The sequence below is a fragment of the Euprymna scolopes genome, chromosome 7 (genome assembly GCF_053919585.1).
Source record: "Euprymna scolopes isolate OS-2025 chromosome 7, ASM5391958v1, whole genome shotgun sequence".
Lineage (NCBI taxonomy): Eukaryota > Metazoa > Mollusca > Cephalopoda > Sepiida > Sepiolidae > Euprymna > Euprymna scolopes.
The window spans coordinates 131,827,140-131,971,318 of record NC_136488.1 but is presented as its reverse complement, the minus strand read 5'-3'; the positions used below and the strand labels follow the sequence as shown (position 1 = coordinate 131,971,318).

Below are 144,179 nucleotides of genomic sequence, written 5' to 3'. Positions count from 1 at the left end.
AGTATTTTTTCATTTAAGCAAATGTTAAAAATGACGGAAACTTTTTGCTTGATTATGCTCTTTTTAGTTTTCGATTTTTTTCTTATCTTTTTTTCTTTTTTGTGTTAAAATCAAAACAAAAAAATTAAAATCAGCTTGATATGTATCACATAGGTTTTTGATTTTTTTTTTGTCAACTAATCATCAGGTGGAAGGCAAATGAATAACTAATTTGAAGAAAAGAGAATGTCAAAATGTAGCTGTGAAACAGATGTTTCAAGTCGGTCAGATGCCAGGAAAGACACTAACAATTTAAATTCCATAATGCCAGAATTTGCGTCACAGGATAAAACTGTATTATGTTAAGCATTTTAAAATGTTGTCACTGGTTTCATATGTAACGTTATTAATTGTAGGTGGTTGAGGTTTGATATAGACAGCTTTGAGTATTTTTAATTTATATAATATATATTAGTAGACCGCCCAGCATTGCTTGGTTGTAAAATACGCTTAAATACGATATGTTGATTAATGCAGATTTCGTATTTATTATATTGGACCCAATATATAGTAATTATTTAAAAATTTAAAAAAAAAAAAAAAAAAAAAAAATGACTTGTGCGCTACCACTGAGAATCGAAACCAAAACCTTTAGCTTATGATTTACTTTTTCCTTTGATGTTAATGCCTGAGCTATGAAGAAATGTTTGCTGCAAGGCTAAAAATCAAAACATGAGCAAATAGCTATTACGTTACGCATGCATATTTGTAATGCTGTCGTTCGACCATCACCTAGCCAATTCCATTTTTTTCTTTATTTCTACACTTTTGCACTGATTTTCCCCGGCTAAAACTCAAATATTAAGTTTTGCATTGATTCGAATATCCTATATTTGAAGTTTCATGACAGAGGAGTTTGGTAGGCAAATTTTTTAAACAAATATATATATATACGCATACATCAATATATACAGAAACAGATTTGTGTTTACTATAACATTTTTATGCAAATATTACGCAAGTATAAATCATGTAGAATATCAGCATGAATATAATTGCACGTAATAGTTAACTAAAGATGATCATCCCATAAGAAAACTGAAAAAAACTAATAGAGAATTAATTAAAATAAATGTTTAAAAGAATATGCAAATTAGCTTGATCTTTTGCAGATGAATGCAATTCCATGACCCATATATAACAAAGTTGTATTTTCTTTATTTAAAATATTTATTTTAAAATAGAAAAAAGGGTTTTTAATATGAATATCAATACACAAAAAAAAAAAACCCTCCCAAATTTATAGGAGTATAGATATATGCATATATATATAGTTTTGGAAACGCTTTTAACCTTGAAAACTATAAAAAAAAATTTATTATTTAATTTTTAGTCCTTCGTTGAAAAATTATTTTGTTAGTAAGTCATTTAATCTTCTGCAATCGCTGAATCAACTTGCTTTCTTGAATTTGCAATAAGGAATCAACAGTTATTTACCATGAAACAATATTTCGGGGATTGAAAAACGAAACAGTATATTTAGATTATGGCTCCTCAGCAGTGTTGATAAAGCCCTGTTTCTTTAGTAAACTGAGCTTTTTAGTTTACAGATTTGAACTTCATATCTTTTAAATTCATTTTAAGAATAATTTTTACATATCAATGAACTTTAGATTTATAAGTTTAGATTTATTTTATATAAATAAAATTTAGTGTGCAAAGAAATGGATGGAAAAAAAAAAAAAAAACTCTGAAAGGATATGGTGACTGCTGGTTTGGTTTTATTAGACTGGGCTACTGTTCAGAAGAGATGGGGAAATATAGCTTTTACCAAAAGAATTGGGTTTGTTATTAAATAACTCCAAAAAAGTTTGATATGCCATAAAGCCATTAAACACATTTTTAGAGATATTTTTTTTTTTTTTTTTTAATTTCAGTAAAAATATTATTCACTTAGTGTTCCCTATTTACTTGCCTTTCCAAGAGGGCAGAGTTAAACACAAACTTTGATTTTAGTGTTGCCCCCCCCCCATTAATTTAATACTATTAAGACTAAACTTTTTTCCTTTAACAATTATAAGGAACGTTCTCAACCATTGATAGCCATGCTTAATAACACCCTATCGGAGAGCTTATCGTTCAAACTCCTTGTCTTAACATTCACAGGTAACATAAATAAAAAAAAATACATTAAGGATATTGCCCAGGCTGTTCCAAAGAAGTGGGCTGCTAAAAAAATTACCGAGAATATCCTGTATCTCTATAAAGCCATCATTCACCTATGCATATTAATAACTAGGAGAAACTTTTACAACCACAGATCGCTTTGGCTAATGATACATTATCTGAATGTACTTAATGGTGAATGCTTTGACGAACTGCAAGCACTTGTGCCCCCACGACGTAAACACTCCCGACAAACCCGACAGGCAGCCTTTTGGCCAAGATCAAAGTGTAGTATCTGTTCTTCAGATGCGGCACTTCCATTTCTCGTTCTCTTTCAGTGGAGGAGAAATCCTTCACGACTAAGACAATTTTTATTTTTTGTACCTTTTCTCCACGTTAAAAAAATGACCCTGGTGTCTAACTCTGCCCCGTGGGGAGGCATTGTAAATAGGTACATAGTAGAGATCCCTAGATGTAAAAGATCTTTCTACTTCAGTAGTTTCTTCCCCAGAACCGCTAGACTTTGGAATTCCATTCCAGGTCTCTGCTTCCCCGACTGTACTGACGTGCAGAAGTTCAAGTGTAACGTGAACCGACATCTTGCTGCCCAAATCCCTACATAGTACCCTAGTAGTTGTTGCCCCTGATAGTAGCCCCCCCCCTACACCAAAGTGGCAATGTGCCTTGTTTGGGGTGAAAATGTAATAAAAGAAATTTAAAAAAACCTCATTCTAACTCCTTAGGCAACATGAATTGGAACAAACACATTGAGGTAATTGCCAAGGCTGCTGCGAGGAAGGTGGGCTCTCTCTACCGTACTAGAAGATTACTCACACCTGAGAGAGTATCCTGTACCTTTACAAAAACCTTATTCGCCCATGCATAAAGTATTGTTACCACACCTGGGCTGTTGCATCTATCACTAGTTCTCACTCTTAGACAGGGCCTACTAGAGTCTCACATCTAATAGATTCTGCACTGTTGGCCAAGCTCCAACCGCTGTCCCATCACCACAATGTCACATCCTTGTGCCTATTTTATAAATACTTTAATGGAATGTGATCTGATGAACTCATTGTGCCTCCTTGACGTCCATACTCTCAATTAAATCCTCAAACAGTAGAATCCCAGCTTTTCATTGTAGAGGTTCCTAGATGCTGGATAGCTTTCTACGCTGTTAGTTTCTTCCCTAGACTTTGGAATTCCCTTCCTGCTTCCTTGGCTGTACTAACATGCAGAAGTTTAAATGGAATGTGAACAGACTCACATAGTCCTGTGTAGACATGATTTGAAATAGTATACATCCAAACGACAAAATTAAGATGATAAAATTTTTTTTTAAAAGATGGGGAGGAGGAGGTGGGGGGGCTGGATGTAGACAAAAATAAAAAGTATCCACTTGATTTGTTTAAATATGACGAATCAGACAACACAAAAAAAAAATTTTCTTGTTTTTGATCATTTTTTTTTTTTTTTCTCTATTCCAGATGGTTCCATTACGGTACGAATCCAACCACAGGCAAGGAAGACTGGATCTTCAACAAGGATTATTGGCAGAGAGATTGGTCAAGATGCCCTGACATTTTTTAAATTTTGTTCGCGATACACACACACTCCTGGAGTGGTGAGGGATGAAAGAGGAAGGAAAAAAAAAAAAAAAAAAACTGAACTAAAATAAATGAAATATGCAAATTAACCTCATTTACAAAAAAAGAAAAAAAAAAAAGTACAAATCCAAACCGGTTTTGGATTGTTAAAACAGACGACGACCTCTTCCTCACGCTCCCTCTCACAACTCTATCCCTGCCCCACACCCCCAACCCTAGTACTAGTCAGACTAAAATGTTGTTGTTGTACAAAGTGACAATTCGAAGGAGGGGGGGGAGGAGTGCAGAGGGAAAACATATTTCCCAAATGACAATTACTAATAAATCAATTTGCAATCGGGACAAATAAAATAAAAAAAAGTGCAGCTGTTTATATATAGAATGTGCACTTTATGCAAGGTGCTTAATGCACTGAAAGTGGCCTTGTCACTGTACTCATTGTGTATGGAGAGCATTTTTTTTTTTTTAAGATGGTGTGTGTATGTATGTATATATATATATATATATAACAAAAAAGTAATATATACGTACATATTACAATGTCAAGAAAAAATAATTTATAGAATACATTGCCATAAATCACAAAGAAAGTAAAATTTTTGTGTACATATTAAAATAAATCAAGAAAATTATATATATATATATATATATATATATATATATATACACACACACACACATATTGAATCATATATATATATATGATTCATTGTATTGAATCATGAAAAATGTAGATTTTATATTACAATAAATCAAGTAAAAAAATATATAATTAAAAATCAATTCATATATAATTAATAAATTAAAAATGTTTTCTATATATATATATATATATATATATATAACATTTTTTTCTTTGATTTATTTCTTATATATATTATGATCTATTAATTATATATAATATATATGTACGCATACACACAATGTGAATGTTGTAAGGAAAATGTGATTCGAAAATTCCTTATACCAGTTTTTTTTTTTTTTTTCCCCCTTCAATGGTTGTCGATATTCAGAACAATAATAAAAAAAATGTTTTACAGCAAGAAGCTCACCCCCCCCCCCTCCACTTACTTGCCAAAGAAAAAATAATGCTATTCAAAATGTTTTTTGTACACTGTATTTTTTTTTCTTCCAGTTGCAGACTTTTAGAGATTTTCTGTGTATGTACACACACATACAGACCTAGTGTGTGTGTGTGTGTGTATATATATATATATACATACATATACACACACAAAGTACTTGTATCGTTGTTTCCTAAATGTTAATCCAATGAAACTCCAATGTTTATAAAATAGTGCTCAATAACAAGTAGAGTTGTATTATAGAATATATTATTTTTATTTGTAGAAACATTAGCTATACATGTGTGTACATGTTTCAGGTGTGACTTTATTCAAAATCTAGTATCATTAGGCCATTATACATTTACCGAAAGCAATGTGGATAACATTGTGTTCAATAAATGTATAATGGCCAGGTGATACTTGTCATATTTGAACCGTGTATGCACATGTGTAGTCAATAATATTTCCATAAATAAATTTATGTCTGCAAAAAAAGTTGATATGACGTCTCGGATAGATTGATATGTAAATGCGTGTAACATAAGCCACAAAAACCGAGTAAACCGTGTGTAGTTTGATTCTGTGAATAGCGGAATACAGTTTTCCTTACTTCCCGCCTCATCTAAATAGGGCAGGGAGAGGTTTTGAAAAAATTAGGTTCATTGTTTTTGTCTACTGTATAGATTAACTAGATAAAAACAAAAACATTGCTTTTTTTTTTTTTAAATTTTTTTTTTGTATTAACAGTCTAAGATCTGTAAATACGATTCTAACTTTGTTATGCAGACTTGTTAGCGTGTAGAAAAATATTTCAAGTTTTATTGAAAGCAAGCAAGTCTTTATTTTTATTTTTTTTAGTTTGCATTTAAGATTACCAATTTTTATTGCTATGCAACTATAATGAATTCTGGTGCCATCTTTTTTTTTCCTTTTTTTTTCTCCATTCCAAATTTGCATTTACACAGAAACTGTCAAATAAAAAAGAAATTTGATCTAAATCTACAGCTATAGTACAAATAAGTTATTATGCTTGCATAACAGTTTCTGGGTAAATATCCGAATGGTGCTTGGAATTGTTTCATACTTATGTTAAGAAAAATAGAAAATCTTTGAGGGTGGGGAAAAGAAATTTTACTTTTTTTTTTTTTCAATAAAACTTGAGTGTTGAGAAAGGAATTAAAAAAAAAAATAATAACAATGAAAAAGATTAAGAAATGATATTGTAATTGTTTAGCATAATTAGACTGGGTAAATGTTCAGGAGAGCTGGATAACTAAAATAGTTTATGTACTTTCAGTAGTTTTACGATTTTAATATTAGAAGTTTATTTCTGGCCACGTACAATGTGTTATACATTAATTTACTACCTTTTTGTTGTTGATGCTTTTGTTTGCACAAATATTACTAAACAAGTGATTATTCAGTCCACGGGGCTGGAAATGAGCAAAGAATAACACAAACTAGTCTCATTTTTCACTTTGTGGTATTATATCCAGCCCCGCTGATTAAATAATTGTTTGTTTAATGATATTAACATATTAGGTACAACTGTTCCATTGGACATCAAATAATTTCTTTTTAAAATCTATGAGATAATATAAAATAATACTGCTTACTGCATAATTATTAGGGCTAGGACAACAGCATATTCTTATTGTTTTGACTCTTGAGTGTGTATCCATTGATATCTTGTATGCTTTTGTATAGAGTGTTGCAGTTCTCGGTTGATTAATTAACTTTTTGTTAGAACTGCTTTGCACCTTACCATATGTGAATTTTAGCCTTGTGGTACTTGTGCAGTTTAATCAAAAAATTAAAACCTGAAAATATTGAAAAAAAAACGTTATATTGTACGTATCCGTTATGAAATTAAGTTCTAAAAAAAAAAAAAATTTTCCACTTAATTTGAACAAGTATTTTTTTTTTTTTTACAGCAAAAAGACAATTTATTATGATACCGATCAAAAGGTAGCCATGTTTTGATTTTTAGGAAGAAAATCTATTATTTAAGATGAGAAAGGGAAGTGTCGGCGCTTTAGACTGAGTTATCTCCCCATGGTGCGTTCTAAAAATCCTAACATGTCTGCCTGCAGCACGCTGTCATAAAAACGTTTTTTTTTTTTTGCTGTAAAAAAAAAAAAAAAAAAAAAACTATTTGATCAAATTAATTGATTTTTTTTTCTCTCTGGGAGAACTTCAGTTCAAAACGGATACATACATTATAATTTTTTTTTCGATATTTTCACTTCTTAATGTCTTGATTAAACTGTACAACCTTGTTATAAGGTGCAGCGAACTAAGTATTATGGTATCTGTTCGATGCTAAATCAACAGGTTATAATTTTTCCCGTTTTTAAAAAGTCTAGTTTATTTATATTCAAGTTTTTTCTGAGAATTGTGAAACTCTCTTAGAAATTTGCTAAAATTCAATTTGTTCCATGATGTTTAAGCCACTAACCTGACTTTAAAATAAAATGACTTTTCCCTTTCAATTTGTGTATTCTAATCAATTTTTTGTCACTACAAAGTTTCAACTCAACAGTAAAAAATTTAGATACCCAGGGATTTAATGCAAACAATAGCATGAACAAAAAAAAAAAAAAAAAAAAAAAAAAATGTATATGCACTATATTAGTATAAAAAAAAGTTTCATTTTTGTATGGAAATTCATGTCGAGTTGACCATGTTATGTTAATGTTTTTTGTTAAAATGCATAAAATTAGAATCGTTTTTCCAGTTCTTAAACAGAATTGTTTGGTAATTAATTGAAGAAACACCAAAAAACAGAACTGATTACTGCTACAAAAATTTATTTTTTTGTCCCTCTTTTTGTGTAAGCGTAGTAAAAGATGACGAAAAAGAAAAAAAAAAAAATTTTTTTGCGTAGGTTACCGTGATTTGATTGTTAGATGAGAAGGCACGATTTAGATCTCTTAAACTTTGCATGCTGTGCCGGACAGTGTTTTTCCGATGCCGATATGGGTCAGACGTTGCACGGTAACAATTTTGCAATGGACAGATGTAGATATCAAAAAGAAAATCTTTTAACTGTTTAGTAAAGTAACAAAAAATTTTTTTTTTTATGTAAATATGCTATCGTCACCTATTTGTATTGTGTAGAAATAGTTGTGGAAACGCAAAGGTTGGCTATCCAGCCATAAATGTTTAACAGGTTGCATTCAATCTTTAGTCAAGCAACACTCTCTGAAAAGTTGCTTATATGATAAGAAGTTTAGTGAAGCAAGGATTGTGCAATTACTAAGCGCACTTCTCCTGACCTAGTCGTGACAACTGTTATTTTAGGCACTGTGTCTATCTCCTGAGATAATGGATCCATTCTAAAAGAGTGTCCGGGCAGGATTGATGATTTTATAGAGAAGCAAGGGTTGCACAATCTATAACTGCTCTCTTGACCTGACATTGTTTAAATCTAGTAATAAATGTTTCGTTATAGCCTTGTGTTGTCTTAAGAGACAGTAGATACTAAAAAAGAATGCTCACATGGTGAGGAGTTTTTGAGAGAAGCAAGTGTTACACAAGCATCAACTGCACTTTTTCTTTACCAGGCAACATCACGTGTCATGTGTCCGACCTACCAGGTCGCAGTTGTTATTATAGAGTTTTCCTTCTCTTAGATTAGTTGCCCTACCAAATGCAGAGTCTAGTTTTCCCCCATCTACCATTTCACTTGTAGCTAGAAAGTTGGGTTGAATAGATAGATTCATACCTTTTCCAAAGGGTATTTAGTGCAAGTGACACAACAATCCCCCGATGGAAATTTAACCTGGCATGCCAAGCCCAAAGTCTGTACCGGTATCCATTGCACCACTATCACTCTCACAAATTTTATTTAATAATAAAACAGAATGCAAATAAGAAGGGCCACTTTGCTAAATATGTGTATACATATTACAGAAAAAAAAAAAAGACGTATATTTTAATGAGAGAAATCATAGAAATTCTGAAAAATAAAGACTAAGAATTGGAAATTATATATTTTTTCTTTTACTTAATTTTTTTCTGGAGATTGTCTGCACAAACCAGTGAAATTGTTACCTCTGTATGCAAAATAAAAAAAAAATAACTCCAAAAAATTTTTATTTTCTTTTTTCAAATTCTTTTTTCTTTTTTCAAATTTTATTTTTTTTTTTTTTTTTTTTTTTGTAATTTAACTCAAGACATGTAAATACTGTTAAAAGCTATCATTTTTTTTTAATCCCTCTTAGATGAGATTAAACTTTAACAGATAATCTATTGTTAATGTGTGTTTAAAATATCAATTTGGTAATTTTGCAGGCAGTTAACAACCAATGAATCAAAAAAAAAAAAAAAAAAAAATTAACTTTCACCAAATACATAAAAATTTCCTACCAACCTGTATAATTTGAAATTGTGGAAACTTTTTACTTTTTTTTTTTTTTTTTTTACTCGTACTCATCTAAAACAATGCAAATTTCTATCAAGACATATTGTGACTTAGGGAATATGCCTACAGGAGCACACTAAGTAGGAAGTTGAGCAGTGAGATGGCTGTTTAGTTAGTACAGCCGGGATATAGGGAAAGAATTCCAAAGTTTAACAGTTTGAAGGGGGGAGAGCTTTTAGAGCAGAAGGCTTTCCAGCATCAATGGACATCTACTGCGAAGGAGTGGGATTTTGCTGCTTGTTGGGTTAGTCAGGAGTATTAGTCCCTTTTCAAGAGAAGACAGCGCTGTCTTCTCTTGAAAAGGGACTAATAGGTCTGAAATATATTGAGATTTATAACACCATTGAATACAACAGGAAAAAAAAATTTACTGTTGTTTAGAGTTAAAATTTGTGTGAAAAAGAAAAAAATTTCTTTTGTTTTCATTTAATTTTACTCTATATAATAAAAAAAAAAATCTTGCATTGTTCTTGGCTTTTAATTTACCTTATAATATATATATATATTTTCAATTTCTTGGCTGTTAACTATATGTCAAGATTACCCTTTTTCTTATCCCACGACATTCACCATTTCCTTTTTTTTTTCTTTTATGCTTTTATTCCATAGACCCTTTATACCGAACAACATAAAAATCAATTAATAAAATTCAAGTGATTCATTTTTGGTAAAGTTTTCCTGTAAGATCTTTTAAACAATGTCTTCATAATAGAATTTTATCAGATATCCTCAAGCAAAATTTTATTTCTGTTATTTCTGAAACCTTTTAATATTGCTGCATGGATCTTTGCACACCATAAATAATGATAAATTTATTTTGGTAGTGCAATGAGCCACCAAATTATGATCGTTTAAAGTTTGTTGGAAAACAGGAAATTTGCCATCTTGTGAGCCTTGGGTCAGAAATCGATTTTCACATGTATAACTAAACATGCACCCTTCAGACTGAATGATTTAGCATGCTAAAAATCAAGCCTGATTTCTTTTTTCTATTAAAAAGAAAAATCAAGCTTGATTTTTAGCATGCTAAATCATTAAGGTTCAATATGTTAGCTGTTGAAATGAATGTTATATGAAGTCAAAAGTTATGAATGCAAAAACCCTGTAAAAACAGAAACAACCACAAATTACTTAAGAACTGTCGCCCTATTTTTTTTATTTTTTTTTTAGTATTTTATTTACTATAGTAGTAAGTGAAGTATATCGACAGGTGTCGATTTTTCTTTCCGATGAAACTATATTTACATGCATAAAAGTACATATTACGCACACCAAATCTGTGCAAACATCTTTAGCATCACCCCCTCCCCCATGTCTATTTTTTTCGTGTTTGTGAGAATCTATGTACATGGGATTTTTATGATAATAAAAAGTCAAAAACAAAACGAGGTGCTTCTATACTATTGGGACGAAACTTTGTAGTCGATAAATGGAATTTTCAGATCAAAAACAATGGTTTCTACTGATTTTTTTTTTTTTGTCAATAAATTACAATGGTAGCTCCCAAATTATGCAGTCGAAATTACTTGAATATTACTGAATTATAAAAAAAAAAAAACCAACCTAACTTTAATCGTGTTAGCAGGTGAAAAATTGTGGCCATCTTGTTTAAATCGAAATGGAAAATTACCTCCCTTTTGAACTCTCCTGTGTCTTACGATCGTTTTCATCAAATTCAATTTTTTATTTTCTTTAATAATTTTCTACCTTATCGATTTTCGTAATTTTTCGATATAATCATCTTAAAAATACGAGGAATATGTAGATACCATTGTTTTCATGTGAAATTCAGTTTTACGATTTCCGAAATCTTGTCCCAATAGTGTAGAATCACCAAAAACGACTATATATTATATCATGATATTTGGAGGTTTTAAAACAATTGTATCGGAATCAGGAAAAAAGCATTAGAATTCTCTTCACTAATTTGAATGCAAAATAAACGTTTAAATTCAATCTTCCAGATAAATTGCAGAGCAAGAGATAGTCTCTACTAGTTATTTTTATGCATATAAATTTAAACACGTTTGTCTCACCTCTAAACAAATTCTTACTTGCTTCCCCTCCCCATCAACATGCTGATATTTCTGTTTTGATTCTTCGGTTCTAATGCCTATCATATTTGAATTCTTGATAAATTACATCCCGTCTTCATCCTCCACGTTAATGTCTAACGTTTTATGAAATCCGTAGAATTTTATCATCCAAAAGAAATCTCATTCATCTCGTAATCATCGGTTGAACGAGCATTTTAAACAATAAATTTACGAAAGATAAATCTTAGTATTGACAAAATATCATAAGAGTTTATATTTTACGATAAAAAAGATATATTGTATTATTTAGACCACTGTTCTCGGCTTCGATTTTATTCTGACAGGGTCCTGAATATGACCTTAAACTATATCCGATGGTGAGGCGCCAGCTTGCGGGCTTTGGGGAGTGTGGAGCTACCGTTTAATTGCCATTGCTCCCAGGTCCACTCTGACCCGGAATGGTAGTACCTGTTAGGGTTCCAACTATGGGTTAAATAGAAACCGACCTAAAAAAACAAATTATTAAGAAATTGTTCTTCAAAATAACTAGATTTGCCATTAAATAACCCAAAAGGGGTTGATATGCCGTAAAACAAAAACAACCAACTTATTCTCACAGTAATTCAGTCTGTGTAACCTCTGACCTCCTTCAGGTGTATCTTGTCAAATTCGAGGAATCTGTATGGAATTTCGAACAGAACCTTTTTATTTGATTCACTAGGATAGCTTGCCAGGACCAGCTTGAAGTTTTCTCACAAGATGTTTTATCTCACATCATCGCAAAGTCCCATGGCGTCAAGGATATAAGTGCTTTTATTTTTATTTTTCTTTATTAAGCCATGCTCATAAAACCAAGACTGAGACTACTAAGCTAATTAGGGAAAGCATAACACTTCGGAATATCACGATAGTTAGGCAATACATAACTCCGAGATACATGTTCATTCACACAATTCTGAGGCAGCACGTTCAGGATTGCAGAACACAATGCAAAAGGAGATTGCCGCTACATCTCTGAGAAAACCACAGTGTGATTATATGGGGGTGGGGGTCTAATGGGAATGTATATGATCGCAGGTTTGGTCTGTTCAGCCGTAGCACAGGGCTGCAATTAAGTATTGTAGTGGAGCAAGATCCTTGAAATAATCTGTAGGCAACAGAAGCAACTGTTACATTCTGGCGAGTAGACAAACAGATCATATTTTCCAGAGGGAACAGGGTTGCAGTAGAGAATATGGAGTAGATATCTGATGGCACAATGCTGTAGATGTTCAAGAGAATCAAAGAACACCTTGCCAAATCTAGCAAACACTAGGGGCTCGTATTTAATGTGAGGCTGAATCCTAGTTAGCAAATGCCATTCACGAGGAATTTTGTAGTTTAGGCTACACAACATGTAAAGCTTCGTATTAACCTTATAGAAGTGCTAAGTAATAATTAGTTCCAAGTGACACTCTTCTGGGGGTTGAAGGTTCAATATCGTCACTATGTGTGATTCTGCGAATGCAATTAAGAATTACTCAAGGTCATGTCTGATAGAACAAGAAGAAGCTACCCCTGTAGATTAAATAAAGGTTTCCATTTCAAATTATCTACGGATTTCAGAGTTCAACAGGATGCGCCCGAAGAAGGTCAGAGGTTACATCGACAGCAAAGTTGTGCGAATAACATCTGAGATAAAAAACAGTTGTGTGAAGAATTCAAATAATACAATTTTAAATCGTTTTCAAGTTTTGAATCCATCAACATATTACACTCCGGTTCTCATCAGATTAGCGAAGTTAAGCAACGTTGATCCTGGCTAGTATCAAATAATAAAGGAGTGATATACTGTAACCGCTGGTTTAATATTTGATTGGGATAGTGTTCAGGAGAGCTGGAGAAACATACACAATTATAGGTTACTAGACATACCCATGATCCAACAGATCACAACTATTTATTCGATTTGATTTCATTAAAAAATTCATAAACTATAACATGTCTGTTAAGATATTTTTCTTGCATAACAAAAAAAGTTTCTTTACTTTTATATTATTACTAGCAGGTTGCCCAGTCATAAAATACGCTTAAATATGTTTTAATTTATGCAGATTTCGTATTTATTATTACAGAACAAATTCTCTATTGATTATTATATTGTACCTAATATATATAATAATGATTTCAATTGAAAAGAAAAAAACTGAAACTAAAATATTCAGCCATAGTCGTTATCTAGTGCTTCAGCTTTTGTTGTTACTGTCTGAGCTATAGACAAAACAGTGCCAAAAAAATAAGGGACTTTAAGCTAAAAATATATATATATATATATATATATATATATATATATATATATATATATATACATGCTCAGAAGTTAGTCGATTTAATCCTGGCAAGGATTTTTTTTTTTTTTTTACCACTGTGCAGCTATTTTTACGGGACAAAAACAAAATCGAATGTGTTCCCAAGGTTCAAATACCCTATATATTAAGAAAGAAGTTTGGTAGATACGTTTGGCAGACACAGACAAGGTCATTATATATATATATATATATGTGTGTGTGCGTGTGTTATTGCGATACGTTTTGAATGAATTCAATTATTTACGAAAGTGCATTTTTTACCTAAATACGAATTGAGAATAATCTTCCCTTTAACCAATTTGGTACCCCAACATGGGGAGCGGTATATATATTATTTTTTTATTTTGAATCTCGCTAGATTCAGCCACTCTGATGAGTCGTAGACGACGAAACATGTGTCAAGTGTCAATGGATAATTATATTTTTTTAAATCATTATATATATATATATATACACACACACACATACTTCAGAATAAATTAGCAATCAACTGGTATGGAAACCTGTGCATATAAGTTTTACTGAAGAGATGGTAGACATTTATTGAATGACTACAATTTTATATATATACACACACACATATAAACATGTCTACATGTCTGTGCTAGAACATATCTTAAATTCTATGCAATTATGCATAATGTAGAAACTATGCATAAAAATAATTCAGCATAATAGTGAAATGAAAGAAATCATAAGAAAATGAATGCTTGTTTTATAAAGGAATATGCAAATTAGTTAACCTTCATGTAGTCGCTTGCATGACTGAGTATATTAAATTTGTTTTAATTCTAAATAGAAATGTAGGCTTTTAATATCAATGTCAGAGATGGAGAAAAAAAACTTAATTTTATATGTATATCGATTATTATTATGGTGATGTAGGAGTATTACTACTCTTTATTATTATTCGCTATCTAATTTACATATGTGTTTATGGTGTGTACAGACACCTGAATGTAAATTAGATAGTCAAATTAATAAAAGAGTCCCTTTTTTTTCTTGTTCAAAGATATTAAACCGATATTTGGAGCATATTTAGATGCTTTTTGTTTTGGGTAAAATTCTTACAAGTTGTTTAGAAAAAAAAAAGAGAAAAATTAGAAAGTGATTGAATCAACGTAATGAGAGGGGATGGGCTGAAGTAATACATAGATTTAAAAAAAAAAAAAAAAAGAAAAATACTGACTTTTTCAGTTAATTATAAATGACAACTATTTAGAACACTGAAAACAGATTTAAAAAAAACTTAACTCAATCCCAAAACTAAAGTATATTTTAACAAGTATTTTATGTTGTTAAAATACATAGAAAAAAATAGTCTTGAGGGAGCAAATATTGATTCATATTTAGTATAATAATAGATTACTAATATAATCCATAGAAATTCCAAGATCTATGCCATATTTTTTTGGGTTTTTTTTTTTCTCCCACTGCAAAAACTTCGACACCAGGGCCGGAAAGTGGGATTGAGAAGTCAGCGCCCAGAGAAAGGGCACTCTGACCTGCAAAAAGCGCTTGGGCAGCCCTGTCAGCATTCCCAGTAAGGGTACCTCAGGCGATTAGCAATACATCAATCCCCTTCTAAAGGAGAGAAGGCAAAGTCTGGGAGGATGAATCTCCTAGAACTGCACAGAACTAAACTAAACTTCCACCGCAAAATCAACAGTGACCAGATAATTACAGGAATGGTCTAATCTCTATTAGTCTTGGGGGCCAAGATTTATTATTTCAAAAAGGAATATAAACATTATACAAATTGATGTAATTTGTATAATGTTTATAATATTTCTTTTTGAAATAATAAATCTCTGTCAGGGTCAATAATATAAAGAAAAAAAATTATTATTTCTTCTTATATAAAAAAAATAGAATGATTATTTTTTTTATGTATTTAATTTAGTTGACGGGACAATTTGATTTTGGAACAATTCATTTTGAAATGAATAAAATTAGAAATTTTTTTTCAACTTAATGTCATCAGATTACATACCATCTTTGCTGATTGAATGATCTCATTATTTTATCTATTTTTTTTAAATGTGTGTGAAAGGTGATAACGTACATGCAGACATGAAATGCCTTGTAGAGACGGACTATAAATGTTGAATTAATAAGGCGATGTAAAAATTGTATGTTGAAATCTAATTCTACCCAATCCTGGCCATACTCAGCCGCTTGTAGACAGTAGGAAGCACCCGATATTTGGAGCATATTTAGATGCTTTTTGTTTTGGGTAAAATTCTTACAAGTTGTTTAGAAAAAAAAAAGAGAAAAATTAGGGCATTAATTTTAAGCAAACTGGACTCCAAATCTCCAGAAGTAATTTTACAAAGGAGATGGGGCAGGAATAAAGACGCTTAGACATTTTCGTTTATTTTAACATCTATTTTTGTTGTTTTTTTTTAAATTTTTATTATTAATATTATTATATACATAATTTTTTTATTTTTATTATTAATATTATCATATACATAATTTTTTTATTTTTATTATTAATATTATTATATACATAATTTTTTAATTTTTATTATTAATATTATTATATACATAATTTTTTAATTTTTCCATAAACAAAATGACTTTGTAATTTCCCACATCTACTCAGGAGGATTGTCATAATTATTCCAAATATGCACACCAGACAATTTCGAATATGAATTTTCACCGGCAAAAGTGACAAATCAATTTCAAATAAAAAATTAAAAAAAAGAGAAAAAAAATATTGTGTCAAATGTTTTCTTGTTTTTTTGTTGGTTGTTTTTAGTCTTCATTTGTATAAAAAATATTTTTAAAAAAGTGAAGGAAATAGTGTTTTAAGATTTTTAAAAAATCCTTATAAAAACACCTGAAACAGTCTAACAGCCGAAATAATTAAATTAAAAAAAAATATATATTTCGACTGTTAGACTGTTTACTTTTTCCCTGATTCCAATACAATTATTAGTGCTTCTACACTTTATCGTCAAAACTGGAGATGCCATTTTATTTTGCGCAGCACTTGTCGTTAAAATCCAAGGAAGAAATCAGTATTTTAAACTATGATCAAAGTTAGAAATAAATAACAAAAAAATTAAACGAGATAAACTTCTGGAAAAAAAACTAAGAACAAAAAGTAAATAAAGAAAGTGAAAGAGAACATATATCCATAATTGTTTAATTGCAAATGTTTCGATTTAATTAATGAAAATGAGAAAGTTTTTCATTTAATATTAGGTTAATTTATTCTTTCACGAAGCAATCGTTATCCAGTTTAATTTTTTTGTTATTTATTTCATGCTTCGGACATAGTTTAAAATACTGATTTCTTTCTTGGATTTTGACGGCAGGTGCGCAAAATAAAATGGCGTCTCCAGTTTCGGCGATAAAGTGTAAAAGTATCTACTTCTTTTAAAACCTCCAAATATAATAATATAAAATATAGAGTCGTTTTGGGCGCTTCTACGCTATTAGGACGAAATTTCTGAAATCGTGAAACTGCATTTCACATGAAAACAATGGGATCTACGTAGTCTTCGTATTTTGAAGATGATTATATCCCAAAATTATGAAAATGGATAAGGCAGAAAATCTTTTATTAAAGAAAATAAAAAATTGAATTTGATGAAAACAATTGTAAAACTCGGGAGAGTTCAACAGGGAGGTAATTTTTCCGTTCAAATTAAGCAAAAATGGCGGCCCTTTTTTACCTGCTAACACGATTAAAGTTGTTTTGTTTAGCAATTCAATAATATTCAGGTAATTTCGACTGCATAATTTGGAAGCTACCATTGTAACTTATTAGAATAAAAAAAAAATCAGTTGAAACCATTGTTTTTTTTTTTGTTTTTTTTATCTGAAAACTCCATTTATCGACTATACAATCTCGTCGCAATAATGTAGAAGTACCAAAAATCCTTATAAAATCAACAAAAAGTATTCTCGACGTTTAGACTGTGTATAGAGTCTAACAGTCAAGAATAGATAAGAGTGTACTCTAAAGTAATGATCCCTAACAAGGATCCAATGTCTTGTTCATAGATAAGAGTGTACTCTATTTGCTCAGCAGCTGTTTATTGTTTACTTACAATGAACAAGATCTGAAAGAGTTAAAGACAACGCAGTTAGAATTACACAATAGTAATCCTCTAAAAATAATTTTTTTTTGGGGGGGGGGATAAATAAATAACAAATGAAGCATCCATGGTCCCCCGTGAGTGCACAGTGAACGAGGCATGCCCCCCACTTCTATTTAGCCCCAAAAGTCCCCAGGGGACGTCAAATCCTGGTGGAAATACACAAACGGTGCAGTTTTAGGCCTTAACATATGTAAATTTGAGTTCTGCACCATGCAAAACTGCTAAATAGACATACACAGAAAAGTTTGGACAAATAGGGTAAAACAGTCCCGAAAATGGCGTGTTTTTATTAGTGCTAAAAGAACCCCTGGGGCACACCCAAGAGTTATCATGAAGTATAGACAAACAAAATTATATAGAAATCAGTTAGTTACAACTATTCAGAAAGTTTTATAAAAATCCAAGGCATCAGTTGTTTTTAATAAGCACAAAAGTGTCAATTTTAGCCATTTTAACCGAAAAGGCATAGCATGCATCGCACAAGGTATGTTTCACCTTCACAGCATTCATCTTCTGTGACATGGCGGACCTTTCTATATCTTGGTCACTCTCAAAATTCTCTTTCCAGACTTATTCACTCATGGAGGGGGACAACGCATGTTCATTTTTTTTTTTTTTTTTAAATAAAAAAGTTGAAGTGCTATGAAGACTGAGCAGTACCACTAAAACGAGCAACCTTTTGTACACGAGAATTTATTTTTCTACATAGTCACCACCATTCTTAATGCACTTTTGCCAGGAATTCAATGATGCATCTCTGTTTCTGATGCACATCCATAACAGAGGTTACTTTCTTAGTGTCTCACACCATCAATATCTACAACAAAGAGATGGAGCTTTCAGGACATGAATACATAAGTTCAGTTATCATAACAATGCAATTTGCAATCTCCTCTGGTCCATTCGGGCAGAATAAAAATAGACATTACTTTTCGAATGCCCTTCATAATGGAACAGCAATTATAAAAATCCAAGGCATCAATTTTTTTTTTAATAAGCACAAAAGTGTCAATTTTAGCCATTTTAACCCAAAAGGCACCCCTAGGGGAGCAACTGGAGTTTTCCCAGAAAATCTGTTCTGTTACTTGTTTTTACTCATATCATGTTTAATGTTTGTGCAAAATTTCAAAAAATTCCAAGATTTCAAAATATTATTTTTATTTATTTATTAATTTTTTTCCCCCATGGGAGTCACCACTTATCAAGGCCCAGAGGTCACTCAGGGATTGCATGTACAGTAATCAATGGGATAGTATTGTAGTAGTCATTAGTATTGGAGATTTGATAGGGTGTCTTACTTAAGGGGGCGGTTTGTCAGAAATTTGTTTATGCTGGATTTGAAGACATCCAAGTTGTAGTCAGGTGGGAAACAGGCGAACGGAAGGGAGTTCCACAGTCGTGCACTTCTGAGAATGAAGCTCTGCTCATGGAATCAGTTTGGATTTAGGCACAGATAATGAATGGGGAAAATTATTGACAGTAGTTTCAGCCAGACAGGTGTTTCTCGTGAAAGATTGGCGAGGGGGGACCAGAGATTGGAGCTCAGACGAGCACTTGCCATGAAAATAACAATAAAACAAAGACAGGCTCGCAATGTCTCTTCTGTGGGAGAGAGGCTGCAGGGAAGAGAAAAGGGCATCCCTCACTAAACCACAAAGTCTATTTTGTACTCTGTCAAGGCAGGATAGGCTGTTTTTAGCAGCTCCTGCCCAGATGTGGCAGCAGTACTCCATCCTTGGACGTACTTGGCTTTTATACAGATAGAAAATTGCATCAGTAGTGAGATATCTTCTGGAGCGGTAGAAGGATCCTACCATTTTCCCAGCGTCCTTAGCAACAGACCTGATGTACGTGTTCCATTTCAGATCAGGAGTAAAGGTCAAACCCAGAAGTTTGTCAAAACATGGAGCCTCCCCAATACGAGAGCCATCCATTTCAATTGATGCCAGATGGGGATCAGAGCGTTGATGATGTAAAGATAGAAGCTTGGTTTTGGATGCATTAAAAGTGACCAGCTACCTCTTCTCCCATTGTACCACGCGCTCAAGATCAGAGGAGAGAGAATTAGAGAGAACTTGGTCTCTTTTTTTGTTTTATTTTACTTCAGTTGAAGTTCTCAGAAATCAAGGGGCCCACGACCTGGGGCTAACACTTGAAGTCTATATGAGATACATAGATATTCGAATGTTCCATTAAAGTTCTTTATCTCTCAAGCACTGAGTTAGTAAAGAAATTGAGAACATAATTTTCCTCTCTCCAATTAACCATTTTTATACGTTGTAGTATATCTTTCATGTTGGTCTCTTGGTCTTACTGGATTCCAGGACAAGAATTTATCTAGTCTGGTGGAGTATCCAGCTTCGTGCTATTACTTGAGGTAATATCACTTGGAGAAGGTACACCATTCCTCGGAAAAGCTGCGGGGTAGCCGTAGTGAGGAGATCTTATTTGGGCAGCGAATACTATGTGATTTTGAATATTTGGTCAGGGTTTACTTCTAGGGAAAAGTATCCACATGCCAGATTGTTCTTGCAAACCCATGTACAGAGAGACCTTAGACACTCGAGGATAGAGTCTAGTAGGCATTCAAGTTCTCTCCAGTAGGCATTCAAGTTCTCTCCAGTAGGCATTCAAGTTCTCTCCAGTAGGCATTTATGGCCTTTGATGTGTTGCCATAGATGGTCGTGTCATCAGCATAGATGTCAACGAATGATTTAAGTATGTGTTTTGGGAGATCATTGATGTAGATCAGGAAGAGAGTTGGGCTCAGGATGGACTCTTGAGGGACTCCAGCAATGATACTGTGGGCCTCTGATTTCTTCCCATCAACCACTACTCTTATGAACCTATCGGAGAGAAATGATTTAATGATTGAGAAAACATTTCCAGTAATACCGTAGCTGGAAATCTTATGAAGTAGGCCCTTATGCCATACCTTATCAAAGGCCTTCGATATGTGAAGAGCAATTGCCCTGGAAAAGAAGCCTTTGTCAAGAGATTCACTAATCCTATGAGATATAACAGTTAGCACATCTACTGTAGATCTTGCAGAGCAGAAACCATATTGCATGTTACTAAGAAGGTTGTTTCTGTTGGGGTGGTTGACTACTTCTCTATTTAATATGGATTCCAACAACTTACTCATGACACACAGGAGACTTATAGGTCTGTACTGAGAGGGAGATGACTTTTCACCTTAAATACAGTGCATACTGATGAGGTTTTCTAGGGTGTTTGGCCTTGTCTGATGCTGACGAGATGACCTCAGGTCGATTGATGATAGTTGGGATAGAATGCACGCTTCTGTTCAAGATCCTGTTTGCTATTTGCCAGAACTGGTGGGAACCAAGCCGTTGCTCAGCTACTTTGGATTTAACGGACTGAGCATATAGCTCTCTTGCATTTTTTATTACTCTTTTACAGTGGTTGCTAGCAGTCCTGAAAGCAGCTTTAGTCTCAGTACATCTATTACGTTGGTAGCTATGGAAAAAGTGATTTCTGTGCACGATGGCAGCAGCACATTCAGGGGAGAACCATGGCTGGCTGTTAGGTTTTTGTTGGAATTTTTTGGATGGCATGAATCGGTCTATGCCTACAATTAACCATTCAGTCAGGTTTGATACTATAGAGGACACATCCTTTTTAAACATGGAATGCAGTGGTAGGTCAGATATGAATGTACAGAATATATCCCAGTCAGCCATAGAGTATCGATATACAGTACGGTGGAGAGGTACGTCTGAAGACTTATTACATTTCATTTTTATCTTAACTGATACAACAGAGTGATCGGAGGATCCCATCTAGAACAGAACATGAACATAGCTCAGGGGAAATTGTGAGGAAAAGTTCTAGAAGGCTTGCATACTGACTGGTAGTATCGTGCACACGGGTGGGTTCGTGAACAATCTGAGTGAGGTCATAGGCAGTGGCAAAATCATTACAAAACCTCCCCTCATCATCGGTTTTATTTGAGTGGGTCAGCCATTCCACATTATGGACATTGAAGTCACCGCAAATGTGAATGTTAGCTGAAGGATGAGCAGACAGGATGTGGTCAATTTTCTCAGATATGCTCTTAAAGATAGTAACCCCACTGTTGTGTGGGCGATAGAGGGCGAATATAAATGCAGTGGTGCAAGCTAGTGCAACCCGGAAGCACATATAAGGTAAATTAGGGTCTTCTCTGGAGATATCCCTACCAGATGGAAAGCCATCTTTGATGTAGGCACATATTCCATGCCCATGGCGATCTTGGGGGTCAGATTTAGGTGTTAAGTTAGAGTATCCTTTAATTATGAATTCATCTAGGGAAGTGGTTGGCCCTATGCCAGTTTCACCTCGAAAGAATATGTCCAGGAAGTCCTGGAAGGTTGGAACATAGACCCCTGATGTTGGTGAAGAAATTTTTTTATTTTTTTATTTTGTAGCACTTGATGAGGTAAAGCCGTAACAATTACCCACTAGTATGGCATCGAGAGGCCCTACCAGAAACTACTGTATGGTCCAGAATCCATTCACCAAATGGCAATACAGCAGCCCCGGTACTTTGCACCTGCTGATGGGACAGCCTCCTTAGTGGTTAATCCAAGGTTCGGGTCCCTGACTATCAGGCGGGTAACGTCAGCCCAGATGAAACGTTTACCTCCAGCACCCTTACTAGTGACATAACCACAAGGATAGACATAGAAACAGAAAATTTTCGACATCTCAGGCTACTGTTCACAAAGTATTACCGACCTGGAAAGCAGCTTTTTCTTCACCCTTTGTCAGAAAAATCACTCATTGGAAATGAGGACTGAAAGACATAAAAGGAGAGTGAGTCTGGTTATTTTTAACTCGTTTAAAAATCTGGTTAAGTAATACCTTTAGGGTTACGGATTAACTTTAGACTAGCTAGAAGTAATGCATACTTAAAAAAATAAATAAAAACAAAAAAAAAGCCGCATGTTTTTGAGTTCAGATAATATGCAAATATAATTTGGGGAATGTTCAATTTCATGGGAGACTTTTTTTTTTAAATATTATTGAGAAAAGTGCGGACAGATGAACGGACGAACTATAAGGGTGATTATACAGGTCGACCCTCCTTTTGTCGGGAGACCAAAAAATAAAATAAAGGTTCTGTGTATTAGCATGATCGTGAATTTTTGCGTTCACAGCACTGGCTGTGATCATTCTCCATTTTGTGCCGAACCAAAATTGTTGTCCAGAGAAATTAACCCTCCAAAACAAAAACAAAAGTTCAGTTCATAAAAAAAATTTTTTTCTTCCGATATTACAAGTGATACTTGCAGAAGTTCAGATCTTTGCCGGACCAAACCGAAACACAGTGTCCTCAATTATGCCGGGTTAAACAGAACTGAGAAGGAAATGATAACAAAATACTAAGATCTTCTGTACGACATAAAAAGAAACTGCAATCATAGGAAGATCTCTATCTTTCCAGTAATTACAGGAGCAACTGGATTCATGAAAAAGAATTCCAAAACCTATCTGGAAAATATACCCGGTAAACTAAGTGCAATTCAAAGAATGACACTTAAAGAGACAGAATCTTAAATTCAATACATCAGTTGAAATATATAAGTGAATGTTTGGTATCCGGTAGGATGTCACATCCCAACGTAAATAAACTGATAAGAAAAATAAAAACAAGCCAAGCAAACAAACAATAACGGAAAACTTTTTAAAACACAGAATATCTTTTATAGGAGAACACACACAAAAAAATGAAAAAAAAAAATAAATAAATAAAAACACTGCCTGACTTAAGCAGATAATTTGTGCTTGGCTTTTTTTTTTCTCTACATCTTTTTCAGCTGAAAAAGCAGTGACGAGTTGATCTGTTTTCAACGAGTCAAATTCTCTCCCAGATCTGATGACCTCAGAGGGAGATTAAATCTTGATAGTACAGGGAGAAGTGCGCAGGACATGAAACTCCATTAATTTGGTGACATTGAAAGAATGGAGTAGATTGCTTCGATTAGTATATCCGAAACAGCTTAGATAACACGTTCAATTCACATAGGGGACTGTCAAGGAAAAACATCTAAGAAAGTGATAAGAATGGGACTTGTGAGAAAGAGGGAAAAATAAAGACCTGACCAGAGATAGGTTTGTAGCAGAAACAAATGGAACTTTTCTCTTGCGAATCAATGCCTCTCGCCTGTGTGATTCAGCCACGTACTGACCAATCAGGGGTGTGGCGCATTGATCCTTTCTCAACTCTAAGAAACTCTGACAGCTTCCGGTTTGAAAGAAAAAAAACTCCTTACCGAGAGAGACGCCAACCAGATCGGACCTTTCCTCTCTCTCTCTCTCCTCTGCCTTTAATCCAGTATCAACGATTCCCACAGGAAATAACTACTGTGAGCACGAGGTGGCCAGAGGCTAGGTTTTATCTGGAATAATATTTCCTTGCGAACATTCACCAGTGACTCGCCAGAATAAACCTTTTTTCTTTGTTACGTTAATCGAAGTTGTTGTGTGTATTATTTCAGTAGCTTGTGTTGAATTATTTATTTTCTTAGGGTGTGCCCCAAAAGCACAAACCCTAAAGGTTAGTTTTGAATCTGGACAATACAAGGAAATATGACAATACTGAAAGAATGATTCTTGGATTAGTAGACGTAGATGTAGCAGGTTTAGTTTATAAGGAAAGGCTAGGGAAAACATGGAGGAAATCATAAAAAAATGGACTTAATAGATAAATAAAGACCTGGCCAGAGATAAGTTAATTTCAAAAAGCCATCCAACATATACCAGTATATGAGATGGATATTCAACCAAATATGATGATTGGAATTGTCGGTGGGGTTTATATCATAATTTTATTCTATTTAAAATATCAACAAAGAAGAATTGGACCTAGTCATTCACTTCTGTTTGTTTATTTGTTTGTTTGCGCTTTGCTCAATAACCACGCCTTGAATTTTGTTGAAAATTTGCACAAACATTAGTCATGGTGAAAGTAAATTTTTGTCAGAACGGATTTTCTGGAATAAATCTGGTTGGTCACCTGGGGAGGGGGGCATTATAGGGGTAAAATTGCCCCAAAATCATTTGTCCGTCTGTTTGCACTTTTCTCAATAACCACTCTTTGGATCTTTAAAAAATTTTGTACAAACATTAGTCATGGTGGAAGTAAATTTTGGCAGAACAAATTTTTCAAGATAACTCTGGTTGCTCCCCCACCCCACTAGTTTTTTTCAAAACCTCTCAAATCCAATTTTTCACATCAATCACAGACATACCATGGCTCACTGCAGTCAACACTCCCAACATACAGTTAGGAGTTGTCTCTTTAAATATTTCTCTATTTCATAAAATTATTTCACACAAAATCTTTAAATAGCACCTATATTATGTTCACCTGGCTGTGGCTGTTTTGTCCCTCCATTTTAGTTTACCTCTCTGCCCCCTTCAGTCGCCATCCTTTCTCATTCAGTTTTGGCAAGCTTTTAAAAAGCTATACTGTCATTTAAAAAGGGGTCCCCGTTTCTGGTCTTTCTTCCTGAACAAATCGCTATTCTATCGTTTGGTCATTGTTCTGCTTAGATTTAGTGCACTAACATGGCTCCAGTAGATTTCTTGTTGAAAAAAATAAAGTATACCCGGTTGGTTGGTTGTTTTTGTTTTACGGCATATCAACCCTTTTCGGGTTATTTAATGTCGAATTCAAAGATTTTGAAGAAAAAATTTTTAATAGAATATATTCATTGTTTTCAAGTCGGTTTCTATTTAACCCATAGTTGGAACCCTAACAGGTACTACCACTCTGGGTCAGAGTGGACCTGGGAGCAATGGTAATTAAAGGGTGGCTCCACACTTCCCAAAGCTCACAAGCTGGGGCCTCACCACTGGATATAGTTTAAGGTCATATCCAGGACCCCCATTGAGGGACTTTTACCCTCTGCAGGGAAGTAGTCGGTGTATTCTAATGCCCCACCGACAGGGCCAAGTATACCGGGGAGAGAATATTATTGAAATTTGAGTCTCAAGGAGACTCAAAGGAAATAGATGAATCCAAGTACTCACTGCATGAGACCATAGTTAATGAACAATTGGCGTGTCTGGACCTTCTTGAAGAGAAGTTGGTCGATGCCTACTTGGGAGAAAATATCGAGAATGAAGCTTTCAACAAGGAGAGCACAGTATTTAAAATACAGACTTTACAAAAATTAGCGGGACTTTCTCCTATTAAGTTGAATAGTGACACCAGTCTGAAGTCTTTGAAAAAGGACAAAGGGATTAATTTAACCCCCAAAATAGAATGTCCTAAATTTAATAAGGACCTAGAATCAAATAAGTTAGCCTTCTTTGACTTCGATTGGGAGTTCTTGAATTGTGTATCTAATTTAGACAATGATGCCTTGAAGTTGGTAGTTTTAAAGAACCATTTATCCGGGTACACGTTCCAACTGATAAAACATTTATCTGTTTCTGAGGAAAATTATTCTGTGGCTATAGATCTACTGTGCAAAGAATTTCTAGATGAAAACTGTATAGTGGAGTCTATATTCTCTTCCTGGTTAGACGTGGACTGTCTGCATGGCAGTTCTGCAGTGAAGAAATACTTGAATGATGTGAAAACCCAAGTGTATGAATTGAAAAATTCTTTCCGAATGAATTTTCTAGAGGGTGGTTCACTAGGAAATCGTTTGTTGAGTTTTATATTTAACAAGCTCCTTGCTTCATTTAAATCTGAGTTGATTCATAAATTGGATACTAACAATCCCACCTTCATACAAATTTTGGATAATAGTACGGATATCCTTAGAACCCTGGAGTTTTGTAGGAACGACTCCCGAAATCGGAAGGTAGTGGATTGTTCTAGAAGAAAATCCTATCCTAAGTTTAATCCTCCATTACAAAATAAGAGGCCCTCTAATTTGGAAAATTTTCACGTTGGTGCGTCTAAAATTAAATGGGGATGCTTTTTCTGTCAATTTAATAATCACAGGGCTCGTACGTGCAAATCTTATCCTACTTATACCGACAAGTTAAGGAGATTTAGAGAATTGAAGAATTTTTCTAAGTGTACTAGTACTCTACATATGGATGATGTCTGTCCTTTTAAGGAAAAGGAATCCGAGTTGTGCTGGTCATGTAATGGGCCTGGGCAGCTTAGTGTTATGTGTCCTGGATCAATTAAACCTATCATCTCTTCTAATGCACCTGTGGTTGACTAGCGGTTCATCTCTATTATCTGTGGTTAACATTTCAGTAAATCTGTGTGGCGAAGAAGTTACATTTAACTGCCTGTTAGATACAGGCAGTGAAAAATCTTACTTGTGTAAGGAATTGTTGCATGAGTTTTTTGATAAGAAACTCCTCTTGAAAAATCGTAAATTTAATGTGAAAACATTCCTAGGTAATGAGACAAAAAAATTTAAGGAAATAAATCTCGATGTCAATTTTCCAGATAAGTCAAGATCAGTGCCTCTTTTGATAGGCGAGTATCTGGATCTGTCCTTTCAGATTGAAGAATTTGGTAAAATGACCGCTGACTTGGAAAATCACAATGTAAAGGTGGCCACAGATTTTTCTGGTATCAAAGATAACGTTCTTCCAGTGCATGGTCTAGTGGGTATTGATATCATAAAATATATGGGACCCATGCAGATAATTAGATTTAGGGACGGATTTGCATTTGAGTTATCTCAAGGAATAATCTTGTTTGGGGACTGTTATAAGGGACATAACTATGTATCGAACTGGATACGAAACAGGATATAAAAAAGCTACCATTTTAAGGTAGGAGCGTCTTGTCTTGTTTGCAGTCTAGTCTTACGTTTTAGTCTTGCAGTCTTGCCCTGCAGCCTTGCGTCCTACCAGTCTCACGTCTTACACTCTACAAGTGTACTCCGGTTAACCAAGTTTCCCAGGGACGAGCGTTTAGATCTCACATGCTAAGTTCCTTTTTCTTTACCTTCATTTACATTTATCTAACTTCAAAAGCAAGTAGCCATTTTTTATTTGTATTATTACGAAGTACCAATAAACCTTTTTGTTATGCATCCCACTCAGCGTATTTTGTCATATTATTATATACAGTTGAAACAGGATATAACAGTTGGCGAACGAAGATGATTCTTTATCTCTTAACAGAGATAAATTACTGTGTTAAAAGGACTGTGTACTATTCAACGATTTTTTTGACAAAAATTTACAAGGATTTTGTTACTGAACTACCATTAGGATCACGTGCGACAAAGAACTATTCGAATTTTCCTAGATAAAGTAGTGGAAAGTATGTATTTCTCCGATAAGAACTCACAGAAAGGTAATAAAATTGTACTTGAAAGATATTGTCATAACAAACTCAAGGTAAAGTGAACTTTATTTATATTTTTGACAAAAAAATATTTGAGAAACGCAAACTGAATTCGAACCCAGCACCATAGGATTAAGAGCTTTTCGAAAGAAAAGAAAGAACTCTTATAATTCTTTTTCTCTAAACAAAACAGAGACTATTGTTATAATTTTTTTTTTTTTCACGTGCCACCGTATTGTTGTTGAAAAAAAGTTTCTCCATCATTGTTTCGGTTAATTAATTAGAACTATTTGTCGTGTGAATTTGAAAAAGTATTATTGTGTAAAATTACGTTGTTGAAGCAGTTTATTTTGCAAAATCTGTAGAATTACTGTTGCTAAATTGTATGAACTTTGTTGAAACATTTATTCTTTTTGTTACGCATCCCAGCCGTATTTTGTCATATTCTTATATACCATTGAAACAGGATATAACAGGGACATTGATAACTTTAGACCCTGTCGGTCAGTGCAAGAACAAGTGGAGCTGAATTATAGTCGTATTGTGGGTGAGTTATAGTCATATTGTAGGGGAATTATAGTCGTATTGTAGGAGAATTATAGTCGTATTGTGGGAGACTGGGAGTCCAATTCTCCAGTATTCTATTTTATTCAAAACCTGTCAGAGAAAATAAAAAAATATCTATGTAGGGCACCCCCCTCCACCATTAAACGTTTAATGGTGGAGGGGGGTGCCCTACATAGAGATTTTTTTTATTTTCTCTGACAGGTTTTGAATAAACCTATTGTGGGGGAATTATAGTCGTATTGTGGGTGAGTTATAGTCGTATTGTGGGGGAATTATAGTCGTATTGTAGGAGAATTATAGTCGTATTGTGGGGGAATTATAGTCGTATTGTGGGGGAATTATAGTCGTATTGTGGGGGAATTATAGTCGTATTGTGGGGGAATTATAGTCGTATTGTGGGGGAATTATAGTCGTATTGTGGGGGAATTATAGTCGTATTGTGGGGGAATTATAGTCGTATTGTGGGGGAATTATTGTCGTATTGTGGGAGAATTATAGTCATATTGTGGGAGAATTATAGTTGTATTGTGGGAGAATTATAGTTGTATTGTGGGAGAATTATAGTTGTATTGTGGGAGAATTATAGTTGTATTGTGGGAGAATTATAGTTGTATTGTGGGGGAATTATAGTTGTATTGTGGGAGAATTATAGTCGTATTGTGGGAGAATTATAGTTGTATTGTGGGAGAATTATAGTTGTATTGTGGGAGAATTATAGTTGTATTGTGGGAGAATTATAGTTGTATTGTGGGAAAATTATAGTTGTATTGTGGGAGACTTTTTTGCCTGCAATATCACGCACATCTACTTTGTCATGAATGCGAACTCCGAATATGTCGATCCTCGGAACTATTTTGACGAATCTGCGGTAGAAAGAAACGTCGATAAGATGTTTAGCTTGGAAACCATAGGTATAATTGACAAAGTAATCAGCGATTACGATAAGGCAAAAATCAAGACATTTCTTTCTTCCATCGAATACCTGAATAACTGTTATTACATTAGTTTTTCTTGAAATTTGGACAAACTTAGCTTAGTTCCTTCTAATTATTAGGTGTCCTTGGCTGTTTTGGATAGAGTTGTGCACAAGTTATCAGATTGTATACGGATTACTGCCAAGGGTTCTTAGAACAAGAAAAGGAAGGTATTATAGAGAGAATCAATGTATCCCCTGTAGACTTTGGTAAATATACATGGATACCTCAACTTGACGGAAATAACCACAGCTGCGACGTCCAAATGTACTTACTACACGACTGGCGAGACCAACCGCACTACCAAATCCGACAGGGAGACAGCTTCGGACACAAATGGGAAAACCCAAGTCTACTAAAACGACCCCTTACTAACATCATGAGTGAGGGTAACTACACCATACAAGGATCACTAATGTCAGGGGCGAGCTTACTGGAGAATACACTAAACAACGGCATAAAAACTGCATGGGACGGAGGAGTAGCGGTTGCGACAGCTCCTTGCTACGGCACGCTAGCACAACACGCAGAGGACAACCTGGCACACGGAGCAGCAAGAAAAAGAGGCCGATCTGAATTACAGGAGGACTTAGTACAGACAGAAGTAGCAGACGTAAACTTCGACCACATGAAAGGAAGGAAGGCAAACACAACGCCAAAAGAAAAACCAAAACAACGTAGCAAACACAAGGACATATACCACGGTGCGAGAACAGGCTACATTCAGACAGGTGGAAGTTTCACTGTAGCGAACAGAACGGTTATAAATAAGGCGCTATATACTTCCGAGGATCCACCCCAGATGCTTCTGATAAATGTACCGGAAATCATGAGACCGTCCGCAGCTTCGGGGATTCTATACTTCACCTTCGAACTGACATAGATGCTCGAATTGGAAATATGGTACGAATCGTACAACCACCCTACAAAACTACCAGTAAACGACCACAACTGTGCACAAATCGGAGTGGACGACGACTGGCACTACAACCTACACAACATAGTCGCGCCGAACAGGCACTTACACGGACAGATCTCCAAAGGGATGCTACACGGACACGGGACATACATAGCAAAAGACACTCACACGGGCGTTACGATTGGTTACAACCACGGAAAATTTGTGAACAAATGATAGGACACGCCTACAAATAGGCGTGTCCCAAAAATGCTGAAACAGCACAAAATTAAATAAAGTCAGCAAAATTTTATTTAAAACCACCACACATACACCGAAAGCACAGTCAGCGAAATCTGAGACGGGCACGGAATGTGCAGACCTAAGCACAAAATCATTATAAATAAGGCAGCGTGGGACCGGCTCCGCAGACAGCGACAATGGAGGCGACAACTCAACACGACGAGAAGACCCGCTTCAACGAGTACGTATTATCGGACACCAACGCAGGACGAAAGATCACTCCATACACATGGGTGTACAGATGGAGACGAAACAACTCATTCAATCTCGCCGGAGAACAACAGTACATTCCAGTTTTCAAATGAGCCTGCACATTCGACGAAACAGACCGCGAAAACAACCTCCTATCAAACATCTTAGACCAGCGACCAAACATCGTAGTGTATCACAAGGCCGGTCCAAGCAGACTAAAGAACTGTGCCGACGTGGACCACTTCCACGTCATATCCTGGCACTACGAACACCCGACGAGCGAGTACGGATTCAGCCGTCTGAAAAAAGTGCTACAGGAACGAGGAGAACAACCATACACGATGACTTGCCCTAAGGTATACAGTCCTTATGGACTGTGCAGCTATCTGACGAGTGACCCGACCATATGGACAGTCCTATCGGCAGCAAACTTGGGTACAGAACGACAACTGGCTATGCTCCGTAGATTAACAGAGAAAACAATACGAGAACCAAGCCTGGAAATCGAGGAAACTCGTTTAGCAAACAAATCCGACAGCCTCAGGGGTCAAAAATATGACTTCCTAACAAAAATTATGAAAAAAGCCAATTCCACTGACGTCGGGGACCTAATGCTATATTGCGCAAGAACGGCTAAGCCATCGACTAAACAGACCTGGGACAGCATACACAAGAACACTGCCAACCTCAGTAATATCATTGTGGCGGCGGTGGCGGACGTACAGATACAGAGCAGAGTGACACCAATACATGAGCAAATACGTGAAAAGCACGAGCTCTTCTCAGCAATAACACACCAGTACTGGCCTGTCCAGAAATCGCTTGACATATACGACGAATGCCTTACTTACCACCACATCGATGCCGACGAGTTCGCCACGAGTACGTTCGAGGTATGCCACAAAATACGACCAAAAAAAAAAAAAACGCCTTACACATCACAGGGCCGTCAAACTCAGGGAAGTCCTACATACTCCGTAGCATAAGAAACGGCCCAATGAATGCAGGTTGTATGCGCTGTCAGGTAAGCGATAATTTCACATTCGGCAGCTGCGTGGATAAAAGCCTGATATTTATGGAGGAGATGTGGTTTACTCCACAGAACGTAGAGGAGGCTAAATGTATCCTCGAGGGCACGGACACCTACGTAAATGTCAAGCATCAAAGCGAGAGGATACTGAAACGCACACCATGTCTGTCCACGAGCAACGACGAGCCCTGGCGTCACGTAGCAAACGAGAAACAGGCAATGACAAACCGAATGTTCCTGTTCATAACCAGAACAGCAATGGACGACCTAAAGGCATGGGGAACTCTGGAATTAAATCCCTTAATGTGGTTGACAATTTGGAGAAAGCACATCCTGGACTACCAACGCGACGGATACGTACCAAAGGCGGCACAAACAACAACACAGCCTAAACCGTCATCAAGATACACATGGGAGGAGACAGACGAACACAGTCCCTCCAAAAAATTATGAGTACGCCATACACGAAGAAACTTACTGCCAGAACTGGACGAGCAATGTATGTTCGATCCAAACCAACCCGCACAGGTGTGCCTATAACACGGGCATCCAATGAACTGTCCTATGCCGCCCAACGAATCTGAGGAAACACTGCCATTCACCGACTCAGACTTGGAGGAAATGATGACGCCCAGCAATTCGCCCTCAGCACCACCACAAACACAGACACACGACACTATAGTCATTTCCGACACCGACGACTCGGACAAGGAAAACGACGAGGAAAAAAAAAAAAAAACATCCACGAGTTCACATTAATACGGGACAGAGAAATACACACTCGCATACACATAACACACAAACAAACAACATCCTTGCAGACATTGGTAATGTACTGCGAGGAATTGCTGACAGACTCTGAGTAAATAATATAACATCTAAGCTCTAAGTCTAAGGTGTCATGGCCGCCAAAAAACTATTTCTTTTCCAATGTCTGATGCTTCTGTAAATATTATTAGTATTATTGTTACTATTACTATTATTGTATAATAAATATATATATATATATATATATATACACACTATACATGTGTTCATCTTTTAATATTTTCCTAAAGCATGACCCATGAGACAGAGATGCATGAATATTATTTTCCAGAAAATGACCACCAAACATTAAACAAAATAAAGTTTTTCAGCGCGCGTCAACAATCTACAAACTCTATAAGGTAAGGCATGGCACTAAGTGGCAACTTAGATAAGTCCAATTCTCCAGTATTCTATTTTATTCAAAACCTGTCAGAGAAAATAAAAAAATATCTATGTAGGGCACCCCACTCCACCATTAAACGTTTAATGGTGGAGGGGGGTGCCCTACATAGATATTTTTTTATTTTCTCCGACAGGTTTTGAATAAACCTATTGTGGGGGAATTATAGTCGTATTGTGGTAGAATTATAGTCGTATTGTGGGAGAATTATAGTTGTATTGTGGGAGAATTATAGTTGTATTGTGGGAGAATTATAGTCGTATTGTGGGAGAATTATAGTCGTATTGTGGGAGAATTATAGTCGTATTGTGGGAGAATTATAGTCGTATTGTGGGAGAATTATAGTTGTATTGTGGGAGACTTTTTTGCCTGCAATATCACGCACGTCTACTTTGTCATGAATGCGAACTCCGAATATGTCGATCCTCAGAACTATTTTGACGAATCTGCGGTAGAAAGAAACGTCGATAAGATGTTTAGCTTGGAAACCATAGGTATAATTGACAAAGTAATCAGCGATTACTATAAGGCAAAAATCAAGACATTTCTTTCTTCCATCGAATACCTGAATAACTGTTATTACATTAGTTTTTCTTGAAATTTGGACAAACTTAGCTTAGTTCCTTCTAATTATTAGGTGTCCTTGGCTGTTTTGGATAGAGTTGTGCACAAGTTATCAGATTGTATACGGATTACTGCCAAGGGTTCTTAGAACAAGAAAAGGAAGGTATTATAGAGAGAATCAATGTATCCCCTGTAGACTTTGGTAGATATACATGGATACCTCATCATCCTGTATTTAAAAATGAGTTACAAAACACGACTAAAATAAGGCCTGTCTTCAATTGTTCGCTGAGAAGTATAGCCATCCCTGAATGATAGTGCATATTTGGGCATGAATCTCTATACTGATATGTTAGAGATCTTGTTCAAATTTAGAACAAACCGTTTTGTCTTCTTAGCTGACATTAGGAAGATGTTTGATAAAAATGAATTTTGCTTTTTCCTGAAATTGAAACATAAGCTTGTGTGTTTTAGATATAATTTGCTCATTTTTGGATTCATGTCGAGTCCATTTATTTTGAGTTATATCATTAAGTACCACGTAGAAAAACATACCTCTGGTCCCTGTAAGGAAATGTTGTTGAACAATTTTTATGTTGACAACCTAGTCAAGACTCACCAATCAGCCTCTGAATTACTACGACTATATGTTGAAGCTACAACTGCTATGTTAAAGGGTGGATTCGAGCTGAGAACTTGCTGTAGTAATAGTGAATTAGTATCACGTCGTATCAAGCTGGATAATAATAATTCTTTTCATGGTATGCCTTATGAAAAGGTTTTAGGCTATTTATATGATCCTGTGTTAGATGCGATTAAGGTGATTAGCAGTGATGTTAAAAAGGTCGTCTCTACCAAAAGAGACATGTTGTCAGTAAATTCCTCCTTCTTTGATCCCTTGGTTCTTATGTCACCCATTACTATCAAAGGAAAAATTATTTGGAGTCAGTTGTGGAAATTAGGTGTCACCTGGGACCAGCAGGTACCGTGTGATATTATGGCCTCCTGGAATAAGTTTTATGTAGATCTTGTGGTTATTGAAGATATCAGTTTTGAAAGATGTAAAGTCTATACTGATTCTTCTGCTACTTCAGTAATATTCTGTGATGCGTCTAATCAAGCTTACGGTATCCTAGAGTATTTATACCAACTTGGTGAAGCTAAGTTGTTCCATGCTACAGCCAGAGTTGTTCCATCTGTGAAGATGACTCTTCCTACCCTAGAACTGTTGTCGGTTTATTTGGGTATTAGACATGTCTCATTATTGATTAAAATGTTTTCTGTGAAGTTTAGAGAAATTATAGTCGCCGTCGATGCATAGGTGGTATTATCATGGCTATTGTCTCAGTCTGTTAATACAAAATGTCAATTTACCAAGAATGGCCTTAAAGACATAAAAGCAATGGTGAATGATCTACATGATGGATGTTATGTCATTAAGTTTAGATATGTAAGAACGGTCGAAAATCCTGCAGATTTTGTCACAAGGAGTATCTCTGTGGCTAAATTTATTAAGGAGAGGGATTTCTGGTTGAAAGACCCATCTTGGTTACATGCAAGTGTTTTGGATTGACCTAATTATAATTTAAAGTGTCTCAGTGAAAAGTGCCAAGAATTACTCACTGCCCACACGAGTAGTGGAGAAGAATTAACAAATACTCTTATAATAAATTTGGACAAGTTCTCTTCTCTAAATAAATTAGTAAGAATATTGACGGTAGTGTTTCAGTTTATTGCCAAGTTGAGGAGAGACTATAATGATGATGCTGTTGTCAAGTCTAAGTTATACTTGATTAGTTTAGCCCAGAGTCAATTCTTCGGTAAGGAAAAGAATTTCTTACAACAAACTAATGTAGAAGAGATACCTCAGTTGGTGTCAAAATTCAATTTGTTTTTAGATGAAAAAAGTTTAACACGTTGTCGTGGCTGAATTGATACTTCTGATACTTTTCTATTGATGTGAAACACCCTATTTTGTTACCTAAATCCTATTGATGTGAAACACCCTATTTTGTTACCTAAATCCTATTGATGTGAAACACCCTATTTTGTTACCTAAATCCTATTGATGTGAAACACCCTATTTTGTTACCTAAATCCTATTGATGTGAAACACCCTATTTTGTTACCTAAATCCTGTCATATCACGAGTTTAATAATGATGGATTGTCATATTAACTGTAAACACTTGGGTATTGCTGCAACTCTTAGCAAATTGCATACAACTGGGTTTTGGATACCTACAGCTAGACAGGCAATTAAAACTGTACTGGCTACTTGTGCCTTGTGTAAAAGATATAATTCATTGTCTTTTAAATACATAAAGGTAACAAACCTACCTAAACATAGGGTCAACCTTGTTAGACCTTTTCTATACACGGGTATAGATTTTACTGGTCATTTGTGGGTTGTAGACAATAGTGAAGTTAAGAAAATGTATATCTTAATCTTCACTTGTCTTAATATCAGAGCAATTCATCTGAAATTATTACCTGATATGTCTACCCATTCTATAGTATTGGCCTTTTTGAGACTTTTTAATCAGTTTGGTGTACCCTCACACATTTACTCAGATAACACCTTGTCCTTCATTGCTGGTTGCGACTTGGTGAAGGAAGTGTTTATGTCTAACGAGTTTAAGGGAGGTCTCGATACCTGTAGTATTAAACACCTTACTATTCCCATGTATTCAACTTGGTTTGGGGTGGTATGGGAAAGGTTAATTAAGACAGTTTATAGGACGTAATAAGTTGGATTATTTCCAATTATTGACGGTACTATCTGACATACAGAAATCCATTAATGAGAAACCCCTTGCTTATTGTTGCGCTGATTCCAGTTTGGAAGTGATAACCCCTAGTGCGTTCATTCATCCATTCCCTGGAAACACAGTGTTTTTGAGTCTCGATGAAGAACCCTTTGCTGCAAGTTCTCCTAATCAAACTGATCTAATTGAAAGTTTAAAGGGTAGAGATTCCTTGTTGAAAAGGTTTAAATTGTTATGGTACGAAGAGTACTTATTACGTTTAAGGGAATTGTCTCCAATTTTGAAAATAAGATAAGGATAGGTGATGTGATATTAATAAACAAATGTTACTAAACCTTATTGGTTCTAAGGAAAACTAGTAAAGCTCAACCATGGAAGCGATGGAATAGTTCGTTCTGTACAGGTAAAGAAAGGTGACGGATTCCAAGAACATTCGATCAAACATCTGTACCCCTTGGAACTCACTATTTCCCATTCGTTCCAAGTACCCTCTAATAATTCTCATCATGTAGTTGAAGATGAGATTAATAGTGACTCCCAGTTGAGACCTGTTAGAACGCAAAAATCTGTTAAAGATAGATATCCTGATTTCATTAATTTTAATTAGGAGTGTGTAGAAATTCTATTTTTCACCTGTCTTTCCTTCTCTCTTCCTCCCCTTCTTTACCTCCCCCCCCTTTCTTGGTGTATCTTGTGCTGCTACTGCTTGTTATATCACGTGTCGAATGCGTGCCTTTCAATTTGATAAAAGATGTGTGCGCCATTTTGTGGGAAGTTTTGAACATGAGAAAGAAGTCGGCTTGCTATCCCGTGTCAAGAGAAAAGATGTTAAAAATCGCAAGTTTAAACAAGAGAAACCAGTGGTTTGGTTTCCTTTTCTTCAATCGGGATTCGTCAAGGAAGATGACACAGAATTAGTCAGAAAAGACTGTTTAAAAAATCAGTTGTAAACGAAATTACGACCTCTTCACTGAGGAAGAAAGAACTATTTTAAGGCCTAGAATTGGTCTTGTAAAAAAGAATACTAACTTCAGTGAGGCGTTAGAATTCACGTCAAAAGGAACCAAGAAATCTTCTACAGAAATACATTACACCACAGAAGATTTGGATTATTTTCTTGGATTACAGAACCAAGAGGATTGAAATTTTCTCGAATGAGAACATTGAAGTTAATGGCACAAGGGAGGTAATTTACATACACCCTCTTTTAAAAAGATTAAGTGTTCACATGTTTTATTTAAGTTCTTTGACACACAGTAAGCCCCACTACACCTAAATTCTTACCCCTACTATCCCTTACAATATTGTTAATGGAATTCTTTGAGAACCGCCAGAGGGACTAATTTGGCAGACACTTATTGGTGAACGTAAAACTGACTATACCTTTCTTTCCTTATTTACCTTTCCATTTATTAAAAAAATTGTTTATCGTAGTATTGTTTTTTTTTTTTTTTCCTTCTTGTTGTGCAATGGATAACCTTCATTGGACGTCATGATAAAATTCCCGTTACAGCTTCATCATGATCGACATGCCCAATATCAAAGCCATCATTTTCTTCAATGACAAACTTACAGCATTCGGTCCAAGGAGTCCACCTGCATGTGGCAAGTTTTTTCTCTTTTGTTGATTCATCACAATCATAACATAAATGCTTCTTGCAGCGTTCAGCTTATCCTGGCAATGCGCACTAAAGAAAACAAACAGTCTCTTTGTGTAACATGCATCACACAAGGTAGGTTTCACCTTCACAACATTCACCTTCCGTGACGTGGCAGACCATTTTTATATCTTGGTCACTCTCAAAATTCTCTTTCCAGACTTATTCACTCATGGAGGGGGACAATGCATGTTCGTTTTTTTTTTTTTTAAATAAAAAAGTTGAAGTGCTATGAAGACTGAGCAGTACCACTAAAACGAGCAACCTTTTGTACACGAGAATTTATTTTTCTACATAGTCACCACCATTCTTAATACACTTTTGCCAGGAATTCAATGATGCATCTCTATTTCTGATGCACATCCATAACAGAGGTTACTTTCTTAGTGTCTCACACCATCAATATCTACAACAAAGAGATGGAGCCTTCAGGTCATGAATATGTAAGTTCAGTTATCATAACAATGCAATTTGCAATCTCCTCTGATGATCCATTCGGACAGAATAAAAATAGACATCACTTTTCGAATACCCTTCATAATGGAACAGCAATTCAACTGCCATTATGGTGCAGTAAATAGCACATTCACAGCAGAAAAAAATAAGTTTTAACAAAAGACAATCGGGCTGGCAAGAAAAGTGGACACGTTTGTATCTTGCACCAAATTGCATCGTTATGACGTTAATGTGTAGTTTTTCTGTTCGCATTTGACACTATTAGACACATTAGAGTTATTTCGTAGCCTAGTGGGGGATGCCCTTTTCTCTTCCCTGCAACCTCTTTCCCACAGAAGAGATGTTGCGAGCCTGTCTCTGTTTTATCTTTATTTTCATGGCAAGTGCTCAGCTATGATCCTCCCTCGTCAAACTTTCACGAAAAACACTAGTCTAGCCCAAACCACTATCAATAATTTCCTAAACCTAAATGAAGATTCCATAAACAAAGCTTCTTTCTTAAACCTGCACACCTGTGGAACTCTCTTCTGATTGCCTGCTTTACAGCTGACTACAATCTGATTGTCTTCAAGTCCAATGTAAACAAGTTCTTGATGAACCGTCCCTCTAAGTAACCCAGTTTACAAAATTCCCACTACTTATGTTTACTACGCTATAATCACATTGGCTAATGTATACCCATTGACCCTTAACCTCGAGTGGCCTCTGGGCCTTGATAAGTGGTGATTCCTGCATTAATAGCACAAAGCTCAAGAGGAGGTGTTCATCTAGAGAAAAATAGTTTCAAAGGTAGATAACTATGCTTCTCAAAATGATCTTTTGATCCAAAGAGATAACAAAAGGGCAGAGTTATCTCCCTTTACATTCACCAACCGACAATGGGAATTGTATTTTCAATGGACGTTTGCTCAGCGACTACAATTAAATATCCTCACTTCATAGTAATTTCTTTTCACCTGTATTTATCTTTATAAATAAAACAGTAGATGTATGTATGTATGTGAAAATATTTAACCGATTAACTATTAAACTACTGGTTACAGAACACAGAAATTAAGAGGAAATAGTGATCATACACCAAGGATGGTTTATAACAAGTAAAATCTTTGTTTGGATGGATGAATAACATGTACAGATATATGTCGGCAAGTTGAAATGCAAAATGTTCATTTCAAATTGCCAACATATTTTCATACACATTATTCATCCATTCAAACAAAGATTTTGCACATGCACAAATTCATTTATAGCTTAGTTTAACTTTAAATCTTTTTTTATCTATCTGTCGATAGCTCAAATAGTAGGGAATGTAGCTGGTGCGCTGTTTTCGTTTCAATTCTAACTGAATTTTTAAAAATCTTTTGAAATCACTACTTTATATTAGGTACAATATAATATTAAATAGAAAATTAAGGTGTTTGCCTAATTGTTGGTTGCCGCCTATTTGGTCATTCAGCTAAACTATGGAGTAAACAGAAGCGGTCATTATTTTGTATTTTGAGCTTGGCATTATACGTATGGAATAAAAGAATTTGACAAGTGGAATAATTAGCAGTCGTTTTGTAGATAACTATGACTCAATAAAAGAACCGGTGATTTCTCTATAATAATAAATATGTACTCTGCATGAATTAAAATATATTTATATGTATTTTACAACCGGGCATCCCCCCACTAGTAATAAAGAAATATTATTGGTGATAGTTTTCATCCAAATTATTTCTTCATATTTGTTTTACGAATCATAAAAGACAACTTTAGTTCAATCATAATCTGATTCGACAAGTACGATATAATAATACACCAAGGCAATGTTGTGGTCGTACATCTTTTTAAGACAGGTTTGTTGAAATTGCAATGCAAAACAAAGTAATTTTTTAAAATTTGTGTTAAACATACGACTAAAAACACGTTCTTAGCATTCGGGTTGGATAAAAGTGTAGTATCTGTTCTGATGTTATAATATGAGGTTTACATCACGTCCAATATCCATAGAAGGCTATGTTCTAAACGTCTATAAATTTTAGAGATAAAACTTGATTATGGGAGAGGCTCTATTCTAGAATTACACTAACCAGAGAACAACAGCCATGGTAAGGTGCAAAAAAAAAAAAAAAAAAAAAAAAAAAGTGCCGCCCAATTTAACTTTAACTATTTGTAACCTAAATACGCAGTATCTTAGCTGTGATACTAGAGCTATTCTTCCTGAGTGGATGCTATGCTCTGTGCGTGACCTTATGTCTGCCTATAAATACAAAATACGAATTTCCGATCTGCCATGAACTAGTTCTTGTAACTGGAACAAACACCTAACTGCTAGCTACGAAATCCCAATATACATTTTACCTCCAAGACGATTACCTCTGTCTAACCTGCATGCGCAAAAAAACCTTACCTGTCACTCTAAATCCTAATGTAGATCTGTTTCTTGTAAATTAATAACCCCTGTCCCTTGAAGGCTAACAATCTGCTCCTTCCCACCAAACCGCCACTTAACTCCTACATTTCACACCGTTTTGTACTGGAATCTTTAACTTCCAGCCCCTAACCCTCACATGCTAACTGCTTAGTCATCACTAACCATCTATACAATTCTACCCTTTAGACATGCATTGGAGTTCATTCCTATTCCAGTTGGTATTTAACAGCCAAAGTATATACTCGGAAGCAAAGCACACTGCACTGCATTACACAACTATGTCTCCTCTTAGATATCTTTGCAACGCTAATACGAAACTGAACCAATGCTCCTTGTTATGCTAAATGTCCATAACTCTTACTTGAAAGCTGAAAACAACTTCTCTCAATAATAGAAACTCACTTTGTACCTTCAACTTTATTCGCACCTACTAAAACCAGCCCATATATCTATTTACCAAATTACACATGACTCAAAACTTACTGTTTTATCAGTACTATATTGCACTCGCATCTCATGCCCGGCTGTCATCTAAAATATAGTTTGGGCACAACTCGTAGTTCAATTCTCAACACCTACTCACACTTTAATGTTATACTAGACCCAAGCTCACATGAATAAAAATAAAAATAATAAATGTATATATATAAAAGAGAAAGCCTCAAACCACATTATCTCCTCCTAACAAGCCTCCTTACAATCATAGTTGCTTACACTGCATGAGCTCTACTCAACCCCTTTATCCAGTACCAATGAAATAACAATGTCCCTAATTCACTTTGAGGAGTGTAACTATTTAGCAGATATATAACCTCTACAAACTAACCCAATAACATTAACTAACCACGCGGGGTCGCAGAAATACCTGAATTAGAACCCAGGCGCGGAGCAAACCCTCTCAGTGGTGACGGACCCAGTAGATCTTTCCAGATCATCCGTCTAGGAGAAGGAAAACTCTGAAACTAAACCAAAGAGGAGGGAGGTCTCTTCAGTCTTGGATGACAACCTTCCTAGAGCTGGTGACTCAAACAAATTACCGGTTTGCAAACCTAAATTGCTTAAGGAGTAGATAGGTCCTGCCTATCGCCCGGCTTCCATACTCCTTCTTTGCTTATTAGTCAGGCGCAGAGATACTATCAGAGTGATTCGACAGAAACACCCATTGGTAGATCTTGTTTCTTGTCTAGGGCAATGAACGCTGTTTCCCCACTCCCGACACACCCCACCCCTAAAGCTGGGCACTTGAGAATGCTTGAGTACCATATATGCCTGAGCAATTAGATTGGGTTGACCTTCCTCTGATGGGTTGAGGGTACCAGATTGACAGTTACTGGCTGCTGTTTCCGACTGGTAGTACAGTGGCTCTAACTCTTTGGTAGCGCTTTGAGCGGCTGCTCCATCAACAGTTGTATAATATCGGGATGTTTGCAGTGCCATGGCGCACATGGAAAGGGACCCTGCACTCACCCCTGGTGGGCTTTCCTGAGGCCACAGTCCTAGTTGATGGAGGGTCAGCTGATGGTCTACTTGTGATGCATGTGTGATATTCTGCATAACCTCCTGTTCGGCTTCCCCTAACCTAACTGAAACTCGTTAAAAAATATGATGACAGTACAATCTAAATATAAGCTTAAACCAGGCTTAGGGTCAAACAAATCAAACTTGCCTCCTCCCTTGAGGCTTGCATTCACAAATATCCGTGGGCTTAGAACTAATTTAGCTGATGTCGAAGCATTTCTCCTAACAAATACCCCGGATATCTTAGCACTAAGTGAGACTAACCTACACTCCTCCATCCCCTCTAACTACTTTAACATGCCTGGATATCTCCCACTCTGCCGTAAGGACTCTGACAGACATATGCACGGACTTGGAGTTTACATTCGTAATACCCTTCCCTTGACTAGAGAAACAAACCTAGAAACGGATGATCAAGCCTTTATGTGCTTTAGACTAATCATGCAACACAACATTAGCTACTTTTACTTTCTCTAACGCTCCCCCTCGACCCAAGACTGCACCATAATAAACAAAGTATTTGACAGCATAGACACAGCACTCTCCTTCGACACTAGCGCCCAAGTACATGTATTTGGTGACTTTAATGTCCATCACAAAAAACTGGCTTGGATTCTCTACTTGCACAGATGCAGCAGGCAGCGCAACTCATAGCTTCTCTGTATCTCACTCCCTATCGCAAATTGTTACTTTACCAACCCGTTTCCCTGATCAGGAAGAATAACACGCATCACTATTAGATCTGTTTTTGACCACAGTTCCTGATGATTGTGTAACAAAAGCCGACAGCCAACTTGGGAACGCTGATCATGCGGTGATAATGGTTGAAATCGCCTTAAACTCTAGACCCAAAACTGAAGAGCCAGTGCTCAAAACAACGAGATATTATAAAAAGGCTGACTGGGAAGCCATCAGAGATCTTATCAGAGACGCCCCATGGGGAAATATTTTTTCTCTTCCTGCTGAACAGTGTGCAACCGAGACCACTGAATGGTTCAAAACTGCAATCGAAGCGCATGTTCCCATGCGGAAATTCTATAGCAAGCCCCACTCTCCCCAATGGTTTACTTCGACTTGCGCAACTGCCATTGCCCAAAGGCAGCATGCATTCCGCAGGTTTAACCGACATAAGTCCAGTTCAAACAGACAGAAGTACATAGAAGCTAGAAGTAACGTTAAGAAAGAAATAGCGACAGCTAAGAGGGAATTTACGGAAACCACTAAAAAATGCATTGAAGCACAAAAACTAGGAACTCGTGACTTCTGGAAAATCTACAACAGTGTAGTAAATAATGGGCAATCAACAATTCCCCCACTAACCAACAATCACGAGGTTCTTTGCTCAGCAAACGACAAGGCTAACATGCTTGCCAGTCGGTTTGCCTTAAACTCCACACTGGACCCTCTAAACCACTCCCTACCTCAATTTCCTATACGGACAGGCGCCACGCTAGACGATCTAATAATCACCCCTGCTCAGGTGCATGCTATCATAAAAAACCTTGACACTTCAAAAGCATGTGGACCCGACCTCATCGCAGCTGTGCTATTAAAAAAGTGCTCAGCCGAAGTAACTCCAGTTCTCTCCAAACTCTACAACAAATGCCTTAATGAAGCTTGCTTTCCGGGCTGTTGGAAAACTGCTTCTGTTGTACCAGTATTCAAGAATTCTGGCGAAAGAACTGACCCATTAAATTATCGCCCTATTAGCCTCCCCCCACTTTTTGCCAAAATATTTGAGACCTTAATTAACCATGCTCTAGTCCAGCACCTTACAGATGCTAAACTTCTGACCGACCAACAATATGGATTTAGACAAGCCCGTTCCACGGCAGACATCCTCACTAATCTCTGAACGCATATACCATTCACTGGACAAAGCGGGAGAGGGCAGAGCGGTAGCTCTAGATATATCTAAGGCTTTTGACAGGGTATGGCATGAGGGTCTCCTCAGGAAGATTAGATCATACGGTATCACTGGTAGAATACTTAACATAATTAAATCCTTCTTAGATAAGAGAAAAATCCAGGTTGTCCTCGACGGTCGTACATCTAAACAATATGATATAAATGCGGGAGTGCCCCAGGGATCTATCCTTGAACTTCTGCTGTTCCTGATATTCATAAATGACCTCCCCGACAAAATTGCCTCTGAGATGGGTATATATGCTGATGACACCACACTCTATAGCAGGCACGACAGGAAAACAAATGAACATATATCTAAAGTAATGGCAGAAACACTAGAGGATGACCTCCAATCAGTAGTGGAATGGGGACAAAAATGGATGGTCACGTTCAATGCCGCCAAGACAAAACTGGTTTCATTCAATAATTACAAGAAACCTTCTCTACCACCTATAGCAATGCCCAACGACTCTTTATCTGAGAGTACGTCTCTCAAGCTCCTTGGCCTAACGTTCACAGGAAACATGAGTTGGAACAATTACATCGAGAGCATTGCCAGGGCCGCTGCGAGGAAGGTGGGCTCTCTCTACCGTGCTAGAAAACTTCTAACACCCGAAAGTATCCTGTACCTCTATAAGGCCACTATTCGCCCATATATGGAGTATTCCTGTCATATTTGGGATGGTGCATCTACCACTAGTTTCTCGCTCCTTGACAGGATTCAAAAGAGAGTCGCAAATCTGATAGGCCCTAAACTGGCATCTAAGCTTCAGCCTCTGTCCCATTGTCGAAACGTTGCATCTCTCTGCCTGTTCTACAAGTATTATAATGGTGAATGCTCTGATGAACTGCAAGCACTTGTGCCCCCACGACGTAAACACCCTCAACAGACCCGACAAGCTGCAAAATCCCACCTCCACACTGTAGAGATCCCTAGATGTAAAAGATCTTTCTACTCCAGTAGTTTCTTCCCCAGAACTGCTAGACTTTGGAATTCCATTCCAGGTCACCGCTTCCCCAACTGTACTGACATGCATAAGTTCAAGTGCAACGTGAACCAACATCTCGCTGCCCTAATCCCTACATAGTACCCCAGTAGATGTTTCCCCTGATAGTAGCCCCCTACACCAAAGTGGCAATGTGCCTTGTTTGGGGTGAAAATGTAAATAAAAAAAAAAAAAAAAAAAAAAAAAAAAGATGATACAATAGCATGGGGTCCGCGTTCATGCTGGATGTCCATCAAATGCATGGCGGTAATATACAACTAATGAAGGATAAAACTGCTTTTATTTTAGTTTGGTATGTTTTAGTGAGGAGACAATTCCAATATTTTCACTGATTCTGCACTAAATTCCCAATTCCGATATTTTTTAAATCTCTAAATATCTATTTTTCCCTCTCTGACCTAACGCGACGTACATGAAATTTGTTCAGTTTTTCAACTATTTAAAGTAAATCAGGTCATAATGTCATCTGGCGCATGCGTAGAACCGGCCGTCGTTACGAGAAGACCGTTTTTGTTGACCCCCCCCCCGTCGAAAATTGTCGATTTCTGAGTGAAAAAAAATGAACGTTATTGGCCAATTTCGATATTTTTCAAGCGAAGGATGGGGCTTCGATATGATACAGAGTTTGTGAATTTTCGTCGTGTCTGTCGAAAGTTTTTAGCAGACACACAAAAATACATACATTTTCGCTTTTATATATATAGATTAGATTTGTGCTAAAATTTGACTAAAATTTAAAATTTTTATTTTTATTTTCTATTTTTTTTAATAAACAGCCTCCATTAAAAAAAAAAAATAAAGTCCATTTCTTTAAAAAAAAACTTTTTTTGTAAATACTTTGATCTTTGCTAGGTTTATTAAAAAAAAAAAAAAAAAAAAAAAAATTAAGACTAAATACATTTTTCACGTAGTTATAAATTTCGAAAGATACACACTAGCTGAAAAATTGGAGACTCTTAGTATTCCCCTCCCTAATATATTATATCTCTGTCTCCCTGATTAAGTGTAAGTGGGGTTTATAGACGATACTTTTAACTTAAAAAAGAATGAAAGAAAAAAGAGCAACATCAAAGCAATACATTTTTAATATTTTATTTATATGGTTTTATTGTCAAACTTATTTTATGAAATAGTACATTTCCCTATTACAGTTTAGAAATATAGAAAAAAGTTTTCTTCTTCAAACATTGAACTACAGTTTCAAATCTACACTGGCACATTGCAATTCTGATTTTTTTTTTTTTCATCAAAACGGCTGAAACCAGTTTTAAAATTTCATCTGCGCCTCCAAAAAGAAAAAGAATGACCCCAGTACCTAAAATTTGTGCAAAAGCTAGAGTTGAACAATTTCCTGACGACTTATTAAGACAATATGCTATTCTGCAAATTTTGTCTGCACAGTGTCGATATTTTTAGGATTGATACAATCAAAGACCACATTAAATCAAAAGTTCATATGAGAAAAAAATCTTCAACTGAGTCATCTTAAATGGAACAGAAGACAATTACAACAATGTTCAAAAGTGAAGACAAACGAGATGAATTTATTCTTGATTTTTTAAAAATGTGCACTTTATCGGACATCCCCTTCATAAAATTGATGAAATAAAACCATTTTTACTAAAATACTGTAAGGAAGGTGGCTCTATTCGAAGTGTTAATTCTATTAGGGAGCTCCATCTTCCAAAATTATTTGCTTGTCATTTTGCTGCTTTAAAAGCCAAGCTTGTGAATGAATGGATTACTATCATAACAGATGAAACAACAGACTGTCGTGATGACAGCATTTTAAATATTGTTGCAAACATTTGTGGAGAGTCATTTCTTATTGATGGTGTTACCCTGTCAGAATACAATCATGAAACAGAAGGTCAAGCACGTGTCCGAACTATAATTCATTTTGACAGAATTTGAAAAGATCATTGCTTTTGTAACAGATTCGGCAGCTTATTGCAAAAAAGCTCATAGAGAAGTCTTAACAAATATCTTTAACAACAGCTATCATCTGTTGTGTTTGGCAGACATTTTAAATCTAGTTGGTGAAGTATTCTCAAATTGGTCAGCATCTGATAATGTTACCCAGCTCTCTACTTTCATCAAATCAGACTTTTTTTAGAAAGCCGAGTTGAAAAAAAAACAAAACAAAAACGATATTTGAAATGGTTTGAAAAGTATTTGCCTAAAGAACAAGTGAAACTACCCCGTGTTCCCGTGGCAACCAGATGGAATTCCTGGTTTAATGCTGCAAGATATCACTCATCTTTCATGCAATTTTATGAAGGATTCTTTAAGCAAGAAAAGAGTCATGGCCTTGCAGTAGAGAGAATTCTTGAATTAGTAGATGATGATCGACTACATCATGCCTCTTTCCTTAATCTCTGCCTCAATCTGTATTTTACTACAGAGAACTGCACACGTTTAATAAAAGCTTTGACAAGCTTAGAAGAAACTAAATCTCCACTTGCTTGTGTTGTTTATAATATGACTAGCGGGGGTACCCGGCATTGCCCGGGTGTTTGTAGGTGTCTGTGGTGTTAAATAAAAAAGAACTCGGGGATGGGGGGGGGGGGGTCGAACCCGAAGCCCTGAGGCAAATATTGAAAATAAAATCGGCCAGCTAGAATGAGTTAGTGAAAGATGTTTGAATTTATTTAAGTAAGAATCAAATTGACAGGTGCGCGGCCGGAAGTCGTCGAGCGTTACGACGACGACGACGACGTAGGTTTGTTTGTTATAAGCAAAGTAAAAAAAGAAAACAACATTAACACTTAAGCGGGGAAAAAAAAAACACAAAAAAACTAACGTAAGGCAAACGAACAATGAAAACAGAAAACGAACACATGAAAAATGGCTTAAATAAGCCTGTTTCGATATTAAATTTAAAAAAAAAAAATCTGTGGGTACCCAGGTGTTTTTGGGTGTTGCTAAGAATAAGCGAAGTAAAAAAAAACAACAAAAAACAGAAAAACGAACGTTACGTGAAAAATGGCTTAAATAACACTAATTCAATATTTAAATTAAAAAAAAAATCGAAAAACCAAAAAAAAAACAAAAACAAAAAAAAAACCATCTCACACACGATTCGAACTCAAAACGTTTAGATAATGAACCAAGGCCTTAACCAACTGAGCTATAGCGACGTACATGAAATTTCTCTGGTTTTTCAACTATTTAAAGTAGATCAGGTCACGACATCATCTGACGCATGCGTAGAATCGGTCATTGTCATGAGAGGACCGTTTTTGTTATGATTGAAATACTGTTTTGCAAAAAGTTGTAGTTTTAATATGCTTGAAGTTATTTGTTGTAAATACTTTTTGTGATGATAAAAATTTCCAACATGTAAAAACATGTATTTCTTCAAATAGAATAAAAGTTTGAATTGTTTTATACGTTTTAATTTATCTCAATTTTCTCTTAAAAGTATTAAAAATTCAATAAACATAAAAACTAAGGAAAATTAAATTTTGCAAATGTGAAAACGGAAAAAAACGGAAGTAGAAACGGAATCAAGGAAAATTTGAAACGGAAAATCGGGGTTCCTATTAACATGACCATATTTCAAAAATTGTTAACATGACCATATTTCAAAAATTGTTAACATGACCATATTTCAAAAATTGTTAACATGACCATATTTCAAAAATTGTTAACATGACCATATTTCAAAAATTGTTAACATGACCATATTTCAAAAATTGTTAACATGACCATATTTCAAACTAACTGGTTTTGATTGCATGGTTCAATTTCTGTTCACTACTTTCATCCATTAAGTAACAATGTCTTGGGAGGCTCCATGTTTTGACAAGCTTCTAGGTCTGACCTTTACTCCTCTGAAATCTGAAATGGAACATGTCAACTTTGTTGCCAAGGCTGCTGGAAAAATGATGGAATCATTCTAGGGCTCCAGTAGATATCTCACTGCTGATGCAATACTCTACCTGTATAAGAGACAAGTACGTTCGAGGAGCATGTCGTACTGTTGGCGCATCTGGACAAGAGCTGCTAGACGCACTTTATCCTGCCTTCAAAATAGACTTTGTAGCTCAATGGGGGATTCCCTAGTCCATTCCCTGCAACCTCTTTCCCAAAGAAGATACATTGGCACTAATGCGTAAGCCAACAGTTGATTTTGCCCCCCCCCTCACCTGTTGATACCGTCTTATTTCCATGCTGACAACTCTAGTCTTGACACTGCTCGTTCCAAGCACGGTCACATCATCGGTATTGGCGGCATACTTTACCAGGGTAAAGCTACCAGGTAAAGTAATACCACGAAGGACCGGATTCACCGTAAGCTTGCACGCAGAAAGGACTCTAAGCACATAGAGCATTAGTGAAATCAGACAACCCTGACAAATAGCCCTGGACAAATTGAAGGGCTTCGATCTCACACCATTCACCTCCACCATAGCACCAGAGTTTGCATACAACAGGCAAATCCAGGAGCGAAACTGAGGAACAAATTCAGCCGAGGAAAGAACAGCTTTCTAGCTAATGATGGTCAACCCTATCAAATGCTTTGGACTGATCTAAATTGATCAGCGCGGCTCGTGTTGATTTTTTTCTATCAAGTGTATCATGTTCAGGTTATCTTGAATGATCCGGTCCTTAACTCTAAAATTTCTGTTCAGGACTTTTTAGTCAATGCAAAACAGTTGCAGATGATTTCCCAAGATCTTGGCCAAATTCTTTAACTCTGTCTTTAACATAGCTAAGGGCCAGAAATTACCTATCCCATCCCCACCATTTTTATCTTTGTGTAGCAATTTAATAATACCTCTGGTAAATTACTGAGATATAAACCCGTTCCTAAACCAAAAGTTAAAAATGAACAGGTAAAATTATAGAAGAATAAAAGGGCAATCAAATGAGGTATAGTTTGTTTAAACAGTTACATTAAATTTAGCTTCAATTTGCAGTTTTGAAAAAATTGCAAGTGCAGATTTTCTTTTTGTCGCCTGTGTAATTCATAGGGAAGACCATTGATTCCAGTTCTGTCCAGCCTGACCTGGTTCAGGGCCTCAAAGACTTCTTCCTCTTTTATACATCCTTTACACCTAGCCGCTCCAGTCGCCTCAAGACGAGAAAAGTCAGTTAAATAAGTGTCAAACTGCTCAATAGTCAGACTGGGATCCTTGGTGAAGAGATCCTGAAAATGCGAGCAAAAACCCTCCAAGATCATGTCGTTTGTAGTCACGGTTTGTCCGTCCGGCAATGTGACACTGGCGATGTCAATCAGTAGACCGTTGACACTCCTCCACATGCAATGAAGTCACCATGTTTGTTGCCTCGCTCAGCACTTTTTTTTTTAACCTAGCTCTGACTATGTATCCCTGGTCCTTCCTGTTATCTAGAAGTCCAGTTCAGCGTTAACTATAGTATAACCATTATTATCCCCCTCCTCCACCGCTCGTTCTAATCTAGATTCTAGTGTTGCTTTTGCTGCCTAAAACTATAATAGAGTCGGCAACTCTAATTGACAGCAAAGGACCAAATAACTTAAAGGTGACCGCACCACTTATTCCCAATTATAGCCCCCCTATAGTTCACTCTGTATTATTAGGAAAAGCTGTCCCCGGAAGTCCTTCAAGTCGAACAATGACGTGTTTAACTTCCAGTACCCAGCCATCTTACGTTTAACACTATCTAAGTTTACCTGAACCTGAATGAGCCTGTGATCCGAATAAACTATATTGTGGAAACTTGGACAATCTAAAAACCTTAGGTTGACTCTAATTTCTAACAATAGCTGTAACTTGAGAGTTGCACCTGATCAGAGCCATGCCTACCTGTCCAAGTCCATACTACATCCCTGGGGTTTTTTTTATTTTTTTATTTTGAAATTTATTGACATGATCAAACTTGTCGATAAAGTCTTGAAATGCTTTAACATCTCAGTTTAAGGAGTTACCCCCGCAATCTATCCAGGAGTGTGTTTCAGTCTCCTGCCAAAACTACCCGATGGGACGAATTCATAAAAGGCTCGATCTACTGGAAAAAAAAAGAAACCAGCTCAGTACGATTATTGGGCACATAAGCCCCAATAAATCGAAAAGCCACATCCTTTATGGTAACATCCACAACGCAGTCTTCCTTCCGGATCTGCAAATACTGGGACACACAACGCATTAAGAGTGTGCTTAACTTTTGCATTTTTTGCATTAAACTCTGCAATGGCAATTTTGGTCCATCCTATCAATTCAGTGCTAGGATTATCAATTCTATTCTTTGTCAAAAGATTATGCATCAGTGTACCGGTGAAAGATGCCATCGCCAGTGGAAAGTAAAAAAGATTCCGGCACCAATGAACAATGACGTCAGGGGAAGTAGAAAGAAAGCAAGAACAACAAGTGAAGCATACACGGTCTCCCATGAGCGCACAGTGAACGAAGCATAAAAAAAAAAAAAAAAATGACTAAATTCTGCATTTGCTACCAACCCCATTTAGCCCAAAAAGTCCCCAGGAGACGTCAAATCCTGGTGAAAATGAACAAATAGTACAGTTTTAGGCCTTAACATATGTAAATTTGAGTTCTGCACCATGCAAAAGAAATGAGTGTCCATCACCCCCACCTCCATTTAACCCAAAAAGTCCCCAAGGCCTTAACATATTTAGAGTTGAGTTCAGCACAATGCAAAACTGCTAAATAGATATATATACAGAAAATTCTGGACAAATATGGTAAAATAGTCCCAAAAATGGAGTGTTTTTATTATCCCGAAAAGAACCCCTGGGGCACATCCAAGAGTTATTGCAAAGTATAGACAAACAAAATTATATAAAAATCAGTTACAACTTTTCAGAAAGTTTTATAAAAATCTAAGGCATCAATTTTTTTTTTTAATAAGCACAAAAGTATCAATTTTAGTCATTTTAACCCGAAAAGAACCCCGGAAAATCCTTTGTTACTTTTTTTTTTTTTTTTTTTTTTTTTAACTTATATCATGTTTAATGTTTGTGCAAAATTTCAAAAAATTCCAAGGCGTAGTTATTGAGAAAAGAACGGAAAGGTGAATTTACAGGTCCACCCTCCTTTTGTTGGGGAACCAAGAACAAATATAACAATAATAACAAATATATAAGAAAATTTAATAATAATGAATATATAATAATAACACGCAGAAATAATCAAACCAAACGAAACTGATGTTTAGTTTGGCGATTCTATTTATAAACGCTGCTGATAAGAATTGATGAATCAAATTCACATTCTGCTATCAACCAATCAGAAACCAGAATTGCTCCATAAAAATTTAATCTCTTAGCATTCTAGAATATAATTTTTTTGTGTCAACATGAGAAGAATCTTTTGCTCTTTGGCTGCAACATTCTAAAGTCCAGTACAGAACAGCTACCCACTGAGAATTCTTCATCTCCAGCACTTGTAGAATAACTAACCATCGGAAACTCTTTGAAATTAAACATGGCTTTCAATTCAAGAGGTTATGGACCCGATGGGAGACTTTACTTAAATGAATCAGAATCAAAAATTCGAATTGTGGAAAGTAAAATTTTTAGGATATTTATAAATTCAAAAGTTACGCCAGATAATTCAGGCACAACCTGAAAACAGAAATGCCCCTGAATTTATTGAAAAGAATGCAATTATCTTTGTGTAATTAGTACAGTGCTTAGATAACAGAACTCTTTCTCTAGTAATGCAAGAAGCCTTGGATAATGGCTGCAGAGAGCATTATTTGTTGAAAGGAAAACCCAAAATTATCTCTATATACTGAGCTGACATTTCTAAAACATACAGAAGCTGAGACAATTACAAATTATATTACAACGGCCGAAACAACAGCAAACTCATTAAAATTGTCTAGTGAAGTTATTAGAGAAAGTCTGTTAATCTCCATGGTCCTTAAAGGGTTGCCGAGTGATTTTAAGCCGTTTACCACCGTGATAACTCAGAAAGAAAAATCCATGACTTTTAGTCAATTCAAGGTGGCAATCAGAAGTTACGAGAAAATGATCACAGAAAAAAAACATACATAGCATAAAATTCTTAGGCACTGCAATATTCCAGATATCAAAAAGTTGCTGAATATGGTTGAAAGAATGAAAATAAAAACTTCAAAAAACTTGCAAACTGATATTTGTACACAAGGAAAAATGGCAAAGTACCAAAACAAGATGCCAGACAAGAAGGTCACGAAAATCCTATCATTGACATTGTGACTTGAACGGTCCTGTGGAACCGATGGGCAGAGAAAACTTCAGGCATGCATTAAATTTTGTTGACGATTATTCCAGTTTAATGGTCAATTTCTTAAAGAACAAATCTGATACCTTGCTAGCAACTAAAAAATATTTAGCTGACATTACCCTATATAGTACAGAAAAGTATTCGCTCTGACAATGGTACAGAATTCACTAATAAAGACTTATTAATCAACCATTGTACCAAAACGAAACTGCTGAAAGATCATGGTGGACACTGTTTGAAATGGCAAGATGTCTACTCATTGAATCAAAACTCCCAAAAACCTCTGGACGTATGCACTTATAAATGCTGCATATATACGCAACTGGTCCTTTAACAAAAGATTATCTAGAACCCTCTATGAAGCTTGCTGCGGTAGAAAGCCAAATTTAAGCAGAATTTATGCATTTGGTTCAACTTGCTTTACATTTATAGATAAGAAAAGCAAATTAAATATCAAAACCGGTTGTGGTATATTCCTTGAGTACGATAAAAACAGCCCGGTCTACTTAGTATTTTTTCCAGAGAAAAAGAAAATAAAAACATGTGTAAAATTTAGACACATTTAATTTCAAAGAGGAAAAGCCATCATATGAAGAGAATGAACTAATATTTCTCCAAATTCATAAAACAAATAACGACAATGAAGTTGTCGTTAATGAAGACAGGAGTATTAATAATGCTGACAGTGATGATGCTGATGTTAAAGTCGAAAATTCATCAGAACGTTACTCCAAAAGAAGTAGAAGACGACTTGATTTTGTATGGTCGACAATTTAGAAGATTATCAAATTGACTATTGCTATTCCATGGATAATACGCCAAAAAGCTTTAACAAAGCAATTAAGAACATTGTCAGCAATGAAAAACGAAAAAGATACTTTAACAGAAAACAATACCTATTCAGTAATGCCTCTCCCAAAGGATAAACGTTGTTTCTTCAAAATGGGTCTTTACAAAAAAGACTACAGCATCAGGTATTGAACAGTATAAGGCTAGATTTGTTGCTAAAAGATATTCTCAGATTTACAATATAGAATCTTACTATGTTTTCACCAACTACAAACCTTACGATAATCAGAATTTTATTACAAATTGCAACACAATATAACCTTAACATCCATCAAATGGACATAAATGTTTATTTAAATATCCCACTAGACTGAAATGTACATTACCACTACAGAGGAATTTATAATGAAAAATAAAAGTTGCATATGGCGGCGTAACAAATCACTGTATGGTCTGAGGCAGAGTGGTCGGTGCTGATACACAGTATTTCATGATTATATGATTGAACAATTAAAAAAATGCCCCGTTGACCCCTGTTTGTATACCCAAACCAAAGACAATAATCTACAGATTTACGTCAATAAACTACCGATTGGGCCGATGACATTTTAATCTCATCAAATTGTGGAATAATGTTAACCGATGTTAAGAAAAGATTAAATAAAAACTTTAAAATGACCGATCTTGGCAAGATATCATGGTTTCTGGGCATACAATTTACTCATGACAAAGGAATTTTCAAAAATCCTTATATACTTAATGACTGCTACGAAATCTGACATAGGTTACACAGTAACAAAACTATCACAAAAACTATCAAGACCGACAATGAAGGATTTAAACAGAGCTAAACAAGTCCTTTGTTATTTAGGAGCTAAGGAACAGCGTTTAATATTTAGAAACTCAACAAGTCCCCTAAAATCAGAATGGTTTTCAGATTCAGATTGGGGAAACGATGAAACTCGAAAAAGTATATCTGAATATTGTTTCAGACTATCAAAAATGGGCCTATTATTTCATGGAAATTTAAAAAGCAACAGATTGTATCTCTTTCTGTTTTCTGTGTGAGGTGGAATTCATTGCGCAAGAAGCACTATACCTAAAGTTATTCTAAAGACCGTTTTTGAATCAGAATTAACTAAAACCCTTGTAGTAATTGTGATAATCAAGTCAGCATAGTCTTAGCACAGAACATAGTAATTCACCAAAGATCTAAACATATAGATATTAAATATCATTTCATAAGAAATGAAGTAAAAAAAAAAAAAAAAAAAAAAAAAAAAGGAATCCATTCTTGTAAATTACATAGCATCAGAAGAAAATATTGCCGATATTCTTACAAAACCAGCAATAAAAATAAAATTGAAACGTTTTGCTTCTAAACTTGTCATAATTTGACTTCAAATAACTTTTCACCAACCCAGATATATATATTAAAAATTGTCCTGGGCTAGACGTTAAACTGCATCCATTTTGTTTGTATTAACACTTTAACATACTAATGCATAACAAATACTTTTATTTAAATAAAAATAAATAAAAAATATGTGTGGATATATATATATATATATATATATATATATATATAAAACTAACAGGGGGGAGGGTAAAATATGCTTAAATATGATACAGTGTGGCCTTAGGATATGTTTTTTTTCAGGTGATGATATAGAATACAATTTTTTTCCTTCCCCTGGTAACAGTATTTGCCCCACCTTACGGTGTTATTTATAATATGTGTATTATATACTGTACTAATTTTTAATGTCGTATCCTGCAGTTCTACTATATTTTTATTTGTCCAGATTTCATATATATTATTATAGAGTCATGATTTCATGATTTCAAAAGTAAAAACAGTATTTAGGTGCCATCAGCTAGGATTGAAACCAAAACTATCATTCAAAGTTGCTGACGTTACCACTGTATCAACGTGAAATACATGTAATAGCAATACACATGAAAAAACTGAAATGGCTTAAAATATTTCAATATTGGTATCTATAGAAAGAGCTTGATGAGCTAAGAAAGAATCTTTAAATTTTTAAAATCCAATTAAAATTAAGGAAGTTATGACTATTTTTGTGCCTTGCACGTTTGGATATTTTTCCCTCTTTAAGATCATATGCGTTTTGTCACATTTTTTACACTAGTTTTTCAGTAAAAATTCTATATCTTTGTTAAAACAGAAGATTAAACAATGAAATTTACCAACATATAAGTGTATTTTTGTGCTAGGAAATAGAATATGCTACTGAAAAATCTCCAAAAATTAATGGTTTCCAAATAATCTGCAGTAAATGCACATAAATATGCTGCAATTCCTTAAAAATGCCATGTATCCATTAAAAAAAAAAAGTTAAAGAACTCAAAGCTGAATTATATGTACAAATAACTGAAATCGAAATCTAGGACTGTTTAAAAATGAATATATTGCAATATTTCTTTGGTATTATTGTAGATTAATACCATTCCGTTAACCCCCCCACCCCATCTGACCACCTCTCCAAAATATGCTATTTTACCTTTGTAGGCAATTACATGTGAATACCTTAACTTTAATGAAAGATAAACAAGTATAATTTTAGAATTTAATGTAAAATTGATTCCCCATTTTGAGTCATTCTAGTGTTTTAGGGCAGTTAACGATTTTTCTATCTGAGATAAATTCTGTGCACCTTTTTTTTTTCCTAAAGATGATTATGTGTGGTTTTAAGAGGGTCTTTGTACAATTATAAGAGGGTGGGGAAGTTGCCACTCTGACTTTGGGTTAATGCTAGAGCTAAGGAAAATTATGTGTGAACACCCTGAAGACTTGATAGAAACAAAACAAAAACAATTTTAGAATTTAGAGTGGGGGTTAGTTTCACATAAATTTAATGTAAAATAATTCACCATTTGGAGACCATTCTAGCATTTTAGGACAGTTGACTAATTTATTTTTTATGGGTGATAAATGGTGCACTTTTCTTTAAGGAAATATTTTTTTTTTTAGACACTGATATGTAGCTTAGTAAGGAACTTTGTTTGGTGAAAAGCTTGCCACTTAGACTTAGCGTTGTTATTAGGGCTAAAGGTTTTAAGAGGAGGAGGCTTGCCACTTGTACCTAGGGTTAAAAAGGTAGGATTAAGGGAGATTTTTTTTTAAATTTTTAAATGCGTTTGAAAAAAATTTTTTTTTAAATTCTTAAACCTCTATGTTTTATATTTTTAAAATTATATTTTGCTACATTTTTATACAACCTTACTGGAAAAAAAAAAAAATCTAAAAATCTGTTTCATGTTTTTTTCATATTTATTATTTATTTTCTGTTATGAATCACTCATTCAAAAGAAATTATATTAATACATTAAAATTATATTTTGATATTTTTTTTATACAATAAATGTTTCGATTTTCATATATTTTTGTGTTATTTATTGCGTAATTATATATTTTTGCGTTATTGTAAACACTTGTTTATATTTGAAGTTCACATAATGGCCGCTAGGCATCATTTCTCTTTCGAAGAACAAGGGTCGATAACTTGTCTGTTGCTAATATGTCACTCATGCATAAATGCCACAACTTGTTTTTATTTCACATATTTGAACATATAAATATATATTTATCTCTGAACAAGAATTAAACATGAATCGAAAGGGCTTTCCTATTATATAAAAAACGGGGGGGGCAATATTTGTGATGTTTAATGGAAGCATGCTCCCTCACAGTTGGGAGATTGTATTTATAAACGCTGCTGATAGAAACTGACAAACCAAATTAATCCACGTTCTGCTATCAACCAATCAGAAACCAGAATTGCTCCATAAAAATTAAATCTTTTTAGCACATAATTTTTTCTTGCCAACATGAGGATCTTTTGCTCTTTGGCTGCAACATTATAAAGTTACCCACTGAGAATTCTTCATCTCCAGGACTTGTATAGAATAACTACCCATCGGATACTCTTCTAAAATTAAACATGACTTCCGATTCAAGATACCCCCTTACTTGACTTTCACAAAAAAACAAAAAACAAAAAAGAAAACACTCGTCTAGCTGAAATCACTATCAATAATCTCCCCTACATTTTATCTGTACCTAAACCTAAACAGATTCCATGAACAAGGCTTCTTTCTTAGAATTGCACGCCTGTGGAACTCTTCAGTTTTCCCGCTTTCCAACTGACCAGAATATGGTCATCTTCAAGTCTAATGTAAACAAGTTCTTGATGAGCTGTTCCCCTTAAGCAATCCAATTTACCAAATTTCCACAACTAATGATTACTACAATATTGCCCCATTGACTACTATACACTCATTAACCCTTATCCTTGAGTGGCCTCCGGGTCTTGATAAGTGGTGACTTCTTTTAAAGGAAAAAAAAATAACAAAAAAAAAACAACAAAAAAAACAAAACAATAAAACCTGCATTTGTAGCAGAAGCTTAAAAACTGAATTTAAAATTACCGACTAGTATAAAAGTTTTGAAAGCAGCAGTCGCTGCTACTACCTACTACCTTATTCGTTCCTCTCCTCCTACCTCCTATTTTGCATAATAGGAATTGAGCCAGACAAATATACGTTCATTTTTTAAATACTTTTTAGTTTTTTCTCAAAATATCTTCCGATCAGCAATATGAGTAAAACCGGGTAAATACCACAAGTAGAATTATAAAAAGTGAAAACAGGAGAAATTGTGAAACAATTTATTCAATAGAAATACATATCTGATTTGGTTGGGCTTTTTATTTTCTTTTTTTATTGCAACAACCTTCATTTTTTTTTTTCTTTTACAATAAACCCTATCATGCAAAAAAAAAAAAAAAATTTTTTAAATCGTCCAATTTTTAATTAACTTTGATAGACATTTAAAAATCTACATTTATTTTGACTGACATGCATTTTTTTTTTTTAAATTTATTCTATCTACAAGATAATAGCATTAAAAAAGGTGTCAGCCATGTTGAGTAAGCTACATTTGCACAAAATATTGACAAAAATAAAGTGGTAATAAATATGAATAAGAGTCGAAAATGAGAATTTAAAAACTTAAAAAAAGAAAATTTGTATATTTAAATTATTTTAAAATTTCCCATGCAACACCTAATTTTGCAAATTATTTCCTGTGTTTTTTGTTTTGTATTTTTTGCAACTGGTTGTAACTGACACCATATGGTTGTGTAGTAAAACGTATACCAAGAAAAAGTGCACTAAAAACAACCATAAAAAAAAAAAAAAAAGAGTAGGATGGGAGTGTATTTGTATTTCTTTTTTTGATGGTAGGGCAAATGTAAATGAAAGATCACAAGTGGTTTTATATTTTTATCTGTCGAATGATTGAATAAAAATTTTAAAATATTTTTAAAAAAAATTTTTAAAGTTGGTTTCATTTTATCTGGTAAGATTTAATCCTGAAATTAAAAAAAAAAAAAAAAAAAAAAAAAAAAAAGAAATATATATTTAATTTAGGAAGTTAACTGGCCTTTTCATGTTAAGTATTAAGCAGATTTTTTTTTTTTATTGTTTGCACAGATAATATTACTAAAGAAGCCCATGTTAGGCTATCCGACTTATGAAGAACAGGTTCGAATGATGCACAACTTTCATTTTTCAATTTATGGCATTTTTTTTGCTGATTTACAGCTATGCAAACTAAATCATTTATTGAGTAATATTATCCGTTCAAACAACAACAAAAATAAATTGAATACATAGCATACCACATACACACATACATATATACATACATTTCCCCAAAACCTCTGGCCTTTATGGAGGGGCTATTAAACTTGCTGCTATGGTGACAGCAAGGTGAGACTCGATTCAAAATATTTCCCATATGTTATATCTCCCATCTTTTGGAAATAAGATACGATTATGAATATCTCCAGTATCAAATAATCTTTATACACTGTTAAATTTACTTTATGTATAAAAACCAAAGAGGAGAGATATAACATGAGAAATATTTGGAATCCAGTCTCCCCTTGCTGTTATTTCAGATCATTTGAAACCATAGCAGCAAATTTTAGTCTCCCTTCCATCAAGGTTAGAGGTTTTGGGGAAATATCAGATATTATGTAAATTATATGCAAAATTAGGAAAACAAATGACTATGATTGAAACATTTTATGGCTGTAAAAAAAGTGCCAAAAATAGGCTCTGGATGATCCCTTTAATGTACGACTTTAAAGGCAAATGTCCAATGAGGCTCCATTTGTTAAATTCTGATCAATAGTCACTGGTATTTAGAACTTATAAAATTGACAAAAAAGGTGGAGTGTGTGTGTGTGTGTATATATAATATATATATATATACATATATATATATACACACACACACACACACACACTCGTAGCCAAATTGAATATTGAAATGCTCATATCTTTGGTTCTATGCAATGAAACTACATGAAAATTTGCAGGCTTTTTGAAGATTATAATACTGTTCTATGGTTAAAATTTTATGACAATTGGTTAAAAAGAACTTATATTTTCACATCAATAAAATATGCTCAAATTTTCCTATATTTGCATATATAGTGTCCTGGCAGACCAGCTTTAGTTTTGCTGCTTTGGGCTGAATTTTGCTTAGGGATTTTTTTTTTCTTTCTTGTCTCCCCTCTGGCCTTGCCAGGCCATTAATATATATATAATAAATGACAAAAATAAAAATTGATTTTAAGTGTTTAAAATATGCAAATTAGCAATAAAAATTCCAACAAATAAGCAAAAGTTTACTGTCTTCATTTAAAACAAACTCATGAGGTAAACTATTAAGGCAAAGTTTGGTGCTTATTCTGCTTATTAGAATATTGATACTTCTCTATTTACTGACCAGAGTTTCTGTGAATGATGCCTCAGCATAGCTTAGCAGATGATGTAAACTGCTGGAATCTGCCCAACACCGATCAAACGAAAAATGCTCAGCCAACGAAAAATTGATAAATGCGCTGTGGTTTTAGCCAATGAAAATCTCAGACAACAGTTAATAAAATCGGAAGAAAAAATGTTTTGATTGTGTACAAAATTTAAACCAGCAAAGATCTCAAGAGAGAATGTGGTATAGGGTCGGAAGACGATCAGTGACTGGTAAAAATTGAGACATTTGCCAGGATTATTTCCTTAGGACTCTCAGAAACTACAGTGGAAATTGGGGAGCCTAGCCTATTTCACAGGAAAAAACATAACAGGAAAAGACTCCCCAAATTTCTTTAGATCTTCGGAGGACATGATCTCCGAGGAGGGTTTCTTGATAACTGTACCAAGCCCTAATGCTGAAACCCTCCTTCCTATAATAAAGTATACTCTGCAAGAGACCAGTCATATCTGACTATTGGTAAATCTTCAGCAAAATAGGAAAAGAAAGGTTTCTTAATCAGCCTTAATTTCATATACCCTACAACAAGCTACTACAAATCATGTGGAGAGAAGGTGAAGGAGGCAAAACAATGCAACACAAAAGAATGCAGAACCGGCTGTCGTTAAACCTAATGTTCCGTACTTGCCACACATTTCCGCAAACGGCTCACAAATGTTTGCATCACATTTTACAAATGTCCAGTTATTTTCAACTTTCTGAAATTATTTTGTGATTGATCGATTATTTTATGGTTTCTTCTGAATCCTTTATTTTTTTTAGAAACCTCACCAGCAAAAAAAAAAAAAAAAAAAAAAAAAGAAAAAAAAAAAAAGAAAAAAAAAAGAAAAAAAAAAGATGCCAAGTCTGCTGAGTACACAGACTATTTGAACATGACATTTCATTCTAATCAGTGTTCAGAAAAGGTTAAAAGAAGCATAAAACGAGAACAAAATAAAAATGTTGCAAAAACAAATCTTTTATACTTCGTCTTTTTTTTCGTTGTGCATTATTCAAACAAGTATTTGGTATGAGAAATAGAATGTTGATATTATTAAAAAATTTTAAAAAGGAGATAACTTTTTAAAGACTGCATTAAAAGAAAATTTCATAACAGAATTCAAACAAAATAATTAAAAAAAACAGAAAATTTGTAATGAATTACATGTGGATAAAATATTTAACAAATTTAAGTAATTTTGCAATGCTTTTTGCTTTCTTTAAATTTTATGCAATTTAGAATTCACCAACATCTAAGAAAAATTGATAAAATACATTTGGCGCGTCTATACAAATGAAAAAAAAAAATTGAATTTCAAGTGAAACAAATGGCACCTATGTAATTGTCAGGTTTCAAATAGTAACCTATCCCAAAATTACGAAAAATGATAAGGCAGAAAAATAATTATTCATGAAAAAGAAATTTGTGAAAGGAAGCAGAATCACTATATTACGCTTACTAAAAAAAGAGGTAAATTGTCATATAAACTTTATTGAAAACAGTTTTTCATTAATAATTATTTTTCTACCTCATTGTTTTCTGTAATTTTTTGATATGTTACTATTTGCGACATGACAATTATTTAGGTACTGTTTGTTTTACTTGAAATTAAATATTTTTTCGTTTGGATAATACAGAATCAGGATACAGTTTTTTTTTTGTTTTTTTTTCTAGATAATGGGGAAGGCAAGAAAGATGAACTGTTCAGGAGTAAAAAAAAAAAAAATTAAATGAAAAATTCTTTAAAATACCTGCACGATTAGAAAAAAAAACAAAAAAAAACTCCAGATGATCATATGGATGCATGATGTGCGCAACCACTTCATTCATCTAATGTAGGCAACACCCGGAAGTTGTACATAAAATAGCAAGGTCTATAACTTGGTGGAAAGAAAACAGCCAAGGACGGAACATACCTAGCTTGATTTAACGATAAAAGTAAAAAAAACAAACAAACACTTACTTTGACGTGACATTTTTAAGTTCTTCTTCAATAGTTTCTTTTTTTGCTAACTTTATTTCCTAGAGAAAAAAGAAAATTATTCAGAGTTAAAACAATATTTTTTAACAAAATCAATTTTGGGTTTTTGTCCAGAATTCTCTATATTAGAAAAAAAAAAAAATGAAATGAAAATTCTGTACGATATATGTATGCACAACAAAACAATAATATATTCCGAAAAGCACTTAAACTGATCAAGTAGTTTTATTCCAGAAAATCTTTTTTGAGTAACTGGGGAGTGATTATCTCATGTCACTATTTTAAAAACAATTTCAACAAATAAACAGGGATAACTCAATTCAAACTTGCAGGATTTGTTATAATATCTATGAATTCCTAACAAATTGCTTAAAATTTGTTTCTTTACAAAAATAAAAACTAATTTATGGAATTTTTGGAACAGTTTAGTTTCATCATGGGTACAGATTTAATTTTATTTTTAATATAGAGGCAATTCTGGACAAAAGCCAAATTTTTTGTAATTATGTTTGCAGCTTTGAAATTAAAGTATATTTGGAGTATCCAATATCATGATATTGGTCAGCAATCAGTTATAAAATTTTCAGCATATGAACAGATACTAACCAATTAAATATCAAATATTCAATTTACATTAAAAAACCAATTAAATATCAAATGTTCACCTTTACATTCATTATAAAACAAATTAAATATTAAATGTTCACCTTTACATTCATTATAAAACCAATTAAATATCAAATATTCAATTTACATTATAAAACAAATTAAATATCAAATATTCAATTTACATTCATTATAAAACCAATTAAATATCAAATATTCAATTTACATTCATTAAAAAACCAATTAAATATCAAATATTCAATTTACATTATAAAACCAATTAAATATCAAATATTCAATTTACATTTATTATAAAATCGATTAAACACACAAAATAATTTGCTATCTGATTATTTAGAACACTCCCTCCACCAAGGGATGGAGTGAGGGGAAAGGAAATATGTTTATAAAATAAGAAAAGGCAAAAAATTTAGCTTAATACCTCATCTTTATCAAGGGTTCTGCCATGGTCTTTAATTTCCTCCAGTTTAGCAATTTGTTTGAGTTTCTTTGTCAGTTTTCGCGATTGCCTTTCAAGTTGTTCTAGCGTTAAAACCTATGAAGAAATCATTGACCATTTTGAGGGAACAATTAAAACGTTTCTTTTTTTTAAAAATGTATATTTCTTCTCATCTTTGCTGTATAATGAAGTAGGAACATTTTCCACCCCAACTTACAAAATTATAGTATAGCTTCACAAACGCTGCCTCCACACATAAGCCGAAAATGGTCACACTACATACCAGTACTCGATGCAGGTTTTCTGACTATTATCATTCGATATCACAAATTGCTACATTATTTCTAAAGACAGTAATTATTCCAAACAAATTGTAGTAAACAGCGGTAAGAGGATAACTCACCCACTTAATATTTTCTACTGTGACTATCCCAGTCAGGACCATAGCAAAGGTTTCATAGTCTACGCTCAATATGAATCACCGTAATTATTTTGTTTTGTTATTACGTACTTTTACTTTTCCCCTACAACTCATTTGCTCCTTTCCAATTCACTTCTGATTAAAACATTGGCTACTCATACATAAACCTTCATTCTAGAGTTCGCATTTTGCAAACACTATGAAATGAATTCATTTATAGTAAACATGGCCACTAGCGCATCCATTAGTTATCTATTGTGGTCTATTACAAACACTAATGACAGAGTTAACAGCATTTCCCGAGAATCAAGTTGTTTACTTTTAATGTTAACGCTTTGGCCCGATGTGAGCGTTTTACGACAGGAATGCCAGACAAAAACATTTGTTTGACACCAACTTCTTTAAGAAAAAAAAAAAAAAAAAAAAAAAAAAAAACGCCAAAAGAGGCCAATTTAGAAACTCAAACCAGATTTTCAGAAACAAAAAAGGTCAAATGTAAAATCTTTATTAACATGCTATATACACAAACTATATATATATATATATATATATATATATCAAAGCTGTTAACTCTGGGCTATATTGAAGATGGTTACCTCCCAAATATTTGCGTTTTTTTTTTATTGGTTTTTTTTTTTTACATAATTTTATATTGTTTTCTTAGCAGTGAAGTAAAGACTTTTACTGTGCACTTGAAATCATGATCTTCTTATATAGGTTTTCAGGGGAAATAATTTTTTTTTTTTTTTTTTTTTTTTTTTTTTTTACATAGATACATTTGTGGTAAGAGACGTTAATAATACATTATACAATTTACATATTGTTTAAAGTGTACTCGAGGACTTTGAAGAATATTTGAAACTATTATATTTAAATTACCGATAAAGTTGCAGCTGAGTATGCTCAGCCAGATCCTACTCCACTCCAAAAATGAGATTCTTCTTTTTTTTTGGGGGGGGGGGGGAATCACCTGTTGGAACACAAATATTTCAGAATTTTGGGTGGGTGAACATTTATAGAGTATATAACCAGATATTCTTAGCCTAGGGAGTTAAATTCTGTGCCTTTTTGGGAAGGGGGATTGAGAGAAAAAAAAACAAAACTATTAAACCAACCACAAACTATAAAGTCTAGGTGGCAACACTACCCCTCAAATCTTTCCCTTAATTCTATCAATAACCATAACTTCATATGCATCTACACACACACAAAAAATAATGAATACTTTACTTTTCAAATTTAACTAGAATTATTACACGTCATTCAAATATTATCTGGACAAAAATTAAGTTATCATTTTACATTAAACTGACACATGAATCTGATCCCTAACATCTAAAATAGTTTATTGTATAGCATTCACCAGGCTAAACTGGCTTCCTCCAAAGGAGGAAGTGTCAAGGGAGTATTTCATTCACAGACGGTCCCCAGTCACATGTTAGGTTTGCATTCACATTACAATTATTTTTTACGTAAATTTGCTTTTTGTGAAAATGTTTAAAACTCTAAAAGTTAAAATGTTGAATATTTTAATTTTCACATAATGCTTTTTTATTTAAGAAAACATTGGTCAGCGTTAATTTTAGTAAAGTTTTTTTTTTTTTTACAAGTTTTAAAGTTTGTTATTCGGAAAAAAAAAAAAAAAAAACTTTCTTATAAATTAAACATTTTATTTATATCAGAAATTGTGTCCAGCATCTTTAATGTTCCTGTTAGTACTTCCATTATTGCCATCATCTTCAGTTTTTCCATCCTGACATGGGGTACCAACAAAGTTTGCGAGTTTCACTTGTGGGTCATTCACCAGCAGCATTTCCATTGCTTGTTTTTTAGGGGTTGCACATTTTAAATTATTTAATTATTAATGGGAATCTAACTTCAGAACTTAACGACTACTTCCTGAAAACAAAACAAAATTACCTCAGTCTAGAAGGATCCCTGCTTTATTGAAATGGTTTCCGGATCGGTTAAAATATGCCATGTGTAGAGTTTTGGATTTCATTGGCTCATCACCTCGAAGCCCCATAAGGGGAATACGCCTAGACAGAAACCTATTCACCTAGTAATAGCAGGGCTGCATAGCCAATAATAGACTGATTGACAGTTCAAATTTATGTCCCTAGGTTTTCCTTCCTAAGATTAATTATTCCCCCCCGGGACAGAAAGGAGTATGCATCCTTTCTCAGTAAGATTGTTCCTACAGCCATCGTCCTAATTCAGATTTTGTAGATCTGAAAAAGGACTGACATGATCAGCCGACTGATCGGATCGGGCCTTTCCAATCGCCTGTTTAGCCCAGGTATGGGCCAATGTGGTGTGTTGGAAGTGGGAGAGGGGTGGATGTTAAACTGATCCCCAAGTCCTTCAACCACCAGGATCCTGTCCTAAGGCATAAGGGACTTGCTCTCTGCAGGAGAGCAGTCAACATATTCTGGTGCCCCACCAACAAACTCTGGAATCTGCATGATACCGACAGAAGAATGATGAGAAGATAACTCAAAGAAATGGTGCACATGTTGGGTGATGATCATCTACTAAGAAGACCTAATATAGAATTTAATACAGAGCAATTTTAGCTATTTCCAAGTACAAGGAGGGGAAAGGGAATGCCAGGGAAAATAACTCCATCTGATTCTTTGAGTTTGCAAAAATTTAAGATTATTTTTACAATTTTTAATAATTTGTTGAGGGTTCCTTTTTTGTTTATTTTCTTTCAAGAAATGGTTTCAAAATTTATTAAAATTAGGACTTCAGGACTTCATGTACATTTTGACAAACTCCAAGAATTAGATAGCATTATCTCCTCGTAGCTGGAAATTGCCAAGATAGCTCAGTTGCAATCTGGCTCACTAAAATTTGATTTTTAGTCTGTAAAAAATACTTGATCAAATTAAGTATTTTTATTTTTAATGACACCTTCATTCCATAACTGCTATAACAGATTTTTCCTAATCTTCATTTTTAAATGTCTTTGCTAAACTGCACAGGCATCATTCTTCTTATAAATGCCACTTATTCAGTTTCATCTCAATATTTAAAAAGAAAAACAAATTAGCTCAAAAAGTGTATATACTTCCATATTGGGTTAAAAAAAAAAAAACAAAAGACAGTACACAAAAAATTAGGCCAATTCATCCAATATTTTTATTATAATGAATAAAAAATAAAATAAAACTGAAAGAAAAAAAAGAAATGTTGAATTTTGTCATTAGCCATTTTTTTTTGCCTTCATTTATGCCAAAGGGACGTAACTTAAATTTTATGAGCCGATACACACACCCCCTCCTTCACATTTAACACACCCCTCCTTCACATTTAACACACCCCTCCTTCACAGTTAAGGAACTCCAAAATTTGCATGGCGAGGATTATTAAAAAAAATTTTTTTTTTTTTTAAACTAAAATACTGGATGAATTAGTGTAAATTTTGGTATACAGCCATTTTTTTTTTTTAACCTAACCAATATGTTCATAAAGTTTTTGCGCAATTATTTTTTTTTTTTACTATTAAGGATAAACATCTAAACGGTTTCTGAGCAAGCATCCGATTAAAGAAAAAAAAGAAAAAAAAGCATGCTTTTCTAAGACTATGACTAAGTTTAATTTTTAGTTTCTCCATGGCCGTAGGTTTTTGATTACTCTATAGTAATACACTTATTAAACATACAAGGAGTTTTAATAGTTAAAACCTATATTGGGATAGATATTGCAAATATTTATCTCCCCTTCCTCCATGTTTTTATATATACAAACACTTTAACTTGGACCTTCTTGCAGATTAAGTTTATAAAAAAAAAAAAAAAACAAAAAAAAAACAACCCTTAAAAGTAAGGGTGAGCAACTAATTTTTCTAAAGAGATATCAAAGTTAAGTGAATTTAATAAGGTCAAACATCACGCCATAGGGCAAACTTAACTTTGGCTGCAAGCCAGTTTCTGCGTATTTGTTTGTTTCCCCCAAGATGTTGGGGAAAACCAGCTTCCCATAAAAAAGGGGAGTGTCCAACTGAATAGCAATCGTCTGATATGACAGGTTTTGGTAGCATTGATCAACGCTCATTGCTTTCTGGACGTCCCCGCCTGACACAAGTGCCAAAGAGCTGCCTTTGCTACAGATTCAGTTTCACTTATATACGGAAAAGCCAAACAAATATGCGAAGAGTAAAAAATGTTGCGAAAATAGCGTGTAAAAGTCGCCCAAATAAAAGATACACATGACATACAAAAAACATGCACACACATTTTGCTTTTTATCAGTCACTAGCGGGGGTACCCGGCGTTGCCTGGGTTTTTAGAGGCGTGTGTGGGAGGGGGGGGGCGGTAAAATGATTACAAAGTGAAGTAATAACCCTGTTTAAATATGAGTATTTTTTTTAGATTAGGTCCACTTCCACAATTTACTTTTAAATGACGACTCTTACAGGGTTTTCCACTATGCTGAATACAGAAATTGCATTGAAATTTTGCAGAAAGAAGTAGTTATCGAGATATAAAAAGTTGTTTTATGCATTGCATTCTTTGGCAGCCATCTTTGTTACGTGCACAGATTTGTTTACGGTGCACACGCACCTATTACAGACGGCCGCCAAAGAATACAATGCATAATACAACTTTTTATATCTCGATAACTACTTATTTCTGCAAAATTTCAATGCGATTTCCGTATTCAGCAGAGTCGAAAACCTATAAGAGTCGTCATTTACAAGAAAATTGTGGAGGTGGACCTAATCTAAAAATTTACCAAATCTATAATATAAAGCTGAATGTCTGTGTGTGTGTGTGTGTGTGTGTGTCTGGTCACGAATAGGCTCCTATATGGTTGACTATTTTAAAAAAAACTGATTACATATAATGATAGAAGATGTATCGAGACACAGGAATGGGTATGTTTGATCTGGCAGAACGGTCGTTCATTAAAATTGTAGGGTCTGCGTTCGTGCCTGGTCCACAAAGTATGGAAATAAAAAAAATTAAAAACGTTTACAAGTGTTTTTGATATAGATGTACATAATACTTTGATAAGTATGTTTTAACTTAAATAGGGATGGTATAATAAAATTGTGGGGTCTGTGTTCGCGCCTGGCCTCCATAGAATGGAAATATGAAAAGTCTTTATTAAAGTTTGTGCCTATCTATCTGCATAAGTATACTTTGATAATTATGTTTCAGTTTGAAGAAATATGGTATAATAAAATTATGGGGTGTTCGTTCGCACCTGACCTCCATAGAATGGAAGTATGTCACAAAGTTTAACAAGGTTTTTTGATATAGATCCACAGAATATTGTGATAAATATTTCAGTGTGAACAGGTATGGTATAATAAATTATGGGGTTTATCTATTTTATTTTTACTTTCATCATATTTTCTTTTGGTTTTGATACCCCCAAATTCGAAACTATCTCTTTACAATCCTTCTTTTTCATAAATCTATATATATAAAAGTGAAAATGTATGTATGTATGCGTGTTTGTGCGTCTGCTAAAAACTTTCGACAGACACAACAAAAATTAACAAACTCGGTATCGTATTGAAGCTCCATCCTTCGCTTGAAAAATTGCCAAAAAACGTTCATTTTTTCACCACGAAATCGACAATTTTCGACAGGAGGGGGGTCCAACAAAAACGGTACTTTCGTGATGACTGGTTCTACGCATGCGTCAGAAGACGTCATGACCTGATTTACTTTAAATAGTTGAAAAACTGATTAAATTTCATGTACGTCGCGTTAGGTCAGTTGATTAGCGTGTTGGTTCATTATCTAAACGTTTTGGGTTTGAATCGTGGTGCGAGATGTTTTGTTTTTTTTTCGATTTTTTAAATTTAAATATTGACCCAGTGTTATTCAAGCCATTTTTCATGTGTTCGTTTTTCTGTTTTTAACATCGTTCGTTTGCCTTACGTTAGTTTTTATTGTTCTTTTTTTTCAATGCTTTGATTACCCCCCCCCCGGCTTAAGTTTTAACGTTTTCTTTTTTTACTTCGCTTATAACAAACAAATCTGGTCATTGATCTCATTTGCTGAATAGCTGTTGTCGTCGTCGTAACGCTCGACGACTTCCGTGTGCGCACCTGTCAATTTTGTTCTTACTTAAATAAATTTGAACATCTTTCAGTAACTCATTCTGGCTGGCCGATTTTATTTTCAAACTTCGCCTCAGGGTTTCAGGTTCGATCCTACCCCCCCCTCCCGGTTTCTTTTTTTATTTAACACCACACACATTTCCAAACACCGGGTACCCCCGCTAATACTTTCATAAATCAGAGTCCATTTTCTGTAGGCTGTTTTGAACCCAGTCAATGACGGGTACTTTTGCTAGTATTATAAAAACAAACAATATTAAAACTTCTTAACAAAAAAACAACGGTCTGGCGGTGCCCAGGTGTTTGAAAAACCAAAAAAAGTTTGAGCGAGGGGAGGTTTGAACTCGAATACTTGAGGCAAAAGCGAAAAAAAAAAAAAAGGTTATGAATAAACTAAAAAGTGAATTAGGTCAAATATCAATCCCGCAGTCAAGTTTGTTTTGGTTTAGTTTGCCAACATGTCGGTCCCCATAAAAATAGGGGTATCCATATGAAAGCAATTGTCTGATATAAGGTTTCCACCGTATTGATCAAAAGCTGATTGCTTTCTGGACATTCCGGTGTGAAAGCCGATAACACACCATTTGAACTTAGTTTCACTTTATACTAAAAAGCAGGACAAACAGGTGACACAGCGAAATAGCGCGATTTTTATAAAAGTCGATGTAAATAAATCTAGACACGACACGCGTTCCCAAATCCTAGATATTATTATCTAGGGGGTGTATAAACAGTTCTAAGCAATAGTACCCCTAGGATTTATTTAATTATTTATATTTGGCAAGTGCACGTTTTAATAACTTAATGAGGTCAACTTTGACTGCGGGATAGTATTTCATTTACTGCGGAAAGTTTTTTTTTATTTTTGTTTTCCCAAGATGTTAGGGGGGGGGCACCAGATCCCTTTGTCTAAATTGAATAGCAATTGTTTGATATAAGGAAAATATTTTCATATTGATCAAATCTGATTGCTTTCGGACATTTCTGGCGATAGCCGGAAAATACCGCCAGAATTAGTGTTGCTTTTATTATAAGAAAAACACTAATCCACATGCGGCGAGCGACAAATGTTGAATATTTATCTTCCCGAAGTCGAGCAAATTAAATAGACAGGCGAGCTCTGTTGTTAACTCTGAGATATTATGATTTATATGTGATATAAAAAGTTGCAAGCTGACCGAGCGCTTCTCTGAAAAAAGTCTTTCTCAGACATACACAAAAAGTGAACATACATACATTTTCGCTTTTATATATATAGATTAGACACAAATTTAGAAAGATTCCCTGAATTTCAGTTTAAGACCTTTTAAACTTTAGACATTTTCAAAATTGGAATAAGATTTAGTATCATTGTATCTTGATTTTAATCTTTGCCCCTGATAGTAGCCCCCTACACCAAAGTGGCAATTTGCCTTGTTTGGGGTGAAAATGTAATTAAAAAAAAAAAAAACATAAACAGAAGTGAAAAATTCTCCTGCTTTGGAATTAATTTTACCTGTCCTGAGACTGGTATTCTTTTTAAAAAGAATTCAATTTAATATTTCAATAATAAAAATATAAAACATACTATTCAATAAATATTTACACAAACAGATTTGAAATTTCACAATTTTTATTGTAATTATAAAGCTATTATTACACTAGACAGGAAATAAAAATATTAACTTCAAACAATGAAGATGTATTGGCTGCACCTTTTTTTACGAGCCGGACAAAGTCCAGGTCTGCTTTAAAGTAATTGGTTTTACCAATATGAAACAAAAGTCATTTCACAGGATTTATCTCCCCCTGTTAATGATTGGAGTTGGGAATCAGTGAGCCTAGTGGATAACAATGTGGACTGACAATCAGTGTGCCAAGTTCAAATTCAGTTGGTTCCATTGCACTACTTTCATTTGTGGATGTTGGCAACCTTCATGTAGTCTTTCGTAATTCTAAAAGGAATCTGAGAATCTAATACCAAAAACAGAATCAAACAGTTGATAAGATTATGCAAATTTATTATTTTATGAATGATAAAAATATTTTTAACACAAAACACGTTTCATTCTATTTCTCTAGATGAAAAAAAACATTTCATAAAATTTTTTTTTTTTAATATATTAACAAATTTAAAACAGTTAAACAACATAGTTATAATAATATATACAAATTTAAAACAGTTAAACAACATAGTACAATAGAACCCTAGGATACGGCATTAAAAATTAGTAACAAAATACAGTAAAGTATGTATATAATCAAATAACATAAATAACACCGTAAGTCGAGGCAAATACCGTAACCAAGGTCCGGAAAAACATTGTATTCCACATTGTAACCTGAAAAAAACTATCCTAGGGCCACCGTATCCGGGATCCTGCTGTATTTATTATTTCATGGCAAAAATAACTTATTTTTGTAAACAATATTTAACACAATATACAAAGGTGTACAAAACTTTTTTTCTTTTATGCTAATTTGATTTTTTTTTTTTTTTTTTTAAACTCAAACAGAAAGTCTGATTTTGTTAGCAGAACATTTTTATATCAATACAAAGTTTTATCTGACATCAATTTTTAATTTTTTAAAAAAATTTATTTCAAGATTTTTTTCCAAGTATTTTTTTTTTCCTGTGCTATAAAAAGAAAATCATGAAAATAAATAAAATTCTTACGTTGGAAGTTTTAGCTTCAATATTTTCTTTCTTCTCGAGTTCTACAAAAGAAATTTAGAGCAAAAAACAAAATATTTAACGTTTCCTCATTTCAAGTCTGGACTACTTATGTTACTTAATATAAAAATGTTTTTTTTTAAATTATGGAACTTTGATATGTATCACATGGAGACACGAGAACTATAGAATGAATGTAATGAGAATCTTAAAGACAGAACGTTTAAATCTGGACAGTATAGGAAGATGTGGGCGCAACAGGAAACTTTGTTGGTTTGGTCACATTAAAAAAAAAATAAGGAAAGTGGATGAGAGTGCTTAGATTAGTAGATGTAGAGGAGTAGAATTAAGAATGTCCATATTATCTGCAACAAATGTGGCGTAATCAAGTGTAAATCTGGGGGTTTGCAACCATAGAATTTATGGTGCTTGCTTATATTGACAATCTTTTAAACCAACACATTTCAGGTAAAAACATTACATACTTACGCATCATGGTTAAATTGGTATAAATTCCAAAAATTACGAAAAAATAATTACAAGTAAAAATAGAATTATCGAATTTTATCATGTTTTAGTGTGAAACCAAGTTGGTATGACAAACAAGGGAGATAACCCTTGACTTAAGGGCCCACCATTTTTTTTAAAACACACCCAGAAATTAATTGTGGCCAATATTTTTTTTGTTAAAACTGCATCTAGCACACCCACCAAATCATTTTTCACCATGACACATCAGTACGTAATAAATTTGGATCTGAAGTACATTGGTTTAAAAGACAACCAAATTTACCCAATCAAAATGTATCCCCCCACCCATAAAGACTAATCAAAGGGAAGCATTCTGTATCTAGGTTGAAAATGTAGAGTAGGTAACAGACAATAAAAGGAGCAAACAATGAAATAATGATGCTAGAAAGTAATAGTTGTCTGGTGCTTCTTTATTATACAAACAAAAAAAAAATATTGAATTGCAAGTAAAACAAATAATACCTACATAATTAACAGGTCACAAATCGTAGCATATCCAAAAATTACAGAAAACAATAAGGTAGAAAAATAATTAAAAATTATTTTCAATGGGAATAAATTTTGTCTGACAATGTGAATTACATTAGTCATATGATGTAAGCAGCAGAACTTAATTATCTCCCCTGTCAACTTAATCCTTTTATAGTGATTTTACTTCCTTTCACAAATTTCTTTTCCGTAATTATTTTTCTACTTTATTGCTTTTCGTAATTTTTGGATATGTTACTACTTGAGACCTCTAACAATAGCATAGGTACCATTTGTTTCACTTGAAATTCAATATTTTTTTCCGTTTGTATAATATAGAAGCGTCAGTTATCCTATTAAGAAAACTTTTCATTCTATATGGTGGTAGTAGATATAAGCACGAGAGTGAAAATTCCTCCGACTTTCTGTATGCATGACTTATGTGTAGAGCTAGATAATTTTAATAAAATCAGATTAATGGCATATTAAAAAAAGGGGGAAAAAAAAACACATGCAAGTCAGACTAGAAAGATACATACACATGATCACATAATTTTATAAATAGAAAAATACTTATGCAAGAAGAGCAATCTTTAAATTAAAATAAGAGTTATCTCCCTTACATCATATGCGTTAATCTGGGAAATAAATATAACTGCTTACTTATATCAAATAATAATTTTTTCAAGGTTAATTATCAATACAAATGAAAAATCGGTACTTGTATAGTTTAATCAAGACTTTACAAAAATGAAAAAGTTATATATGTATCCATTTTGAACCGAAGTTCTCTGAAAAAAAAAAAAAAATTCACTTAATTTGAGTAATTTTTTTTGTTTTGTTTTTTTTAAAAGATATAATTCATATTCGATGCAACCACTATCAATGTTTGCTTGTTTTAGTATTACTATACTATAGCAGTTACTATTACTACACTTCAGGTGAGATGGAGAAAATGTACAGGTATTTGAAACCATAAGTATATACCGTATATACTTGTGTATAAGTCGAATTTCTGGAAGATGATTTTAAGGTTATTTGGGCGGGAGGGTCGACTTATACATAAGTAACGTTTTTGGAAATGTTAAGAGCGACTCAGTGCTCGATCATAACATAGAAAACGCCATTTTGTTTGTGCACTCGGTATATACCGGTAATCCTAATAATTAATTGGACTCCTTCCAAACCCCACTGTGTAGTGTGTTTGCTAGCATGTAAGCACATGCATGATTTTTCAGTGGGAAGCTTAATAATAATTGGAATAGCTCTCGCAATGTTCACTCTCTAGACGTGGCTATAGGCCTAAATTCGATATGATGCATCCGGTGATATTACAGTTATTTTAGTAGCTTAGATTATGTAGTGTTTATGAGATGTCGTTTTCCCAAGTTGAAACAATTTAATGACAACTATTAAATGATGACAACTATTAAATGATGACACTTAATGCAGGTTTTCACATTATTACGGTATATTACAGCTCGTTTACATTACGGTATGTAATATAAATTATGTCTAACAACAGTAACTACGCCTAGAATCTACAGCATGTCATTGATCAGCAACATTTGCGTTCGTTGCATATAAGTGTGCAGTGGTTTGGTTCTATATATGTAAATCGAATAGACCACACTTGTGTAAATGCACGTATTATCGCTTGCAGTTGTATTTATGTCTTACAAAAAAAAAAAAAATCAACATCAAAAACGAAATTATCTGTGTCATGAGAGACCATTTAAAATAAATAATGATGAATCTAAAACAATTTTAAACCTATATCCAAAAACGTAACACAGAAATTAATTCCTTATCTTGGGGGTAAGCACAATTTATTTCATACTTTGATTACTGAGGTTTATATATAAATAATAATTTACTTGTCTGTACGCTAAGTGTCAAAAAAAAAAAAAAAAAAAAAAAAAATCACAAACATTAATGAGAAACTAATTACCTCCCTTTATAGTTGCTCTTTACCAATTAAAAAAAAAATCATTAAACCATTTAATTTCTTAAATCAATTCTTTTTAGCTTTAAAAAGGTTAAAGAATTTGCTAAAATACAGTTGACTTATACATAGGAATATCTAAAAATCACAATTTTTGGTCTTAAAATGCACGTTGATTTATACACACGTACATACGGTAAAAGCAATATTTTTATAAATAAATATTAAAATGGAAATGGATAACTTACCTTGTCCAACATCGAGGGAGAATGTGGAAGCAGTATTGACAGACACTGTTGTCGAATCAGACTTTTGCCATTGTTGAGATTCAGTCATTTTACTTAAACCAAAACCACGACCAAAAGGAACATTTTCTTGGGCAACTTTTACTGGAGGGTTAATTCCTGACAAAATGAAAAAAAAAAAAAAAATGAAAAAAAAAAAAAAAAAAAAAATGAAAAAAAAAAAAATGAAAAAAAAAAATGAAAAAAAAAAATGAAAAAAAAATGAAAAAAAAAATGAAAAAAAAATGAAAAAAAAAAAAAATTAATAAATTATTTCATATTATTCTTAGAAATTCAAACATTTAACAATTTTTCAAATATTAATAATGCAAAAATGGTGAATTAATGAAAAAAAAACAAAAACAAACTTATTTCTGCTTGAAGTCATAACTCATATGTACATATACAGTTTTCTAAAATGTTCACAAGGAGAATCAAAAAAATTAAATCAATAATATATATTATTAAAAAAAATAAACAAAATAAAAAATTTTACTACTCACCTCTTCCCCTCCCTCTTCCTCTCCCCAGATTTGCACTTTGAGCATTCAAACAACCAAATTTTGACACTGGGTTATCAGCATTGGCAGTTAAAGGTAGACGCAATGGCTCATTGCTTTCAGATTTAAAGGCTGGTATACTTGAACTGTTTAAGAGACAAGATTTTGGATTTCAGAAATTTTTTTTTTTTTTTTTTTAAAAAGACAAACAAAAAACACAATGCAAGAGAAACATTTTCAACATTTGTTATACATATTTATATTAAAAAAAAAAATTAATAAATCCCTCACGGTATCAGATGACAATCATTTTTAAAAATTGTCAAAAAAAAACTAGAAATATCCTTTTTAAAGAGTGAACAATTGTTCATATTGAAATGCTAAGCTAATTTCTACAAGCGCAAGGGAACAACAAAAATAAAAAAACGGAGAAGATGGAATGTGTTTCTTTTTCAGTTCATGCATTTAATTTGGGCAAACTACTGACAAAAAATATTGAAAACAAAGGACATTAGACTTTTAAAATCATGTTCAGCTGAAAAAAAAAAAAAAAAATGTAACCACAGCTGACAACATGCTGGAGGTAGACTTATTCTGTTATCTCGGAGATATGCAGAGCACAGATGGTGATATGTACCAAGAGTAACTATAAGCGTGAAGGCAACATGGGCAAACTTTTGTGAGCTGTTGTTTGTGTGATAAAATTGTGAGCTTCCCCCTCCTCTACATCTGGAGTAGGTTGTATAAAAAGCTGTGTTAGCAAGGTCGTATCATGTGTGAGCAAAAGCTGGGACCTCACGTGGTCCACTATTATCCGACTGCAGCTAAATGATAGAGCCATGGTTAGATGGATTTGTAATCTGATCAAACCAAACACATCAGGTCAGAGGATTTGCACAGCATAGAGGTTATTCTAAGAATAAATCTGTTATTCTGATATGGCCATGTGGAGTAATCATCTTCATGGATAAATAGCTGCAGAAACATGAATGCCTTGGATTGTAGGAAGGTCGAATGGCCAAGGAAAATTTGAAAGTAAGTGATTAGACAAGGCAATACAAGATGGAATTTAGAGAGAGTTTGTCTGCTGAATGGTGAGGATTTGAGACCAAGCATACAAAACATCAAAAACCTCTAACCCTTGGACAAACGGTGACCTTAAATGAATAGAATGAAGAGAGCCGATATTGAACATAGCACTATTTAGATATGGCGTGTAAAAGTGATGTTAAAATTAAGCAGAGAAGTTCAAGGTTTAAGATTGCATGGCAGGATACGACATCATGAAAATAAGTCTTTGGTTGAAAAGAAAGTTCCTACCTCTAGGAGTTTAACATTAATGTTATCAAGCATGAGTTTCGAGTCCTTCGACACCATTACGGCGTCGGAAGGGAAAGATGCAGTTTACCTGTAAAGTACAGCCAGAAGTAAGTCTAAACTTCAACAATTAATAGCGTTTTTTTTTTTTTTTTTCTTTTAAATTTATTACGTCTACAATTTCAGCCACAAAATAAAAAGGGGTGGGGAGCTCAGTGCGGCACAATCATGTTGACAGACCGGTTCTCAGCAGATCACTGAAGTTGAGCCTGGCCAGTACCAGATGGATGACCATTTAGGAAGGCTAGGCGCTGTATGTACCTTCTGGGAAGGTTGGACGTGGGGCCAGTAACCTCACCCCAGAAAAAGAACTCCTCGCAACAAAAGCATCTACGAAGTTGTGGATGGACTATGCCCCTCCAGGGGTTAAAGTCAGGAGTTGTGGATAGGCTATGTCAGGGGTTGTGGATGGACTATGCCCCTCCAGGGGTTAAAGTCAGGAGTTGTGGATAGACTATGTCAGGGGTTGTGGATGGACTATGCCCCTCCAGGGGTTAAAGTCAGGAGTTGTGGGTGGACTATGTCAGGGGTTGTGGATGGACTATGCCCCTCCAGGGGTTCAAGTCAGGATGGATTGAAGAAGCTCAGTATCTGCGATTGCCGCATCAACTTCAAAAAGATAAGCACCTTGCACGCTTGGCATCTCAGTTTGACCATGTACAATAAGTCACCTCTTGCATCACCTCCATAACATGCATGGGTACTGCAGGAACTAGGGAGCATAGTAAACCAAGATATGGCCAAAGTGCATAAAAAAATGATTTGACTAAGAATTTAATCTTAGTTTGAGCAGGAAAAAAAAAAAAAATCACTGCCACATCTAGCTGACTACCCATCCTATTTTTAGATCACCTTTGTGTGCCTTGGCGAATTATTTCCTCCTACTGTCCTGGATTATGAACCTTTCTACTTCTAAAAAACCTTCCTAGTGAATGACCTCCAGACAGTTCTTGGGGCTCTGGAGTCCAGGAAACTCGTAGCATCTTAAATACCAAATTTTTAAGGGTAGGATAGAAACAAAGAAAAAGACTCCCATGTAGTATAAAGAGCTTGTAACTTATACAAAAGGCAAACTAATTTTAGTAAATTGACTCCTAAGATTCGCCAAATAACATGTACTATAAGTATAAGGCTAGAACTTGCGTACAATTTAACATGACAGTAAAAGGATACATTTAATGAAATCTTTGTACTGAAAATATTTCATATCTAAACTTTAAAAAAAGTGTACAATCAGACAACTTATTGCGTTACATATCATTACATAAATATTGTATGTTAATCACTTTTTTATTAATCACAGTCTTATTGAATGAAACAAGTTTTTGAACAGCCAATATTCTTGCTTCAGACAGGAGTCTACTTTTCTAGAATTTGGGCATTTGTGATGTAATGGGTCCAATGTAGAAGGAGGCTCATATGAAGGCTGTTTGTTTAGGTTGGGAGTCATTACAGAAACATTAAAATTGGAAATTTTATAACTTGGAAATCTTCCAGAAATATAATTCCAGTATTTTCACATCTCAAAATTATTTCAATGACAAAGTCAAGAAAAAAAAAAAAAAGCATTAAAAAGAAGAATACATACTTCTCAAATCTGTTTAGACCCAGACTTTGATTGGCATCAGTTTCTAAAGAGGGAGAGAAAATAAAATAAAAGTTATTCTCGAGATTTAAAAAATAAATAAATCTACTCTTGAATCAAATATAAGTTTAGAAGTTTTGTTCATTTTCTTTCCAATTCTCTATTTAAGCATGTCATTCAAATAACATCGGATTCTTATGTCAAGCACAAGAAAGCAATAGATTTTAATTTAGACAAACTGGCATGCTACCACTCCTCACTAAAAATCTTTATAAAACAATTCTAACGGGCTGAGATTAGGGGAAATTAAATTTGTTGATATATTTATTTTTCATTATCATTTTTTTTATTTACATTTACTAAAAAACATTTACAATTTTAAAAAGTAAGAAAGTAAGCAAATATTTTTTTCTTAAAAAAGGAACATTTTGTTTGATTTGCAATTTTTTTAAATATTCTCCAAGTCAGATAAAATTTATAATTTTTTGCAAAAAAAAAAAAATAAAAAAGAATAAATAAAATAAAACTGAAAAACTAACCCCAGAAATGAATTTTTCACTTTCTAAAGCCCCTTAAAAATGATATTAGATGACTATGATTCCAAAGTTAGTAGCCAAGATGGCTGCCTCTGCCATCTTGAATTCTGACCATTTTTGATGCTCATTTGTTCACTATAGAGTGAACAACTTAAGAAAATGCTATTCAATACAACTTGTGAACAAAAGTAATATATATAAAAAAAAAAAAAAATCACTAGTCCGATATTTGTGAACCATAGAAATTAATTTGTTATCTTGGGGGTGAGCACAATTTATTTCACACTTTGATTACTGATGTCTATATATAAATAATAATTTACTTGTCTGTACGTCAAATGTCAAAAAAAAAAAAAAAAAAAAAAATCACCATCGCAAACATTAATGAGAAACGAGTTACCTCCCTTTATAGCCGCTCTTTATCAGTTAAAAATCATTAAAACCATTTCCTCTCTTGAATCAATGCTTTATAGCTTTAAAAAAGTTAAAGAATGCGATAAAAAATTGTTTTAGATTCATCGTTATTTTATTTATGTGTTTTAAAAATTTTCACGGGTTCTGCTAGTTAATATTAATGAGACATTCAGGTATATCTTGCATCAATATAACTGACATTTATTGTTTAAAAAATTTTGGGGTGCTTGTCCAGTATTTCCCCCCTTCTGAAATAGAAATCTATCTGATTTATTTACTCGTGACAGAAAGAAAATGTCATACACCAAAAGATTGCGTAAATTGATCAAGTAGTTTTATTTTTAAATAATCAAATTTCATGGCTAAAGGATGAACGACAGTCTTGTCAATACCATGTTAAAAAAAAAAAAAGAAAAAAAGCTGAACACAGGAGATAACTCCAATAACTCAAACTTTTCCAAGATTTAAGTAAGTCATTTTTAACATGGAGAGTGAGCATTCAAAAAACTCCAAATGAGTTACAAATGATTTTCTTTATAAAAAATTACTTGATAAATTTTGTGATTTTTGGCATACAATATTTTTTTTCATCACTGGTGTACACATAAATTAAAATTTTTTTCATAGGGATGGATGGGGTGATTCTACAAACAAGTCATTATATTTAATTGAAAATTCATTGAAAAAACTACTCACCTCTTCCTCTACACCTTCCTCGACCCAGATTTGCACTCTGAACATTCAAACAACCAAATCTAGACATTGGGTTATCGATGCTGGCAGTTAAAGGTAGACGCAACGGCTCTTCACTTTCATCTCTATAGGTTGGTATACTTGAACTGTTGAAGAATTAAATATGAACTTTATTGTCTTTTGAGAATTTTACATAAGATAAAAAAAAACACAAAAAGGAGCTAGAAATGTTCTCGATTTGCACGTCATCATAATTAAAAGCAAAGAAAATCATTTCAGCAATTTGAGTAACTTTTACCCCCCTACACACACACACACAAAAAAAAAAATTAAAGCATCACTTGAATGCTAATTTTTCAAGATTAGAAAACAGCTAGCAATCTTTTTTTTTTTTTTTTTTTTTAAATAAAAAAAGAAAAGAAAAAAGGTAACCAATTCTTCATATTACTAAAAGATTACAAGTGGAACAGAGGTAGGGGGAAAAGACATGATTGACATGAAACCATTCATTTTAGCAGAAAATCTGTAAACTACACCTTTTTTTTTTTCTATCTCAATAGAAGAGGTCAATTTCGCTTCCCTGGTAGATAAAACAAGTTCCAGTGTCCAAAAAGTAATTGTTATATATATTAATTTTTTTTATGAGTACTCAAATACCTCCTGGTTGGTGAGCTAATTAAATATTTGTACTCTGTTCAAAAATCAGCTGGTCAGTTTTGTTTTATTGCTCTTGTTTACCTGTTATCTCACTGGCATTTTTTTTTTTAATTTATGCTTGCATACAATGTATCTGCGTGTTGTCTTTACTATACATGTAAATTGTAAACTGTAGCTTTGTGCAAAAAACAAGAATCATGACATTGCCATTAAGAACCACGTTTGTTACTTCAAACATGGTTCTTAAGTATGTATGATGTAGTATCAGCAACGGAACGAAGATGAAATATTCCAAAAATCATATAATTTGATCAAGAAGTTTTTTTTTGTTTTTTTGACAACTGAAAGACAAGATTTAAAACTAAATAATTTATTAACACAATGTATATTTTTTTATTTTTCAGAAAATAAAATTTTCAAATTATGAAAACATTTTTTTTTTTTTTTTAGAAAGGTCATTTTATATAATTTAGCAAAATTTGAATATCAAAATGGCTTTGGCATTCACTTCTCGGTAAAATACGGCAAATTTGATTTAAAAAAAAAAAAAAAAAAAAAAAAATTCATCAATTCATGATTTTTAAAATACACCATCTTCATTTCGTGACAAGTAGGTACATGACCAAAGTTTTTTTTTTCTTTTTAAATCGCGATTCATGCCAATCTGAATAAGCACAAACAAAAAAGTACAATAAAAAAAATTATATGTTCATTGAAATTTTTGTGTTGGAAAAATTTATTCAAACATTTTTAAAATTAATGTGTACAATAGACAACCCATTTATTATGTTATAATCTCGTACCTGGTGATTGCAAATTTTCAAACTTATGTGTGAAAGATGTTCGACCAAGAGAAGCAGAGCACTGAAGAAATTGAAAATATCTGATTCAGAGTTCGGTCACCCAACAACTTGAGAAAAATGCTCATAAGTCATTTACAGATGGACAGTTTTGAGTGGACATTAACTGGCCGTTTTCATGAGTGGATATCTTAAGTAGTCAGTTTCTGGATGGTCAAATGAAGATGACTGAGAAAGATTGGAATCTGGTCAAAATTTCATATATTCCAATTGGAGGAGCAAGGGAGAGCAGTTAAGAGTCAGCCCTCAGAAGTGAGGCAATCAGTTGAATTTGTGCATTTCTTAGCGATAAAGGGCCTCTTATACTATAAACTAAGAGATTTAAGTTTGGATTTGGTTTGGCAAAAATCTTATTTTGCAAGTTTGCTATTAAACCTAAGAAAACGAGTATCATTGTAATCTCTAAAAAAAAAAAAAAAAAAAAAAAAAAAAAAGCCCTTGTTAATTGCTTTTAAAATGGAGTTTTATTTGGAGGGAACTTCTTTTGTTGCAACATTGACTTCTATGTATTTATGTCCCTTGTCGAGTGAATATTCAATATGGCGTCCGGCAAACAGTAACACAATGGAGAAAAGATTGGAAGATGAGAAATGTGAACGAGAAATAACTTTGGTTTGGGCTGTTAGTGCCAAAAATGCTCTTCAGAATGGACATAGCCCAAAATGAGCTTGTTTTTGTATCCAACATAAATACGCCGTAACCAGTGATATGGTTAGAACAAATTTAAATGCCTTACATTCTGCAAGAAAAAGGTTCATGGAGGCTGAATCAAGTGAAAAATTTCAGAGAGCAATTAACATAAAACATTATACAGATGAGCAGTTTGTGACAAGGGGCAGCGTTTACTATGAAAGACAAAACTATAAAGGATGGCGTGACCCTGCTAAAGTTTTGGGTAAAGAGGGTCAATGTTTATTAATCCGACATGGAGGAGCATTTCACAGGATGCGTCTATGTCACTTGATGAAGGTAAACAAGGACCTTGGAAGGTCAAGGAATAAAGAAAATACAATTCTCTTAAATAAGACAAATGACGTCTTAGAAAAGCAAGTTGAAGATCAACATGATGAAAATTCCAATAGTAACAGGGAGGAACTGAAAGACAATACTACAAAGCTGAGTAAAGGGAAAATAGCGGAATATAAAATTATTGGAAGTTGACGTTAAATTTGAACTCAACTCCAACTGTTCTCTTCTCTCTGCACTTTCCACACTAACCCCAAAATAAAGAAGACTGCTCTTTTATAGAGAGACCCAACCACATCTCATTTGCATACCCCCACCCCCTTCTCCTCACATCACATGATCAGTCCATAAATACCAGGGGGTGGCCATTTTATTTTCTCTTTTTTTTTTTTCTTTCCTAACACGAGCCGCACGATGCATGAGGTAAGGTTCTTTACTTTTAACCACAGAAGTAATGAGTGGAAAAAAAAAGGGAAGATTTCTTTTCTGTATAAGTTTGAAAATCTGCATTACAGGTGACTATAAGTAGATACATCTAGTGATTATATGTATACTATAGTAACAACATCAAATGAAACGAGACTTTGAATAGCTGCTACACTTCAAGTAGGACTCAACTTTTATAAAACTTGGAAAGAACTATAAGTTATGAAAATTTTATAATGGAAATTTTTAAATAAAAATCTTCTAAAAATATAATTCTAGCATTTAAAGTTATTTTATTGACAGAGTCAAATCAAAGGACAATAAAAAGGAAAAATACATACTTGTCAAGTCTGTTTCGACCCAGAACAAAGCATTTTTGATGGTCATCGATTTCTAGAAAAGGAAAGAAAAATGTTCTTAAGATTCCAGGGGGAAAAAGGGGGGGTAGGATATTTAAATCAAATGGCTTGAGTGAAGTTTGGTTAGTATTACACCATACCAACCCTTTTCCAGGTTATTTAAAGAATTTTTTTTACACTTCAAAAACGGGATAAAAATGGTGACTTTAGTCAAAAATCGCAAAAAAAAAAAAATAGCACTTTTCGGGACAGAATCTTTTGAGATCATTAGATTTTCCTGAAAATTACCCAAAAACAAGACCATATGATATACATCTGAAAACGTAATATTTGACCCTGGGAAAATTCTGTGTGTCCCCAGGGAGTCAAAAGCAGTCAAAATTACCAAAAATAGCACTTTCCGGTACATAGAATCTTTTCCGATCATTAGATTTTGCTGAAAATTACCCAAAAGCAAGACCACATGGATATTCATCTGAAAATGTAATATTTGACCCTGGAAAAATTCAGGTTTCCTCCCCAGGGCACAAAATATAAATGTGGAATACATCAATTTTCTGTAAATAGGATATTTAAATCAAATGGCTTGAGTGAAGTTTGGTTAGTATTACACCATACCAACCCTTTTCCAGGTTATTTAAAGGAGAATTTTGTTTACACTCCAAAAACGGGATAAAAATGGTGACTTTAGTCAAAAATCGCAAATGGCAGAAATACTAGAGGATGACCTCCAATCTGTAGTGGAATGGGGATAAAAATGGATGGCCACATTCAATGCTGCTAAGACTAAGCTTGTTTCCTTCAATAACAAAAGAAACCTTCTCTACCACCAATAGCAATGACCAAAAACACATTACTTGAAAGTACTTCTTTTAAACTCCTCAGCCTAACGTTCACAGGGAATATGAACTGGAATAGATACATTGAGAGCATTGCAAGGCTGCTGCAAAGAAGGTGGGCTCTCTCTACCATGCTAGAAAACTACTTACGCCTGACAGTATCCTATACCTCTATAAGGCCACCATTCGCCCATGTATGGAGTACTGTTGTCACATCTGGGCTGATGCATCTGCTGCTTGTCTCTTGTTCCTGGACAGGGTTCAAAAGAGTCGCCAACCTGATAGGTCCTGAACTGTCATCTAGGCTTCAGCCTCTGTCCCATCGACGAGATGTTGCATCTCTGCCTGTTCTACAAATACTTTAATGGTGAATGCTCTGACGAACTGCAAACACTTGTACCTCCCTGACGTGACAAACCCGACAAGCTACTAAGTCTCATCCCTTTACAGTAGCGATCCCTAGGTGCAAGAAAGCCTTTTATTCCAATAGTTTCTTCCCCAGAACTGCAGGTCTTTGGAACTCCCTTCCGGGATTCTGCTTTCCCAACTGCACTGATATGCAGAAGTTCAAGTGTAATGTTAACAAACGTCTTTCTACTCATCTCCCTTCATAATGACCCTGCTAATAAAGTCCCTGATAGTAGCCCCTTGCTTCAAAGTGGCACTGTGCCTTGTTTGGGGTGAAAATTGAATTAAAAAAAATATTAAAAAAAAAATATTAAAAAAAAAAAATATGAGACTTAAATTTTTATAATTTCTGTTCTAAACATGATATTGAGCTAGTTTTATTTTATTTTTAACGACATTCATTCAAAAATTCAATCCAATTTGTAGAAATTGGTGTTAAACACAGTCACTTTTACTAAAATTACCACCCATTGGGATGCAGATATGTATATAGAGGAGATGTAAGAAAAGATAAATGCGTAGACAAATGTACATATAGATATACACTTATCCAGAGGTAAGATTTACGGCATATCAACCACCTATGTATTGTTTAATGCCAAATAAATTTGTCAAATATAATTATAGAGGTAGGATAATTTATATTCCTAGAATATACATATTAGTCTTTGGCATTGGTAATTTTTATTCTCAACACGACTGACCCTCAGCCATCATCTAGTATTTATTATTTAAAAAAGGAAAAAGAGAAATAAAATTATGATTTTTAGAAGAATCAGAGTGAATACTATTGTTTGTTTGTTTAACCAGCATATCAACCTTCTTTGGGTCATTTAATGCTGTATACAAGATTTAAATTTTTGATACTTTTAGAGTCGATTTTCGCTGTGTTATATTCGGGCAATGTTTTGGTATAGTTTGTTATTTGATGGTTTTTATATTTTATGGTAAAGATTTTCTTTTTTTAAGAAATTTAGAATGGTTTTAGGGTTTTCTTTATTAAAGAGTTCTTTTTTAAGTTTGTGACCTTGTAGTAGTGTTGACAAATTTGTGTGAGGTCATAGCAGTCAAGTAAAAAGTGTTTCACTGTATAAGGTTCGTTACATGGTATACACTGGGGGAGGGGGTCTTTACTTTTTAGTATGTGGAAGCGAGTTATATACTCAACATCGTCATTTCATTAACTAACTATGCATAGAATTTTTTTTTTTTTTTTTTTTTTTTTTACATGGTAGCCACCACTTATCAAGGCCTGGAAGCCACTCGGGGATAAGGGTTATTGCGTGTACAGTAATTAATGGGATAGTATCGTAGTAATCGTTAGTATTGGAGATTTGATGAAGTGTCTTACTTAAGGGGGCGGTTTATCAGGAATTTGTTTATGTTGGACATGAAGACATCCAAGTTGTAGTCAGGTGGGAAACAGGCAAATGAGAGTTCCACAGGCGTGCACTTCTAAGAAAGAAGTTTTGTTTATGGAATCTACGTTTTGATTTTGGCACAGATAAAGAGTGGGGAAAATTTTTGGCAATGATTTCAGCTAGACGGGTGTTTATCGTGAAAGATTGGCGAGGGGGGACCAGAGATTGGAGCTCAGACGAGCACTTTCCATGGAAGTAACAATAAAACAAAGACAGGCTCGCAACGTCTTTTCTGTGGGAGAGAGGTTGCAGGGAAGAGAAAAGGGCATTCCCCACTAAGCCACAAAGTCTATTTTGTACTCTGTCAAGGCAGGATAGGCTGTTTTTAGTAGCTCCTGTCCAGATGTGGCAGCAGTACTCCATCCTTGGACGTACCTGGCTTTTATATAGATAGAGAATTGCATCAGTAGCGAGATCTTCTGGAGCGGTAGAAGGATCCTACCATTTTTCCAGCGATCTTGGCAACAGACTTGATGTAGGTGTTCCATTTCAGATCAGGAGTAAAGGTCAATCCCAGATGCTTGTCAAAACATGGAGCCTCCCCAAGACGAGAGCCATCCATTTCAATTGATGCCAGATGGGGATCAGAGCGTTGATGATGTAAAGATAGGAGCTTGGTTTTAGATGCATTAAAAGTAACCAGCCACTTCTTTCCCCACTGTACCACGCGCTCAAGATCAGAGGAGAGAGAATCAGAGAAAACTTTGTCATTTACAGCCTTTGATGTGTTGTCATAGATTGTTGTGTCATCAGCATAGATGTCAACGAATGATTTAAACGTGTTTTGGGAGATCATTGATGTAGATCAGGAAGAGAGTTGGGTCCAAGATGGACCCCTGAGGAACTCCAGCATTAATACTGCCTCTGATTTCTTCCCATCAACCACTACTCTTATGAGCCTATCAAGAGAAACGATTTAATAATTGAGAAAACACTTCTAGTTATACCGTAGCTGGAAATCTTGTGAAGTAGGCCATTATGCCATACCTTATCGAAGGCCTTTGATATGTCCAGAGCAATTGCCCTAGAAAGGAAGCCTTTGTCGAGAGATTCACTAATCCTATGAGATATAACTATTAACAGATCTGCTGTAGATCTAGCAGAACGGAAACCATATTCCATGTCACTAAGGTTATTTCTGCTGAAGTGGTTGACTACTTTATTTAATATGGATGCCAGCAACTTACTCATGCCGTGAAAGTTTTTAAAAACTCAATAGTGTGGTGCCATATAAAAAGGTTAAGAACTGGTGACACAAATGTCTTTCATAAATGAACACACACACACTACAAACCTGATTCCCAAGACTCTTCGCTTGAAAAATGAAAATTATCATCAGGAACTTTCAAATCGCCACAATTAGAATCTTCAACTAATCCCTGCTGTTTCAGTATGCCTGAAAAAAAAAAAAAAAAAAATAGTTAATATTCATCATTTTTAGCTTACCATATGTTGGAATATATTATTAGGGCTGTGACAACAGAATATTCTTTTCATTCTTTTGACTCAAGAATATATCCAACACAGTAAGACAGTCAATCAACCGAGAACCACATCAGTTTATATAAAAAAAACATAAGATAATAATGGATATAAACTCAAGGGTCAAAACAATGAAAAGAATATGCTGTTGTCACATCCCTATACATCATTCTCGGTAAACGTGGTTGCCATTATCCATGGGAGTTATTGATAACAAACATGGGTTTTCGGTTAGAAAAATAGTTTGAAATTTATTAATAGTTTGTCGTAGACAAACAGAAATGGTTAAACATTGAATACGTACATAGTAAACAAAGACACAACTAAACAAAATGAGTATCAAACAAAGTGTACAATCATTCTCATAAGGAAATATACGAGTTATCAAGGCTAAAAAAACAGAATGGGATAAGTAAAATGCATCTACATCGATTTTCAATGATAGACACACACAGCATTGACTATCTGTTTGAAAAGACTGGTTCTTTGACCAAGGTCTGAGAGTCTGATAACTATCATGTAAATATTCCAACTGGTTTTACCAGTTAAGGTTTGGAAAGTATGCTCGAAGCAAAACAGCAGACCAATGTCCATGCACTTTGAACGTGGCACCAATAAGTTTTGTTCTGGATTTGTCACATATTCTAGAATGATACAACCTCTTGCTGGAAGCACCTTTATTTTATCACACATATTTATCGAAGTCAGGCCCAACAAACGATTTAAGATGTTACAATATTTAAAAACAATAGGAAAAAAGGGAGACGAGATAAAATTCATTAAATGTTAGGAAAAAATAATGAAAAAAAAAAAAAATTGGAGAAAAAAGGTTTTCACATACTTTAGTTTTTCTATACTTAGACAAAAAAAAAAAAAAACTTAATAGGAGCACTTTAAATTTTTGTCCCATCTGAAGTGCCTCTTTTATGAAACTGCATTTTCCTTGCATAAAAAGCACAACAACAACTGTTTAACTTTGATTTGGGATTGAGAAGAGTAAATAGGAACAGTAAGTTTTAATCAATCAAATATTTGGAGAAAGTTTTTTGCTGCTTCTGCATTTACCAACCTGCAATTTCCACAAAGTTGGCTCAGGCTTAATTGGCAATTAAATGAAAAAAGCTGAAAAAAAGGTTGGCCGAGCATTCGTCAATTTTTAACGAATGTGCTGTCAGTTTTTAGCTAATATGAACCTATGAAGGCTACTTTTTTATAAATTGGAACAAATAAATTTTAATTGCGCAGTTTAGTTTTTAGGGTTTGGGTTGGGTTAGATGCATATTTGTAATTTTATTGCATTTCCATGTTTATCATTATAATCTTGTAGCAGTTTAACATTTTGCCGTCAGCAGCCGATCACACCCGAGAAATTTTGTGGAAACCGTGGGGTCAGTAAATGAAGAAGTACCAGCTTTTCTCCATTTCTAAATTTTTTGCTATACATGTAGCATTTTTTTTTTATCACATTCATAAAACAAGGTTTTTGCTATACATGTAGCATTTTTTTTTATCACATTCATAAAACAAGGTTTTTGCTATACATGTAGCATTTTTTTTAAATTTTTTTATCACATAAAACAAGGTTTAAATTTTTAAAATTTAATCACCCACCTTTTTGTAAAGGAAACTAATTTTTTCTTTAAAATTTATTTCTTTGAAGACAAACAAAAAAATATGAATGAGAGAAAGACAAAAAAAGAAATATAAAGAGAGAAAGACAAAAAAAGAAATATAAAGAGAGAAAGACAAAAAAAGAAATATAAAGAGAGAAAGACAAAAAAAGAAATATAAAGAGAGAAAGACAAAAAAAGAAATATAAAGAGAGAAAGACAAAAAAAGAAATATAAAGAGAGAAAGACAAAAAAAGAAATATAAAGAGAGAAAGACAAAAAAAGAAATATAAAGAGAGAAAGACAAAAAAAGAAATATAAAGAGAGAAAGACAAAAAAAGAAATATAAAGAGAGAAAGACAAAAAAAGAAATATAAAGAGAGAAAGACAAAAAAAGAAATATAAAGAGAGAAAGACAAAAAAGAAATATAAAGAGAGAAAGACAAAAAAAGAAATATAAAGAGAGAAAGACAAAAAAAGAAATATAAAGAGAGAAAGACAAAAAAAGAAATATAAAGAGAGAAAGACAAAAAAAGAAATATGAAGAGAGAAAGACAAAAAAAGAAATATAAAGAGAGAAAGACAAAAAAAGAAATATGAAGAGAGAAAGACAAAAAAAGAAATATGAAGAGAGAGGGACAAAAAGAAATATGAAGAGAGAGGGACAAAAAGAAATATGAAGAGAGAGGGACAAAAAGAAATATGAAGAGAGAGGGACAAAAAGAAATATGAAGAGAGAGGGACAAAAAGAAATATGAAGAGAGAGGGACAAAAAGAAATATGAAGAGAGAGGGACAAAAAGAAATATGAAGAGAGAGGGACAAAAAGAAATATGAAGAGAGAGGGACAAAAAGAAATATGAAGAGAGAGGGACAAAAAGAAATATGAAGAGAGAGGGACAAAAAGAAATATGAAGAGAGAGGGACAAAAAGAAATATGAAGAGAGAGGGACAAAAAGAAATATGAAGAGAGAGGGACAAAAAGAAATATGAAGAGAGAGGGACAAAAAGAAATATGAAGAGAGAGGGACAAAAAGAAATATGAAGAGAGAGGGACAAAAAGAAATATGAAGAGAGAGGGACAAAAAGAAATATGAAGAGAGAGGGACAAAAAGAAATATGAAGAGAGAGGGACAAAAAGAAATATGAAGAGAGAGGGACAAAAAGAAATATGAAGAGAGAGGGACAAAAAGAAATATGAAGAGAGAGGGACAAAAAGAAATATGAAGAGAGAGGGACAAAAAGAAATATGAAGAGAGAGGGACAAAAAGAAATATGAAGAGAGAGGGACAAAAAGAAATATGAAGAGAGAGGGACAAAAAGAAATATGAAGAGAGAGGGACAAAAAGAAATATGAAGAGAGAGGGGGACAAAAAAAAAAAAAAAAAAAAAAAAAAAAGCAGATACCTAACCTAAAATTTCCATAACATCAAATTCTATGAAGTGCTTCTCTATATCAAAGGAAACCATTAATTTTAGAATGAACTTAAGAAAAAAAAAAAAAGAAAGAAATATTTAGAAAGTCGTCTGTATAAAATGGTATAAAAAGGAAAAACAAATATTTTTGTGAACATTAAAATGAGAAAGTTTTTTTCTTACTGTATCGCAAATCTTGATCAATCATAGCTTTATCAGGACAATTGTTCATGTGATAATTAAATTCTGGTGCTGGAACCCTGTGCTTGCTGTTAAATGGACAAGTTTTCATATTTCCAACAAAACACTGATGAAAGAAAAACATTTAATGAGAGAATCAGCATCATATTCAGTTTAATATACATTTTATATACTGACATGTTTAAAAATAAAACTAATCGTCATCAATATTCTATATGATTCAGGTATATGGTTATTATAATAAATTTAAATGCTATACTTTCTTTGTTGGAAACAAATATATACAATAATTGATGGTATATTTATTACCGACATGACTGTAGAGGGGCACAGGTTATAATTGGAATGGGTCCCTAAGAAATTTAGTGGACCGCAATTAAAGGCGAATATTTTGCAGTTTTAAAATGTAGGGTTTCAAACTAAGCTTTATGTAAAAAAAAGAAAAAACTGAAACAGTCACCTAAGTTCAATTTTTTTTCCACAAAAAGAAAAGTCAAATAAGGAATTGCAACAGTCGTTCAAATGAAACACAATCAGAGCTAGGTTTAAAATATTTACATTTTTGATGAAAGAAGTTTGATTTTTACTATTGTCTGGAAAACAGAAAAGGGGGACCATATAGATTTCAAGCACCCTAAAATAAGTAACATTCTTTGCAGTAACATTGGATTTTTTCATTTGCATTCAGACTACTGTTTTCATCTTGAGTATCATTTTCACAACATTTTGGTCGATGTAACCTCCAACCTTCTTCAGGTGTACCTTGTCGAACTCAGGAATGCTTCTATCAAACTTATGGATTTAGACAGCATTTCAAACAGAACCTTTTATTTAATTCATGGGGATTAGCATGCTAGTGTTCCATCAACCATGACTGGATAGAGGTCCTAATTAATTCACAATTGTATTTTTCTGTCACCCACACTGAGAATTAAAAAAAAAAAAAAAAAGACAGTGTCCTTTTGGTCATTGCTAGTTGGGGGATGGGGGTCGGGGGAATCCATGGGTCATTCCATGTCAATTCACCAGGTCATTACACCCACCAACACCAAATTACTTGAAATTTGGCACAAATATTCCACTTCATGAGTTAGGAAAATTTGCCAAATTATTTAGTCCAAAACCTTACCGTTCGGATTTTAGGAGGGGGGGGGCGGGATTTGAATATTTTGCTCCTAAATTTATGCTGCGAAAGTCACAAAATTTCAGTATTTTATTAAATTAAAAAAAAAAAAAAAAAAAAAAAAAAAAAAAAAAATACTTCAACACATTCAATATTTCTGAAATTTGGTAGGAAGGGCGTTTATGGACTGTAAAATCCGAATATTTAATTATTTAAACCCTATACCTAGTAGAAAATAAAATTTTGCTCACCCAAAAGCATATTCCTCAAATCATCAATTTTTTACCTATGTAGCTTACGGTCAGTCTAGAGAAAATATGTCCTATTCAATTTTCATATTTTTTTTATAGCATCTACTATGACTGATTAAGTTCTAAAAAAAAAAAAAAAAAAAAAAAAAAAAAAAAAAAAAAAATTGTGAGGGTTTCTAGCCTACTTTAGAAGATATGGCCCTGCAAAGTTTATCTTTTTTTTCTATGTACGTGCGGTAATTCAGTGAAAGATTGATAAAGACAATCATCCTAATACTCCGAAACTCCTCAAATGTTCATATTGCTAAGTAATTTCTTAAACTATTCAATAAGATAGTCTTTGTTCCTAATGCGTGAGTCAATGTTTATCACTTAAAGACAATCTATCCGTACCATACAAAATGCAATATCTGAAAAATATATTTAAATTATTTTCTTTTTAAATTAACAAAGACTATCTTATTGAATAGTTTAAGAAATTACTTAGCACAATATGAACATTTGAGGAGTTTGGGAGTACTAGGATGATTGTCGTTATCAATCTTTCACTGAATTACCGCGCATACATAGAAAAAAAAAGATAAACTTTGCAGGGCCATATCTTCTAAAGTAGGCTAGAAACCCTCACAATTTTTTTTTTTTTTTAGAACTTAGTCATAGTAGATGCTATAAAAAATGTGATGAAAATTGAAGAGGACATATTTTCTCTAGATTGACCGTAAGCTACATAGGTAAAAAATTGATGATTTGAGGAACATGCTTTTGGGTGAGCAAAAATTTTATTTTCTACCAGGTATGGGATTAAAATAATTAAATATTCAGATTTTACAGTCCCTAAATGCCCTTCCTACCAAATTTCAGAAATATTGAATGTGTGGAAGTATATTTTTTTAATTTTATAAAACACTGAAATTTCGTGATGTTTCGCGGCATAGATTTAGAAGCAAAATATGCAAATTTTACACCCCCTAAAATCCGACTTTGGCAAATTTTCCTAACTCATGAAGGGGAATATTTGAAAATTACTTGAAATTTGGTGTTGGTGGATGCAGATTTCAACTTTTTGCTGGTGTTTTGACATGGAATGACCCCCATATCGTCCTAAAAGTTACTTTAAAGAAAACCATTGGCAAAAAGATTTTTCATTTCTTTAATGATTATTGCTGCCGAGATGTCTGCACTTTTGCTGCGAACATTACTATAGAATGCAACAGCTGTATATCCACATCACTTGTGGAAATGAAATATGGTAGTTACATCGCCAAATATATACACTGAATAGACAGTTTATATCAGTTTCGAAAAACAATAGTAAAAATATTGTTTCAGTATTAAATAACGTTCTTTTTTCAATATCCTGCATTTTTACATTAATCACCAGCATTCACTATAGATGGGTCGAACAGGCTTCCTCAGAAGGAGGAAGTTCTATGGGAGTATGAAATTCATAAGCGGTCCCCAGTCACATGTATATTCCACTCAGGGGGTGGGGGTGTATTTAGTTCTCTCCTACTGCAAGAACTGTGACACCAATGTCAAACAGTGAGATTGAGAAGTCAGTGTCTCCAAGGAGGGGCACTGATCTGCACAAAGTGTCTGGCCAGTTCCGGTTGGTATTCCCCAGTAAGGATGTCTTGAGCAATTAGCAACAAACTAACCACTTCTAAAAGAGAGAAGGCAAAACCTGGGAGGGTGGATCGCCTAGAACTGCACAAGACCAGCATTACACCACAATCAACAGGATCAGGTCATTACAGGAATGGTCTAATCTGTTGATTTTAGGGCAGAGGAGATATATATTTTCGAGTCAGGGGAAAATGACATTGGGCTTTTGCAGTTCTTATAAGGAAGTATTAACGTCCTACATACAACACCGGATATTTCCAAATGGTCACCCAACTAGTAATAACCAGATTTGACATTGTTTAACTAACAAGAACTGGTGTGTCGACATGATTATACTGTATATATTTTCACATCATATTACGTTTTATGTTGCTAGCATTGGCAACTTTTAGAAATCTTAACTTCCAAACTAATCTATCAATGAAGAGATCTTTAGTTATCCACTTCCTCCCAGGTTTCACTGGCCTTCCCCATGTGAACTGGAACACATTACGCACCCTTCATATCATTCTCATATCAGTTCTCCCCATGCAGCGCATGTCCTCAACTGTCATGCCAGATGAAATGGAGCTTAGAGTGGTGATAACTCAAGAGTGACTCTACACTCCTCCAAAGCTCCTAAACATAAAATCTGCTTTAATTAACCAATATTTTACACCTAGACACCTGATGGGTGTATTTGCTAGTAATTATTTAAGTAATCAAAACAGTTGAAATGCTAAAAGCACTGTATTCTATTTGATGCATGTTTGAGGGTAGTTCTAAAATTTGTTTTTTTTTTTTTAATTCAAAAAGTTTAAAAACTATGAAGACTGGAATGGTACCATTAAAATGGGAGACCTTTTGTGCTCTGGTATTTATTTTTTCTACATGGTCACCACCATTTTCAATGCACTTTTGTCAGGAATTCAATGACACATCTCAGCTCCTGACACACGTCCATGACAGGTTGCTTTCTTAGAGTGTCACACCATCAATATCTTCAACATGGAGATGAAACTTACAGGTCATGAACACATAAGTTCAGTCAACGTAACAATGCAATTTGCAATCCCTCTGATCCATTCGAGCAAAATAAAAAATAGGAGGCATTACATCCGGAAGATCCGACGTATGTAAAATAATATATATATAAAATCTATAAGCAACACAAATATTTTGTTTGAAGTTACTTACCTTTCGACATTTATTTAAATGATACACCATACGCCTGCTAGGTATCCTATGGACAGGATTATAGGGACAGACTTCAAATTCATCAGGATCAGCTAATCGGATTGTTGAAGACATTTTGAGTCTGAAAAGGAAATGAATGCGCGATTAAATGATTAGACCAGTTTTCGAAAATGTAATCCATACATACCCAATAAATGCTTACATTAGAATCGCTTGCTATAAATTTATTAGTCTATAGAAAACAGATGTATGTGTGTGTGAGAAAATATTTAACTAATAAGCACTTAAGCTACTGGTGATATAACACTGAAATTAACAGGAAATAATGATCATACACCAAGGATAATTTATAACGAATAAAATCTTTGTTTGGATAAATGAATAATGCGTACAGAAGTATGTCAGCAAGTTGAAATGCAAAATGTTCAACTTGCTGACATATTTCTATTCCTTTCGTACATGCACAAAATTCATTCATAGCTTGAAGTGGTTTGATTTTAAATCTATCTGTCTGTCGATAGCTCAAATGATAGGGAATGCGGCTGGAGCTGATTTTAATTCTAGCTGCTGGTATGCAAGCCATTTCTAAAAACTTTATATACATACACACATATTCAATAGAGAATTGGTTCTGTTATAAAAATATACCAAAATCTGCATTGATTAAAATATATTTAAGCATATTTTACGACCGGGCAAGGCTGGATCCCCTCCGCTAGTATAGAATTCAATAGTGCATAATTATCTCATACATATAACTAGCAGGAAGATCCAACTTTGCTTGGGATCCCTTTTCATAATGTTCGTAGCACCATATTGTACAATGTCCTCCAATGACCATTCGTGATTTTCGGGTGGTCATATGATACTTGCTCGTAAAATGATTGCCGCTCTGATAAAGGCTGTAGATATTGAAAGGTCCTGGTTTACCCATTACTACTCTCTCCATATAGTAAAGATCAAGAGGGGAGTCATCTATGAAATGGTGATCAAAGTTGGTACCATAGAGGAGCAAAGGTTATTTTAAGCATAAATAAAAAGTAAAGGACAATTCCAGCAATTGTGTTTTTTTTGTAGAAAAATAATTTTGGTAAAATACACAGGTCTCTGTTGGTTCAACTCCTCTCCCAATAAAATTTAGAAATTCTAAAAAATTAATTGGGTACAACTTCACTATAGTGAGTCTTTGAAAAAAAAAAAAAAAAAAAAAAAAATGCATTTCGGAAAAAAACATTATTACATACTTGAATGTATTGCCGAAATTATGACAGTATAAATTCCAAAAATTATGAAAAAAAAAAAAAAATGGTCCGTAGAAAAATAAGTAAAAACAGAATATTTCGAAGTTGTGATGTTTCATTGTAAATTAAACCTTTAGAAGATATAAATCAAGAGAAGATAACTATCTACCATTTAAGTTGCTTTGTGCAGAATCCAATGACACTATTTTTCAGGTCAGCCATCTTGCTTTTTATTGATATACTGCACGCATTTTTCCAAAAATCAGCTCTAGTACATCTTCCACTGGACTATTTTTCATAATTTTGGGAATTTATACTAATTTCGACATGACACATAAGTGTGCGTTTTCCGTGAAATATCTTTGTTTGATGATGATGAGGTCAGACGACACACTATGGTAAAGTTGCCATGTTTATAATTTTCAATCTGCAGGGATCTTTTTTCTGACTCTTGAAATGATCAACAGATTTCCATCGCAGCCTTTCCTTCTTCATCTATTTCTATCTGATTGTTACCTTAACAGGGTTCCTCCTCTTCCCCTAGAGATATGTCTTCATATTAATCAATGCATCTTTCAAAACAAATCACAATCTTTTTATTCAAAATTTTCAAACCTCAACTATAGAAAAGTGACAGTCAATCTTTAACTCTCGGCTTGGCCATCTTGCTTCTTGATAATGAATGGCTATTTTGTTTATTCCACCACAAATCCAGATGACTGCTGTAATAGAAACCAATCTCGCAAACGACTTCATGCTTTCTTAGCCTGTAAAATGCCAGCAGAAAATGTAGAAAAGAAAAGACGAGCATAATTTTGTAGGCCTTTCATTGGTGAATGTATGCCATTAATTTGCATATGTAAACAATTGGTAACTGTTGAATGGGATGAATTCTAAAGCATGGAGTTGAGTGGAGTTTTTTGTTGGACAGCTTAGAATGAGAGTGAACGGTGGAAGATAATATCAAATACATGAAGATTTGTTGAAAATTGAAGAAAGGAAAAAAAGACTTTTGTGCATTATATCGACAAAAGGACGGTTTAACACTGCCATTTTTTTTTTTTTTTTTTTTTTTAAAACCTTTTCCATTTTATAGCTCATATAATTTTTATCATAAGTCATTATTAACCAGACTTTCACATAATGGGTGTTATCCTTATTAAGAAATTTCCATTCAAGTCAGTAACTAAGCTTAAATGTTTTATTCTGATGTCGGCAATGAACATCTGTCTTATTTCAGTTTTGCTTACAGAGCCATTTTGATTTTAACGCTTCAGTGTTCGTTCATTTCTATTCTCAGCAAGAAGTTTGGCTTTGCTTAGGATTATAAGAGGCAGATGGCTCAAACCCATTCATAACTAGCCAATCAAATTTGTCGATATAAATCTCTCCCTGACAAACATCATTGCTCTTATCTCTCGCATTAGGATTTCCTATTTCCTCAAATCCAGAGACAAGAAACTTTTTTCTTACCAGGTATAGTGCAGAATAATTATAAAGTCTTTTTCGCTTTATGACTTAAGAAAGAAAAAAAAAAAAAAAAAAAAAGTATCCTTCATACCAATTCTTTTCAATAGGACAATATTGTCACATTATTCAAGTTTTTTTGTTTTTTTACAAATGAGTCACCACTTATCAAGGCCCAGAGGCCACTTGAGGATAAAGGTTAATGAGTATACATGGGTTAATGGATATACATTAGTCAATGGGATTATATCGCAGTAATCATAAGTGGTGGAAATTTTGTAAATTGGATTACTTAAGGGAACGGTTCATCAAGAACTTGTTTACGTTGGACTTGAAGACAATCAAATTGTAGACAGCTTGAAAGCAGGCAAATGGAAAAGAGTCCCAATGGCGTGCAGTTCTAAGAAAGAAGCTTTGTTCATGGAATCTGTTTAGGTTTAGGCACAGATAGAGTGGGGGAAATTATTGATAGTGGTTTCAGCTAGACGAGTTTTTTGTGAAAGTTGGGCAAGGGGAAACCATAGATTGAAGTTAAGATGAACACTTGCCATGAAAATAACGATAAAGCAGAGACAGGCTTGCAACGTCTCTTCTGTGGGAAAGAGGTTGCAGGGAAGAAAAAAGGGCATCCCCCACTAAGCTAAGAAGCCTATTTTGAACTCTGTCAAGGCAGGATAAGCTGCTTCAAGCAGCTCCTGTCCAGATATGGCAACAGTATTCCATTATTGGCCGTACCTGGCTTTTATATAGGTAGAGAATTGCATCAGTAGTGAGATATCTACTACAGCGGTAGAAGGATCCTACCATTTTCCCATCGACCTTGGCAATGAATTTGATGTACGTGTTCCATTTCAAATCAGGAGTAAAGGTCAAGCCCAGAAGCTTGTTTTTTTATTTTTTTACTTTGTATTGGCACCTAATATAGCTAAAAGTTGAAAAACTGAATTAGTGTCTCATATGATTTAAATTTAATTAAAATTGAACATGCATATTTGAAGCTTTATAAGAGCGTGCGCGTGTTAGGAAGAGGGTCTGCCTTCATAGATCCCTCGGAGGTGCATTTAAAAATTCAGGACCGATTTCATTGTCTTATCCAAAAAATTTTACATTTTTTAATGTATATTGTTTAATCTTTCTTTCTGTAGTGAATACATAAATACCTCACAAGTTTATTTGTAATCAGGTATGACCTTTAATTCATGAATTTTCAAGGAGTTACTCTCATCCTCAGAAGCAAAAAACTAATAGCTAATTATTAGTAAGTATTAATCTGAAAATTTGCAACAAAATTTTAAGATATGTTTAAAGCAAAGAAACAGTTGTTCAACAATGAACAAAAAGTCATTGTATCAATGCAGTTGTTGAAAAAATCCAATTTAAACATAGTATTATGTAGAGGTAATTGATTTTAATAAAATCCATAAGTTTGCAAAATTAGTGCATATATATATATATATAACTAGCAGGCCGTCTGGTGTTGCGCAATCATTAAATATATTCAAATAATTTTAATTCATACAGATTTTATATTTATTATAGAGCCAATTCTCTATTATACCTAATATATTGTAGTGATTTCAAAAGTAAAAAAGAACTAAAAGAAACTTGTGTGCCATCAATGAAAATTGAAACCAAAACAGAGCGCTCCAGCCTTATATATTAGCATATAACCTAAACCCATATGTATACAAGAACTGCAAAAAAAATAAATAAATAAATAAAAATAAAATAAAAAATAACATTGGTTTAAACCTATAACATTGAATTAGCACATGTGCATAAATAAAAATGGTATAGCCGACTTAGGACAGACCAAGATTTTTTTTTTTTTTTTTTTTTTTTTTTTCAATTTTGACTCCTTAGCAGCTAGTTTACTGTCTAAAAAAAAAAAAAAAAAAAAAGTGCTACAGATCCCTATATATTAAATTTCAAGTCTGTAGACCAAATATTCAGAGAGGAGTTTGGTAGGGTTTTTGTACACACATACACACACAAATATATTTTGATGTGCTGGAAAGTTTTCATCTTAAATTTTATGCAATTATACAGAATATAAAAAATAGGATTCAGCATAATATTAAAATGAAACCGATCATCTAATTAAAAAAAAGCAAAAAATGAATAATTAATTAATGGACGTTATTTTTTTTTTTTTTTTTTCAAAAGGAAAATGCAAATTAGTTAACTTTTGTGTAGTTGCTCGCAAATCCATGACTGAGTATAGTAAAAAAAAGTTTGTGTTAATTTTATAAATAGAAAAAAAGTAGGCTTTTAATATGGGACGATTAATTGGAATCGGAAAAATCGGAGCTTTTTGAGGTATCAGAATTGGTATCAGGAAAATTTGAGCCTATTTTTCGATGCCAAAACCAATTCCTTCATCTATTTTATTTTTATAAAACATCTTTTACTTGTAATAATAAAATATTTATTGATTTAAACTTCCGGTAAAACTAAAATCTCCAGATCACATCCTCACAAATGTGTTTTTACACTTGAGAAAATATATGCACATTTAAGATGTGTGTTTACAGTAATCGGGATAAAATAACTTTATAGTCAAATATTCAGAGATTTATAAAGAATCGGAATTGGGAATTTCACATGGAATCAGTAATTGTATCAGAATTGGGAAAAATATTGGAATCGTCCCATCACTAATATATATATATAAATAGACAGACAGCAATGAATCGCCAATAGCGAGAATCTCCCCTATCAAGATAAGATCTCATATAATTATCTTTAGATTATAAAAATAAATGCATGTATGTTGCTCATATTACAAATCATCATCTCCTCTTCCTCCTCCAAGGACATCAAAGTTGGCTGTAAATAATGTTTTCCTGAAAAATAATTGTGGGTAACTATGCATGACTATGTTGGTTCAATGCTAACTTAACTTTTTAGGATCAGCAATTACTGTCAAGTGCTGGGTAAATTTGTGCTTTGGTAACCCTAAGTTTGGGGTCTCTCTCAACAACGTGGATCTCTGTAACAAGCAAAATGAAGTCTCTGAAGTCACTTATGTTTTTCCTTTTGAAAATTAGAGGTTTTGTGCATATTATGTTTGTTATTTAATGAAACATTCCTTGCGTCAATCTGGCATACTCTTTTTACCTGAATAAGTGTTTGTTTTAACTTATTTTAAAGCGTTGATTTACTTTGAAGCAAAAGTAGTGTCAAATTAGACTGAGAAAAAGATGGCATTTTCTTTTTAATAGCCATTTGGACTCTCGATAATAGCTAAAAAATAAGTAAATAAAAAATACTGGTAGAAACCCATCCAATAAATGTCATGAAACATGAAAATTTCTACTAGTACTTTGTTTAATTTTCGATTTTTGGGTGATTATTGAAGATTCAACAGTCATTTTTTTTTTCGTTCTAGAGTTCACATTTATTTCAAAATAAACGTTTCAAGTGAAAACACATTCACACATACAAAAATTTTTTTTCTTTAAAACTTATCCAGGTAGAAGAGCAACCCATCTCGTCTTTGCCAACATTTACGAGGGGCGTGCAATAAGTAATGACCCTGACCCACTTCCAGTTGTCTGATCTAGATGAAATTTTGCATGTGCAATGATTTATATTTCTATGGGTTATGTGGCAAATTACAGCTCTGAACTAATTGTGGTTTCTGTTTTACAGGTGTTTGAACCGAGTCCGATGTGAAATGGAGCCTGTTCAATGTTGAGCAATGATCCAGTTTTTTGTATTTGAAAGGACGCACACCACAGGAGACTTTTGATGAAATGTAAAAAACTTATGGTGATAATGCCCCATCATATGACCTTGTAAAACGCTGGCATCATGAATTCAAACATGGCCAGAAGTCTGTGGAAACAGCTCCCAGAACTGGCCCCACCCCCTTCTGCCTTGATGAGGCATCTGTCTGTCAAGTTGAGGCTGCCATTTTGGAAGATCGACACATTACTATTCGCCAAATAGCCCAAGATGTCAAGATTAGTACAGGGTCTGTGAAACTATCATTCATGACCATTTGCATAAGGTGTCTGCCAGATGGATTCCCAGGTTGCTCACACCATTCCAGAAGCGAGAACGCGTCGAGTGCTCGAGGATGAATTTGGAGATGTGCCAAGAAGATGAGTCAAAGTTTTTCAAAAGACTGATTACACAGGATGAAACCTGGGTCCATCACTATGATCCAGAGACCGAAGCCCAGTCAATGCAGTGGAAGCACTTGGACTCACCACCTCCAAAGAAGGCAAGGGTGCAGCCCTCCGCTGGCAAGGTCATGCACACAGTCTTCTGGGACCAGGACAGAGTAGTGATGACAGATTTCCTGGCAAAGGGTACCACAATTACAGGAGCCTATTATGCTTCACTTTTGAGGAAATTAAGGGAAGCTATCAAAATCAAGAGGCAGGGCAAGATCAGCAAAGGTACCCTTCTCCTGCAGGACAACGCTCCGGTCCACAACTCGCATGTCGCCTAATTAGAGAAGCATGGGCGAGTGGTTATGAAATCCTCCCTATTCTCCTGACCTTGCACCCTGCGACTTACACCTCTTCCCAGCCATGAAGTTGTTTTTGAAAGGAAAGCGTTTCCCAGATGATGCAGCCTTGATTTCTGAAGTCACATCGTGGTTGAAGGACCAACCTGGAGTGTTTTATAAAAACAGTTTCCAAAGCTGCATCAAACGATGGGAGAAATGCATAACTCTGGGTGGTTCCTATGTAGAGAAAGACTAATAACTGTGCCAAGTTTTGTTGCTCTACTGCTATGGGAAGTAGGTCAGGGGCATTACTTATTGCACACCCCTCGTATCTATTGCACCTTCATTTATTTATATTTTTTTTTAATCCTTTTTCTGTTGGTTAATGTAAAAAATGCCTCAACCCAGTCCTAAGTGACATTTTTGTGGTGGTTGAAGATTCAATCCTTACTCGAGGCAATAACAAAAATATAAAACTAACACTCTACTCAGTCAGGACTGATGAAATGGGAATAATCTATGCTGTTGGATCAAATAGCATTTCAGTTCGAATTTGCATCTAAGTTCCCTGAACTTGACTATGAGCTTCCCAGATGCAAACACAGAGTTCAACCTAATTAAATAAAAATGAAAATTTATAATGTATGTACCCGTCACGGAACAAAAATGTTATTTTTCAAAAATCACTTAAAACTGATAAGAAAATCAAATTTTATAGAGGAAGTGAAGGTTGTGTCTTGATCCGCAATATTAAATCAAAGGAGACAATTCGAACTAATGATATCAAAATCAGCCTTGTAATGATTACGATTTACGATTAAAATTGTTTAAAACCATGGAAATAATTTTTTAGATTAAAAACCCCACTTGATCAATTTAGCGGATTTTTGGAATATAATATTTTTGTTAGGTTGGTAGGTATATCAAAGATGTTCTCCCTATTTATTTATATTTAAAGTTAGGTTGGAATCTGGACTTTCGTCGCTACCCTAGTTGGAAAATAGCCAGAATGTTGAATATAATAACAGTTTACTGGAGCAATTTAGAATAAGAAGTCCAGAAGCAGAAATACAAGCAGGAAAAATTCCAATCAACAACAAAATATTTTTATTATTTTTATTACATTTAGTTTTTTTTATATACATATTCAAATAATGCTTTTGCCATTTTTTTTTGCCTCAAATAGTACTTTCAAAAAAGTTTTCATGATTAAATAAACTTTAAATAAAATGAAAATAAATTAAAATAAAAACAAGCACTGTAGAAAAGTATGCATCAAATTTAATTAAAGAAATAAAAAAGTTAAAAAATAAATACACACTCGATTAAAAAAAAAAAAAAAAAAAATGTATAAGAAAATGAAAAACATCAGGGAGCAGCCATTAAATTAAAACCAGTTTACACAGGGTCCACGTTCCCCGTGAAGTACCAATCAATTAAATAGATCCTAAATTAAAAAAAAAAAACAAAACAGTTGGATGACACAATGATTAAAAAGGTATTTGTAATGTAATGTTCCTATTTACTTTGCTCCCCCACGAGGGCAGAGTTAGACACCTGGTCGTTTTTTTTTTTTTTAATGTTGAGAAAAGGAACAAAAATTAAAAATTGTCTCAGTCGTGAAGGATTTCTCCACTGAGAACAAAAAGTTGAACAGCTATCAAGCAAAGAACCAAGTTCTGACGCTTTTGCAATAGTCGTCATCGTGCGGAGGGAAATAATTTTACAGAGTAGTTAATGTTTTGTTTAATAAAAATTACAAGGTAAATGTGTAGTTTAGCGGCGTAAATTATTTGACAGACAAAAAAAAAAAAATAAAAAATAATTATAAAACCTATTTTTATATAAAACATTATTAGACCCAAAGGCTGAAATAAAACCAGAAAAAAAAATTCATTTTTATTATTTTTTTCATCATTTTTTATCAAACTAAATGTACAACATTCGAGGCCACCGTATTGCATTTAAAATTTGGCCTTTCTGAGGTTAGACAGATTGGCTTTTTTTTTACGCTCTTTCATTACAAAATTATGGTAGCCAAAAAACAGTTCCATGAACGAGCATAAAAAGGTGAAATTTGGCCCTAAAAAGGCCAATCTGTCAAACCATAGAAAGGCCAAATTTTAAAAGCAATACGGCGGCCTCGAATGTCATACATTTAATCTAATAAAAAATGATGAAAAAATAAAAATGAAATTTTTTTTCTGTCCCTATTTCAGCCTTTGGGTCTAATGTGTTTTAAGTTTAGAATTTTTTGTCTGTTAAATAATTTACGCCGCTAAACTACACATTTACCAATTACAATATCTAAACAATGCAGTTAAAAGAATTAGCATTCTAAATTATCGTATAAAAAAGGCTGATGTACACAAGTGACTTGCGCTGTTCGGATTATTTTGCTATGTTTTGTTTTATGGATTTTTTTTTTTTTTTTTGATCGGAGATTATAGTTATATGTAATTATTTACAGGGAAATTAGTGCAAGTCCAGATAAACAAAAATAAACAAAAAGCTTTATCGTGTTACAGTACACACACCTCTCACGGAATTATTGATCCGCGTTATTTTTTTATTTATTTTTTTTTTTAAATAGTTTGTTAAATCCAGCTAAAAAAATTTTTAATTGCAAAGTTCAAGTCAAATTGAAATTTTTCCGTGCTGAAATAATGGCGTTATTATTTAGAAAGCCATTCTTAACATGGAGACGAGAGGGGGTCGATGTTTTTCGATATGAAAGAAAAAACAAATCACCGAGGACATTCGTAACTGGTAGGTTTTTGTTTATTTTTGTTTATCGCCTCAACTGCTAATCTGGACTTGCACCAATATTTCCTGTTAATAATTACTTATAACTATAATCTCTGGGCAAAGAAAAAAAAAAAAAATCACCATAACAAAATAATCTGAACAGCGCAACAAAGTTTAAGAAACAAAAACAAAAGGTTTGTATTACTGTACACACAGATTCGAAAAAGTTGTCAAAGAACAAATATATAACAAATAGATGTTATCAAAGGCAAGAGAAGTTATTTTTCTACCTAATTGGATATATTTTGTGTTTTTATTCAATGTAACATGTTTATTCAGCTCGAAAAGCATATAGTGTTTACCGATGTAATGGAAAATTCAAAATGGCGCCCGACTCTCTCTTTAACACGGAAAGTTTGGGAAAAGGTGTTATAAATAATAAACTAGACAAAATACTATTAAAAATACACCGAATATATGTCAACTTATGTCACGGTAACATATATTGAGCGAATTTCTAACAGTATTTTGTCTAGTTTATTATTTATAACAGCTTTTCCCAAACTTTCCGTGTTAAAGAGAGAGTCGGGCGCCATTTTGAATTTTCCATTAAACACTATATGCTTTTCGAGCTGAATAAACACGTTACATTGAATAAAAACACGAAAATTATATCCAGTTTGGCAGAAAAGTAACTTCTCTTCTTAGTGATGCGGATGCGTACAACAATACAACATTGATAACATTAATAATACAAAATGTAGTCTTTACGCGACTGTTGCGATAAAAGCAACGAACCTACGATATTTTCATTAGATGAAAACATTTAAAAAGAAAATAGTTCGGCAACTTTTATTTTCTTAATTAAAAAGTAAATTTTATGGTAAGGTTATTAAGAAAATGGTACTGTTTTACAATTTGTCATTGTGCAGAGAGAGACAACTCTCGTTTACTAAGATTAAGAGAATCGTTTGTTTTCATATGATAATTTACGATGCCAAAACCAACGATATTTTCATTAGATGAAAACATTTAAAAAGAAGCTGCGGCGTTTTTTTTTTCTTTAAGTAAATGTTATGGTAATAAAATAAAAAAAAAAAGAAAATTAGTCTTTAACTTAAAAATACAAAGAATGAAACTCTTTAATAAAGCAAGGATGAAACTTTTAAAGCTGCTGTGCGGTGCGCCTGCGGCGATATTTTTTTTTCTGTAACAAAGCGTATAATATTAATAACTCCAACATCTAGTTTTTAAGATTACAAAAAATTAAAATGCGACAATAGTTGTAGAGGAATTGTAAACAAAGTTGATAAAATTAATGATGCAAAATGTAGTTTTTACGCGACTATTAAGAAATTTGTTTCTGTTTTCATATAATTTACGATACTGAAACCAAAGAACCAACGATATTTTCATTAGATAAAAAAAAAAGGTAACAGCTTAATCAAGACATAAAAAAAAAAAAAAAATGAAAGTATCAAAAAAAAAGTTTAAATTGTACGTATCCGTTATGGAATGAAGTTCTCCGAGAAAAAAAATCATTTAAGTAGTTTTTTTTTTTTTTTTTTCGCTGTAAAAAAGAAAAAAACTATTTGTTATGATACCGAGGGAGGAGGTTCGATTTTTAGGAAGAAAAACTAGTAATAAAGATGGGGAGAGAGTGTTGGCGCTTTAAATGGAGTTATCTCCCTTTGGCGTGTTCATAAATTCGATAATGGCTGACTTCAACCAAGACCGTCTTAAAAGACAAGACCACGCTTCAACGCGCTCTCACAGAAACGTGTTTTTCCGCTGTAAAAAAAAACAAAAAAACTATTTGATCAAATTAAGTGAATTTTTTTTTTTTTTTTTTTTTTTTTCCCAGAGATCTTCAGTCCAAAACGGATACGTACAATTTAAGCTTTTTCAGATATTTTAATTTTTTAATGTCTTGGTTAAACTGTGTAAGTACCAAAAAAAAAAAAAAAAAGGCGCCGCACAGTAGCCATCCTTGTTTTATTAAAGAGTTTCATTCTTTGTATTTTTTTAAAAACTTACCATAACATTTACTTTTTAATTAAAACAAAAGTAGTTAGAAAAAAGTTGTCGCTGCTTTTTTTTTTTTTTTTTTAAATATTTTCATCTAATGAAAATATCGTTGGTTCGTTGGGTTTAGTGTCGTAAATTATATGACAACAGAAACGATTCTCTCAAATAGTTGCGTAAAAACTACATTTTGTATTATTAATGTTATCAACTTTGTTGCATTTACAAGAATTCGTCGCATCTTTTTTTTTAATGTTTTGATTTAATAAAAGATATCAAATCGAGCGTCCTAAATTAGGAGAGGAAAAAAACAAATGAACGAATCTTCTAGTTCATTAGAGTTGTCTCCCTCTACACAATGACAAATTGTAAAACAGACAGCGCCGATTATTTAAACCAAATAACTGGTCGTAATGCTGAACTTTTGCCTATAAATTGTAAATGTCAAGTATTATAGTTCAGGCGCGTTCCTAACCATTCTTCTGAGTAATCATCGAGGCAGAAAAAAAAAACAAAAAAAAAACGGATGTTTTCAACAAATAAACAATTTTGATAATTACCAAAAATGTATTTTTTAAAAGATGTAAATAAATTCTTTAAAATTAATTTACAAAAGAAATAATTGAGCTTTCCCAAGAACTTAAAAGTTTGCCCCCCCCCGATAATAATAATGAAGTTTGACAAATAAGACATTTACAAATGCCTCAACTTATCTACTTTATTAAATTTAAAAAAAAAAAAAAAACTTACGATTTTTATTTATCTACTTTTGCCTAGTAAATATATTTGTCTTGTGTCCAGTCTTTTCTTCTGAATTACGTATATCTTTCCTGCGTAGAAAAAAGACAACCGGTTTAGCCAATATGTTTTCTTTCTGGGAAATCCGGCATGGCATGAGTGCATGACTGTTTAAGTAACTTCCGGTTCCGTTTGTTTATTTATTTAATTATACAAGACATGACAATCTGGATATTTGATACGAAATGTTTCTACATTTCGATATTCGTAACAGATTTTTTTCGCTTAGAAAAATCCTGTTCTGTAGAGGAGATCGGCAGTCTAAACGAATACGATAAAACATTGGGGTTATTCAAGTGCCACGTGTTCGTTTTTCATGCTTCGCGATAAATGCCCTGGGAAAGTCCCTTCTGATTAAGGCTTTACCAGTTTAAAAATAATCAAACTAACTTGGCAGTTTTGCATAATAAGAGAGTATTTTAAAACTGGCAAACACTAATCAGAAGGAACTTTTCCAGGGCATTCATCGTAAAGCGGAAACAGGGGTGCGTATTCAGATTAACACATAGCGATAAACAAAAATGAAAAATAATTTTTATATTTATGGTACATTTTTTTTTTTTTTTTTGTGATGTTTATATTTATTGTCACGGAATGAAGATTTTATAATAAAAGAGGTGGAATCAGCTTTCAAAACGTTTGTTGCGTCGCAGCCAATAACTTTTTTATCAACGAGGCGGCGGTGGCAGAGATGCAGCAAAGAGCTGTGCTGTGCATTGCATAGCTGTGCAAAGGCTTGCAGTTTAAGTAATTTTACCATTTCTATTGTTCATTTTTCAAGAATAAATGTTTGTTTCCAGTGATTACTTTTGTAACAACCTAATAAAACACTGTTATATTAAAATAGTTAAAAAAAAAAAGTTTTCCTTACAATTCTTAATAAAAATCTCAAATCCAACAATTTTCTTACACTTACTTGAATATTTTGTTTAATAAAAATAACAATTCCTCTGCAGTTAGCAAATGTTAAATGTTTTAGCGTCCCAAATTCTTACATAAAAAAACTGAACGAATCTCAGTAAAATAGAGTTATCTCCCTCAAACCAAACGATTGCAAAAGTATCCTAAGAAATCATTTTTAGTATTTTATTTTTACTATAGACAACAAACTGAAAAGATGTTCAAAAAACGTTACTCTTCTAGAGTTTTGTGTAATAAACTCTATGAGCAGGCTTACAGTAGGATGCAAATGTGAGAGGGAGATCACTCTAATTTTACATAACACTCAAAAATGGCCTTTTGATCAAGGAGTTCCTACTTAAAATGCCTCCCCATGGGACAGAGTTAGATACCAGGGTCGGTTTTTAACGTGGAGAAAAGGAACAAAAATTAAAAATTGTCTCAGTCGTGAAGGATTTCTCCACTGAGAAAAAACAGGAAATTGTAGCATCACTACACTTTGATCGTGGCCCGAAGGCCAAGTTGAAACTTGAATATCAATTAGAAATAGATTTTAGAATCGTTCTTATGAGGAATTTACACCCCATACAGCTTCAAATTAAAGTTGTACCCTTCCCCAATAATTAAAAATAAATATTAAAATATTTGCTGTTTGAAAGCAAATAAAGTCAAATGCTTTCAGAATACTGTTCTTGTACTTTTTAAATTATTTAGATATAGTTAAAGTAACAACTTGGATTAAATTTTCAAGACTAAGTAAATTAGAGATTAATTTGATGACTTAATAAAAATCTCTCTCTCTCTCTATATATATATATATATATATATATATATATATATATACACACACTTGCTTGGTGAGGAGGGTGGCTAGTCTCCCTGAAGGATTCAAAACAAGACCTTCCAAAGGGCGAATGAACCCTTTTTCGGGGTCAACGGCCAACTAGAACTCTGTGTGTGTGTGTGTGTGTGTGTGTGTGTGTTAGGGTGGAGAGAGCTCTCGTAAACTGTGGTGAAGGTAACCTTTCTAGGAGAAGCAAATCTGATTTTAAAAAAACAAAGCGGGAGACCAGTACCCGCATTAAGCTGGTCTGCAGTTTAATTTGTTGCTGGCTATCTTGCTCTTGCTTGTTGCTGGATCTCAACATTTTGAACAGAGAGAGAGATTTAGCTGTCGTACAAAGCTAAGACTCTGTAACATCATCTGTGTATAGATACTCCCTCAGGCATTTGTGTATTAAAATGCTCCTGTGGCGATGGAAGTCATTTTTTTTCATGTCTGAGGGAGTGACACTCGTCTGACAAGAGGTTGCAATCATACACACACAGCTTTGCCCTGGCATAAAATACACTTAAATATATTTTAATTTGTCTAGATTTTTCATATATTTCGTGAAGTTGAAGAAAAAGTACTTAGATGCCATCAGCTAGAATTGAAACCGAAACTGTAGCATTCAAAGCTGGTGACGTTACCACTGTACCAACATGACACACATATGAAGTAATTAAAAATTTTAAATAAATTAAGATGAATGTGCAAAATGTATAACGATTTTTTTTTCAATTTTGACCAATTTTTTACCCTTTAAAACCATTTTAATGTGCTAAAGACCCATAAAAGAATGGTTCATAAAAAATCCAATAATTTGAGGCCCCTAGCACCGCTCTGCGACTTATAGTTTCGAAAGAGACAGAGTTTCAAAATATGGAGACAGATAGACAGACCGACATATAGTCGTTTATATATTAGATAAATAAATTTTATCAAAGGCAAGTTAAATTATTTTTCTACCTAACTGGATAAGTTTTTAGTGTTTAAAAAACAAGTAATACCGAGTGCTACCAAAGAACAAGAAAAAAATAGCCCCAATGTGTCTTTACATCTCTGGACTCAATAATCACTTCAAAATAAGAAATAAACAAAATAGTTATAGAAACCCACCCAATAAATGTCACAGTAACATTTATTGGGTGAGTTTCTAGCACCATTTTGTTTTATTTCTAATTTTGAAGTCTTTGTTGAGATTTCAAAGACATCAACCATTTTTTTTCTTCAATAACGCTCAATATTACTTGTTTTTCGAACCAAATAAACATTTTACATTAATTAAAAACACTAAAAATCTCATCCAGTTAACTAGAAAAGTAACTTGTCTTTGGTAACATTTATTGGTTATTATTTGTTTGTTTTTTTTTTGGGGGGGGGACAACTTTTTCATACCTCTGGATTGTAATACCCAATCAATTTTATCAAAAACTTGCTGTATCTATTTAGCGTTGTTCAAGAGTCTTTTTTTTTTCTTTTTTTATCTTTTGCTATTTTTTTCATTAACCAAATTATTTTCATGTGATTTTGAAAGGTAACTTAACTATGTAATAGTAAAAATAGACGGCATTTTTTTTTAACTCGTATTCATGTTAACATGAATACGAGTTAAAAAAAAAAATAAATAAATAAAATGTACTGTTGACACAGATATCCAATGTTTACACAGACGTTGATGGCCAATGTGTCACGTAACAAAGAAAAGTCAACATTGAAGTAAGGCATAAAATGTATGAAAACGTCTTGTATTTAGTTCGGCAATTTAAGTTCTACATAAATTGTGAGTCACATGACACATTGGACGTCTATGTGTCAACATGTTTAATAAATAACCCCACTCCCCCCCAGCCTCTCAATTTTTTTCAAAACCAGCAGTTACAAATCTCAACTTACTGCCCTGACCAGGAGATGGGTGCTTTTTCTTCCACATTAAATTTATATAAGAAAGTGATCTTTCACTTAAAAGCACAAAATATTTAACTTGTCACAGTTACATTTTCTTTTGTAATGCTTTTATTCTATTTTTAAGTTTAAGATATTAAAAATACTAAAAACAAAAAGAATTTTTGTTGTTACATTTGTTTTTGGTCCCCCAACGAAAAGAGGGTGAACCTGTAAATTCACTCGTCTTTTTGTTTGTTCGTCTGTTTGCACTTTTCTCAATAATTACGCCTTTGAAATTTTTGAAATTTTGCACAAACATTAAACAAAAAGTAACAGAATGGATTTTCCAGGAATACTCTGGTTGCTCCCCCTAGGGGTGCCTTTCGGATTACAATGATTAAAATTGACACTTTTGAGCTTATTAAAAAAAAAAAATTGACGCCTTGGATTTTTATAAAACTTTTTGAAAAATTGTAACTGACCGATTTCTATATAATTTTGTTTGTCTATATTTTGCAATAAGTCTGGGGTGTGCCTTTTAGGCTAATAAAAAACACATTTTAGGGACTATTTTACCATTTGTCCAAAAGTAAGATTTTGAAGTTGCAGGAATCAGCAACCTTGGCCAGGTTCAGTTTTTTCATAAGCAAAATTGTACTAATCTCGGAAAACCTCTTGAAAATAGAAAATCCTTAAAAATACACTCCTTACTTGTTTTATTAATGTTGAGAATTAACTTATCAACTCATAAAATTGATAAGAAATGAACATTCCCAGAAAAATGGAGTATAATTTTCATTCTTCTTTGTAAAAAAAAGAATATACAAAAATTGTACTTTTTTTTTTTTTTAAATTGCAGAATATCTTTAAAAGGGCTAAAGCTCACATATTAAAGTATATACCTTTGGAAATCTTTGGTTTATGGGCTATCTGATTCACTAAACAGATTTATGTGAGATTTAGCCATTTGCAGAATAATTTACCTTGAAACATTCTAAGAAATTTTTTTAGAAATATTAAAAGATTTCCAATTCTTTTGGCAATTAGGTCTTCAAGTAGAAAACATTTGTCGCAAATGGATGTTGAATGCATATCTTGTTAGTTTACTTGTTACTGTTCATAAACTGTAGCACACATACTTATTTTCCAAAAATTGAGAATTTTTCATCGAGAAGTTCCGTGTCCGTTTTTTGGGATTTCCTTGATTTTCTTTTGTTTAAACTTTCCTTTATATCATTTAAACTGTCTTCATATTTTTTTTTTGTTGCAGTAATTGTTTTACAACATCAATATTTACATTTCAGATATATATATATATATATATATATATATTTACCTAAGAAGGAAGAAATCGGCAAAGTGTCTATTACACAAAAACAAATCTTCCAAGTAATCATTTGTTACAGGTCGAAGTTTCCACAAACCAAATTCCCCTGGTTATGATGCTTGTATCAGTAAACGTGGAAAAGAATTCAATGTAATCCGAGATTCTGCTGACTAGTTGGAATTCTTCAAATCATCATGGATGCAATTCACTCATTTAAAGAGTTGGTACAAGAAGAAAGGCAATTCAGCTGTGCTCAAACTTGCTGTTACAGAAGTAAAGTTCTTTGATGCTGTTGTTGTTGTTGTTGTTGTTGAAAGTAAAGATGTTATAACAACAAAGAAAAGAATTTGTAATTCGTGTGCACACATTGGCAATAATACATAACATGTAAAGATAAGAATTAATGACACCATGAAAGATTTAAAGTTTTAGCATGTGTCAGGACTAAGTGGTGCAGAGTGTATTCTTTGTATTAGCAAGCAGACAAGACTGGATAAATTCTGAATTCATTTCTGATGGATTCCCAATCAACACAGGTGCTGAGAATACTCTGAAATTTTGGGAAAGTCTAGTTGATGATGATGGTGTGGTTTCTACTAAAAATGGTGACTTTAAGACCAGGCAAGGTGTTACAACAAAACCAATTTCTCTATCAGACCAGAAAAGTATCACCCAAACCCATGCCAACATCAATGGCACTACATGGTTCCTCAAAGTTATGTATTGTTGTCACATGGACTACCAACAATGGATTGAGAAGTATGGGCCATTAGGGGATCCAACTCGTGCTTCGACAGAAAGAGTCCTTAAAATTCATGGGGAAACTAGTTTATCTGGATAGATGTAATCATGCTGGTTGAAAAGGTAAGACATCAACAAATGGCCCTCAAGGAAAACGTTTTTTTTTTCTGATGAGATTATTGATTGTATACAAGAATTGACTTCTGTGAAACACAGGGATAATTTGTTGCTTTTGCATTGCTAGTTGTCAAAAATCCTCAGTTTTGTAGTATTTTCCTACAGGAAAAGTTAACCTTGATAAGATGAAAATTCTTTGCCAAAGAACAATTAGGAATATGTGTGATCATTTTAAATGGGTGAAGCTAAATCACTCTTCATGGAATAAGTTAACATTTAGTCAAGTTCCTATTTACAATGCCTCCCCACGGGACAGAGTTAGACACCAGGGTAGTTTTTATAACGTGGAGAAAAACAAAAATAAAAATTGTCTCAGTCGTGAAGGATTTCTCCTCCACTGACAGAGAACAAGAAATTGAAGTGCAGCATCTGAAGAACAGATTGTATTTATTTGCTTCCCCACTGAGCAAATTAGGTACAAGGCCGTTTTTTAATGTGGAGAGAGAGGGAGTGGGGAGGGAAAAGGGGACCAGCTCCGAGAGGTGGGAAATGGGAGCTGGATAGTAACTGTTGGTATGAAGGGTTTCCCCGACATTGATCAAGGTCTGATATGTGGGGTTACCCCCACATATGGTCTTTGCTTGCAGTATCTGCCGGAACAGCATTATGAATGATGGCTAGGATTAGGAAGCTTGTCAGAGGACTGTGTGGAGTCCAACAATAAAGATCTGTAATTATTTGGAATTCCTTTCAAGAAAACCAGTAACAATTGAACAGTTAACTGATGTTATTTGTAGACTGCTTTAACGTTCTGATCCTGGTGTTGTGAAGCAGTCCAATTAATCGCATCCTAATAAGTATTGCATTGAATGTGGTGCAAATGAGCATTGAATAAGTATTGCATTGAATGTGGTGCAAATGAGCATTGAATAAGTATTGCATTGAATGTGGTGCAAATGAGCATTGAATAAGTATTGCATTGAATGTGGTGCAAATGAGCATTGAATAAGTATTGCATTGAATGTGGTGCAAATGAGCATTGAATAAGTATTGCATTGAATGTGGTGCAAATGAGCACACTATTAGATTTCATTCGAGGCTTTCCAACTTACCAAAGAAATGTTCTGTTTCTCTTGTTGAAGATATCTTAATTGATATGTTGTAATGTATATACTATTTCGTATTCACATTCTTAGACTTACAACAAACCCTGAATAACTGCCAGTGGATCATTTTTCCCTAAGATATGCCCAAATATCTAAATCTGCACTTTTGGGAGCAAAATCCCAAATTTAATTTTTGGGACCATAAACAACCCCAAATTTGACATTTTTTTTTAAACATTTTAATTTTCTGTGTTTGACTCATCGTTTTATCTCAGAAAAGCCCTCAAGCACTACCTGAGGATTTGCTATTGTCTCTGCTCTGGGCCCACAGTGTTTATGTTGAGGTTTGGTGGTACTTGTACAGTTTAATGAAGACTTTCAAAAATGCAAATATCGAAAAAAAAGGTTATATTGTATGTATCCATTTTGGACTGAAGATCTCCGAAAAAAATTCATTTAATTTGATCGAGTAGTTTTTTTTTTTTTTTTTTACAACGGAAAAACACGTTCTTATGAGAGCACGTTGAAGTCAGCCATTATGGAATTTGTTGAACACGCCACGGAGAGATAACTATGTAAAGCGTTGATACTCCCTTCCCATCTTTATTACTATCTTTTCTTCCTAAATATCGAACCTTTTGCTTGGTATCATAAATTGTTTTTTTGCTGTAAAAAAAACAAAAAAAAAAAAACATGAAATTAAGTGAAATTTTGGTACTAGTGCACTTACTGATCAGCACTATTTTTAAAATCATATTTCCAAATTTAATTAAAGTTTTATGTGTTTTTTTATTCAATTGTAAGGTTAAAGTATAGAATAGGTACAAAACACCCTCCCCTCCCCATGTTAAGAACAGCTTTTTAAATAATAACATTATTTCAGTACGGATCAATAAGTGCACTAGTACCAAAATTTTTTTCGGAGAACTTCGTTCCATAACGGATACGTACAATATAACCTTTTTTCGACATTTCCATTCATGCTCCCAATGCCAAAAGATTAGAGGCAGCTGGGACAGGAGGCGTTGTCTGCTCCCACTCGTGCGTTGAAGTCACCAAGAATCACCAGGCTATCAGAGGGCAACACCTGGTTACAGGTGGACTGCAACTGCTTGTAGGAAGCATCTTTAACCTCAGCGATGAAGTAGAGGGTCAGATATACAGAGAAGTGTGTCTAAGCCATCAGTTGTGTTGAAGCATAGAGATGAGATTCTTTCTGTTCCTTCCTTACCAGACTATGATGCGGAATAACGTGTTCCTCACAGCAAATCCAACGCGATGCTCCTTGACTGTTAGCGGTCTTGCCATGCCAGATGAAGGTGTAATCGTTCTCTCAAAGTGAACTCATCTCAGAACAGAACAATTCATCTCATGAACAGATGGGTCTCCTGCAGTGTGGCCATGTCCACTCCAAGATTCGATAGCTCATTGTTGAGGACTGCCGACTTGCGAATGTCATCCATTGCCTGTACATCAATTGTTATCATAATCCTCATGTTCTATGAATTTTTTTTTTGAGGGTATGAAGCGGTCTATACTGATAATTAACCATTCTGTCAGGTTTGATACCATAGAGAACACATTCTTTTTAAAGATGGAATGTAGAGGTATATCTGATATAAATGTACAAAAGCTATCCTAGTCAACCATAGAGTATCGATATACTGTACGATCAAGAGGTATCGATATACTGTACGATCAAGAGGTACTTATTACATTTTGTTTTCATCTTAATGAAAACAATCGAATGGTCGGAAGATCCCAGTGGAGACAACAGTGGCTGAACATAGCGCGGGGCAAGTTGTAAGAAAAAGGTCTAGGAAACTTGCATACTGACGGTCAGTGTTGGGTTCACGGGTGGGTTAGTCAACAATCCGAGTTAGGTCATAAGCAATGGGGAAATCGTGACAGAACTTCCCCTCATCATCTGTCTTGTTTGAGTGGGCTAATGATTCAACCTTGTGGACATTGAAGTCTCTACATACGTGAATGTCAGCTGAAGGATGTGCAGACAGAATGTGGTCAATTTTCTCAGATATGCTCTTAAAGATAGTAACTCCACTGCTGTGGAGCGATAGAAAGTAAATATGAATGCAGTGCTGAGGGAGATGTCCCTACTACATGGAAAGCCATTTCTAATGTAGGCACATATTCCATGCCCCATCTAGGGAAATAGTCTGTCGAATACCAGTTTCACATAGAAACAATAGGTCTGGTTTGATCTCCTGTAATTGAGTTTCAACTCCTGGAAAGTTGGAACGTAGACTCCTGATGTTGGAAATGGCAACCTAGTAGTAGGAGTGTCTACATTGGAAGTTGGAGTTCTGGGTTTAATCTTGTATTCTTTTCATGATGGAGTTTTGGGATTTGTGGAAACAGGTCAACAGAGTTCGTTAGAGGAGGGCAGAGAGGGAAAGTAAGGGAGAAAAAGAAACAATGAAATATTTTTTATAGACCATAAGGTAAAGCCACTAATATGGCATCGAGAAGCCCCACCAGAAGCTACTGCATGGTCTGGAATCCATTCACCAAATGGCAGTACAGCAGCCCCAGTACTTTGCACTTGTTGATAGAACAGCCTACTAAGTGGTTAATCCAACATTCGGGTCCCTGACTATCATGTGGATAATGTCAGCCCAGTTAAAATGTTTACCTCCAGCATCCTTATTAGTGACATGGCCACAAGGATAGAAATAGAAAATTTTGGACATGTCCAGCATGAATGCCCAGTCCACCAAATCGGAAAACATTTCAAGGTAATGTTGACCCATATAGGCCTTATGTAAACAAACGTCATAACCACCAATGTCTCACGTAACTTGTGTGTATGTAAAACGCAGCCTCTAGAAATACCCATTACTGAAACAAAATAATAGTTTTTGCATCTTGTTTTAATTTGGACTTATTCTTTGTTGAAAAAAAAAAAAAAAACTGAGACAACTTTTTTTAGGCTTTTTTTTTTTTTATGAAATAAATGTTAAAGTTTTTAACTTAAAAACAAAAATGATTGGAAAAGTTTCTACCAGTATTGTTTTTTTTCTAGGCGAAACATTTAGCAGAACATGTTGTCATGGAACAACATTTTTGGTTTGATTTTGAAGAATGCAGAACAGGGGAGGAGAGAAATAATTTTATTTTAATTCTCTAAATGTTCAGATAATGTTTTGCATTACTGTATTGTTGACACTTTCGATTCTCCCGGTTATAAAATCGAATTATCTTCCCCTGTTTTGCGCTCTTCAAAATGAAATAAAAAGAAGTGTTTTTTGACATTAGTTTCTTTGTTTTTTTCCCCCGACTTTTTTAAAATAACTTCTCACGTAAACGCTTGCGTCAATATTGACCTAGTCTTTGTTTTTGTAATGGTTTCATTGTTATCAAGATTTTATTTATTTATTTTTTTTTTTCAGATGTTTTGTTTTATTTAAAGGCGGAGGTTAACAATTGACACTTTTCAAAATTCGCTAAAAAATACATGGCGGACGACCTATGACACTGAAAGTAATTAACGCTCCCTCTGACACGTGACTGGAATTTATTTGTTTACATTTTTTCACCATGCTTTTATTCTTAACCAAAAATATATTTGGTACTAGTGCAGTTTCGCTAACGCGAGAAATAAAAACTTAAAAAAATTTTCATTAAATTGTTAGGTAAAAAACAATGGTTTGTACCCTCGTGGCAAAACAAACAAGTATCAAAACGTGGGTATTATTATACAAACACCGTGACAGCGTTAGGATTAGGGTTAGGGTTAGGGTTAGGGGTTAGGGTTAGGGGTTAGGGTTAGGGGTAGGGTTAATTCGCTGTCACGGTGTTTGTATAGTTTTACCAAAACGTGTTATGTTTTTGTTCTAATTTATTTGTCATATTTAAGAAAGGACCATCGTTTCTTTTTATTAACGTAAATAGACAAATAAAATAAAAATGTTTTAGTTTTTTTGTTTTTTTTTTTTCCGCACCACGTAACAATTCGTTGTTCATTCAGCATTCACGTATGTAACGTCAAAACAAATACACATATGCCCCCTAACTTTCGGTCACGTGTCAGAGGGAGCGTGAATTACTTTGTGTCATCATGCGTAGGTCGTCCGCCATATTTTTTTTAGCGATTTTTGAAAAGTGGCAGGATTGTTAACTTCCTCCTATTTAAAAAAAAAAAAGTTTTCAACTTGAAAAACAAGGACAAAAGAAAAAAGTAGTTGCATCTGTTTAAAAAAAAAAAAAAAAAAAAAAAAAAAAATGGTGCTAGTGCAGAGAGTGATCCGCCGCGCTATTTTTTACATCGTATTTCCAAGTTTATTTAAAGTTGTATGTTTTTTTCTTCAATTGTACCTATTTACTATGCCTCCCCACGGGACAGAGTTAGACACCAGGGTCGTTTTTTAATGTGGAGAAAAGGTACAAAAAGAAAAATTGTCTCAGTCGTGAAGGATTTCTCCTCCACCGAAAGAGAACAAGAAATAGAAGTGCAGCAATGAAGAACAGATACTATACTTTGATCTTGTCCCGTTGTAAGGTTGAAGTATAGAATAGGTACAAAGCAAAAGCACCCTCCCCATGTTAAGAATGGCTTTTTAAATAATAACGTTATTATTTACGTCCAGATCACTCTCTGCACTAGTACCCCCCCAAAAAATGACGATAGTTGTGAAGGAATTGAAGTTTTGGCACTTCTGCATTATGCGGGCGGCCACTATGTTCTTTTGTGCGTTTGCCGTTTCACTAAACTTTCGCCAGGTGACACTTTGTGGAAAAAAAGTTTCGGTTCGGAAAAGTAGAAGGGGGGGGGGTAAACTTCCATTCAAAAAAAAAGTTTAAAAAAAAAAAATAAAAAAAAAAAAATAAAAAAAAAAAAATTTAAAAAAAAATCCAATCTTGCTTAATTCCGAAAAAAAAAAAAAAAAAAAAAAAGTTTCATTTAAATTATTAATTTGTTGTTGACCCTTCAATGTTGCTTTAATTCGAAAAACATTCCATATATATATATATATACACACACACACACACATAAAAATCCAATGTTGCATTGTTGCTTTCATTACAAAATTGTTTTATTAAAATTATATTTTCTTACGAAGACTTAAACGTTTTTACAATTATATATTGATACATTTTTATACAATAAATGTTTTGGTTTTCAAATATTTTTCTGTTCGGAAAAATTCTTGCTTACTTGCTGTGTTATTTGACCAAGAAGAAATTGGAGTTATCGCCCCCTAACAATGGCGGCCACCCGAATACTGCAGAAGTGCCTAAGTTTTTATTAAAGACAATTGCATTGGCGTCCCGTATAAATCGTTCAGTTTTTTTTTTTTAATAATTTCCTCGTCAAAACTTCTTCACAGCTACATTATTTTTGCTTTTGGACAGGGTTTAAAGTTAAAACCTTACCGTTTAATAAATAAATAAATCTGGGAAAAGTTGTCGCATCTCCGTTTTTATTTATTTTTTTTTAACACAAAATTCCGTTTCTGCGACTTGCTTCAACTTTTATCAAAATGTATCGTTCCAGTAACAGGCATCTCGGGGGGGGGGGGCATTTTACATAAATACAAGTCACGTGGCACACCTAGATGGCCACCAGTGTGCCACTACTGCCACACTGGTGGCCATCTATATTTTGACATATCCACATTTTTTATTAACATTGCCGAATTGTCCTTTTTTTCTTTCATGACGAAGATGGCATATTCCAAAAAATCCTATAAATCGACCAAGTAGTTTTATTTAAACCAAGAAAATCAAAATTTAGGATTTTTGGTATTATTATACAAACACCGTGACAGCGTTAGGGTTAGGATTAGGGTTAGGGTTTAGGTTTAGGGTTAGGGGTAGGGTTAATTCGCTGTCACGGTGTTTGTATAGTTTTACCGGATTTTTTAGCGATTTTACTACTAAAACGTATTGAACAGCAGGCTGATTTTTTACATTAACACTTGGATTGAGTTGTCGCCCCTCTTATTAATTGGATTTTATCAATGATGAAAATCAATGATGAAAAAGATGAAATTCATCATTCCCGAGGAAAACACTACGACTCGCTTAGGCATAAAATTTGATTTTCTTGAATTAAAAAAAATAAAATATTTACTAAAATTACGTAACAATTGCGTACATCATACATACTTTTCTGTATTTTCTTTACTTTTGCCGCCATAAGTGCCAATTTGAATAAGCACCATTAAATTCAAGTTTTACGGTAGTTACATGTTAAGAATGAATTTCTAAACAATAACGTTATTATTTCAGAATTCGCTATACTGTTTTTCTTTTCTAATCAAAGCACGATTTTTATCAAACTTAATTGTTTATTTAAAATTTAACTAAAAATAAAAACACAAATCTTTATGATGCACGTACTCGTCACGGAAGGAAAACATCATGTTCGAAAAATCACGTACATCAACATTTTATATGAATCTGAAATTTTCATATAAATTTTATTAAAACTTTCAATTTTTCAAATATAGAAAGCAATAAGTTTAAAAACGTACGGAAGTCACATTCAATTGACTTTATGTCCGTTAACGAAAGTTATTTATCATTATTATTTTTTTTAAAAAAGGTAATTTTGTCATTACTTACCACTCTGATGATTTAATCGACGTAATAAAGGTTTACGAGGTGGATTTTATGTGCTCTACTGGACGTTTGTGCGTCGCGTGTTGAATATCATCTCTTATTTTTATTTATTTATTTATTTTTATTACAGTTTTTTTTGGGTTTTTTTACGATTTTAACGATATTTCTTCAATTTAAAATTTTTGGCAATCAGAAAAAAATAGCAAAGAAGTAAAATAAAAAAAATAAAATAAAAAATGAATAAACACGTTTCTTTCCTTTTTCGAGATCGTTCCCGCTTCTAAACATTAATTCATCGTAAAATGGTCACAACGACAAAATACTACACGCTTTGTCTCAGCCCCCCCCCCTCTTTTACACACGAGACGATGTCTTCCATTTGGTTTAGAAACGCAAATAAACCATAATTGACATTAAACTTTAACTCAAGCCAGGGAAACCGTTTATTTTAGAAATAATTACAGTTGTGAAATTAACAAAAATAAAACAAAGGTGCTAATAGCAGAAAGAGGGGAGTACAGAGATTGAGGTGCTCATTAAGATTGGCACTTTGCACTTTAGGCGGCAATTAAAAGTAAAGAAAATACACAAAAGTCTGCATGATATACGTACCAATGACGGAACAAATATGATATATTCCAAAAATCACGTAATTTGATCAAGTAGTTTTTTTTGCTGTTGTTATTGTTATCTAAGAAAATCAAGTTTTACAACTAAGTGAGTCGTAGTGTTTTCGTCCGCCATGATTAAATCCAATGACAGAAAAAAGGGGAGACAACTCAAATCGAAGGCGATAGGTGAAAACTCGGCACTTCTGCATGTCAGTGACATGAGGCGAATGTGTGTATTTTAGTTTCAAGAACCGCCGGTAGATGTCGCTTGTCAGCCAAAGAACAGGGGTCGATAACTTTTCCTTCTCTAAAAATGCGTGCAAACTAAAATCATATTTTGATACATTTTTATATAATTTTACCGTAAAAAAAACAAAAAAAAAAACAATTCTAAAAAACAATCTAGAAATGTTTCATGTTTTTATCAATTATTATTTTATTTTCAGTTATGAATCACTCATTGGAAAAAAAATTATATTAATACATTAAAATTATATTTTGATACATTTTTTATACAATAAATGTTTCGATTTTCATATATTTTTGTGTTATTTATTACGTTATATATTTTTGCGTTATTGTAAACATTTGAGGGTGAGGAAGAACGATAACTCAATTTTTTTCTAGTTAAAAGATACTGAGTTTCTATCTTTTTTTTGTGTGCTTCTACATTATTGGAACTAGATTTTGGAGTCGATAAATGGAGTTTTCAGATAAAAACAATGGTTTCAACTGACTTTTTTTTTTTTTTTGTCAATTCTAATAAATTTACAATGGTGGCTTCCAAATTATGCAGTCGGAATTACCTGAATATTATTGAATTATTTAAAAAAAAAAAAACAACTTTTAATCGTGTTAACAGGTAGAAATTTTCCGCCATCTTGTTTTAAACCTAAATGGAAAATTACCTCCCTTAGTCTTACGACTAAATTTTATTTTTTTTACTTCTTAATTACGTAATTTTTTTTACTTCTTAATTACGTAATTTTCTACCGTATCGACTTTCGTAATTTTTGGATATAATTATCTTAAAAATACGAGGAATACGTAGATGCCATTGTTTTCATGTGAAATTCAGTATTACGATTTCTGAAATTTCGTCTCAATAGTGTAGAAGCACACACAAAAAAAAACAACTTTAAATCGTGTTGGCAGGTGAAAAATTGCCACCATCTAGTTGGAATCGAAACGGAAAATTACCTCCCTTTTAAACTCTCCTGTGTTTTAACTATCGTTTTCTTCAAATTCTATTTTTTATTTTATTTATTTATTTTTTTACATAGGCGTCACCACTTATCAAGGCCGATAGGCCACTCAAAGATAAGGGTTAAAGAGTGTAGAGTAGTCAAAAGGACAATATAGTAATCGATAGTAATGGAAGTTCGGTAGATTTGTTAACTTAAGTGGAACGGCCCATCAGAAACTTGCTCACGTTGGACTTGAAGACAACCATATTATAGACAGCTGGAAAGCAGAAAAACGGAAGACAATTCCACAGGCGTGCAGTTCTAAGAAAGAAGCTTTGATCATGGAATCTATGTTTAGGTTTAGGTACAGATAAAGAGTGGGGAAAATTATTGATAATGTTTTCAGCTAGTCTAGTGTTTCTTGTGAAAGTTTGGCGAGGGGGGACCATAGATTGAAGCTCAGTTGAACACTTTCCATGAAAATAACGATAAAGCAGAGACAAAATCGCAAAATCTCTTCTGTGAGATAGAGGTTGCAGCGAAGAGAAAAGGACATCTCCCACCAGGCCACAAAGTCTATTTTGAACCCTATCAAGGCAGGACAAGTCTTTTCTAGCAGCTCCTGCCCATATGTGGAAACAGTATTCCATCCTTGGACGTATCTGGCTCTTATATAGATAGAGAATTGCATCAGCAGTGAGATATCTACTGGATCGATAGAAGGATCCGACCATTTTTCCAGCAGCCTTGGCAACAGATTTGATGTACGTATTCCATTTAAGATCAGGAGTAAAAGTCAAGCCCAGAAGACTGTCAAAACTTGAGGTCTCCCCAAGACGAGAGCCATTCATTTTAATTGATGCAAGATGGGGATCAGAACGTTGATGATGTAAAGATAGAAGCTTGGTTTTAGATGCATTAAAAGTAACCAGTCACTCCTTTCCCCATTGTAAAACGTGATCAAGATTAGAGGAGAGAGAATCGGAGAGAACTTGGTTGTTTACTGTCTTAGATGTGCTACCATAGATGGCAGTGTCGTCAGCAAAAATGTCTAAGAATGATGTAAGGATGTGATTTGGAAGATCATTAATGTAGATCAGGAAAAGAGTTGGGCCCACGATGGACCCCTGAGGGACTCCAGCATTTATACTGTGAGCTTCTGATTTTTGCCCATCAACTACTACTCTTCTGAACCTATCAGAGAGAAATGATTTAATAATTGAGAAGACATTTCCAGCAATTCCATAGCTGGAGATCTTGTGAAGTAGGCCTTTATGCCATACCCTATCAAAGGCCTTTGATATGTCAAGAGCAATTGCCCTAGAAAGGTTGCCTCTGTCGAGAGATTCGCTAATCCTATGAGATATAACTGTAAGCACATCTACTATAGATCTAGCAGAACAGAAACCATATTGTGTGTCACTAAGAAGGTTATTTTTGCTGAGATGGTTGATTACTTCTCTATTAAACACAGATTCCAGCAACTTACTCATTACGCACAGGAGACTTATTGGCCTGTACTGAGAGGGGGATGAACGATCACCTGAATTCTTAAATACAGGGCATACTGATGAGATTTTCCAGGGTGATGGGAAGCAATTCTCCTTAAGACAACAATTAAACAGTTTTGTAAGTATGGGTGCTAGTTCTGGTTGAAGTTTTTTGGGTACTATAATTGGAATACCGTCAGGGCCGGTTGCTTTACTGGAATCAAGGTTTTTGATTAGCTTGGCAACATCACATACAGATATTTGTATATCACATAGTGTGTTTTCTGATACAGGAGGAAATATTGGGGGTTGGCGGCCTTGGTCACAAAGGGTAGAATTGGCTGCAAAGTTCTTTGCAAAGAGTTTGGCTTTGTCTGATGCTGACGAAATTAACTCAGGTCCATTGATGATAGTTGGGATAGAGCACACACTTCTATACAGGATTCTGTTTGCAATTTGCCAAAACTGGTGGGAACCAAGCCGCTGCTCAGCTACTTTGGACTTGACGGACTGAGCATACAACTCTCTTGCGTTCTTTATTACTTTCTTACAATGGTTGCTGGCAGTCCTGAAAGCGGCTTTAGTTTCCATACATCTATTATGTTGGAAGCAGTGGAAAAAGTGATTTCTGTGCACAATAGCAGCAGCACATTCTGGAGAAAACCATGGCTGGCTGTTAGGTTTTTGCTGGAACTTTTTCGAGGGTATGAAATTGTCTATACCTACAATTAACCATTCTGTCAGGTCTGATACTATAGACAACACATCCTTTTTAAACATGGAATGCAGAGGAAGATCCGATATAAATGTACGGAAACTATCCCAGTCAGCCATAGTGTATCGATATACTGTACGATGGAAAGGTACGTCTGAGGACTTATTACATTTCATTTTTATCTTAATTGATACAACTGAGTGGTCGGAAGATCCAAGAGGAGACAGAACAGAAACTGAACATAGTTCAGAGCAAGTTGTGAGAAAAAGGTCTAGGAGACTTGCATACTGGCCGTCATTGTCGGGCACACGGGTGGGTTCGTGAACAATCTGAGTGAGGTCATAAGCAATGGAGAAATCATGACAGAATCTCCCCTCATCATCGGTCTTGTTTGAGTGGGTCAACCATTCTACATTGTGAACATTGAAGTCTCCACATACGTGAATGTTAGCTGAAGGATATGCTGATAGAACTTGGTCAATTTTCTCAGATATGCTTTTAAAGATAGTAACTCTGCTCTTATGGGGGCGATAGAGAGTAAATATAAATGCCATAGTGTGAGCTAGCGCTACTCGGAAGCACATATAGGGTAAGTTAGGATCTTCTCTGGAGATGTCCCTACCACATGGAAAGACATCTTTTATATAGGCACATATTCCATGCCCATGGCGATCTTGGGGGTCAGATTTGGAAGTTAGGTTAGAGTATCCTTTAATTACGAACTCATTTAGGGAAATAGTCTGTCCAATTCCAGTTTCGCTTAAAAATAAAAGGTCTGGTTTAGTCTCCTGTAATTGGGCTTCAACCTCTGGAAGGGTATAACGTACACCCCTGATGTTGGAGAAGGAGACATGGTAGTGGGGGTCTACGTTGGAAGTTTCAGATCCGGGTTTAATCTTTAATAAATAATTTTCTACCTTATCGATTTTCGTAATTTTTGGATACAATCATCTTTAAAATACGAGAAATACATAGCTACTATTGTATTATGTGAAATTCAGTATTACCATTTCTGAAATATCATCCCAATAGTGTAAAAACGTCTTTGTTTCTTTTTTTTTCTTTTCTAAGGGCAAATACAAAAAAAAAAAAAATACTCCATTATTATAGTTCTTTGGTGCTTGTTAAGATAGAGTCAACAGATCGATTTTTTTAAAAATATGTGGTTTTAAGCAAAAACAACAGTACTTACCGAATTGTCATGTCGAAAATATTAATATATCCAAAAATGACAAAAATGCATCAAGTGGAAAATTATTTATAGTTAAAAGTAATTTTTTACAAAAAATGGGGGGGAAATTGCATTGTCCCTTGTTGCGGACCAGGATATAATAATACCCTAACTCGCTACAAGAAAATAATGAAACGAATGGAATTGAAGGAAACAAAGACTCAGTTGATGGATAAGATAAACGTGTCGTTTATTTACTGTTGAAAGAATGAATGTTTTAGATATAACATGTGTCCATGTCTGCCCGGGTGTAACCATCGTTTGTAGAGGACTGGTATTGTAGAAGGAAAAAGTAAATGTGTTTTCATCTCACGTTCGGGTCACTATCGTTTGTTCGCGCGTGGGAAAAGAAGTGAGTAATATAGTAGAAATGAGAATGATAGTCCAGCGGGTAGACAAAGACAAAGATAGTGGGTTAAGCTGTACGCCATGTTAGTAGTCAGCTACGCGAAGGTATTCTCAGGGACCAGTAGTAGATAGAGAGAGAAAGAGTGAGAATGTGTACGTACGGTCTGTTAGCTTTTTGTCCCACATAGTAGAAAGTGGACATGACGCACGCGGTTGGTCCGTAGACCGACCAGCTCGAAAGCTGGTCCTAAAAGGAAGAAGCCGCTTATTGCTCTTTGGTTTATACTTGTTTCTGGTGGTCTTTGCACATGTGTGGATTTCCATTGAAGTGACGTCGTCCTTGTGTGCGTACGTGTGCGCGTGTGTGAGTACATGTGTGTACGTTAGCGTGTGTGTGTGTATACACGTGAATGTGAGTGTATGTACGCGAACGTGAATATATGGACGTGTGTGGACGTGCGCGCGTATGTTTGTGTGCGCGTATGTATGCAACAAGTAATATAGCTTGAAGTGTGAACGTGTGTTTTTTGTGTGAGACTTGAAAAGGCTCGCGCACCCTAAATGTGAACACCTTGAAGATTGCGAATAGAGGGGGGCACACTTATAGACTATAGCGATAGACTTTTTTTTTTACTACTCAAAGAATTTTCCTAATTTTTGGATATATTACTATCTTTGACATGACTAGTAAGTACTATTATTTTTGCTTAAAACCACATATTAACATGTTAAAAAAAAATCGATCTGTCGAATCTGTCTTAACAAGGACATTTTTTTAAATTTATTTTAGTTAAACAAGTTCACACACACACATATAATATGTGTGTGTGTAACCAACATTTCCCACTCTGCTTTATGGTCATATAGAGAAACTAAAACCAACAATAAAAAAAAGCCCCTTTTGGTTTCAGTTCCGATTCTTGTGGTGTGAGTCATATATATACATATACATATATATATATATATATATATATATATATATATATGACTCACACCACAAGAATCGAAACTGAAACCAAAAGGGGCTTTTTTTTATTGTTGGTTTCAGTTTCATCACATGATAATAAAGCAGATTGGGAAATAAAGGTTTCTCTCTCTCTCTCTCTCTATCTCTCTCTCAGGTACACACATGGTTATGTTATACTTCTTCTTGATCTTCAATTTCTTGTTTCTTTATCTTACTGTTATTTAATACACCTCTCGGTACAGAGTTAGACACCAGGGTCGTTTTTTAACGTGGAGAAAAGGTGCAAAAATAAAAAATTGTCTCAGTCGAAAGAGAACAAGAAATCGAAGTGTAGCAATGTAGCATACGAAGAACAGATACTACACTTTGATCTTGACCAAAAGGCCAAAAAGGTTGTAGTAGGCTGCCAGACTCGAACCTGTACTGCGAAGGAGGAAAAGAACGTGAAAAGAAAACAAACAAACAAAAAAAACGTGACGTCTTTGCCGTTGCGTCCATCGCCAATCCGGAAGTGGCGAAGGTTTAAATTAAGGCTAGTCAATCGAAAAGAGGGGATGACTTTCCAAAATATCGGCGAGAAAAAAGCGATCCTTCCTTGTAGAAAAGTGGCCAGTTAAGGGTGAAAGAATTTATGTTTTTAGCAAATTTTTCGATATTTGTCGTCCGAAGGATCAAGCTTCAAAACGATACCGATCTCGTAAAAATCCGTTACCTCTGTCGAAAGTTTTAGGTATACATACATACATACATACATACATACATACATACATACATTTAAGCAGGCAGGTGAGATTTATATTAGAGATAATAATATATTAATTCATTATACTATATATTGTCCCCCCGCCCCCAAACAAACCTCTGGCCTTGATAGAGGGGAGACTAAAACTTGCTGCTATGGTTTCAAATGATCTGAAATAACAGCAAGTGGAAACGATTCCAAATATTTCTCAAATGTTATATTCCCCTCTTTTGGAAAAAGGGCATGATTATGAATATCTTTTGTATCAAATAATCCTTATATACTGTGAAATTTACTTTATGTATGAAAACCAAAGAAGGAAGATATAATATGAGAAATATTTGGAATCAAGTCTCCCCTTGCTGTTATTTCAGATCATTTGAAACCATAGCAGAAAGTTTTAGTCTCCCCTCTATCAAGGTCAGAGGTATTTGGGAAATATCAGATATTTTGTAATTTATATGCAAAACTGACAAAAATAGGCTCTAGATGATGGATGATCCTCTTAATTTACGACCTTAAGGGCAAATGTCACATAGCCCACGACACAATTCGGGTCATTACCATTCTAACGAGACTTCATTTGTTAAATTCTGATCAATAGTCGCTGAGATTTGAAACTTATAAAATTGCCAAAAAAAAAGTGGTATATCTATATATATATTAGTGGCCTGGGAAGGCCACAGCGGAGGCAACCGAAGCAGCAAAACTGAAGCTGGCTTGCAGAACACTATATATGCAAATGTAGGCAAATTTGAGCATATTTTATTGATTTGAAAATAAAGGTTCTTTTTAGAGCCTGCTCTAGTCAGGGACCCATAAATGTGATTTCAACGATTTTGATGACAACAAAACTATGAGAGTGTGAAACATTCGTTGATCATTATTCAATCCTGGGCAACGTCTGGTTTCCCTGCTAGTATATAGATTAGTGTTAGGGCGATTAATCGGAATCGGGAATCGGAAAAATTGGAGCTTTTAGAGGTATTGGAATCAGTATCGGAATCAGAAAAATTTGAGCCTATTTTCCGATGTCAAAACCAATTCCATTAATTATCTTTTTTATTTGAATTTGGGTTAAAAAAAACACCTTCAACTCATCACATTTCAATCTGCGGCCGATTTCTCGATTGGATAAACCAAAAAGGTGGAGATTAATGAGCTCCTGACGATCACTAAGAAAAAGTCGTGGCATATGGGCTAAATGTTACGTTGTATAACCTGGAACAACAACAATTACAATTAGAGACGCTTTGTTGCCTGTTTGTGGATATTTTAAACTGATTTAGGAGCGATAATTTAAGTTGGTTTTAAGCGAATTTGTTGCTGCGGACTTTCTTTTTGCCTCCTCAGTTTGAAGTTATTTTTTTTAAATTGACGTGAACATTAGAATATTTCAATTAAAAGTCAAATATGAACAGGTAAAATTGTAGAGGAATAAAAGGCGAATCAAATGAGGTATAGGTTGTTTAAACAGTTACATTAAATTTAGCTTAAATTTACAGTTTTTGAAAAAATTACAAGTGTGGACTTTCTTTTTGCCGGCTGTGTGTGTGTGTGTGTGTGTGTGTGTGTGTGTGTGTGTGTGTGTGTGCGCACGCGCGCGCGCGTGTGTATCATTAATCACAGAAATGTCTAATATAGCAATTTGATACGTGACCTACATTTTCCAAGCCAAGTCACTGACCAGCTTTATGATGCAATGATGAAACCGAAACCAAAATAAAAATAAAAAATCCCCTTTAGTTTAGATTCTTATCATATGTGTCGTCTATTATACGAGGTTCTACAAAAGTAGCGCCTCTTCTTTTTTTTAACTCAAAAAATTGAAGAGCTACGAAGACGGGAGTCCCTTTAAAACGAGCGACCTTTTGTGCTCCAGATTTGATTTTTCTACATAGAAACCACCATTCTCAATACACTTTTGCCAGCGATGAGTGATGGCTACGTGTAGCACTGTAGCAGTTCATAGTACGCTTTATCATACGAGGTTCATTCTAAAAGTTAAGCCTCCTATTTTTTGTTTTTAATTTTAAAAAGTTGAAGAGCTACAAGGACGGAAGTGGTACCATTTAAACAATTGACCTTTTGTGTTCCAGAATTTATTTTTATACATAGTCGTCATGATTCTCAATGCATTTTTGCCAGGAATTCAATGACGCGTTTCTGCTTCTGATGCACATCCATGACAGGGGTTGCTTTCTTAGAATCTTTCGCTGTCAATATTTGCAACAGAGCGATGAGATTTCAAATGAATGCATAAGTTCAGTCATCATAACAATGCAAGATGTAACTATTTCTGATCCATTTGGGTAAAATAAAAAAAATAGGAGCCATTACGTATATTATCAAATATATGCTCCCTTCTGGTGTATGCTTTTTTGCTAGACTGGGCAGATGATATTATGAATGAACTACATAATAAACTGAGAGGATGATATGACGAACGAAAACTACTCCCCTTCCTCAAAAAAGTAAGGGAGTAGTTAATATCTTGAATGATATCATGGCAGCAATAGATAATACACTACTCCCACCCCTCCCAAGAAGATAATCCTACAAAGATGATATCATTAGGAACGAATGTGCATTGTACTACTCTTCAGAGACAGAAGTAATGTCTGTAGGTATCTTTAAAGTGCACCACAGAATTCAATCTCGAAAGACACTGGAATCTTAGGGAGATTTTTTTTTTTTTTTTTTTACATGGGGGTCACCACTTATCAAGGCCCGAAGGCCACTCAGGGATAAGGGTTATTGCGTGTACAGTAATCAATGAGATAGTATTGTAGTAATCATTAGTATTGGGGGTTTTGATAGAGTGTCTTACTTAAGGGGGCAGTTTGTCAGGAGTTTGTTTATGTTGGACTTGAAGACGTTCAAGTTGTAGTCAGGTGGGAAACAGGCAAGCAGCAGAGAGTTCCACTGGTGTGCAGTTCTAAGAAAGAAGCTTTGCTCATGGAATCTACGTTTGGATTTAGGCACAGATAAAGAGTGGGGAAAATTATTGACAGTAGTTTCAGCCAGACGGGTGTTTCTCGTGAAAGATTGGCAAGGGGGGACGAGGGATTGGAGCTCAGACGAGCACCTGCCATGGAAATAGCGATAAAACAAAGACAGGCTTTCAACGTCTCTTCTGTGGGAGAGAGGTTGCAGGGAAGAGAAAAGGGCATCCCTCACTAAACCACAAAGTCTATTTTGCACTCTGTCAAGGCAGGATAGGCTGTTTTTAGCAGCTCCTGCCCAGATGTGGCAGCAGTACTCCATCCTTGGACGTACTTCGCTTCACAGAGCTTATGAAGAAGAACCTGAAGTCCTACCTAACTAATATTCCTAGTGAACCCAGTGCAAAAGAGATCCAGGCAATTGCACTTAAGGGAACAGCAAGAATACTAAAAAGAGTTCCCGGTTGGTTTCAATAAAAAGCAGGGCAATATTGGCAGCTGGTTTGGCTGCTCCATACCCAGCATTACAATCTTCAAAGGAAGATCTAGTCGAGAATTGAATCCATCATCAAAAGGCATCATACCAATCCCTTCAAACGGATATAATCAATCCAATCTTCGAACAATGCTGAACCCAAATTCCAGTTCCTGCTGAAGATAAAAGGACTATTATCTTTCGAGGTGTTACCAGTTCTACTCAGAGGCAAAATATGCATGTCCTTTTTTGCAACGAAAAACAAATAAAATTTGTGTCGAATTTTAGAGATATGCTTGTTGTAATTGTTAATTTTTTGTCATTGTCTTGGAGTTAAAACAGGTCAGAAGAAAATTCTTACAGAATGTAATTGGAAGTCTCCGCTCAGTCTCGAAAGACAATGGTCACTCCCTGTAAGAGTAGCTGCACATTTAATTATGAGGCAAGGGTTGCGCAATCCCCTACCACATCTCTCCTGAATCGGCACTACTTCAGTCCAGTGGTAAGGGAAGGTCCAGGATGACTATAAGCAATGCCGATATAAGCAGAGAGCACATACAGCACGTAGAATTCCTAAGTGGTCACCCATTTTAGCACTGACCAGGCTCAACATTGCTTAACTTTGATGATCTAACGGGAACCGGTGTGTCAATATGAATATGCTGTATACAAGGAATGTAATTACTGATTCGTTTATTCACCAACTTAACAACAGGATTGAATTAACAAATAACTTCATATATTTTTACAGAAAGTAAACAGAAACATGTTCATAATTGTATTTAGATTTTTAAAAATATTTCTTGTTAACAGATTTTCATATATTGAAGAATATAATTTTTGTCTTGGAATTTTTGGATGAGGATTGATAATTTGTTTCATTTAAATTATAACGACTGTTGTTCCCATCTTGAAAATTTAAAAATAGACACCAAAATATTAATGAAAACTTTTTTTTTTTACCATTGTTTTGGAATCTATCATTTACTTTTAAAATGCTTTACATTCAAGTTATTTATTTTTTTACTTGATTAAGCAATTTGATCTTAAAAATATATTACTCTTATTAGAAAAAGAAATAGCATGAGCGATTTTTTTGTAATCTTTCTTGTCAGTCGATTTTCAATATATTGAAGAATATACTTTTTAGATGAGGACTGATAATTTGTTTGATTTGTATTATTTGGACTACTGTTCTCATCTTGGATGTTATTTTCATAACGTTTCTGCCAGTGTAGCTTTTGACTTGCTTCAGGGGCATCTGGTTGAAATCGGGAATCTAGACGTCAAATACTAACACAGAAACAGACTCTAGATTTTTACCTAAGAAGTTATTATTTCCTAGAACTGTCCGTCTGTGGAACGTAATACCTTGGGGTTGTTTTCCAGATGACTATAACATGATTACGTACAGCATAATTATGTTGACACGCCAGTTCCTGCAACATTAAGCAACGTTGAACCTGGTCAGTACTAAATGAGTGATAATTTGGGACTTCCAGGTGCTGTATGTGCTCTCCGCTTATCTCGGCATTGTTTCCAGTCGTCTTGGTCTTCTCCTTGCCACTGGACCCAAACAATGTCGATTCAAGAGAGTTGTGGTTGGGGATTGTGTCAAATTTGAAAACTGAATTAAAAAATAACTTCATAGATTTTTACAGAAAGTAAACAGAAAGATGTTCTCCTGAATCGGTACTGCTCAAGTTCAGTGGCAAGGTTAAGTCTAGGCTGACTGGAAACAATGCCGAGACAAGCGGAGAGCACATGCAGCACCTGCATTTCCCAAATGGCCACCCATTTTAGTGTTGTATATAACATGGTGGCGGGAGATTGCATATAAGATGTGTATTTTTTTTGTTGTGTTGCAGTTAAATGGGCTTGTATTTTAGGGAAAAAAAAAAGTTAACATAGAATTTGTCACTGTATTTCTTTTCTCTCTCAATTTCCAGAAAACGTCTGTCACTCTCATCTCTGTCAACAGGCGTTTTATTAAAAAAAACTGACTGCATTTCATTTGCATATGTGTGTGGTGGCCGGTGTGATCTTGTGCGATTCCATGAGATCACATCTTATAAAACCACAGCCGCCATCTTTAATCTCTCTCTCTCAGATTCCACCTGAAGATAGGTCGTACAGCCACACAAGGCACACACATGTGGGCGCTTGCTTCTTTGATTATTACATTCAACTCTACACCCCACCTTGTCTCAAGATAATGTATATATATTTAATCATCTAGATAGGAATGTGTCTATTGATTGTTTAGTGATTGTTTACCGCATTTGCTACCAGCTATAGTTCAAGTAAATTTATTTTCATTATCAAGCTATTTTTCTGCAATTTCCAAAAAATAAAATCAACAACTAATGCATATGAATATAATATGGAAAATATATTAAATTTGTATTTATTTTTAAAAGAATTGTCACGAGCCACTTTTACTAAAAAAATTGTTTTTATCAGTTTGCATATTTTTTGTAATAAAAATATCTCAAATCAGCTTTTATTTATAGTGAATCATTCCACTTATAACTATATATAAATAATAATACATGGCAGGGGCCAAAATAGGAGATAACTCGTAAAAATATTATTCAATATGTGTTATTTTGAGATGCCAGTTTAAGTTAAAAACAGTTATCGTACATGCCGAGCATGCATTGACTAATAGAAAAAGAATTTCGTTACTATGAGTTTACTCGTAGCGGGCAAAGCTAAGTAAATGCCAGGGTATGAGAATACTAGAATACTAACAGTGAAGGTGTTAAATAGGACGTGTAACAATTATAACATCAAGGGACAAATAATAATCTCTGGGGGTTTTCATCAGCCAATGGGAAAACGTAACTTGGTTCATCTTGGGTTGATCTTTATTTGATATATTTGATCGTCTACATATGAATGTGTCTTGATCGTCTTATGATTTTCTAAACAGGACATATGACAATTAAAAGATTAAGAGACAAATAACAGTCTTTTAACGTTTATATCGGCCAATGGAAAACATACCTGGTTCATCTTGATTTGATGGATCCTCAGAAAAGCTGCAAACGAACATTTGTACAATCTAAAGCCTTGGTGGTATTTACAGCAGCTTTATTTTGCGTGTCTTCCCCATTGGAAAGCTGCAATGCTGGTCCTGTACTTTTACTATCGACATTTTCACCTACTCGGAGCCATTATTGCTCATGGACTGTCCCTCTTCCTCTAACTACCGACTACTACTGCTCTCTCTCTGACTCCCAACTCTTAACTAACTGATACATGTATTTTTAAGCTATCTCGTTACGTAATTTTGTTTATGTTCTAACATTCTTTTTCACCAATTTAACATTTTTGTTTGTGCTAGTTATGAAAACTAACATTCCTTTCTTTCAAAACATTTTAACATTAAATAATTTTTATCTGTAAATATTTATTTCACTATGATAACATTTTTTCTGACATTCTGCTTTTGCAAATATTAATAACGATCATAATAACTTACGACCAGCACACCTTTCGGCATTGTTCGGACAACATCTAACATCTATTCAACCCTTTCCCGCTCCATATATTCTTGCTGCTTTCTGTCCTGCGATAGAACAAAAGCAGAACAAACCAAAATTTCTGCCTCTAGTCTAATCTGAAATTCCTACCAGGAAACAGAATTTGTGAGGCTGACCCTCAGCAAGCCTTGGCCGACTTAAAAGGCAAGCAGATGAAGCAGTACCAAAAAACCTGCAGCTCTTCAACAATGTTCAGAGTAAATGGATCATTGACCCTGAAAATTTTAAAGATGTGTATGTGATGACCACTTTCGGGAAGAAAGACAGAGACAGCTATACTAAGGTCCTATAGAGGATTACTGAAGAAGCAGCCATGGAGGTGGTCCCAAGAATAAAATTGTTGGACAACGAACATTCTTCACTGAAACAATTAAATGTGAAGGTAAGGTTCCTCTTTATGTTTATCCCTCTTTTTACAGGGCAGTTAATCTTTTCCTTTGGACGTGAGAGGTGAGGTGTGGTGTGAGACGGCTAGTTTACATCCGAATTGCTCACGGAAAGTCTAGGCGAGGCCTTTTGAATCCTCATTCTCAAAGACTTCAGTCACTGACTAGTTGTAGTCATCATGGCCATGTAATGTGAGGAGCATGAGATCTCAAAGCAGAGCTGTTTGCGTGTTAATAGAACTGCTAGTCCTTAAATTAAATATTTCTGTGACTCCTTGGCAGCCAAATTTTCGCCCAAAAACCGATTAAAAAGCTTGCCCCATGTCTGAATACACTTTATGTAAAATTTCAAATGTTTAGACCAAAAATTGGCTGAGTAATTTGGTAGAGACCACAGAGGTCAATTTTTTTTTTTTTTTTTAACTTTGACTCTAATTTTGACTCCTTTATTGTTTGGGCTCAGATCAAACTAAAAGTTTAATCTATGTCCAAGTAACCTACATCTAAAATTTCAAGTGTTTAAATCTAAAATTGGCGGACGAGTTTAGTAGAGTTTTCAAAGGTCAAATCGTTGAACTTTGACCCCTTGATGGACAAAATTCTGGCCGAAAACTGATTAAAAAGATTTTCCCAAATCTCAGTACCCCCTTATGTCAAATCTCGAGTCTGTAGACTGAAAATTGACAGAGTAGTTTGGTAGGGAAATGTACACACAGACAATTTCACTTTTATAGATATATAGATATACTAGCAGTTAAGCCCGGCTTTGGTCGGGCCCTATGTACTGTTCATAACTTAAGTTCAGATAGGGATTGTTATGCGCTAACCGACAATTTTGACATTTACTCAGCATATCGTGATGCTTATCATGGAATCTATTTACTAGTGACACACACCCTGTCTGTGATGGCGAGCATTGTTGCCATTGGTAACACTATGCTTCGAATTGTTGTAGTTCATGTGTCAAATTCTATTAGTGAGAAAGAAGGTTTCCTTTTTTTGTCAATTGGAGGCGATCCTTGCAGGGCCAGAGCAGGTAGTTTTAATGAGGGATTGGAATGCTATCTTTTATACCACAATAGATGTCCTGGGAAGTAACAGCCCCGATAGATATGAAAGCAGTTTGGGTAACCTGATGACTTTGTGCAATCTCTTATTGATAGGTTCCGTATGGATTACTTGGAAGAAGAGACGTGGGCACGGACTAATAATGTGCCTTCCCATCCAAGTACTTACTTGGATCGGATGTTAGTTGTAAGAGGCGATATAGATTTCCTATCTTGTCCCACATTCCATTCTTTAGTACATATGGACCACAAATTGGTTATGGCGTGTTTGACCTTAAGATTTTAAAAGTAAAAGAAAAGAAATGGCAAATTATCATTGCGCCAGCGTAGTATAAACACCCCCAACCTCCTCCTGCTAAGAATGGCTTTCAAAATAAACGCCCCCCCACCCAATCTCCCCCTGTTAAGAACGGCTTTCAAAATAAACATCCCTAACCTCCCCCTGTTAAGAATGGCTGTCAGAATAAACACCCTCAACCTTGAAAGCCGTTCTTAGCATAGGGAGTTTAGAGTGTGTTTATACTACACTGAGGCAGGTCGTAAAAAAAAAAAAAAAATACCAAAATAACTTTCCATACAAAAACAAAAAAAAATATATTTGTTCACTAATTCAATGAAACAGAACTTTTATTACCCCCCCCCAAAAAAAAACAAAAAAAAAAACACATAAAAGTAAAATTTATTAAGTTGTTACGGTAGTTTTTTTTCTTTTCTTTTCTTTATTTTTTGTTCATTTTTATTATTGACTTTGTTCGTTTGGTTTAATCTAGCAGAAAGAACTGACCGAGTAAATTATCGCCCCATTAACCTCCTCCCACTTTTCACCAAAATATTTGAGTCCATAATTAACCAAGTTCTAGTCCATCCCCTCACAGATGCTAAACCAACACTATGGATTTAGGCAAACCCGGTCCACAGCAGACATCCTAACTGTAATCTCTGAACATATATACCATTCACTGGACAAAGCAGGGGAAAATAGAGCGGTAGCTCTAGATATATCTAAGGCTTTTGACAGGGTATAGCATGAAGGTCTTCTCAGGAAAATCAGATCATATGGTATCACTGGACGAATACTTAACATAATTAATCCTTCTTAAATAAGAGAAAAATCCAGGTTGTCCTCGACGGTTTTACATCTAAACAATATGATATAAATGTGGAAGTGCCTCAAGGGTCTATCCTTGGACCTCTATTATTCCTAATATTCATAAATGACCTCCCTGACAAAATTGTCTGTGAGATGGGTATATATGCTGATGACACCACGCTCTATAACAGACACGACAGGAAAACAAATGAACACATATTTAAAGAAATGGCAGAAACACTAGAGAATGACCTCCAATTTGTAGTGGAATGGGGACAAAAAATGGATGGTCACATTCAATGCTGCCAAGACTAAACTTGGTTCCTTCAATAATTACAAGAAACCTTCTCTACCACCAATAGCAATGGCCAAAGACTCTTTATCTGAAAGTACATCTTTTAAACTCTTCAGCCTACCGTTCACAGGAAACATGAGTTGGAACAATTACATTGAGAGCATTGCCAAGACCGCTGCGAAGAAGGTAGGTTCTCTCTACCGTGCTAGAAAGCTACTGACCCCTGAAAGTATCCTGTACCTCTATAAGGCCACCATTCGCCCATGCATGGAGTATTGTTGTCATATTTGGGCTGGTGCATCCGCTACTAGTCTCTCACTCCTAGACAAGGTTCAAAAGAGAGTCGCCAACCTGATAGGTCCTGAACTGTCATCTAAGCTTCAGCCTCTGTCCCATTGACGAAATGTAGCATCCCTCTGCCTGTTCTACAAGTATTTTAACGGTGAATGCTCCGATGAACTGCAAGCACTTGTACCCCCTTGACGTAAATATCCCTGACATACCTGACAAGCAGCTAAATCCCACCCCTTCACAGTAGAGATCCCTAGATGTAAGAGGGCCTTCTTCAGCAGTAGTTTCGTCTCCAGAACCGCTAGACTTTAGAATTCCCTTCCGGGTTCCTGCTTCCCCAACTGTACTGATATGCAGAAGTTCAAGTGTAACGTGAACTGACATCTTGCTGCCCAACTCCCCACATAGTACCCTGTAGCTTATGTCCCTGATAGTAGCCCCCTACATCAAAGTGGCAATGTGTGAAAATGTAAAAAAAAAAAAAAAAAAAAAATGAACAGTTTTTTTTCCACTGCAAAAAAGAGTGTTAGAAATGTGAAACGGCTTATGCACTTCTGTTGTGTCTGCACAAATAATTAACAAGAACACAAAAGTAAAGGTATACAATAATATATTAGGAAGAAAAGTTATATACATATTTACATGTCTTCAGATATACTTCAGTTAGAGATATTCCAGCAGGTGGCGTGTTGCATGTCTTACTGGAGGCAACATAAGCGTCTTGCCTATTTTACGGTCATTGCCGGACTCCCCGATACCTTTATATATCTCACTCACCCGCCTATGTTAATTAGTGGGCGTCTCCACAACAATTTCAAAGCTGGTATTATTTCTTTTATTTGAAAATACATAGAAATCAAGTATTACATAAAAAAAATTGGTTTAGGGAACAATATCAGTGGTGGAGAATATCATGAGAAGATGAAAAGCAAATATGAGTCAATCAAAGGGAAGATCTTCAATGAGTATGTACTACCTGTGATGATCTACGGTAGTGAAACATGAGCCCTGACAATTCGCCAAAGTGAACTCTTGGCAATAGATGGAGAGGATACAGAAAGACAAACATCTGGATCCGCCAACAAACAAGAGTTATTGACATCAATACTGCCATCAAAACATCCAAACACAGATGGGCAGGGCACGTAGCCAGACAACATGACAACAGATGGTTCATCATAACAGTGAAATGGACACCTCGTGAACATAAGAGGCCAAAGGGAAGACCAAAAATGAGATGGAGTGACGACCTGATACAGCACATGGGTCCCACATGGCAGCGAATAGCTCGGGACAGAGTTAGATTGCTAAAGTCCAGGGTGGGGCTCCTCATTGAGTGATAAAACCCTTGTTGGTGTTGATGTTGATGATTGGTGGGGGAAGGGTCGTTCAGAGTATTTTCTAAACTAGTTACGCCTGTGAAACTGTCTTCTGTTTGCCTGCTTTTCAGCTGACTACAATATGGTTGTTTTCAAGTCCAACGTAAACAATTCTTGATGAGCCGTTCCACGTAAGTTAACAAATTTACCGAGTTTCCATTACTAACGATTACTATATTGTCCAATTGACTACTGTACACTCTTTAACCCTTATCCTCGAGTGGCCTCTGGGCCTTGATTAGTGGTGATGCCTATGTAAAAAAAAAAAAAAAAAAAAAAAAATTACTAAACTACCAGATTTACTTTATAGGCTAGATTACTTAATCATTAATCACAGTTTATGTACATCTGGCAACGTAATAAGCTACTGGAAATGATTATAGATCTTGTCACAGTACAAGGTGAAGCAGCCATACGGCAGTCTGTAACTGCAAAGAAAACAAACATCCGTTTTATCAGAGAAGACGAATGCCTTAGGCGGAAAACAAATGTTTCAAAGCTGTTAGATGGAGTCTGCGACTGAAGGTAGCTACTGATAATGCCACACATTTAAAGGTAGCTACTGATAATGCCACATATTTAAATTTTCCGGTGCATGTTCTACAAACAAAGCAACGCCCAGAAATTGCTGTTTGATCAGTTTTAATGAAGTGCGTTCTCCTAGTGAATTTGACTGTCCTGTGAGAAGAAAGTATGAAGGCTACACATGAGCGCAAGAACGAACGTTACAAATCCCTTCGATCTGACTGTGTAGAGAAAGGCTGGTTGTGTTCTGTGTTGCCCATTGAAGTTGGATGTTGTGGTTTTGTTGGGGGGGGGGGAGGGTCCGTGGTTTCTTTCCTTATTAAGATTGGCATACGTGGCCAGGCTTTGAGACATTCTTTGCAGCGTCTGCAGACGACAGCCCAACAAGCATCAAGTTGGATTTGGTCAAAGTCACGAAACCAGTTGATGACATCAAAGTAGAACGTTTTCTTATCATCTAACAACAAACGTTTTTTGATCAAGAAAATCTGTTGACTATCCAATTCTTTGCAATAACATATGTTAACTGACTCCTTTTGTAAATACTTATAACCGATTGGAACTATCAGTTTTTTTTTATTTTTTATTTTTATTTTTTTTATTATTCTGTCTGGTGGAGAATTCTGCTGGTAGCGCTAAGGGTGGCAGTACTGTCTTAGCCACCGGAACTATGTTATCACCCTTGGTTGGCGGCTGATAAGGGCATGCGCATTCACACGTTATATGTAGAAAATGAAATGTCTTCAGGTAGTTTAAATGAATTTTATTTACAATATGATGGGGAGGGGCGGGATACTTAAGACGTCTCCAAAATAAAGAAAAATAATATTACCTCCGGTCGGAAATAGTTGGTGCACAAAAATTTTCAGTTTAGTCGGAAATACTTGGTGCATACAAGTTTCAAGTTTTATAAAGCAGTACTTTTGAAAGTAAATACAGGTTAACCAAATAATTATACTTAATTAAACTAACAATCGATTGTACGTACAATCTTACGATGTATGATTAAATAAACATACAAAAAATAATGCAAAAAGCTAAAACATCTAACTATTTATTCAATTGTGTTAATTTACTTTTCAATTCTTCTGATATCAAAATTGAATTGGAAAATTTTCCTTTTCTTTCTAGCTGTGCTTTTGACATATGCTGAAGCCTGTAATTGTTGCCATCATCAGCCAAAATTATTTGTTCCATTGTCTCCTGCAATGTTAGGAAAATGTTGTTCAACTTTTATTTTTCTAATTCTTGAAAGCTGGTTTCAACTGCTTCAATTAATTCATCAATATTCTTTGGAGCCTTTTCGTGTTGAATGGATAGGATTGTATTGAAGTAACCTAAGTCAAGCACATTCAGATCCGGACTGTTCGCAGGCTGGTTAACCAGTTCAATGTTCAGCCCTAATCTCTCTGATTCTTGTTTGAACACCGGGTCCGTTGGATGTACGTGTGGCTTAGCATTGTCTTGTTGAATTATGATTCGTTGTGCAATGGATCCACTTGGCCATTTGTTCCGTGTGGAAACAAGGATCTTTTCAACAAGGAATTCACGAATCTGAATTTTCGTGATTGTATCCATGATTTTAGTTACCATTGTTCCAGCAGGCCTGTTTCAGCTGTTACGTTTAGCCGCTTCTTGTTTGACAAATGGCCAAATTCCAATCTTCCCATCAAAGTAACATTGTGATGTGGATCCCAACGGGGTTGAGCCATGGCAGCAAGAAACATAATCTTTGTAATGAAACGCTTGCTTTTAGTATTTCTTAAAGGGTCATGTTCGTCTTTGCCTAAATAAAATTTCCTTCATTTTGCATCATGTAAAACCATTTCTCATCAATATGTATGACATCAAACATTTCTCTAAAAGTTCCTCGATTTAAATCCAACTGCAAATGGCAAAAATCAACGCGACATTTCATGTTTTCTATCGTGAGAAACGGTTTTACAGCATTTGAATG

The 144,179-nt window shown here is 34.3% G+C and overlaps 2 protein-coding genes across 11 annotated transcripts in view; one reads left to right on the top strand and one right to left on the bottom strand.

Moving 5' to 3' along the window:
- Positions 1–3,784, top strand: part of LOC145279943 (oxysterol-binding protein-related protein 1-like) — a 493,074-nt gene extending 489,290 nt beyond the window's left edge. For all 4 annotated transcript variants that reach the window (XM_080131542.1, XM_080131540.1, XM_080131541.1 and 1 more), the window contains one exon: positions 3,633–3,784. In XM_080131542.1, the coding sequence (XP_079987668.1) occupies positions 3,633–3,735 (103 nt within the window). In that variant the 3' untranslated portion in view covers positions 3,736–3,784. The remainder of the gene's footprint in view (positions 1–3,632) is intronic.
- A 55,393-nt stretch (positions 3,785–59,177) lies between these two features.
- LOC145279942 (uncharacterized) lies at positions 59,178–123,697 on the bottom strand. Of its 7 annotated transcripts, none has more exons than XM_080131536.1 (13): positions 123,543–123,697; positions 96,704–96,824; positions 92,510–92,633; positions 89,114–89,215; positions 85,134–85,185; positions 81,887–82,029; positions 80,244–80,286; positions 77,282–77,424; positions 76,743–76,898; positions 73,554–73,594; positions 64,377–64,490; positions 63,311–63,369; positions 59,178–59,898 (listed from the first exon to the last, which is right to left on the bottom strand). In XM_080131536.1, the coding sequence occupies exons 2-13, from the start codon at positions 96,815–96,817 to the stop codon at positions 59,874–59,876; spliced, it is 1,116 nt and encodes a 371-aa protein (XP_079987662.1). In that variant the 5' UTR covers positions 96,818–96,824; positions 123,543–123,697; the 3' UTR covers positions 59,178–59,873. The 7 variants fall into 7 exon arrangements, with proteins under 7 accessions (XP_079987662.1, XP_079987660.1, XP_079987659.1 ...); XM_080131534.1 differs by lacking the exon at positions 123,543–123,697 and adding an exon at positions 122,934–123,421; XM_080131533.1 differs by lacking the exon at positions 123,543–123,697 and adding an exon at positions 122,475–122,811.
- Positions 123,698–144,179: the final 20,482 nt, after the last annotated feature.

Coding starts and splice junctions, on each gene's coding strand:
- LOC145279942 (XM_080131532.1), bottom strand. CDS start 112,895: ATGCCTTACTTCAATGTTGACTTTTCTTTGTTACGTGACACATTGGCC. Junction 77,425..80,243: donor GGTCTAAACAGATTTGAGAA/GTATGTATTCTT, acceptor TCTCTTAAACAG/TTCAAGTATACCAGCCTTTA. Junction 76,899..77,281: donor AGGAAGAGGGAGGGGAAGAG/GTGAGTAGTAAA, acceptor TCATTTTGTCAG/GAATTAACCCTCCAGTAAAA.